The 119295-nt window shown below is 37.7% G+C and overlaps 6 protein-coding genes, 1 long non-coding RNA gene and 1 other non-coding gene across 14 annotated transcripts; 4 read left to right on the top strand and 4 right to left on the bottom strand.

The window, feature by feature from the left end:
- Positions 1-1789: 1789 nt before the first annotated feature.
- LOC135728660 (cytochrome b-c1 complex subunit 10-like) lies at positions 1790-2964 on the top strand. The gene is made up of 3 exons (XM_065246545.2): positions 1790-2074; positions 2360-2512; positions 2745-2964. Exons 1-2 carry the CDS (start codon positions 2019-2021, stop codon positions 2478-2480), a joined length of 177 nt encoding a protein of 58 aa, XP_065102617.1. The 5' UTR covers positions 1790-2018; the 3' UTR covers positions 2481-2512; positions 2745-2964.
- A 507-nt stretch (positions 2965-3471) lies between these two features.
- mbd3b (methyl-CpG binding domain protein 3b) lies at positions 3472-13142 on the top strand. Of its 4 annotated transcripts, none has more exons than XM_065246540.1 (8): positions 3472-3600; positions 5320-5388; positions 7040-7199; positions 7842-7979; positions 8072-8162; positions 8739-8916; positions 11368-11520; positions 11685-13141. In XM_065246540.1, the coding sequence occupies exons 1-7, from the start codon at positions 3587-3589 to the stop codon at positions 11513-11515; spliced, it is 798 nt and encodes a 265-aa protein (XP_065102612.1). In that variant the 5' UTR covers positions 3472-3586; the 3' UTR covers positions 11516-11520; positions 11685-13141. The 4 variants fall into 4 exon arrangements, with proteins under 4 accessions (XP_065102612.1, XP_065102614.1, XP_065102613.1 ...); XM_065246541.2 differs by having other exon boundaries at positions 3530-3600; positions 5323-5388; positions 11685-13142; XM_065246539.1 differs by having other exon boundaries at positions 3543-3600; positions 5299-5388; positions 11685-13142.
- A 340-nt stretch (positions 13143-13482) lies between these two features.
- Positions 13483-41232, top strand: LOC135721856 (unconventional myosin-Va). Its single transcript, XM_065244294.1, has 35 exons — positions 13483-13509; positions 16289-16399; positions 16626-16794; positions 17019-17163; positions 17672-17828; positions 17975-18118; positions 19259-19340; positions 19421-19528; positions 19602-19714; positions 19870-20138; positions 20487-20568; positions 20880-21020; positions 21357-21482; positions 21609-21692; positions 23342-23473; positions 24733-24830; positions 24909-24995; positions 25081-25401; positions 25605-25761; positions 25878-26117; positions 29598-29807; positions 30856-30955; positions 31136-31290; positions 32909-33076; positions 33704-33804; positions 33894-34014; positions 34106-34228; positions 34571-34679; positions 34813-34964; positions 37183-37299; positions 37686-37821; positions 38224-38518; positions 40587-40761; positions 40846-40926; positions 41028-41232. The coding sequence occupies exons 1-35, from the start codon at positions 13483-13485 to the stop codon at positions 41187-41189; spliced, it is 4998 nt and encodes a 1665-aa protein (XP_065100366.1). The 3' UTR covers positions 41190-41232.
- A 1621-nt stretch (positions 41233-42853) lies between these two features.
- On the bottom strand, positions 42854-97732 carry unc13a (unc-13 homolog A (C. elegans)). Its single transcript, XM_065246538.2, has 43 exons — positions 97417-97732; positions 91307-91336; positions 91120-91219; positions 85333-85450; positions 84793-84916; positions 84638-84708; positions 84415-84469; positions 84000-84029; positions 83721-83916; positions 79156-79899; positions 78976-79069; positions 77388-77434; positions 77086-77164; positions 74426-74431; positions 73690-73764; positions 73394-73613; positions 73083-73310; positions 72860-73001; positions 72608-72777; positions 70942-71057; positions 70698-70861; positions 70462-70615; positions 70314-70382; positions 70130-70219; positions 69872-70006; positions 69396-69529; positions 69235-69320; positions 68827-68953; positions 68626-68722; positions 66480-66623; positions 66079-66156; positions 65955-65978; positions 62072-62149; positions 61878-61966; positions 61643-61795; positions 61436-61559; positions 56253-56309; positions 55916-55996; positions 54057-54204; positions 52194-52250; positions 49117-49209; positions 47623-47782; positions 42854-46300 (listed from the first exon to the last, which is right to left on the bottom strand). Exons 1-43 carry the CDS (start codon positions 97436-97438, stop codon positions 46012-46014), a joined length of 5298 nt encoding a protein of 1765 aa, XP_065102610.1. The 5' UTR covers positions 97439-97732; the 3' UTR covers positions 42854-46011.
- A 2330-nt stretch (positions 97733-100062) lies between these two features.
- On the bottom strand, positions 100063-105272 carry hmg20b (high mobility group 20B). 2 transcript variants are annotated; one of them, XM_065246537.1, is made up of 9 exons: positions 105137-105272; positions 103235-103322; positions 102880-103104; positions 102645-102765; positions 101772-101827; positions 101569-101635; positions 101273-101488; positions 101053-101185; positions 100063-100774 (listed from the first exon to the last, which is right to left on the bottom strand). In XM_065246537.1, the coding sequence occupies exons 2-9, from the start codon at positions 103310-103312 to the stop codon at positions 100762-100764; spliced, it is 909 nt and encodes a 302-aa protein (XP_065102609.1). In that variant the 5' UTR covers positions 103313-103322; positions 105137-105272; the 3' UTR covers positions 100063-100761. The 2 variants fall into 2 exon arrangements, with proteins under 2 accessions (XP_065102609.1, XP_065102608.1); XM_065246536.1 differs by lacking the exon at positions 105137-105272 and adding an exon at positions 103845-103943.
- btbd2a (BTB (POZ) domain containing 2a) lies at positions 105076-115942 on the top strand. Of its 3 annotated transcripts, none has more exons than XM_065246527.1 (9): positions 105076-105608; positions 106093-106212; positions 108187-108343; positions 108511-108616; positions 108717-108914; positions 109054-109246; positions 109368-109455; positions 114090-114236; positions 115048-115942. In XM_065246527.1, exons 1-9 carry the CDS (start codon positions 105091-105093, stop codon positions 115207-115209), a joined length of 1689 nt encoding a protein of 562 aa, XP_065102599.1. In that variant the 5' UTR covers positions 105076-105090; the 3' UTR covers positions 115210-115942. The 3 variants fall into 3 exon arrangements, with proteins under 3 accessions (XP_065102599.1, XP_065102598.1, XP_065102600.1); XM_065246526.1 differs by having other exon boundaries at positions 105076-105698; XM_065246528.2 differs by lacking the exon at positions 106093-106212 and having other exon boundaries at positions 105145-105608.
- A 495-nt stretch (positions 115943-116437) lies between these two features.
- Positions 116438-118671, bottom strand: LOC135728570 (uncharacterized). The gene is made up of 4 exons (XR_010525619.2): positions 118584-118671; positions 117655-117863; positions 117334-117509; positions 116438-117107 (listed from the first exon to the last, which is right to left on the bottom strand). It is a non-coding gene; the product is annotated as an uncharacterized lncRNA (long non-coding RNA).
- Positions 117195-117262, bottom strand: LOC135729693 (small nucleolar RNA SNORD37). Its single transcript, XR_010525736.1, has one exon. It is a non-coding gene; the product is annotated as a small nucleolar RNA SNORD37 (small nucleolar RNA).
- Positions 118672-119295: the final 624 nt, after the last annotated feature.

Below are 119295 nucleotides of genomic sequence, written 5' to 3'. Positions count from 1 at the left end.
GCTGATGGGTTAGCTGGTCTTCCAGCTAGACAAGCTTAAAAAGTGATCAAAACACCGCTAGACCAGCTTAAAAAGTGACCAAAACACAACTAGACCAGCTTGCTACACCAACAAAACCAAGCTGGGAGACCAGCTAAAACCAGATCACCAGCTTATGCTGATTTTTCATTAGGGTAGTGCTTCTTTATTTAAAAGTTTATGAATTAAATAATAAAAGTGTATCCAAACTTACAGGTGTTGGAGATGTTGGCTAGATGGGATACAGCTACGGCCTAAATCTCGCGAGATGTTGGGTTTATGGGTAAGATTAGGATGAAAACCGCGGTTCTGGCTAGATGTGAATACAGCTATGACCTGAATCTCGTAAAATTTTGGGTTTGTTGGTAGGATTAGGGTAAAAACAGCGCTATTCTGGTGAGATTTAACGTGATTTTGTGTATACCTTCTAGCTACAAACGGTGTTGAATAGCGGGCATCCAATCGAGATGGTCCTCACTGCGGAACACAAAATCCAGGGGGCGGGGTTGGATCTAGATCCAACTCCACCCACTTTATATACTTTGTTCCGCCAAATGAACCAGTATATTTGCGTTGTTGCAGCCCGCAATTAGTTGCAACCTGTGGTCGCCAACGTTTGCTCTTATCAATTTAAGTGTACGTTTGATTAATAATATAGTTGAGAAAGATTCATAATTTAGAAAGTATCACAGTTAGGTGTAAGGAGACCCTTACGAAAATTAACCATGGTTTTATTGTGGTAAAAGTGTAGTAACCATGGTTTTTTGGTGAATTGATTACTATGAGCAAAACCATGGTTTTACTACACTAACCATGGTATAACTATGGTTTTTGAAAACCATGGTTGTCAAAACCATGGTTATTTTGTGGTTACCATGGTTTTACTACAGTAACCATGGTTTTTTGGTTTTAACTGTAGTAAAACCATGGTTAATTTTCGTAAGGGGAGGTACGAACACGTTCCCGACAGTTTGATATCATTGAAGGGATTTATTTTTACATTATCCCACTTATAACACAGCTATTCCTATACGAGTAAATATAAAAACAAATTTATTTGATATCTTTTATTAGCAAATAAAAAAAGTAAACCATCTACGAGGGAAACCTGTTTCCTAATGGCTGTAAGCAAAGACTCGTTAAAACAAGTTCAAAGTCCATACAAGATAAACATTCAGTTTATTAATTTCTAAATAACATGCCATAGCCTATATATTTTAATAATTATGCATATTTATAGTGTATCCATTAATAGGTCTTAAACTGCATGTGGTAAGATTACTCATAGTAGGCTTACCCGAAATGTTTTACTCCAAAACATTATAGCAAAAAACTTACATTTCACCCTAAAGGCAGTACTTTTATTGTAGTCATAAGTAAAGTTAGTTTTTATGTCAAAATAATAACTTAATTTAGTTACGACTTAATGCGGAAATGGTAATACAGCAACACGTGTATGATGTGTCTTGTGGTAAAACTGGCGACCAATGGGATCTCTGGATCGGGATCCAGCTCCGCCCCTGGATCTAAATCCAACCCCGCCCCCTGGATGTCGTGTTCTGCAGTGAGGCGCTACTGATCCAATCACTTGGGTTCTGGCAAGATGGGTTACAGCTACGGCCTAAATCTCGCGAGATGTTTAGTTTAGTGTTAGGTTTGGGGTAGGCTTAAAACAGCTCTCATCATGCGAGATTTTGGACGTTGTTCTATCCCTTCTAGCCACAACCAATCGCTTGATCAAAGTGTAATCATACACCACACCTTTGTAATCCTAATTCTATTAATTATGCATCACTAGCTATACATTGTTTATTAAATTAGATGATAAAAATAGACGTAGTTTATGTTTAGACATCAGAATTCTCTTTATATCTGTTTCATAAAATGTGCAGTCTGCCGAGTTCTCGAATTTTCTATCAGGCTAATAACGGGCAGCCTGGGGTCCTTTCGCTGTGGGTCAACTTGTTTAATCAGAACAGAAAGGTGAACTTGAAGACAACATGCAAAAGTTAATAAAACTGATTGGACCCAAATATGTCTCCATTGCCAGAGCGTGGTAAGCAGATTTATCGTTTATTTACCAAACAACTATGTACAATAAACTTTAAGCACTTCTGTTTAATGGCAAACTAGCTACGTAAAACGTATTTGCATTTAATGATGTGATGAGTCAAGATTAATTTTGTTCAATACATTTTGGGGTTTTATGCACGTGTTGCAGGGTCTTAAACCTCTGCAGTGCTGTTTTTAATAAAACTACCGTTGCGTTTTCTGTCAATATGTAACTGCATGTGTGACAACCTGTCAATCGCATACTCTTTGTGTTTGTTTTCTTAAAAAGGGTACCCACGATTGTCGGTTGGGGTACAGTTGGTGGAGTGGGCGTTGTCTACTTCACAGACTGGCGGCTCATTTTGGATTATGTCCCCTATATCAGAGGCAAATTCAAGAATGACGACTAGCAGTCCAACTCTGTGTCATGGATTTATGATTGGTTTGTGTGTTGTGTTTTCCAACTAGCACACGAATGTTAGTGTTGTTCTTTGACTAGCCACCAGACGGCGCTGGCGATACGAAATGCAACCACAAAGATTGCCTGTAACTTTAAGACATAATGCACTGATATATGGTTAAATAATAATTAAAAATGTTTCGTGTCATTTGTTGTTTGTATGTAAAACATCTGTAAACAAAGCTGCTAATGTGTTGCCTGTTTGTTTGTACAGGACTGACACCTGGACCTTGCTGTCTCACAGCTTGGCACACCACTCAGTTCACCTGCATTAAATATTAAAGTGTTATTTTTGTTTATTATCTAATATTTCCCGATGCATATGTTATAAAATGTAAAAGTACATTTAAATGCGGTAACAGTTAGACGTGTCAGATTGATACTGGTATTTGTATTCTATTCCTAATAAATGTTAAAATCATGTTTTCAGCTAATCTAGTATCTGTGTTTATTGAAACCAACTTTTAATGTGAGATTTGAGGGGACAACCTTATGTAAAACGGTAAGTTCTTAACACGTCTCACGCTTTCTACAGCCCGTAACCATGGTAACCACAGTTTCCGCCAAAATGCCATGGTTACTGATGGTATTACGTTTAAAAGTATTATACACCATTTTAAATAAATGAAAAACGTGAAAAAGACAGTTTAACCCTATTTCTTTTTTTACAATAGCTTAACTTGTGAATAATTGTAGTAGCTTTAGTCTTTTGATAAACTGATAACCATGGTACATTTTACTACACGAACAAAGCTTTTTAATTCACAAAAGGCAGTCAGCAACACGCCATAAACTAACAACCTGTATAGGTGAACCCCGATACAGATACATAACCTTATTTTAAAATAAATAGCAAAATGGGATTTTTGAAGACAACGGTGCATTGTACTATCATGTGGTTACCAGACTACCGCAGGGCTTTGTCTCGTTAAGTCAACCCTAATCGGGCATAATGTCTTTCATTTGTCTCATTGAAGGGGGAGGGGAGTGAAAGTATAGAGGAAGAGAGGGGGATTTAACATTCACAAAAAAGGCGACACCAACAGAGAATGCGCGATGGAGAAAAACGAGTAAGTATAACCGATTTAATACCGCGAACGTGTCGATTTGCAAACGCGAATCGCACGTGCATTTACCGTCGCGATGTTTTTCGCGCTAAACAATCGCTTTTGGTCATTTCAGTAGCGTAGCCTCATCTTTGCCGGGGTTACTGGTCTCGCGCTTTGCGCAGTGCTTTCAAACGGCGGTGGTTTGGGAAAATGCTATATAAACCACATGCTAATACAATAGAGTATGTAATAGCTTCTTTATAACAAAATTACCTTTGCGGCGACAGATATGCACGAATAAAGTGCTGTCGTGGGCAGCAATAATTCTTAGCTAAAAATGACAATGGGCAGATTTCGCTAAATCTATAACCGGTTTTTACGTCCCCCAGCACCAGGTGCCATATACATCTGTTTTTCTCCCGCTATGAATGCTTAGTTTTAACGCAGCGTTCATGTGGGTCGCGTGGTTTGCGATACCTATGAATCTTTCATTCTGCCATCTAAAAGATCTGTTACGTCAAGTATGTTTTCATTTTTACCTGAGTGTATTTGTTTACACTCGCGATCTATCAGCACTCCTCAAGTAAAGTCACATATTCGCGATAATGTGGTAATACAATTACAAGGTTGGCTGTAACAACAATGTACGCGCAGGCATTGTTACACGAGTGCCATTTTAGGGTATTTCTTTTGGACCGTGTATTATGCATGCATGCTGCATAAGTGAAGCCTATTTTCCGGGCGGATGAATCCTTCATTGAGCAGAAGAGCCGTGAGTGATAAGGCTGCGTTACGGCGGAACGATTCTGAAAGTGACACAAAAGCAACACTTAATTCAATAAACAGCGTGCATTGATGTAGATAAACCCACTGCAGACACTATATCGCCGTATATTATGAAATAAACGTAAGTAATCATAAAATCAGTGGATGCTCGGTCTTTAGACAACATGGGGAGCAAAAAGTGGGAGTGATCGGCTCGAATTGTCTGCCGGGTGAAAGCCATGTGTGTTATGTTACTGTAGGTATTGAGTACAGAGGGGGGTTGTCATGTAAAAGTAGGCCCATATGTATTCTTTTGAGCATTTTAAGGGGCGCATGTTAATCGCATTGAAACGAAAGAGCGAATCGTTTTAACGAATTTGGTTCGTTTGAACAGTTCGTTTTAATGAACCGGTTAAAAACGATTCGCCAATCGTTCCAAAGTAACCCCAGGTATTCCTGCGCGACATTTTTCGTAGCTTATTATTTGTAGTTTAATGACAATGTGATTATTATGTAAATATCTCTTTTTATAAAATTATAAATTATACTGATCTCTGCAAACACACTGCATACTGATAAGAAAAAGTATAAATTGAATGCACTGCAAGTTGCTTTTGATAAGAGCGTCTGAAATGCATAAATTATATATATATATATATATATATATATATATATATATATATATATATATATATATATATATATATATATATATATATATATATATGCAGAAAATTGTATTATTTGTACTTCAACAAAGGTACTAAACAAGTTCTTTTACAGTCGAGTTTGTTTGCTTAGAATGAATCATTTCAAAGAACCAGATCAAAAGAAAGATTCATTTGAACATGGCTAATCAAGGCCATCAGATGTGAAAGCGATTGCGGTTAAGATAGACTGACTTGTGGTCAAAACCTACTTTCATGGACCCCTGTGTGATCATGTCATAAATAGACATGACTGTTCTCTTTTTAGCAGAGGTGAGGAAGAAGAGGAAGAGCAGAGGCGAGAGAGGGGGGAGGCTGGTCGTTTGTATAGCTTATGGTATCAAACTATTTAATCAATTCAAAAACATCTGTTACATGTTTGCACGCCTCAACAAGCTTGAAGACTCATCGACTAAAACCAAAAGTTTGTCCAGATTTGTGCATGAGTTTCAAACAAGCACGAAATTCTCATGGTGTCATCATACAGAATACTCAGTGAACTCATCATCGCATCACACTTGTGTCTGTTAACTCTTTATGTTCATTTTAATCTTCTGGAACTGAGTCAGTTTTTGACAGATGTACTGCTCCATTTGTGAAAAAAAATCTCAGACTTATGTCATGTACGACAATTACACACTTATATCCAGACAAACAATATTACCATTGTCTCAATCTGCAGATACATAGTCAGACTTAGTGTATCAAATGCACACACTTGGCAAAACAGGTGGACAACAACACAAGGTTGTAAGGGCACGTCTAAAAACGACATGTTTTTATACATATACATAGTGACAACTTCATAATGTATGTTTTTAGAAAGTTGATTTACTTTTAATCTGTAAGTAGCACAAAAAATCTTTATTGTACTTTAAATACACAGACCTTTCCCAGGATAGGTAGATGTTACGATCCTACACTGCAAAAAATGATTGTCTTACTTGGTATTTTTGACTTGTTTTTAGTACACACTGCAAAAAATGATTTTCAAGATAAAAAATTCTTAGTATTTTTGTCTTGTTTTCATCAAAGATATCAAAAAATTCCTAAATTAAGATGCTTTTTCTTGATGAGCAAAATGACCCAAGAAAATAAGTCTAGTTTTAGGACAAAAATATCAAACTAAAGTGATTTTGTACATAAAACAAGCAAAAAAATCTATTTTTAAAATTTTTGGGCTAAAAACTCGACTTATCTTCTTGGGTCGTTTTGCTCATCAAGAAAAAGCATCTGAATTTAAGAATTTTTTCATATTTTAACTGAAAACAAGACAAAAATACTAAGAACATTTATTTTTGAAAATAATTTTTTGCCCATTAAAATTCTCAAATTCATATGCATTTTCTTGATTAGCAAAATGACCTAAGAAAAAGGTCTAGTTTTTACACAAAAAATATACAATTTAAGTGAATTTGTGCTAAAACAAGCAAAAATATCGGCCAATGGGGTGAGAAAAAAAATCTTGAAAAGAGTTAACTTTAAAAAAAAAAACACTTAATTCAAGAAAAATTTTCTCACCCCATTGGCAGATATTTTTGCTTGTTTTTAGCACAATTTGTATATATTTTGTCTATAAACTAGACCTTTCTTGGGTCATTTTGCTTATCAAGAAAATTATTCTTGATTTAAGAATTTTTAGATATTTTTACTGAAAACAAGACAAAATTACTAAGAAAGTCTTTTTTTTGCAGTTTACTGACTTAATCAATAATAATGTTCTGCAATAATAATGTTCAGTTTAAAAAAACACAATTAATGCATTTATGTATTCAAGATTTCTATTACTCACAGTGTTCGTTTTGTAAATACATTGTCATTTTGTCATCAAAATTATTCCTCGGTTAGGCTAAAGTAACAAGTTGTCATTGCATGGCATCGTGTGTGTATATCTGTGTGCGACTAAGTTGCCGCCATGCCAAATTTGGATCTAGATGGGTTTATCAAATCTCTTAGATGTGTCCTATTTTCCGACCCTCCCTCCACAGCCCCACTGGGAAGAAGTTCCGGAGCAAGCCACAATTGGCCCGTTACCTTGGCAACTCCATGGATCTCAGCTCCTTTGATTTCCGCACGGGCAAGATGCTCATGAGCAAACTTAATAAAAACAGACAGAGGCCCCGATATGACAACAACAGCCAGTCTAAGGTGAGAGGACATCATCATTTGTGACACAGCTAAAATCATTTTTTGGAATGTACTTTTTTACATAAAATCCTACATAATGTAAAGATCATTCTGTGAAAATATAACCTTGATATTTTTAATATTGACTGAGTAAGATCATGTCAAAGATGACCTAAGAAAATAAGTCTGTTTTTTTGGACAAAAAACATACAATTTCAAGCTTTAAACAAGCAAAAAATCTGCCAATGGGTTAAGACATTTTTTCTTGAATATTTCAATTAAGTGTTTTAGAAAAAAGTTCAAGATTTAGTTTCTTTCCCCATTTGAAGATTTTTTTTTAAAAGCACAAATTCACTAAAATTGTTTTTTTTTTTTGTCTAAAACCAGACTTATTTTCTTAGGTAATTTTGATCATCAAGAAAATACATCTTAATTTAAGTATTTTTAGATATTTGTACTGAAAACAAGACAAAAATACTAAGTAAGAAATCTTTTTTTTTGCAGTAGGGCAAATTCTTGCTAGTTTTAGGACAGCTACACTGGCCAAGCCAGTCTACCTGCAACAATAACCAGTTTAACTAGTTTGTTAAGTATTTGACCTGCACTGCCCATTGCAGATGTTTTTTCAGCCAGGTAATTTGTTTCTTTGTGCGTCTTGAACAGGGCAAACCCGACCTGAACACATCTCTCCCAGTACGACAGACTGCCTCCATCTTCAAACAGCCAGTCACAAAAGTTACCAACCACCCTAGTAATAAAGTCAAGACAGACCCACAGAAGGCCATTGACCAACCCAGACAGGTATTTTATTATATATATTTTTGTTAATAATTATTTGGCCAAAATTATGAGTTTGTTATAGTGACACAATGCTAATATTATTTAATGGACAGCTTTTCTGGGAGAAGAAATTGAGTGGCCTCAATGCCTTTGATATAGCAGAAGAGCTGGTGAAAACAATGGACCTCCCGAAAGGTTTACAAGGTATTGATGGATGAGTTAAAATGCTTTCAGATGTGCTTCATGTTATACAAAGACGGTGTACGAAACATGATGTGAAAATCTAAATAAGCCAAGATAAACACGAAATTGTAAAAGTACACAGGCAGCGCTGGATCAAAAGCAAGAGACAAACACAGAATTTGAAACAGATGAGCCTAATCATGGCATAAAACATCAAACTAGATACCTTCAAAATACAAAATAAAAGTTTGAGTCAACACAGAAAAGTGTTACAAGTATAGATGACTTAAAGCATAAATGTGACCCAGTATGTGAAAACACTATTAACCTTGCTTGCCTACAAGTGGGCGGGGTTTCAGCCCCGACAGCGGACATGCCCCCACCGCTTGATAGCAGAGAATGTTGTCTATTTTTCTGAGATTTTGATAACTTTTCAAATTTGTTTGGGTGGGTAATTATACATTTTTCTAATCAGAACACCTCACTTTACAGGGACTTTAAGTAGGGTTGTGTTAAAGATAGAAATCAAACTTTTCATTGCATGATTACACCAATAATAAATTAATTTAATTGCATATTTAACATTTGTCATTGAAGGGGTTGGCCCTGGGTGTACAGATAAGACTTTGTTGTCGGCTATTGCCAGCGCTCTTCACACCAGTGCTGCTCCCATCACGGGCCAACTGTCAGCAGCTGTGGAGAAGAACCCGGGTGTTTGGCTTAACACGGCTCAACCTCTCTGTAAAGCCTTCATTGTCACAGATGAAGACATCAGGTATTTACCATTATAAATCGCTCATCTTTATGTCACAGTAAATGGCTTTTTGTATAATAATATTTCATTTCAAAAGAATGTCACATGAAATACATCATTCATACAGTATTTGAATGTATGCTTTGGCAGACGCTTTTATCCAAAGTGACTAAGGCTATATCCACACGAAGCCGGTGCATTCCCTATCCGATCATTTTTTTTGCTTGCTCTAAAAAAATAATCCGTAAACACAAAACCACTGAAACCGACTGAAAGCGGTGTAGTATATATGCCGGACCAGTATGGGGCGCTGTAATTCTGCCACGGATATACACTATACACGGAGAAGAAGACTTTGAGCATGCGCATAACCAACGTATGGTGTTGTCCATTATCGCTTGTTGGTCACCACAATTGCATAGAAGCAATATATTTGGCTGTAATAAAGCTAGTAGGCTTTAGTAGCTTCTGTAGCACGAACACAATCACGTAGGCTGCCGTTATTGTTGTTGCTGTTACGTGTGACGCTTCCGACACGTGATGTGATGACGTTTTCGCTTCACAAAATATACGGATTGGCGGTACAGACGAAACCGCAAGGGTGTCGGTTTCAGATTTATCCACTTTAGGACCCGGTTTCAAAAAATAGCGGATTCAGTCTCCCAAAACGCCGGATCCGTGTGGATGAAACGCCAATACGATAACAAATTTATACGTATACAGTGATACGCGTCTCCGTGTGGACAGCCCCTAAAAGTGCATTCAATCATCAATGATATTTGATATAACAAGACGAAGCATTCCTATTACTTTGAATAAGAGGCAATGCAATGCTCAATATGGCCTCTCGGGCGACAAAAGCCAAACTGTGGCTGGTTGCATAAACTTAGCCGGTAAGTACACCGCAAAAAAATGTCTTTCTTACATAGTATTTTTGTCTTGTTTTCAGTACAAATATCTAAAAATTCTTAAATCAATATGTTTTTTCTTGATGAGCAAAATGACCTAAGAAAATAAGTCTAGTTTTTAGACAAAATGTATCAAATTTAAGGGAATTTGTGGATAAAACAAGCAAAAAATTGCCATGGGGTAAGCACATTTTTCTTGAATAGGTGTTTAAGAAAAAAGGTTCAAGATTTTTTGCTTACACCATTGGCAGATTTTTTTGCTTGTTTAATCCACAAATTCATAAAAAGGAACAGTATGTAAGAACTTAATATAAATTCATCATAAAATGGCCCTGATATGTCACTAGACATTAAGAAATCATTTTCATTTCAAATACTTTTATCACTCACAACAGTGGTCTGGCCAGGATATTGTCATTTAAAAAGTGGAGTTTGCAGCTCTCAACTGATGTTTATGTTGTTATTTTGTGTATTGGCCACCAGTTGTGTGATTGCAGTACTAGTTTTAGCCACAAGTTTTGTGATTGCAATACCAGTTTTGGCCACAATCCTACATACTGTTTCTTTAAATGTGATCTTTTTTTTATCTTAAAACTAGACTTATTTTCTTAGGTTATTTGGCTCATCAAGAAAATGCATCTTGACAAAAAACAAGACAAAAATACTTACTAAGAAAGTCATTTTTTGCAGTGTATTTATGTAACATCCTTTACACAGTTATGATCAGATAACTGTTGAAGATTAAGATAGTAACTTTTAAGAAGAAGTTTATGCAACCGGTCAGTGTATGCATGCGCAGAAGCTAAAACAATTGTGAAAATGCAATTTAAGCTTAAGAAACAAAAGTTATGGTACAGTTGATGTCAAGTTTAATTGTTGGCCAGAATTGTTGTTTAATTTTGATAGTAGCATATGATTTTAGAGATATCTGTCTTTCCCCATTTAAGTAGATAGGACTTTAATCTTGCATGACTGAAATAACTTGCCCGGAGGTGTTGCAAACATGGCTGTCTAGTGGCGGGACTTTGATTTAATCTATCATTTTTTTTATTAGTATATACAGTACTGTCCAAAAGTCTTGGGCCACCACCACCAGACTTGTTGTTTTAGAAGTTTAAATGCCCATCCATATTTATTTTTCAATCCATTTTATTAAGATACAAACAAAAAATACAGGAAATATGTACAAAAAAAAAATATTTTCTGGACTAAATTTCTTCTTTAGGCATCGTCGGTGTTTAGTGTGACCTCTCTTAGCACTAAACACATCTTGTTTATTAAGCATTTTTAAGCAGAATGAAGTAAAAAGACAAATTTCTCTAAAGTTAGAAATTAGGATTTAATTTTATTTAGGTTTAAGAGATCCTGCACTTTCCTCCTATTGCTCAAGTGGAAGGGGAGTTAACCCTAAAAACTTCACACATCAGATTTTTATACAGTTTAAAATACTATATACACATTTCCTGTATTTTCTGGATGCATTCTATTAAAGAGACTGAGAAACACTGTTGATGGTATGTAATGGATTTTTATAAATAATAAGTTGGTTTTCTGCATGTCACAGGAAACAAGAGGAGCTGGTGTACAACGTTCGAAAGCGTCTGGAAGAAGCTTTAATGGCCGACATGTTGGCTCACGTGGAAGAATCATCCAGCGATGGAGAGACACTTAAGAAGGAGGGAAACTGCAATGAAGACAAACAGGAAGCATAGCAAAAGTACAAGCAAGATATTCTAGAAAATAATAATTTTTGCCTTCGGATTTATAAAGATTTTTATTATTATATATTAAGTATAAGTATAATATATTATATATTAAGACAACTAGCTTCAGTCCTGTTGTGTGCACTTGGCTTATTCACTTTGTCATGTGTTTTCACAGGGCATCAGAATATGTCTGAATTACCTGAACTTGAGTTCCCCAACACAGTCACACATCTACCGACAGACGCTCCTCCGATCAGCGCCTCACGTTACCATGAAACCCATCGCCAAGCTTAGCTAAATCTTCATTTGCGCCCACCAGTTGGGATCTTACAGAGACTTTTGGATTGGATTTCAGGCATGATGCTTTTACTTTATTTTATTTTTTAACTTTGTATATTTTATAAAAGAACAAAGTGTTGGAAAAGACGTAGTTACTAATCGCAGATGGGACGAACTGCATCGAGTGCTTTCCAAAATGTTTCCGGAGGGTATAGTTGGATTTGATATGGAGATCAAGTCAAAAATACAATGCTTCGGTTGTAGTGGGTGCTAAAAATATATCACAGCGCTGATATAAACTATTTGTGTACGGTCGTCTCTGAGATTGAAATAGACCTTTCTGATATCCAAAGTTCCTCCAAAGACATTTTGGTCTTATGTATTGACTTTCGCTATTAGTATTATTTTCACATACCTGACTCTTGTTTCTAAATAATAACATAAGAAGGAAAATCAGTATTATGAAATGTAATACAGATTCAAGTGTTTATGATGTTGTTTAAAGAGATAGTTCACCCAAAAATTTAAATTCTTCATCATTTACTCATCCTCATGTTATTTTAAACCAATATGAGTTTCTTTATTCTGGTGACAAATAAAATACACAAAAAATATATTTAGATAAATGATGGTAAGCACACTTACCATCTATGATCAGAATATATTTCTTTGTGTTTAACAGAATAAAGAAACTTATACAGGTTTAAAACAAACATGAGGATGAGTAACAGGATATTTATTTTTTGGTGAACTACCCCCTAAGGGAACAATGAGAAGTTAATAGTTACAAAGGGTGTTAATGGAGCAGAGATGGCCAAACCCAACTCGTTTTTTATTATTTTAAACTCATCTGGTGCTTGTAAAACTGCCTGATTTTTCTTTATAAGCTATTCATACTTGACACTGAATTGCATTTTCCTATTTGATATTGAAATGTAAATGGTGATTCGTTTAACGTAATGCGCGATTCATGCGAAGTGATGTGCAAACATCATCCTGTGATTTAGCATAAAAACCAAACACGTAATCGGGTGGAAATTATGACTTTTAAAAAGATCTATTCCACGTTTTGTTCATAGCCCACATCAGCATGACAACTGCCAAGTTTACTTCTGCATTTCTCAGAATAAAGTGTTCATGTGTGTTGAATCTCTATTTTGATCTTTTTATTTGACTTTAGTATCTACCTTATATTCAGGTAGCTCTTTGATCAAACAGAATATTGAATGATCTTTCTTGTAAAATCAAAAGCATTCGTATGATCCTTTGAATGTAGAAACATGAATTTCTTCTATGTTAAATTTGTATCATTCTATTTTTTCATTTGATATGTTTCTATAATTTGTTTTCTGTTAATGTGCCGACAAGTTTGAAAATACATCCAGATGTTCAATTTCGTGTGCATTTGCTTATTTTATTGGCAGAAATGCATTCTCGTTGATATTGTACACAGTTTTTCTGGTCTTGCTGTGAAGTGTTGCAAAACAGTTTCACGTTGTTTTAATTCCTCGCTTGCTATGGAGTGCCCATGAAGATTAACCGTTAACCTGCCATACAGTTATAATGCCTCCATCTCTAACAGAGCAAAGGGCAGAGGGACAGTCACACTCTGTCACACACAGAAAAAGTAAGAGAAGAGAGCTGTGGTTATATTAAAGTTTGCGGTCTGAGAAAACGCAAATATACTTGGCCTGATGGCAACCACAGAGCTCTACACAAAGGTAAGTGCATTACATGATGTTTTATGTATTTTAGCTTTATTGTATGCTACAGAATAGATAGATTTGTATAGATATGTGGATAGAAAGATTGTTTAGAGAGAAAGAGAGAGATGGATGGATAGATTGTTTAGATAGATAAATAGATTGTTTAGAGAGAGAGATAGCTGGATGGGTGGATAGATTGTATAGATAGATAGATTGTATAAATAGATTGTTTAGAGAGAGAGATAGCTGGATGGGTGGATAGATTGTATATATATTAGATAGATACATAGATTGTATAGATAGATAGATTGTTTAGAGATAGATAGATAGATAGATAGATAGATAGATAGATAGATAGATAGATAGATAGATAGATAGATAGATAGATAGATAGATAGATAGATAGATAGATAGATAGATAGATAGATAGATTGTGCAGATAGATAGATAGATAGATTGTGCAGATAGATAGATTGTGCAGATAGATGAATAGATTGTGCAGATAGATAGATTGATTGTGCAGATATATAGATAGATAGATTGTGTAGATAGATAGATAGATTGTGTAGATAGATAGATAGATTGTGCAGATAGATAGATTGTGCAGATAGATAGATAGATGGATAGATAGATTGTGTAGAAAGATAATTGGATTGTATACATAGATAGATTGTGCAGATAGATAGATTGTGCAGATAGATAGATAGATTGTGCAGATAGATAGATTGATTGTGCAGATAGATAGATAGATAGATAGATAGATAGATAGATAGATAGATAGATAGATAGATAGATAGATAGATAGATAGATAGATAGATTGTGCAGATAGATAGATAGATTGTGCAGATAGATAGATAAAATGGATAGATAGATTGTGTAGATAGATAGATGGATTGTGCAGATAGATAGATAGATTGTGCAGATAGATAGATAGATTGTGCAGATCGATAGATAGATAGATAGATAGATAGATAGATAGATAGATAGATAGATAGATAGATAGATTGTGCAGATAGATAGATAGATTGTGCAGATAGATAGATAGATTGTGCAGATAGATTGATAGATTGTGCAGATAGATAGATAGATAGATAGATAGATAGATAGATAGATAGATAGATAGATAGATAGATAGATAGATAGATAGATAGATAGATAGATAGATAGATAGATAGATAGATAGATTGTGCAGATAGATAGATAGATAGATAGATAGATAGATAGATAGATTTTTTAGATAGATAGATAGATTTTTTAGATAGATAGATTGTTTAGAGAGGTAGTGTAGATAGATAGTGTAGATAGATAGATAGATAGTGTAGATAGATAGATAGATAGATAGAAAGATAGATAGATAGATAGATTTTTTAGATAGATAGATAGATTTTTTAGATAGATAGATTGTTTAGAGAGGTAGTGTAGATAGATAGTGTAGATAGATAGATAGTGTAGATAGATAGATAGATAGATAGATAGATAGATAGATAGATAGATAGATAGATAGATAGATAGATAGATAGATAGATAGATAGATAGATAGATAGATTATGCATTGCAGATAGATAGATAGATTGTGCAGATAGATAGATAGATTGTGCAGATAGATAGATTGTGCAGATAGATAGATAGATTGTGCAGATAGATAGATAGATAGATAGATAGATAGATAGATAGATAGATAGATAGATAGATAGATAGATAGATAGATAGATAGATAGATAGATAGATAGATAGATAGATGGATAGATAGATTGTGTAGATGGATAGATAGATAGATAGATAGATAGATAGATAGATAGATAGATAGATAGATAGATAGATAGATAGATAGATAGATAGATAGATTTTTTAGATAGATATATAGATTTTTTAGATAGATAGATTGTTCAGAGAGGTAGTGTAGATAGATAGTGTAGATAGATAGATAGATAGATAGATAGATAGTGTAGATAGATTATTTAGAGATGGATGGATGGCTTGTGTAGAGATAGATTGTTAGATTGTGTAGATAGATGGATTGTTAAGAGTTCTATGTGTTTAGTGCTAATAAGGAAAGCATGAGAATGTGTGCTGTCTGTGTTAATGTTTAATGCTGTCGCGTGTATTTATGCTGATAAAGAACATAAAGTGTCACACAGGCACATGAGTTGGTTAGGTAACATTCAAAACACTGAATGAATTTCTTTTTTATCTACACATTTAGATGATGTGTGTGACAAAACATAAAAGAAAAAAAATGCTTTTAATCCATTCAGTGAGAAACCCTTTCATCACTTTCACATAAAATTGCTTTGGGTAATGGTATTTAGCAAAATATTGATCTAGATAACTTGGATGTAAAAATTGTTGGTGTCTTAAATTTTTACGTTTATTCAAACTGGCTTTGCGGGTCATTTAACTTGCTATTTTTACATTCTGGCTAATGATGAGTTTCTTCACTGTAAAAAATGCAGCATTTTGTCCAATCAACATTTTTTATACTACTTAATTTATAAAAACAAGTTGTTTAACTTATTTTTTCACAGGTCAAAACTTAAAATTGTAGACTTGCAAAACCAAGTTGTTTTAACTTCATTCTGCATTTTTATTTTTTATTACAGTGAATGCAACAAATCTATTTTTAAGGGTTAAAGTAACATTAAAAACATAAGCTGATATGACTTGGTGATCACATCATTTTACAGTGTTGTCAATATCTGTGAGTATTGTTGGTGTGATGTGAAGGCTTTTAAATATGCATCAGAAAACATCACTGAAGTGAATTGTGTATAAGAAGTTTGGGTTGTTTCTCAGGGGGCGTGTGTGTGGGTGCCGGACCTTGAAGCTGTGTGGATTTCTGCTCAGTTATTGCGAGACTATCGATCTGGAGACCAATACATCCTAATTCAACTCAATGATGGCAGAGTAAGATGCTGCTGTATACATGCTATAAAAATAATACATGAAGTTCCTTAAGTTCACCTGGGAGTTTTAATAGAGTGACCACATGTGTAGTTCATCACATTAACAAAAGACATGTTCCACCATGACAACCAAACTTTATGATTTGAATTGTAATGATTAGAAATGTTGTTTTAACATCCATGTGGCTTTACATAATTCATACAGTATCTGTATTCTTCTCCATAAGGAGATGGAGTATCCAGTGATGCCTCCAGCAGGTCTTCCTCCTCTAGGGAACCCTGATATTTTGGAGGGGGAGAATGACCTCACGGCGCTAACCTTTCTCCACGAACCAGCGGTACTTCACAATTTGCGAGTGCGCTTTCTCGACTACAGTAGCATTTACACCTACTGTGGTGAGTTCAATTAAAAGAAAAACAGTGGCCAGATCATTTTTACAGCTGTTCTATATTTTACTGGGTATAAAGTTCACAGCAAAGAGATTCACTGAGCATTCGTTACTGGTATATTGGCTACTGTAAAAAAATAAATAAAACATGAACAAAGTGCTAAGTTTATTCGTGGAACATACTCAGCAAATTTTTTATTAGATGCTTCCTGTGCTTTCATTACGTAACAGGAATTGTATTGGTGGCCCTAAATCCTTACGAACAGCTGCCAGTCTATGGAGAAGAGGTTATTGATGCATACAGTGGACAGGACATGGCTGATATGGAGCCTCATATCTTTTCTGTGGCTGAGGAGTCATATCGAACTATGATCAGGTTCATTTATAACAAAGTACTGTGGGGGGTTTCATGGTTTTATGGACATAGGATGTACCATGGTAATACCATGATCTTCACATGCCTGCCTTTTAGTTGAAATTTAAAAATGTTAATGCAAAATCTGGGCCCTTATTACATTATAAGAGAAACCAAACAGATTGTATCATCCCTTTATAATGACAATTGCACCACCATTGTGAAAACAACAGTATGTCCATTTGAAAAAAGGTCCAAATGTAGGTGTTGTCCTTGTTACACTGTCATAAAAATGGTCATAATGGTCTTTAGCTGTCACTGGAGTGATATCCTTTCAAAAGGGAACATAATTGTACCTCAGAGGTACATAAATGTATACATATCTATTCTGTACCTATATAGTACATATTAGGACTTTTATAAAGGGCACTGCCCTTTCTTACAGTGTTAGGCCTATGCCATGTGTCTTGACCCATATCTCAAAGTACCATGGTATTTTTATACTCAAATCAAGTATGTATTTGTGTAGGGAGGAGAAGAATCAGTCCATCATAATCAGTGGAGAATCGGGTTCAGGAAAAACTGTATCTGCAAAGTTTACCATGCGTTACTTTGCCGTTGTTGGTGGTGCAGCCCGGCAGACCAGCGTGGAGGAGAAAGTTCTGGCATCCAATCCCATCATGGAGGTACTGGACCATAAGTTCTGACATCTTATGTTTGTAACTTAATAAAGAGAGTTAAAAATAATTATGGATGCTCAAACAACAAAGTTGGTGGTGGCCTAAGACTTTTGCACAGTACTGTATATATATGATAATTTTAACCTTTGCAGGCAATTGGCAATGCAAAAACAACCCGAAATGACAACAGCAGCCGTTTTGGAAAGTATATCGAAATAGGATTTGGGCCCAAAGGGGATATCATTGGAGCGAACATGAGAACGTATCTACTGGAGAAATCAAGAGTTGTTTTTCAGGTGACTGCCTAGTTAAAGTCTGTGTAAAGTCATTGCAGAGAATTGTTTCTAAACACATTATAAATGTGTTACGGCAAAAAAAAATTTTTTTAATACATGCTAAATACATTTTGTAGAAAGTAAAGCTTTATTAAATGTATTTTTGAATTTTAAAATATTTATTTTTAACCTCCTTCATATATTAACATATATTTCTGAATGTATTTCATGGGCAACAAATACATTTTTCCTGGCCAAAATATAAAAGTTGTTAAATGATGCATAATAAAATAAAATATTTTTGCAGCTCAAAATATATTTCATTTGAACTTTTTCAAACCTGTTATGTTTACAGGTTTGAAACAAAAACATAGTGCGATGTTAAAATAAATGCTTTAAATATACATATTTTTCAAATATATTTTAAATATACAAAAAAGCCACAAAATATATTGGTGGAAAATACATTTTTCAAATTATATTTCAGCAAATATATATTTTCTCTTTTTTCGTGTATATTTTGAAATATATTTAAAATTATATTTGAAAATATATTTTTTGCCATATGGGTTGCTGAATCAACAAAGACTGTAAACGGTGTAGTACTGATTTGGTGAGTTACTGACTGTTAAACAGTTTTCCACATTTTTGTGTACAAGATTATTTTGACAGGTTTAAAACGGTGGCTCGATGACGCACTGGAGCCACAATCGCGAGCGTCCATTCAGGTTGCAGCTTTCACGGTTCTGGCTAGAGAGCAGTCAAATCCCGCGAGATGTTGGGTTTAGGATAAGGATTAAAAACAGCGGTTCTGGCTTGATATTATACAGTCATATACCGTTAAATGTTCGGTTTAGGGTTAGGTTTGGAGTAAGATTCGGATGAAAACAGCGCTCATCCGGCGAGATTTCACGTGATTTTGGCCGTAGCTGTATCCCTTCTAGCCACAACCAGCTTTCCCGCGAGTGGGCGTGGTTTCAGCGTCGACAGTCGGCGTGTATTTAAATTATTAAAAAATTATCTAGGTGTTTAATATCACATTTTTTGTGGTGTGTCAAACTGAGAACACATTTAATATCGGACTTTACATGTTTCAATTAAAAAATGTCTCATAGTTTTTTTTATATATATATTTTTTCAATGTTCTGTTTCTTGACACAGACATCTGATGAGAGAAACTACCACATCTTCTATCAGCTCTGTGCCTCAAGGGATTTGCCCGAGTTCAGGACACTAAAACTTGGTAAAGTCTTAAAGTCTGATCTGTCTTCGCGAATAAATGTGAACGTGTTTTTATTAAGTCATCGTGTATCACATCTCCAGATTCGCCTGAGAACTTCCATTACACCAACCAAGGACAAAACACTCATATTCCAGACACAGATGATGCTGTTGAGCTAGTGCGCACCAGAAATGCCTTTACTATACTTGGTATGTTAATGTACACCAATGCATGATACAGATTTACAGTATGTTTTAACAAATGTATGTGTCGTCCCTGCAGGCGTGCAAACTGACCAGCAGATGGAGATATTTCATATACTGGCAGCTATTCTTCATCTCGGGAACGTCAACATACAAGCAAGTGGTCGAGGTGGAGACCGCAGCTATATTGATGTACGAATGTTATGCATTAAATTGTATATTTTATGTAAAGTGTACATTCCTGAATTATTTTCCCTCACAGATTTTTCATTTTTACAAATGAATGAAAAACAAATATCATGGGCCTCCTAAAAACTCCTAATAATTGATCATACTCATACTGACAGGCCCATGATCGTTCACTGGCCATCTTTGCCAAGCTTTTGGGAGTGGAAGGTGCTCAGATGGCCCAATGGCTGTGCCACAGGCGATTGACGGTGGGTGGGGAGATGTTGGTGAAGCCCATGACAGGACAGCAAGCCAACGATGCTCGAGATGCTCTAGCTAAGCATGTATACGAGCAGCTGTTCGCCTGGACCGTACAAAGGCTCAACTCATCTTTAAGAGCTCACAGGCAACAGCCAAAGTCTTTTATAGGAGTTCTTGATATCTATGGGTGAGATAACAGCATACATTGAACACTTTAAATGGGAAATATCATGCAAATCGGACTTTTTCCATATTTAAGTGCTAAAATTGGGCCACCAGTGCTTCTATCAACCTAGAAAATGTAAAAAAAGATCTTAGTTATGGTAAAACCATTTTTTGATGGTTTTGGTAAACCATTCTCTGCAAGCATGTGAAAAAATTGATCATTGAAATTTGGCTCCCCTTGTGATGTCAGAAGTCTATATGTATATATGGTATTTTGAGCTTAAACTTCACATATGTACTCTGGGGACACTTTGTCTCCTTTAACAGTTTAATAATGGATGATTGATGTTCTCCCCTTCTTTGTTTGTAGGTTTGAAACCTTTGACAGGAACAGCTTCGAGCAATTCTGTATAAACTATGCCAACGAGAAGCTACAGCAGCAGTTCAACAGGGTGTGTTTGCAAACTTCCTTAAAGTCAATAACCCATCTGTGCCTGAAGCCATTAATAATTAATTAAGTATGGTTTTACTACAAATAACACCTATGGTTATTAGTAGTTAAACAAATGAGAAGCTCAGATGGAAAAGCCACCAAACGCCACCTCTGTCAAACATGAGATAATGAATTTGATACTAATATTTTTCCTTAATACAATTTGTCTATAAAGTCTTGTCGAGCCAACCCCAATAACCCAACCCAAATCATTCGCTTGTGCTAGGTTTTGTACTCGTTGTTACCAACTTAAATCTGTTTTTCTCTCAGCATGTGTTTCAACTGGAGCAAGAGGAATATCTGCGCGAGGAGCTTCCCTGGAATCGGATCGAATTTAGTGATAATCAGCCGTGTATCGCTCTTATTGAGGGACAACTGGGTCTGCTTGATCTTCTGGATGAGGAGTGCAGAGTGAGAAAACCTTAAGCTCATTCATAAGAAAGTACACTAAGGCCTGGTTTCACAGACAAGGCTTAGCTTAAGCCAGGACTAGGTCAGTGCAAGTTATTTTCAGTTGAGACACCTCATACATTTGTTTTAGTCTAGGACTAGCCTCAGGCCATGTCTGTGAAATGGGGATAATGTCATAATATCCCATAATGCATCATATGGGAGGATAATGAATGTGAGGTGTCTTCAACAGGTGTTTGTCTTATTATGTTAAAAGAAATGTATGCCTGCCCTTGGATGCACTGTAAGTCACCTTGCACAAAATTATATGTAAATTAAATTGTTATTCTGTTTTAGATGCCTAAAGGCTCAGATGAGAACTGGGCTCGGAAACTTTATGATCAGCACCTGAACCGGAGCGCTCACTTTCAAAAACCACGCATGTCTAACTTCGCCTTCATCATCCTGCACTTCGCTGATATGGTTAGAAAAATCTACTTAGCATGTTGGACGAGTAGACGACTCGAGGCTGGAGTCGTCTGCTGTCCGGGCATATATTACACGTTAAAAAATATAATTTTTCTTTTAAAGATACTATTTTTTCAATAGGTCCAGTATGAGTGCGATGGATTTTTGGATAAGAATCGAGACACTGTATTTGAGGAGCCCATTAACATTCTGAGGGCTAGTCAGGTATTGTTTGAAGAGTTCAATTATTGTATGAGTTGAATTGCTTATAAACACTGTTTTAATTAAATTAAATTTTATTTATATAGCGCTTTTCACAATTGTTAATTGTTACAAAGCAGCTTTACATTAATAGATGACGGAAAAACATAGAAAAGCGAGCGTAGTAATAATGTAACGTATATAGTAAAGTATTAAGCTAAGCCAATGGTGGCGGACTCTCCAGGGGATAAAAAACCCCTAGGAGAAAAACGCTCCTGGCTTGTCCAGGGGGAAAACTCCTAGGAGGAGAAAAACCTCTGAGAGAGATACATATTTATATATATAAATACTATCGGGTATGTAAACGGGTAAGCAGATTAAACTGGTTCCACCGGTGGTCGTTGGTCAGGCATTGGCTGGGCATCACGTTGAAGGATGGTCAGTAGATCAGTGGTGTTATGACCTTCACAGCCGCAGGAACTGGGTCTGTTTGTCTCATTGTCCTCGGGGTCGAGGATGAGAGATACAGAATTCTATTAGCGTAGGGGCCGTTCACATGTAATGCAAGTGTCATACAGTATTGTGGTTTAAATCAGCTCGGTTCCAGACAGGCTAACTATTGCTGCATAAGTATATTACCCAGATGAGTTATGTGAATGCTTTGTTCTGGACAAACTAACTATTGTGGGTACATTTACTGGACATTTTATGTAAATGCTTTGTTAAAGAAGAATGTTTTAAATTAATCGACTGTGTCTGACACGCGAACATTATTTGTTAAATCTTTCCAGAACTTAGGGGCTAAGTAGGAAAAGGATCTACCAACTTTAGACACTTTTGATATTCTAGGGACAGTTAAGAGACCAGAATTTTTTGATCGCAGTGTACGTGATGGATTGTATTCTGATAGTAATTCTTTAATATATGAGGGCGCTAGGCCATTTAAGGCTTTGTAGGTGATTAGTAATATTTTAAATTGTATGCGATATTTAACTGGTAGCCAGTGTAAAGATGCCAAAATTGGACTTATGTGGTCATACTTTTTAGATCGAGTAAGCACTCTTGCAGCGCCGTCTTAAACCAGCTGTAGCTTGTTTACCTGATTTGCTTGACATCCCCCGAGTAACGAGGTACAATATCTGCATCTGATGCAGACAGCATATGGCGTATTTTTGAGATATTTTTAAGATGGAATAATGCTGTGCGGCAGACGTTGGAGATATGACTATCGAAAGAAGGATTGCTATCGAACATCACGCCGTGGAAGATGGCACCACAGTGCAGCCATCTATGGGCAACTTGTAATCTGATACATTGTGTATGGATTCAATAATTTCGTTCAATAATTAGTATCTCTGTCTTATTGGAGTTTAGCATAAGAAAGTTATGTGCCATCCAGTCACTTATATCACTAATACAGTCTGTTAGCTTGGAGAACTGGTGTGTTTCGCTAGGATGTGACGAGATGTAAAGCTGGGTATCATTCGCATAGCAGTGAAAACTTATGTTATGTTTCCTGATAATGTCTCCTAGAGGTAGCATATATAACGAGAATAGGATAGGACCTAAAACTGATCCCTGTGGTATGCCGTATTTAACCGGGGAGTGATATGACACTTCCTCATTTACATAAACAAAGTGATAGCGGTTTTGCTTAACCATGTCATTTTTAGTCAGAGCTGGTCGCCGAGCTGTTTCAGAAAGAGTCAGCAGGTGAAGTCCCGCCCAACTCTTCTCTACCGAACGGAAACCTACGATCCGGGAAGAGAGCTCATCGTGAACACAAACTCACTGTTGGCTTTCAGGTGAACCAGTTTTCTTGGTTTCTGCCAATAACTATATTTTTGATTCATTAAAATGCATTTCTACTTATTATTTTAAGTAATTAAATTTAAACTCTTTGGAGTGGTTTCCCAGACAGGGATTAGCTTAAGCCAGGACAAGGCCTTAGTTTAATTATGAAATATAACTAGTTTTACCAACATGTCTTACTAAAAACATTACTTCTGTGCATTTTCAGGCAAAACAAAGGGCACTGATGTATTTAAAGATATGTCAGTGCAAGATGTTTTCAGTGTGGACAGCTCTTACATTTATTTTAGTCTAGGACTAGTCTAATCCCTGTCCAGGAAACCCTACTTTAACTTTTTCCTCCCCAGTGTTTTAAAAAAAAGTTGCGAGTCAGCTTTAGCATTTTTTATGATTTTCACAAAAGCTGAGATAATTGCATTTTTGTAAATGACTTTTGTTAGAGATCAGATTTAGAGCGATGATCAAAACATACACATAGTTTTACTGTTTTGGCCTTAGAGGATGCGTCCATGTTTTATAAGTTGGGTGAGAGCAGAAATACGGTTTGCCTCAAAAACTCGTCATTGGCAGGGAAGCGTTTTCTCGTAAAGGTGGGGTGCATGAAAATGTTGACATTTGGAATCACCTAAACAAACACGCCCCTTCCCCAATAGAATCTGGACCTTCTTTTAAAAGACCCACCCCACACGTACGCCCCTACTGCTGATTGGCTACAAATGTGTTTTGGTAGTTGGCCCGACTCCCTTTTCGTGTTTTTAAAAATCACCATGACACAAAAATGTAAGTTTTGTGGCTTTTTGTCCATCACTCTTAGTTGTCCATTGTGTTCTAGTGTTCTCCTAAACATTGACAAAAATGTACTTTTAATCAAATAAAAACAGACCAAAAATATTGAGGACTCATACTGCATCAACTTAGCTTGTCCAATCAGATGCTTTCTAGAATGTGAATGCCCCTCCCCCTAATAAAACTTGCCTCTGACTACCAATGTATAGTAGCAAATCTTTAAAGGGTCCCTCTAAAAAAAATTGGTCCAAAAATTGTCACTGGGATGGTACCTTTTAAAACGGTCCTAATAGGTTTGGTACAGATATGTACCTTTGAGGTACCAATTTGCACCTTTTACGTACAAAAGTGTACTTTTTGGAAAGGTAACGCCCCAGTGACAACTTTTGTACCTTCTTGTAATAACTTTACTATTTAAGACTCTTTTTGTATGTCATTTTGTATGTATTTGTTTTTCTGTGTCCAGTTCCGGCAATCTTTGCAACTTTTGATGGAAACCCTGAACAGCACCACCCCACATTACGTCCGCTGCATCAAACCCAACGACCTCAAACAGCCCTTCCTGTAAGAGACCCATCAGAGATAATCACTGTGTTTGTGTCTGTCTGAATGTGCATAACCTCAACCCTTCTTTCATCTCAGATTTGATCCCAAGCGAGCGGTGCAGCAATTGCGAGCATGTGGTGTTTTGGAGACTATCCGCATCAGTGCTGCAGGATACCCCTCCAGGCATGTCTTCTGTATGATCCATCTATAATGTTCCAGAGCACATTTATATTTTGTTTAGAAGAACTCACACCGTTACTTACTCTAGATGGACGTATGAGGAGTTCTTCACCCGTTACCGTGTGCTACTGCGGGGGTCGCTTTCCCTGGATGACATGGGGCGCTCCTGCCAGAGGTCTCTTGCAGACCTCATCCCTGACCCAGAGCAGTACTGCTTTGGCAAAACCAAGGTCTTCTTTCGGGCCGGGCAGGTTGCGGTGTTGGAAAAGCTGAGAGGGGACAAGTTGCAGGCGGCTGGTGTTTTGATCCAGAGCTGGGTGAGAGGTTGGCTGCAGCAACGGCAGTATCAGAAGCTCCGGCGGGCCACCATCATCCTGCAGCGCTATACCAGAGGAACCCTGGCCCGCAGGTGGGTTAGACAGCTACGCATTTACCACGAAAATGTTTTGTTCGTTTAAGGCTTTTATTTACATGACAACAGCATTTTTGGCACTTTTAAGTTTATGAAAATGACAAAAAGACACATTTGTGAAAACGGGGTTATGTATGTTACATGTTCAGACATTATGTGACATCGCCTTCGTGTGTACTTTAATCTCACTCGACCATTAGGTTGGCGTGGAGTCTTCGTTACACCCTCGCTGCTTTGATCATCCAGAAGACATACCGCATGCTGGCTGTTCGACAGCTTTATCTGACCATCAGGGAGAACACCATCAAAATCCAGGCCTTTTTCAGAGGCACCCAAGCTCGACGCATTTACAGAAAGGTAAAGAACACACAGGCCTAGTTTGATTTCGATGGGTAATAATTTAAAAGACAGAGGCAACAATGCAACCAATAATATTTTTATTTTATAATTAATTATTTTCTCTCCATTCACAGATGCTGGTAGAGCGGGCAGTGGTTTTCTTGCAGGCCCGGGTGCGAGGCTGGCTGGCCCGGTGCAGGTTTAAGCGCATCAGAGATGCCGTGGTGCTCCTGCAGTGCTGCGTGCGCAGACAGGCGGCACGTAAAGAGCTGCGGCGACTGCGAGCTGAGGCGAGATCAGTGGAGAAATACAGAGAGCTAAATAAAGGCATGGAGGTCAAACTCATGCAGCTACAGCTCAGAGCCGATCAACAGGTGAGAAACTGAAATAATACATCTTTCAGAAAGAAAACTGTTTCATATTAAAAGGACTCATTATAATTAGCATTAAACGTTTAATAATCTATATATGGTGGGGTTTGAATATATTGTGTCTGCTTTGAAATTTACATTTCTAATTATACTTTATCTTAGATACTACTTTATACTAAGAATTTTAGCTGTACATTTCAAATAAAAAATAAATGTATAATGGAATTTTTAGGTGGATAATTTATAACATAGTCAAACCTCAAATGTCAGAAAAACCACATGAATTTCACAATAATAATTACATAAGGATGTCACCACATTTCACATGCCATCTTATAGGAATACTAATTTACTCACTCCCATGTCATCCAAAATGTTGATGTCTTTCTTTGTTCAGTCGAGAAGAAATTACGTTTTTTGAGGAAAACATTCCAGGATTTTTCTTAATTTAATAGACTTTATTGGACCTCAATAGTTTACAGTTTCTATGCAGTTTAAAACGATACCAAACGAAAATGACAATGGTTTTGCTAGATAAGACCCTTAGGGCCCTATTTTAACGATCTGAAACGCAAGTGCGAAGCGCAAAGCGCAAGTGACTTTGTGGGCAGATCTTGGGTGCTGTTGCTATTTTCCCAGTTGCTATTTTTTCAGACCAACCCATTATTAAATCAATAAGGGGTTGGTCTGAAGTAGGTTCATTATTCATAGGTGTGGTTTGGGCGTAACGTCAAATAAACCAATCAGAACGCTATCCAACATTCCCTTTAAATGCAAGGGCGCAAGTTCCATGGCGGGTTGCTATTATTATGACGGATTTACCAGGCGCACGCCAGGAGCGGTTCACAGCCGAGGAGACCGACGTTCTTGTAAGAGCAGTCAAAGACAGAGAAGTTGTTTTGTATGGGGATATGACAAACCCGGCCAAATCAGCGTCGGTTAAACAGGCGTGGGAGGAAATAGCCACAATTGTCTCATCAGCTGGCATCCCCAGGACGTTGCGCCGCAAGCGCTACATTGATGTCAGGAGACGGGGGAATCCCAAGCTTGCCAGCATAAATCGGGCACATCGTGTAACGGGAGGTGGATCTGCCTCTACACATGACCTGACGCCAGCAGAGGACATCGCTCACCACTGAAAGCCAAGAAACGCAAGCAGTCCAACAAAGTACACTTCCAAATCAAGTTTACATACATTAAGGTTTCTTATGAAAACATTTTAATTATTATTTACATAAAATTAACGTAATACAGCCACACAACAAACTTATGAAAATATTTTAATCGTTATTTGCATGATAATTTTTTAACGCAGCCACACAAAATAAATAAAAACTATCACCACAATGCTCACCACTATGATTCCCCTTATCTCATGTGTTAATATTTTTTATTGTAACAATTTATTTTTTGCAAAAATAACTGTTGCATCTGTGTAGATTAGATAAGCAAAGTGTGTGCGCGTTGTGCACGCTATACATTATGGTCAAGCATGCGCCCTTAAAATAGCATAATGAACCACGCGCAACGCGCCCTTGACTTTAGACAATTTTTTTCTGGTTTGTGGCGCAATTGTTTTTTGAAACTGCAAAATGGCATCAGGGATGGTTTGCGCCGGAACACACCTCCTTTTTTGCGCTGAACCACCCAGGGAGCGCAAGTTCATTCCCTAGTTTGCCGACGTGAGTCTGTGGAGGGAAAAACCCGCTGTGCACCGGTGCAAAATACAAATGATACATGCGTCACTGACAAAGTCAATTGCGCTGGCTGCAAGATAGGGCCCTACGTCTTATCTAGCAAAACCATTGTCATTTTCGGCAAGAAAAAAAAATGCACTTTTAAAGCACAACTTTCGACTTGCACCAGCCATGTGACGCGTTAACGTGTAATGCATCATCATGTCAAAAGGTCATGCATGACGTATGCAAGACTCCCGCTCCAGTGTTTATAAGTGTGGAGAAAGAAGACCGTTCTGACGTTGTTGTATGTGGAATGATATTAATTAATGTCTTTGTGTCAGTTTATTATTAAAAATGGTCAACAAATGTGCGTTTCACATATGTATCGCAATTACGTGAGGTCACTTGTGGTTTAAAAGTGCATATTTTTATTGCCAAAAATGACAATCGTTTTCCAAGATAAGACCCTTATGCCTCGTTGGGATCGTTTGGGGCCCTTTGAAGCTGCGTTGAAACTGCAATTTTAAACTGCATTTACACTGCAAACTGTTGAGATCCAATAGAGATCTCTAAGACATGTGAACAACTGGGTGACAACGTCATCAGAACGCAAAGAATTATGGGTATGTTTGGCCAGTTTACATGGGCTGGCATAGCAGGCTAGTGTTCTGGCATGAAAATAGTAAAAAATTAGCGTGAAAAACAGAATATAATCCTACAAAATGCAGCGGGCTAAAGAAAACATTGTCAGACCATAGCGCCTAAAACTAATTTTGATCACTGCGTTCTTCAAAGAAGTCCTGTATGTTTGTGCCGCTGATTTCCAAAATGCTTTGCGTTCACCACTGGGAATACGTCATGATGATGACACATTAGCAATGTCTATAGAGTCTATTAAAATGAAAAAATGTTTTCTTCAAAAAATGTATTTTCTTCTCAACTGAAAAAAGAAAGACATAAACATTTTGGATGACATGGGGGTAAGTAAATTATCTATTTTTTTTAAAGCAAATGGAGTATTCTTTCAAAGTTTGTTTAAAGTCATTTCAGAGAATTGTTTCTTAACACATCATAAATGTTAAAAAATGTATTGCTGAAACACGTTACAAAGACGGCGAACTATGTAGTTCTGAATTGTGAAGTTAAATCATTAAACAGCAGTGGCGGCTTGTGACTGCTCTTCCGAGAATGCGCTAATTCAAAATAAGTGTTCGGATTGTCAAGTGTGTGGTTCCCTTTTCCAAAATATGTGTCCTGTGTGTGGAGAGATCCTGTGTGCATCACGTGTTTTGTCAAAATAAGTGCCTGCTGGAGACGCATCAAAACCGTTTATGAAAAAGAGACGCTCACGTTCCCTAAATACATGCAAGACACTCCCTTAACAGTAAACTCTGATTACGCATGAGATTGTGCGAGAATCTTGCACACGCGAGCGTCTCTTTTCAAGTTCAAGGCAGCAGGAACTTATTTTGGCATGACACGTGATGCACACACGATCTCTCAAAGCGCAGAACACATATTTTCAAATGACGAACCACACACATGACAAGCAACATACATGTTGCGAACTTCGCATAATGTGCTTCAAAAAAAGAAGTCACCAGCCCCACTGTTAAACAGGTGTTCCACATTTGTGTGTTCAGGATTATTTGGGGCGGGGCTAAAACGAGCATTGGCCGCGCCCCTAACACAATCTCGAGCATCCATTCAAAAATTATATTTTAACATCGCAAATGTTGAATACTTCACCTTTATGTACGTATAGTGTAATGTGAATTCTAACGCGTGTTTTGTCTTCTGTCAGGCGAGAGAAAGTGCATCTCTAAGGGAGACCCTGCTGGTTGAGCGAGAAGCTCACAGATCTGAGGTGGAACAGCTGCGCTCAAGTCTCCAGAAACTCAAGATACAACTGCAGGAAAACATCAACAGCACTCCCTCGCTCACAGAGAAACAACAGGAGGAGCGGAGGAAAGCCGAGGAGAGGACTGCTCAACAGATCCTTCATCTTACACAGGTAAACATACAGAAGTGTCACATCAATAGTTAAAGGAATATTCAATTTTCTTAAAAGAAAAATCCAGATAATTTACTCAACACCATGTCATCCAAAATGTTGATGTCTTTCTTTGTTCAGTCCAGAAGAAATTATGTTTTTTGAGGAAAACATTGCAGGATTTTTCTCATTTTAATGGACTTTAATAGAGCCCAACATTTAATACTTAAATCATCACTTAACAGTTTTTTTCAACGGAGTTTCAAAGGAATATAAACGATCCCAAACGAGGCATAAGGGTCTTATCTAGCAATACGATTGTCATTTTTGACTATAAAAATAGCAAATATACACTTTTAAACCACAACTTTTCGTCTAGGTCCGGTCCAGTGCGACCTAACGTAAATGCGTAGTGACGTAGGGAGGTCACGTGTTACAAATATAAAACTCACATTTGCGGACCATTTTAAACAATAAACTGACACAAAGACATTAATTAGTATCAGTTGACATACAACAACGTAGGAATGGTCCTCTTTCAAGACGCTTGTAAACACTGGGACAGAGTTTCGCGTTCGTCCTCTGTGACCTCTTGACGTCATGACGTATTGCGTGGGGTCAGCTGGCGCATCACGACCAGATCTACATGACGAGAAGTTGTGGTTTAAAAGTGTATATTTGTTATTTTTATTGTCAAAAATGACAATCGTTTTGCTAGATGAGACCCTTATGCCTCGTTTGGGATCGTTTATAGTCCTTTGAAACTCAGTTGAAAAAAACTGTTAAGTGTTGAGTTAAGTATTAAATGTTGGGCTCTATTTAAGTCCATTAAAATGAGAAAAATCCTGCAATGTTTTCCTCAAAAAACATAATTTCTTCTCGACTGAACAAAGAAAGACATCAACATTTTGGATGACATGGTGGTAAGTAAATTATCTGGATTTTTCTTTTAAGAAAATGGACTAATCCTTTAACATTACCACAAGTCTCCCTAGAAGTAATTTTACAGTATTTTTCTGTTAGTGTACAGTATTTTTCCATTTTGGTTTTGTTTACTTGTTTGCTGTAGGAAATCCAGTCTCTCCGAGCTGAGAGGGATTCCTTGGAGAAGGAGAGGAATGAGCTTGGTGTTTGTTTACAGGAACAGCAAAAAGTGCAGCAGGATAAAGGTTAAGTTTTGTCTTTATCTATGACATGACCTTACTTAGTCAATATTAAAGATATCCAGGTTGTATTTTTTACATTATGTAGGAGGATTTTATATAAACAGTAAATACAAAAATGACTTCTACAGGATCACAATTGTATACCCATGCATATGAAAGTGTCGGTTTTTGTTTGTGTTTCAGATAGCCATCAGCAGTCTGTGGATCAGAACGATGCATCCGTGCTGGCAGAGCTGGAGGAGGAGAGGAGAAGATACCAGAGCTTACTAAGAGAATTTACAAGACTAGAGCAAAGATACGACAACCTGAGAGATATGAGCATGTTCACCACCAATGAGGTACATCTAATAGATGGTGGGATAGAGAGGAATGAGAATTAATACCACCTTTCACCCCATTAGAGATAAAATGAAGAATTTGGTTCCAAAATCAGTATTGTATCAGGTTAGTATTAAAAAGTAAATTCTAAATTTTACGCAAAATCCAGTATCCGCCGTGTTATTTTGTAATTTTTTTCCCTTTTTTCCCAAAACATGGTAAACGTCACTCCTCCTTCTCTGCAGAATGCAATAAATCCCTTCAACCAATCACAGCGCACCATTTCACACATTGTAAACAACAATGGTGGCGCGTTGAATACACACAGAATCACACAATAGTTTTCCTCATCTACTTTGTACTTTGTGATTAACAAACAAACAAAAACAAAATTTAGTTGGCATTGATAAACCTGTGGTGGTTTTCTGTGACTGGGAAGAAACGTAAGCCATCAAAATCGAATAATTTATGCGAGAGGCACTCGAGTGAAGAAAAAATGCAGGCTGTTGCTTGTTCTCCCGACAGCATCAAGCTTCTGTCATGCTAACACATTGACCCCAGTGGATCTTATGAAAAACTTTCCATTATTTTACTTAAAGCCAATGAAAATCGAGCAGGACCAAAACATTTTACAGCTGATCGCTGTCAAAAAAGTTTAGCGACGATATCCCAAGGATGACAGCAGCAATGACAATGTTCTTAATATGACAAAGTGAGTGTTTTGATTAATGCCATTAATGTTTATTTTTTTAATCAGTGTATACCACTACTCAACTAAATGAATATAACATGACAAAGATGAATGCACATTTATACATTGATTCAATAGATTTATAGCATTTTGAAAAAATGCTTTTTTTTGTGGAAAAAATAATTAGTTTTTATAATAAATCTTTGAAAATCAAATTATGGATTTGAATTTTTTTATGTTTTTATAACCTAAAGAGGCTATGTAAAACTTTGTAACAGAAAATAGTGGTTTTCATCTTGTCACTTCCTTGCGTATAGAAAACATGTTTTACCCAAATTAGTCAAAATGGATTTATTGCGTTTTGGAACCAAACTCTTTAAATATAAATTAAAATATAAATGGCAATATCAAGTTTAAAGTTTATGTAAAGTCTGTTATCAAATGTGTCACACCACAAAAATTTGTTATTAACCACCCAGCCAAATTGAACAATGAAAAAACCTGCAAGTAAATAAAAAAGTTATCAATATCTTGGAAAAACAGGCAGGATTTTCTGCTTTTAAATACTGGGGGCGTGCCCGTAGTCGGCGCTGAAGCCACTTCCACGCATGGCAAGGCTTCTGGTCTCTCTCAACTTTTTAAATACCGCTACAACCTGAATGGATGCTCGCAATTGTGGCATGCTTTGTGGCTCCAGTGAGTCATCGAGTCACCGCCTAAATAATCCTGAATACAGAAATGTGGAAAAACTGTTTAACGGCGTAACGCTACAATTCAGTACTACATAGTTCACAGTCTTTGTAGCATGTTTCAGCAATACATTACTAACATTTCTACAGTTTACACAGACTTGAATGAGATTATTGACATTTTTAGTATTGTGAATGTAGTGAATATTTTTTGCTAAAACTTAAGTACTTTAGTAAAACTTGTGTCTGGTCCTGCAGCGTTCACATGGACACAGACGAACAGATTCGACGGTGTCTTTGGAGCCTCCGTCGCCCGTCTCCACACCCTTCTCAAACTCGCCCGTCTTCCCGTCGCCCGAGGAGGTCAGGAGGATCAGTGTGACATCACCCACTGACAGGAGACCTTGGGGCTTCGAGCAACCTCTGGTTTGATATTGATATTTACTGAATTGTCGTATAAATACATGATATTTAGTTATATTAAACTCATTCAAATCACTATTAATATACTATATAAAGTACTGTGCAAAAGTCTTAGGGCACCATGCCACTATTAGATTTATTGTTTTTGCAATTGTATAGTGATCATATATAATTATTTCTCAGTCTCTTTATTAGAATACAACCAGAAAATACAGGAAACTTTTATGTAGTATTAAAAACAGAATAAAAGTATAATTTGAAGTGTCAAGTATTTAGGGTAAACTCCCCTTCAACTTGAGCAATAGCAGGCAGCTGCAGGATCTCTTAAACCTAAATGAAATTAATTCCTAACTTCTAATTTTAATCGATGACTTCAGGACTTCAATCTCCTCAAAAAAGCTCAAGATGTGTTTCGTGCCAAGGGAGGTCACACTAAATACTGACTGATGCCTGAAGAAGACATTTAGTTCTGAAAACTGTTTTGTTTTTCATTTTGTGTACATATTTTCTGTATTTTCTGTTTGTATCTTTAAAGAGTGAAAAATAAATATGGATGGACATTAAAACTTTGCTAAAAACAAAGCTGGTGGTGGTGTCTATAATGTTATAACCAAACTGAATTTCCTGCAGGATGTCCTAATGGAGAATGTGGGCGTGGCCAAAGATGCATCAGAGAAGATGAAGGGAGAAGATCTCAGACACGCCTATGACGCTGTCCGTGTGGCAAACAAGTCAGTTTCACTTCAATCATTGAATGGTGATGTATTTGTACCTCATTAGTAAATTGTGGTAATTGTATCGCATGCTTTGGTGGTTTTAGGCTTCTAGAAATGCAATTGTTGTCTCAAAGAGCACAATGGGAAGAGGAGATATCTGCTCTGAGGATGAAACTTCAACAGGCTCAAATCAGAGGAGACACTGGTGGAGATACTGAGATGAAGGTGCTCAATCTACCTGGCCACAAATTATCACTGTATTTTATTCAGTCAGTTGTTTTGTTTGGTGAACATACATTTTTGTATGTTTATGAAGGATCTTGCTGAGCAAGTGGCGGTGAGAGATCAGGAGTGTTCTCGAATGCGCCGAGAACTTAAGGAACTCAAACACACCGTGACACTCAGGAGAATTTTATCATATGCGGGTCAGTTTACGTCTGCCGAGAAACATGCGTACGGTCGACACCAAAGTGTTTGGAAACCTCAGCAACACCTAAAAATGTGCCTGTAATTCAATTAAATCAGAATATATCAAATCAAGTAGTATTTGTCTGAACAAAATCTGACACATTCACACTTATCAACCAAGACATTTCGTAATTAAAAGTTTGTTGAATTGATAAAATATTTGACATGAAGACAGACAGTATTGTGTCACTTTCTGGTTGCCAAATGTTATAAAAGACATCCATTTTATCAACTATATAATTAAATTACCCTTAACTAACATGTACATTGTGAAAGTTTAATTTTGTTCTGTTTAGGGCTGGGTGTGTCTCAGGAATCTCAAGATCCAACATCTCCACCCCCTCAGAAAAACCACACACTCGCCGGATTGCTGGAGTGCAGGAAAAAAGACGAAAACAAACTTATTAAAAATCTCATTACAGGTGAATGGTACACACACACACACACACACACACACACACACACACACACAATAATACAGTACAGAAATACAATCCTAAAAACAATTTTATCACACACGATAGATCAGAGATGATGATGGTTTGTTTGTGGCAGATTTGCGTGTTGATGTCGCCCTTTCTTTACCCTCGGGTATCGCGGCACGGGTTCTGTTCCTTTGCATACGTCAGGCGGACTGCAGCGGTGATCAGATGCGAGTAAAGGGGCTTTGCAGTGCTGCTGTTAGTGCCATAAAAACTGCATTGAAGGTGAACTACGATCTTAAAAGCATTATTTTTTTGTTATTTTCTGCTATCATGTAAATAATATATATATATATATATATATATATATATGTGTATGAATGAACAAGTGTAATACCAGAGCTTAATCAGAATAAATAAACAAACATCCATATTAATTCTGTAAGTGTTAAATATAATGTAAACTAAATCTTTATCTTTGGAGTCAGATAAGAGATAAATTTACCTAAATTACGTAACGCCAAAACGTCATCTGCAAGCGCCGGAAAAGGCTGAACGCGCTAGAATCCTTCGGCCATGCCGTTTGGTTTCCGCCATTGGGCCAACGGATGGATGGGGACATATTTCTTACCCCCTTACAAAGTATATATATATATAAAAAAAAAAAAAATATATATATATATATATATGCTGCAGAGCTAATTTTTTAAGTTAAAGTAAGACAAAAAAATATGTAGATATAATCGCACTTACATTTTTAAGTTTAATCAACTTAAAATCGTTAAAAATCTGGCTCCCCTTGTGATGTGAGAAGGGGATAATACCGCCCCTTAATATGCACTATCCAAACACGGCACTGCCATTTAGTGCAGAGATCAGCTCGTTTGCATTTTAAAGGGCACACTCAAAACGGCACATTTTTGCTCACACCTACAAAGTGGCAATTTTAACATGCTATAATAAATTAACTATATGACATTTTGAGCTAAAACTTCACATACGTACTCTGGGGACACCAAAGATTTATTTGACATCTTAAAATAGTCTTGTGAAATGTCCCCTTTAAACACTTTGGGCCCTATCTTGCACCCAGCGCAATTGACTTTGTCAGTGACGCATGTATCATTCGTATTTTGCACCGGCGCACAGCGGGTTTTTCCCTCCACAGACGCACGTTGGCAAACTAGGAAATGAACTTGTGCTCCCTGGGCGGTTCAGCGCAAAAAAGGAGGCGTGTTGTGGCGCAAACCATCCCTGATGCTATTTTGCAGTTTCAAAAAACAATTGCGCCACTGACCAAAAAAAACTAGTCTAAAGTCAGTGGCGCGTTGTGCGTGGTTCATTATGCTATTTTAAGGGCGCATGCTTGACCATAATGTATAGCGTGCACAACGCGCACACTTTGCTTATCTAATCTACACAGATGCAACAGTTATTTTTGCAAATCATAAATTGTTACAATAAAAAATATTAACACATGAGATAAGGGGAATCATAGTGGTGAGCATTGTGGTGATAGTTTTTATTTATTGTGTGGTTGCGTTATAAAATATTTTCATAAGAAACCTTAATGTATATGAACTGGATTTGTAAGTGCACTTTGGGGTTGGACTGCTTGCGTTTCTTGGGTCCGATTTCAAAGCCCCCAAACCCTTTCAGCGGTGAGGGTGGACGCAGCGATGTCCTCTGCTGGCGTCAGGTGCTGTGTAGAGGCAGATCCACCTCCCGTTACACGGAGTGCCCGATTTATGCTTGCAAGCATAAATTCCCCCGTCTCCTGACATCATTGTATCGCTTGGCGCAACGTCCTGGGGATGCCAGCTGATGAGAAAATTGTGGCTATTTCCTCCCACGCCTGTTTAACCTACGCTGATTTGGGCAGGTTTCTCCCATCCCCATACAAAACAACTTCTCTGTCTTTGACTGCTCTTACAAGAACGTCGGTCTCCTCGGCTGTGAACCGTTCCTGACGTGCGCCTGGTAAATCCGTCAGAATAAAAGCAACCCGTCATGGAACTTGCGCCCTTGCGTTTAAAGGGAATGTTGGATAGCGTTCTGATTGGTTTATTTGACGTTACGCCCAAACCACACCTATGAATAATGAACCTATTTCAGACCAACCTCTTATTGATTTGCGCCTGGTGAAGAGTTATTTCTCCCGCCGGGAAAATAGCAACAGCGCCCAAGATCCGCCCACAAAGTCACTTGCGCATTGCGCTTCGCACTTGCGTTTCAGATCGTTAAAATAGGGCCCTTTATCTAAAGCGACTTAATTCAGGATACATTTTGTCAATATGTGTGTACCCTGGGATCAATCCCATGGCATTTGTGTTGCGAACGCAGTGCTTTACTAACCAAACTACTGTCAAATGCAACTTAATAATGCATAATTAAATCCATGACATGTTTGAAGTAGTCACTGTCATAATGGGGAAATGTAATGTGTATATCCAGTTGTGTTTATTCTTAAAACATATAAAACAATAATGTGTGCTTCTTGTAGAAACATGGCAATGATTTAAACATGACAGCTATGTGGCTGAAGAACGCATCCCTGTTCAAAGATCTGCTCAACCAACACTCTCCTCATAAGGTGACTGATCTACAAATGCTTTTCTTTGTTTATTTTCCATAATGATCAGACTTACAAAGACTTGAGACATATCTAAGTTAAGAGTAGGTATTTTTTATGTAATAAATTACATTTCCTGTACATATTTAACAACAAATAAGCTATTCAAAGGCTTCTGAAAAAAATGTAAACACCATGCATTGAGCGATGTCTGATTAGCTCCGCAAGACTGCTCTGTAAACATATGCCCTGTCCCAAATGGCACACTTCATGTGGACTTACAGTGGCCTCCAGGTTGCGCGTGTCTGTTAAGTCCACAAGACCGTAAGGTTTCCCATTTGTGCTCATGGATGCCCCCTTTCAGTCGATAATATGTACACTTTTCATGAGCCTGCACCTATTCATGATTCATATATAAATCTTTCCTCCCCCAGGAGATGAGAGGTTCAGAAGAGCATGTACCCCTTGTGACTGATGTGCAGGAGTCCGTCCGAGCTTTTAGTGATCTCTGTATTCAGGCATATCAGCAGCTGTTGTCTATAACAGAGAGTCGTCTGCAACCCATCATCGGTACCCTTACACATACTCCTACAGTATAAACTACATGTCCTTATGTCCTTCCTTATAGTCGCAACACCATTTTCTTCAGGTGACACATAGGCAGTACATTTTTACATTGACATTTATGCATTTGACACACGCTTTAATCCAATGTGACTAACAGTGCATTCAATCTATGCATTTTATTACGACTTTTGTATTGCTCAACCTATTAAGCTACAGAAAAACTCACGTGTAGTAGAAAAAAAAAACTCTAGACAGCAGGACTGATTATCATAACTGAAAGTTTTTTTCTTGACAAGCATATTTAAGTAATTGATTCCTTTATATTATAAATAATGACGGTAATGGGTATAAAGATTGTTGCAACTTTATATTTCTAGTATATAACACTCAACTATGCTTCTCCAGTACCTGCCATGCTTGAAAGTGAAACGATTCCTGGCCTGTCTGGATCATCAGTAAAGCTGAGCAGCGGTCGAAAACGTGCATCCTCAGATCCCCGTGGCACCACCGAAGGGGCCACTATGTCAGCTGTTCTGAGGGAACTGGGATCGTCGCACACGGCGCTGTCTCGTCAGGATCTGCCCTCGGCTCTGCTGGAACAAACCTTTCACCAGCTCATATACACGCTGGCCGCCACAACCCTGAATGCCCTGCTACTGCGTAAGGACATGTGCTGCTGGAACCGTGGCCTTCAGATCAGGTCTGATCTATCTGTCTGTCTGTGTCTATCTATCCATCTGTCTGTCTGTCTGTCTGTCTGTCTGTCTATCTGTCTGTCTGTCTGTCTATCTATCTATCTATCTATCTATCTATCTATCTATCTATCTATCTATCTATCTATCTATCTATCTATCTATCTATCTATCTATCATCTAACCTGTCTGCTGTCCCTCCATCCCTCCATCTTTCTAGTCCGGCCATCCATCATCTAACCTGTCTGCTGTCCATCCATCCATTATCTAATCTGTCTGTCTGTCTATCTATCTATCTATCTATCTATCTATCTATCTTTCTATCTTTCTATCTTTCTATCTATCTATCTATCTATCTATCTATCTATCTATCTATCTATCTATCTATCTATCTATCTATCTATCTATCTATCGTCTCTGGTCTGTCTGTCTGTCTGTCCGTCCATCTATCCATCTATCATCTAACCTGTCTGTTGTCTATCCATCTATCACCTAATCTATCTGTCTGTCTGTCTGTCCGTCCGTCCATCTATCTATCTGCCTATCTATCTATCTATCTATCTATCTATCTGTCTGTCTGTCTGTCTGTCCGTCCGTCCGTCCGTCTGTCTGTCTATCCTGTCTGCTGTCCCTCCATCCATCCACCTATCTAGTTTGGCCATTCTTCATCTAACCTGTCTGCCGTCTATCCATCTATCATCTAATCTGTCTCTGTCTGTCTATCTATCTATCTATCTATCTATCTATCTATCTATCTATCTATCTATCTATCTATCTATCTATCTATCTATCTATCTATCTATCTATCTATCTATCTATCTATCTATCTAAGCTGTCTGCTGTCCATCCATCCATCCATCATCTAAACTGTCTGCTGTCTAGCCATCTATCATCTAATCTATCTATCTGTATGTCTAGTCTGTCTGTCCGTCCGTCCGTCCGTCCGTCCGTCCGTCCGTCCATCTATCTATCTATCTATCTATCTATCTATCTATCTATCTATCTATCTATCTATCTATCTATCTATCTATCTATCTATCATCTAATCTGTCTGTCTGTCTGTCTATCTTTCATCGAATCTATCCGTCTCGTCTGTCTGTCTATCTATCCGTCTGTCTTTCTGTCCATCTATCCATCCATCTTTCTAGTCCGGCCATCCATCATCTATCCTGTCTGCTGTCCCTCCATCTTTCTAATCCGGCCATCCATCATCTAACCTTTCTGTTGTCCAGCCATCCATTATCTAATCTGTATGTCTGTCTTTCTATCTGTCTGTCTGTCTGTCTGTCTGTCTGTCTGTCTATCTATCTATCTATCTATCTATCTATCTATCTATCTATCTATCTATCTATCTATCTATCTATCATCTAAGCTGTCTGCTGTCCATCCATCTATCACCTAACCTGTCTACTGTCCCTCCCTCCATACCTCCATCCATCCATCTTTCTAGTCCGGCCATCCATCATCTAACCTGTCTGCTGTCCATCCATACATTATCTAATCTGTCTGTCTGTCTATCTGTCTATCTATCTGTCCGTCCGTCCATCTATCCATCTATCATCTAACCTGCCTGCTGTCTATCCATCTATCACCTAATCTATCTGTCTGTCTGTCCGTCCGTCCGACCATCTATCTATCTGCCTATCTATCTTTCTGTCTGTCTGTCTGTCCTGTCTGCTGTCCCTCCATCCATCCACCTATCTAGTTAGGCCATTCTTCATCTAACCTGTCTGCCGTCTATCCATCTATCATCTAATCTGTTTCTATCTATCTATCTATCTATCTATCTATCTATCTATCTATCTATCTATCTATCTATCTATCTATCTATCTATCTATCTATCTATCTATCTATCTATCTATCTATCTATCTATCTATCTAAGCTGTCTGCTGTCCATCCATCCATCCATCATCTAACCTGTCTCTGTCTATCTATCTATCTATCAATCATCTAATCTATCTATCTGCCTGTCTGTCTGCCTGCCTGTCTGTCTGTCTGTCTGTGTGTTTCTCTCTCTCTCTGTCCACCTGTCATCTAATCTGTCTGTCTTTCTGTATGTCTATCTATCTCACAGGTATAATGTGAGTTTGCTGGAGGAGTGGCTGCGCTGTCGTTCACTGCAGACAGGTGGCACTGTGACTGCTCTCAAACCCTTGATTCAAGCAGCTCAACTTCTTCAAATGACCAAAAAGACTGAGGCAGATGGACAAGCCATGGTCCAAACCTGCAGTGCACTGTCCAACCAGCAGGTGGAGTAGCGGCTATATTACACTCACATGTTGAAATATGAAGTTAATGTCTTGAATATTCTGAGCTTGTGATATTCACTTTAGATTGTGAAGATTTTGAGCCTGTACACTCCTCAGAGTGATCTTGAAGAAAGGGTGACGCTAAATTTTATCCGTATAGTACAGGTAAGGGAACGCAAACTCTTCGAGTCACCAGCCAATCACATACACAGGAATTGTACCAGCAGTTGCAGAGTGATAATGCTGTTTATATGTTGGTTTCCCAGGGGCTGCTGAAGGGACGGTCTGATGGGCAACCTCCACAGCTTCTGATGGATGTCAGGCGGGTGTTCCCCGTCACCTTCCCTTATCAGCCACCACCACCAGTCAGCACCGCCCACCTCGAAATCCCAGAATCCCTCAAGTTGTCATTCCTACGCAGACTATGAGGCTATTCATCTGCTGCTAAACAAACGATGGCTGTAGAAAGACTTTGTTGTCTCATTTGTTTTACTTAATATTTAGCCTTATTTTTACATTTTTATTTTATTTTCTACTGATAATTATTGTAGAAAAGGTAATAGTTTACATTAAGGTTGTATTTGTTAACATTAGTTAATGCATTAGCTAACATGAACTAACAATGAACAACACTTCTACAGCATATATTTATCTTAGTTCATGTTAATATCAGCATTTACTAATACATTTTAAAATAAAAAAGTTTAGTTAATGCACAGTGAATTAACATGAATAATTGTATTGACATTAACAGACATAAAAAAATGCTGAAAGACTATTTTGCTCATTGATAGTTTATGTAACAAATACAACCTTACAAAAAATATACAATATGTAAATGCCCACATGAAAAATACTACAAAATTATATTATAGTAAGTGTACTATATTATACAGTATCTACTATAGTATTTTTCATGTGGTGTTGTTAAATCCCAGCTTTAATTGGATGATAAAAACAAACCCAAGACACATTCTTGGATTTCAACACTATGCGATGAGGCATGTTTAAAGAAAAACTCTTCACAAGGTATATTTTATCCATTTATTGGAAGTAAAAACAAACCAAGGCCTGGCGTGTTATTTACCTCAATCCCCGATAAGACCGATCATATTTAGAAAACGAAAATTAGAAACATCTTCGTATAAAAAAATCTCTCATGCTAGTACTCTGTGCCACTACACATCAGTAATACATATTTATATATTCACAAGCCTTTCAAAAATAGAAAATAATACCTGAATATCAAAATAAATGACAAAAGTAAACAAAAACAACAATCCAATATCACATCAAAGATACATGCTGGCACAAGAAAAATCTTTCCCAACATGCACTGCTTCTTATATACAGGCAAGTCACTGACTGAGTGTGCATGTCGAGTTCTTACGAGCAGTGTGTGTGTGTGTGTGCACTATTACATGCTCAGATTTTTTCCTGTAATATTATCATTCACAGACAGCGACACACATCTGAAGTTTGTCCAGATTACTGCAGTATTTTTAGCTAGACATTATTGGCAAACTGACGAAACAAGAATCAATCTATGTAACATACATTAATGCTATTTCTTGGCTATTTCTCTATGGTTTGTGTTAATCCATAATGTAAACAATCCTAGCCATTTTGATGAAATGCATAGACTTGGGTTTGGGTGTCGAAACAATGGCGCTTTAAGAGATAGTTCAACCAAAAATCATCATTTAGGGGCGATTGACATTTTGCGTCTTTTGAGCGCTCAATTTCGTTAATTCAAATGTAGGCGTGTGGTATGAGCACTCATAATGAAAGCGAAGTTTGCGTCGCGACACGCATAGTTTTTCCAATTAAAAACATTTTAATGCTGCATTCACATCTACCGAGCCCCTAAGGTGACATTGGAGTAAAAAAAATCAAAAGTTTAGTTTCATGTGTTCACGTGAAACTTTCATGTGCTCACGCAAAACCTTCATGTGCAGAATTTTTTTTAAGTTTAGTTTTGCGTGCTCGTGTGAAACTATCGCTTGCTTGCGTGAAACTTTAACTTTCACATGCGCGCGCGATAGCTTCACGTGAGCACGCGAAAACTAAACTTTAAGAAAAAATTCTGCACATGAAAGTTTCGCGTGAGCACATGAAAGTTTCACGTGAGCACATGAAACTAAACTTTATTTAATTTTTTCTCCATGTCCCCTTAGGGGCTCCGTACACATCAGCTGCGGTAGAGGTGTGAAGCGTGAGTGATTTTAATGTTAAGTCAATGTGAAGACGCGTTGAGGCGCGTCTGGAGGTCTCGCGGCACAAAAGAGGCGTTTAGCATGGCGCCGTAAAGCGTGCTGCACATGCCCTGAAAAGTGAAGCCAAAACGTTTCGATTGCCCCCCAGTGACTGGTCCCAGTATAGGTCATAAACCCCGCCTCCCCAATGTTATTCAATGGGACTTAAGAGCAACTAAACAATTTAATTACACTTTAATTATCTTATTTCCGAAGCTAATTTCTGTCACTTACTGTAGTTTTTATCACGCTGATGTAAATTCAAGTGTTTGTTTTTAAAATAAGTTTGTTTTTAGTTAGTTATTTGAACGGAAACGGTGAAAACGGTGGTGTCACGTCATGATTGGCAGCTGTGATATGTGCATTTTTGCGAGAGCGAGGGGAGGGGCCTTGATTTCGCGGCTTTACTTCCTGCTCACTAATGCCCAGGAATGGTCCCGAAATCGCTACAGCGCAGACTCAGGACCCAAGATGTCATTGCCGTATTGGGACACTGGCGGCTTCACTTTTCACCAGTGGAAAAGAGTGAACGGGCGTCGTTCATCTTTTCTTACATTCTATGGGTGCGGTAGACGCGATTCCGCCTCATTCGCGTGTCTAGTTTGCGCAAATGGCACGAATTGAGCTTTGCCTCGGGAATCGAGCGAGTTGAAAAATGTGAACTTTGGCGGAAAAATGTGCCACGTTAACCAATCAGGAGCTTGCTCTAGTAGTGACGTGATTACAAGAAGCGAGCGGAGTTGCAGAAGCCCCTCTCATGATGCGAATTTCCGTGTGAATGTCTCGATGACTCCACTTTCACGTGCGAATGAAGCGAGTACACTCAAAATGTTCAAGCGGCAAACTAGACGCGGTAGACAATAATTTGACGCCTCAACGTCGGTTGGTGTGAAGCCACAGTAACTTTCTACAAGAGCCATCGGACGGTCGCATTTTCGGCTCGGTTTTAGACGCGAAATGTGAACTGCCCCTTACTCATCTTCATGTTGTTCTTAACCTGTATAAGTTTATTCTGTTGAACACAAAAGAAGATATTTTGATTAATGATGGTAATCACGCAGTTGATGGTACCCATTGACTGACATAGTAGAAAAAAATACTATGAAAGTCAATGGGACCATCAACTGTAGTTACCATCATTCATCAAAATATCTTCTTTCGTGTTGAACAAACTAAACTCATACATGTTTAGGACTGAACACAAAAGAAGATATCTTGACCAATGATGGTAACCACACAGCTTACGGTACCCATTGACTTCCATTGTATTTGTTTTTCCTACTATGGCAGTCAATGGGTACCATCATCTTTATGTTTATATCTTTCTTTGTGTTAAACAGAATCAAGAAACTCATACAGGTTTAGAAACACACGAGGGTGAGGAAATGAGGAAAGAATTTTTCATTTTTGATTGAACTATCCCTTTAATAGATAAATCTGATTTGTGATGTCATCTAGATAATTTTTCCCCAACTACAACAATGGCATGGCAGGTTTTTGTCATTCATGGGAAATCTTTAGCAGCCACAATAAGGAATGAGTCGTCTTGTGCTTTTCTAATATGGTGGATGGTTTGGCAGTAAAATGGCAGGATTCCTCAGCGGTTACTATGGCAACCCTATAGGCGTAGTTCTCAATGGTGTCTTCAAAGGTGTGAATACAGAGATTGAGAAACACAATGAAATTACAAAAAAGATGCAACCAAGTCACTTGGGAAATAATGTGAACCAGTGCGACCTTTCAAGGACTGTCAACTAGACTAAAGCTGTAAAAATTGAATTCATTACATAGTATGGTTACTAAAAATAAATTTATTTAAACCATCTCGAGTCTCTTTTTAACAGGAACGTGTGCTGTGTCATACTTTCTGTATTACTCAGATGGATGCAAAATTGTCATTTATTAATCATAATTTGTTACTAATCGACAGCCCTAGTTTTTTCCATACATCTATCTAATCGAATTTTACTAAAACAGGCAACTCTGGTGTCTAATACAAGCATTGTCAATCATGGTTTATTATACCATAACGCCTAATCATGCTTAAAAACATTGATAAACTGCATGGCGCGTAGGCAGGCCATTCACTCTCACAGATAAATGAACAGGCCAGAAAACCATATTACTACACAAAAGTCTCAGGAATAAACCTAGATGTATAAAAAAGGTCTTGCAAATTGGCAATGTCTCACATTTACTCTTTACGCAGAACTGCTAGTATTGTATTTCATGTTAGCAACGCCCGTTAAACGAGAAAAGCAGCCACCCTGATTTCAGAGGTGTATTTAGTGCAGCTGCTTTTCTTTATCATCATTTACTTGTGCTTCTGAAAGTTTGCATAATGTTTCAAATCTGACCCCCAGAGGTTTTGGTCCCTATAAATGAGTGTTTCTGAAGGTTAGTGCGTGAAATGGTGACACATTAAGTGGATAAAAGATACCCTGACATTAAAGCACCCTTTAAAGGGTGCAGGAATGATTGAAGAAGGCATCACAAAAGAGGTTGTGACATCATTACAGGTCGATAGATATATATATACTGTAAAGATGTAGAGAATAGGTTGGGAAATGGCCCATTTCTGTTAGTCCTATCATTTAAAAATCTCACAATTTATATATTTTAATATTGATACTATAATATAAATATAACATTCTAAGTAGCATTTTCCGTTTTTATATTTTGAGACATGTATGGTAATATATGTAAAATGTTGTATGAACAAATTAAATATGCACGTAAATACCTCATGACAAACATCAAGTATTTAGGAGAGACAATATCTTATTGTGCTTGTTAAGACAAGCCGTTCCTGGCAGGTCTAATGGCAGTGTGCTAAGTATAAATATATAACTGCTTTATAATGTAAATGGTTGGTTATTAATCAGTTATTAAGTGACGATCCACTATCGTGTATTTTTCCATGCGCTAGTGCAACATCTGAACAATAGGGGGCAGTGGTTTTGCCAAACATCAAAACACCATTCCTGCTCTAGCTCTAGCTACGCCCTTCTTCGGCAGAGCGCTGGTCGGATTTGAGCTTGACGAATTCTTTAGCCACGTCGTCGTTGTTGCGCTGAGAGAGGATCCGCAGTACGGTCAGGCCGGTTTCGTCCATGTGTATACGTTTACCTAGAGGTAGCCAGCACGCCACGCTACCCCGCGGCGCTACGTCTTTCAGCTGCAGCACCGCCATGCCGACGGTGCGGTCTTCGCGTGCGAAGCAGTAATCTTTCACGCACACCTGAAGCTCGTAGCATTCGGCACCCACCTCGTTACTCAACGTACTTTAAAAGAAAAGCAACAATGGTGGGATTTCAGTCAACTAAATCTTAGATAATACAGTATGTGACCCTGGACCACAAAACTAATCATAAGGGAAATTTTTTTTAATTGAAAATCATTCAAAAGCTAAATAAATATGTATGTTTGTTAGGATGGGACAATATTTGTCCGAGATACAGCGATTTGAAAATCTGGAAATTGAGGGTGCAAAAAAAATGCTAAATATTCAGACGATCACATTTAAAGGAAAACGGCACCGTTTTTCAATATTTTACAATGTTCGTACCTCACTTAGACAAATTTATACATACCTATCTTTATTCAATGCGCACACTTAATCTTTTTACAGCGCGTCGTGAATGTGTTAGCATTTAGCCTAGCCCCATTCATTCCTTAGGATCCAAACAGAGATTAATTTGGTAGCCACCAAACACTTCCATGTTTTCCCTATTTAAAGGCTGTTACACGAGTAGTTACAAGAGTAAGTATGGTCAATATTACAGCACACGAGGTCGAAGTGCTGCAAATTAAGTGCTCTTCCGCCATACAGTATAGTTCTCATTTTTTATCCACTTAAAAAATCGCCACGTTTTATTTTGTGCCACCATACTTACTCATGTAATAGTCTTTAAAAAAAGAAAACATGGAAGTGTTTGGTGGCTTCTAAATTCATCCCTGTTTGGATCCTAAGGAATGAATGGGGCTAGGTTAAATGCTAACACATTCACGACACGATTAAGATGAAGTGCACAGATTGAATAAAGAAAGATATGTATTAATTAGTCTAAGTGGAAGTAAGAACATTTTAAAATATTAAAAAACGGTGGTGTTTTCCTTTAAAGTTCAAATCCAAATGCAAGGCATATTCCTACTGAAAAGGTTTGTTTAAGTTCTCTCCAATGGCTTACTGCTTTAATGACATTGTGGGCTGAATAGGGAAATTGTACGCTTTTACATAAAAAAAAACACTTGAATAGGAAATTCCCAAAGAGCAGGTAGCAACGAGTAAATTTTACAGAAGAGTTTCTGGCCAATTTTGTTTGCGATTTTTCTGCATCCACTCACAAAAATACAGTTTTGATATATTTACGGTAGGAAATGTACAAAATATCTTCATAAAACATAATCTTCACTTAATATCCTAATGATTTTCGGCATAAAAGAAAAATCAATAATTTTGACCTATGCAAATGCATTTTTGTTTTTTCTACAAATATAGCCGTGTAACTTACGTTGTGGTCCAGAGTCACATATATGAAATTGTTTTTTTCTAGAAATTTAAAGAGAACATTGCTGCAAAATGAAACTAGTGCGTTCTACTTACAATGTAAAGGTCTCGTTGTATTTGGGAGCCCAACTGTTGTTCTTGGACTTGGTGGCATACTTTCTTTTCTTATCGCTGAGATGAGGGCCGATAATGTAGACTTCCACGAAGGGACGGAAAATGCCGGAGGTCTGCCACCTTAAGTCATTCGCAGCAACCACTACAACAAAAATATATTAATTCGTAAAACTTTTATGTTTTGCAAATAGTGGTTTTAAAGATCCACTGTGTAACTGTTTACTTATTTCATAAACACTTAATTCTAGGAAATTTTTTCTTATTACATTGGCAAAATTTTTTGCTTGTTTTACGCAGAAATTTGCTTACATTTTATATTTTTTGTCTAAAAACTAGACTTATTTTCCTAAGTCATTTTGCTCATCAAAAAAAAAAAAAAATTTCGGTTATTTTTACTGAAAACAAGACAAAAATACTAAGTAAGAAAGTTATTTTTTGCAGTGTAACCCTAAATGGACAAAATGCTCTATAGCGTTTTGACACTGTTGTCTCAGACAATGACATGCTTGTCCTGTGGTGGCTCCCGTAGCCTCTCTATTGGCGCTTTTCCATTGCATAGTACCCCACGGTTTAGTTTAGTTTGGGTCGGGTCAGCTCACCTCACTTTGGCGTGGTTAGCTTTTCTATCCAGTTAGGTATCACTTCGCAGTGGGAGGGATTATAGTCGTGTCGTTATATTTGCGCTGCCTACTGCTGTGACATCATACAAGTGAGGGCGTCATTGTACATTCCCATTCATTTATTTATTTCTCAGTCCGCCACAAAATTAAAATTGGCCACCACAAATAGATGTTTGCACATCGCGTTTATCACTAAGGTTACCTCTATCTTTCTTAACAGTTTCGGTTTAAACACCCGTGGCGTCAGTAGTTGACGCACTCCGCTGAGACTTATTGAAGTTGCATTTAAGCATATAATACTGACGTGCTCGTCGCGAATGTTCCGCCACAAACTGCAAGTTTGGAAAAAATTGTTATGGTGTCCCTGATTCTTAACATGTGGATGTTTTTCATCGCTAAAAGGGAGTTTGGGAACTTATAGCAGAGCACAGATGACAAAATTTTTCCTCGAGACAGTGCAAGCTAGCACTAAAGGTAAAGCTAATCTTTACATTATAGCGATGACGCTGTAGTGACGATTGACTGTGTTTTCGCGTCATGTTTGGTATCAGTATCGGGTACTCCCTACTGCAGCCAATGGAAAAGCTCCCAAAAGTAAGCTGACCCGACCCAAACTAAACCAAACCCTGAAACAACACTGAAATCTGTATTTCTCCTTTATCAGTGGCAACTGAGGAAATTATGCACGACCATTCAAAAACATGACTGAGGTTCTAACTATACAAAGCTTAATGCAAATGGGTGAAGTGTCCCTTTAAAGAAGGTCATGTGATGAGCACCTTTTCATGACTTCAGTTTTACCTTCAACTCAAAACTTAAAATGCACTTCAGTTAAGCAACAGTAGGAACTACACACCTTTAACTGTGACTTTGTGCTCTCCAGTGTTGGGATGAGTAAAGATTTCCACATGGATGGACACCTCTCCAACAGCATCATCAACACCAGTGCCTGTAGACAAAAACAGGATGAGATATCTTTTCAGGTTTCGCAGAATACTTTGCGTCAGTATGGCTCAATGGAACTTCTATCACATTCTCTACACGTTCTATACTAAATTAATCTATTTAAAGGGATAGTTCACCCAAAAATAAAAGGTGTGTCTTCATTTACTCATCCTCATGATGTTACAAACCTGTATAAATTTTGTTGTTTTGATGAACACAAAGGAAGATATTTTGAGAAATGTTTGTAAGCAAACCGTTCGTGGACCCCATTTACTTCCACAGTAGGGAAAAAGAATACTATGGAAGTAAATGGGGTCCACGATCGGTTTGGTTATAAACATTCCTAAAAATATCTTCATTCTTGTTCATCAAAACAACAAAATTTATACAGGCTTTTAACAACATGAGGGTGAGTGAATGATGACACAATTTCATTTTTGGGTGAACTATCCCTTTAACTTTAAGCACTAAGTTGAGTCATACAGAGACATTGTATGTTTGTGCTGACTGGATCGCAAAGTTTTAGACATATGAATGGTGTTGCTCCAGTCTTGAGAAATCATTAACAATATATGAAGCAATTTAGTTAGACGTTTCTTTTGAGAGCACTTATTAAATAAAAATTCAGAGCTTACGCTTGTGTGGATAACTGAGTTTAAATGTTTCATGTGGACTGCGCTGATACTGTATATAAATGATCCAATAAAATGGGTAATAAGTTAATTTACTTAATAACCACTAAAGCTTATATATACAATTTACAAAGCACTTGTATGTACTCTATCAGGGTGATATTTATAGACATCTACCTCCTTATAAGCATAAATTTAAAGCAGGGAAGATTTAAAGGTCACCTAATATGAGAAATTCACTTTTGTATGTTGTTTAAACATATTGTGTGTCCCCTGTGTGTGTGCACAATGATACAAATCTGCCCACTCCTTTATATTTTTACATATAAGAGTCTCATGAGGACAAGCTGTTGGCGTTTTCTAAGCAAACTGATGTCACTTTGCGCAGAGCCCGCCCACAACCATCCACACGCTGCAAAAAATAATTTTCAAGAAAAAGAATTCAAAAAATCCTTAAATTAAGATGATGAGCAAAACAACCCAAGAAAATAAGTCTAGTTTTTAGACCAAAAATGACAAATTTAAGTGATTTTGTGCATAAAACAAGCAAAAAAATCTGCCAATGGGGTAAGCAAAAAATCTTGAAAAATTTCCTTAACCCTAAATTCAAGAAAAATTTGCTTACCCCATTGGCAGATTTTTTTGCTTGTTTTATGCACAAAATCACTTAAATTTGTCATTTTTGGTCTAAAAATAGACTTATTTTCTTGGGTCGTTTTGGTCATCAAGAAAAAGCATCTTAATTTAAGATTTTTTAGATATTTTTACTGAAAACAAGACATAAATACTAAGATTTTTTTCCTTGAAAATCATTTTTTGCAGTGCAGTGAGGTGTTAATTTCTATTTTAAATCTTCTTTACATAATTTATTACCACATGTTCCTTAAGAACGATGATGCAAGGCTTATTACTAAAAATGGTGTATGTTTTTGGTATAGATAACAGTAAACGGGGAGGAAAGCAGCAGCTCATTTGCATTTAATGAAACATTGCAAAAAATGACTTTCTTTCTCAGTATTTTTGTCTTGTTTTCAGTACAAATATCTAAAAATTCTTAAATTAAGATGTATTTTCTTGATGAGCAAAATTACTTATTTTCTTAAGTTTAGTTTTTAGACAAAAAATATACAATTTAATTGAATTCATGCCTAAAACAAGCAAAAATATCTGCCAATGGGGTTTAAACATTTTTCTTAAACACTAAATTCAAGAACAATTCATGAAAAATTAGCTTACCCCATTGGCAGATTTTTTTGCTTGTTTTACGCACAAATCACTTAAATTTGATATTTTTGGTCTAAAAACTAGACTTATTTTTTGGGTCGTTTTGCTCATCAAGAATGGGCGTAAAATGGGCCTTTTTTCAACATGGTATAATAAATTATCTATATGGCATTAAACTTCACAGACACATTCTGGAGACTGAGAATAATAATATTACACCTCAACAAATTGCCATATTAGGTGACCTTTAAACATCTCACTTAATAAGCTCTGAAAAAGATTTCTTAACAAGTGATCCCAGTAACACATTTCTAAGTCTGAATTTGTGAGGCATCGAGTTACACTTTATTCCAGTGCCCATGTACAACCTATGCAACAAATAGTCAATCTGCCACGACTTGAACCGGTTTATTAAATGATTCCATAATACACAGACGACCGAAATAAAGTAATGCCTCACAGGATTCATCTGCAATAGTTATTCAAGGCTGTTCCAATACAAAGAAAATATGTTTCTTTATATCATGTACCCATGCAGGATCACACTTGATCTCTGGAAGGTTTATATATTTTTGTGGTTGCAGGGGTGAGAGCAGCATTATCAGTCCAGTCATTCATAGGAGACAGGGAGAGCATCAGATATTGTCCTTCATTTGGTTTTAATGCAGGCAGGTACATGCGGATAAAACCACTCCCACCCATGATCATTCACACTGACACGGTCAGCTCATATTAGTGAGAGAACACTGCGCAGAGCTGCGCAGACCCTGCCTGCGGACTTGATTCGAGTCGCTAATAAATATGGTCTCTCTCTCACACACACGCGGTTTTTTATCTGCAGTGCACCCATGCGCCTCTCACACTCCTGAAGTGTGTGCATTCCTCATTCACCGCCATTCAAAACACACTTCATCCTGGGTTTATTCGCTGCTGTAACATCAGGATACATTTAAATCAATGTATGTGAACATACAGCAGGTTCTCGGACATGCAAAACTCCCTTTTTTTGAAGATATGGGTGGTTGTGGGACATGCGATTGGCCCGTTGGAATGGGAAGTGCATGATTTGATTCGGGTGGATAAACCGATTGGTTTTTCGCCGTCAAGGGCACCAAGCCCCACATAAACGTACCCTTTTCTGGGTACACGTCTTCACTATGGGTGAACCTTACCCCCTTCCCTCCATGAACTGGTGAAAGAAGAAGGACAGGACGCAGAAAAATACAAACATTGAAAGCACAGTGATAGAAATTAGAGTCAGATGAGAAATCACAAGGTGTGAGAAAAAGAGGACAGACCAACAAACTCGATTTTTTTAACAGTAGGGCTGTCAATTTAATACTTAAATTACCTGTTGGGTTAATTAAACAATCAACTGATTGTACACTGTAAAAAAAGATTGTTGGATCAACTTAAAAATATTAATTGTGTTGTCAACTAATATTTTTAAATTGAATTAACTCAATATTTTAAGGCAACCAAGTTACTTTTTTAAGTTGAAACAATCTTTTTTTACAGTAGCAAATTGTATAAAACCGTTCCCCTCAATTCAGTTTGACTTTAAAGTACTGAGCGCACACACATATATGCAGACACACACACGTAAGCTTTGAAATGTCCTTAAATACTTATATGAAGCAGTGACATTTACAATAATTACATTATAAATGATATTTTATTAAAGCGCCTTTGCCAGGGGCATCCCAACCCTTAAGTGTGTCAGGATTCCCAAAGTGTGTGTGTGTATGAGAAATGATAATACAGAAAAAAGGAAGCAAAGGAAAAGCATTGTGAAATTCACCATATTTACACCTTTGTGATACTCTTCGCATAATAGTACTATATGTGAATCATTAGTTGACAAATTAAATACTTAATGATGCGATATATTTAGATTTATTTTGCTAAAAAATCATTTAAAGGTGCAATTTGGGACTTTTAGAAGAAATGCAATATAATGTACATACCGTAACTATATTATCAGTGGTGTATAAAGACCTTACATAATAAAATGGTTTGTTTTTATTACCTTAGAATGAGACGTTTTTATCTACTGACTGTGCGTTTACACCAGACGCGGAAGAAGCGTCAAAAACGCGCTGTTCGCGCGTAGTTGGACACTTGAACATTTTTAGCACTGCTAAAAAAGCTCCTGATTGGTTAATGCAGCACGAAAAACCAGATCACGCGGCAATGCTCAGTTCGCGCAAAAACTCGCCTTCCGCACCATGCTGCAGGATGCCTATTCACGTCTTTGCTTTGACTTAACATGAAAATCACTCACGCTTGCCGCCTTTTCCGTGTCTGGTGTGAACGCACCATTACACTGCAGGTCTGCTTACATGAAAGTTGCCGTCATGTTTCTACAGTAGCCTTAAACGGACAAACTGCTCTTCACAGTGCGTTTTGTCCCTATGTTGTCTCAGAAGATGACTTGTTTGTCCTGTGGCGGCCACTACTTTATATGCATTTTGAAATTGAGGGGAGAGCTGTGGACAGAGCTGTTGGTTGCAATTTGCAGTCTCACCACTAGATGCCTTTAAAAAACTTCATTTAAATGGTTATATTTTATAATTTGCAATTAAATCAGACAATTTTACTAACGTCCTAAAATTTGTGACTTCCTTAAATTTGAAGAATAATCAAATTGGCTGTCATTTTCAAGTTTTCATTTTAACTTAAAAAAGGGACAAACTCAGCCATTGGGTTAAATTAACCTAGATAATGTTTATACTTGACCCAATAATGGGTTTAAACAACCCAGCAGTTCATCCCTTTGTGATCCAATGCTGGTTTAGGGTTAGGAAAATAACCCAGAATTTTAATAGAGGGCAGTGATGAGTTCCTGTAACTTGACATTTCTTATTTTAATGAGAGTAAAAACATACTGCTATGACTTCACATAATGTTCTTGTGTTGTACCCCACTGTACCAACTAAAATCCTACAGATGTTGAGGAGCATGTGTGTGATTTCAGAAGACATTAAGACCTTACCCTGTGCATTTTGGGATTGAACGAAGGTCTTGATGAGTTTGTCAGTGGCCTGAGTGTATAGGGACAGAGCGTAGTGCAGTGACTGCAAGTCTGGGCTCTTTTCCAGGAACGTCTTCTTCAGTCCCACACCTCCAGCATGGAAATATTGCTAACAAAAACCCAAACAAGAGTGATGATGATAAACCAGACATGCTTAATGATAGATATGGGTAGTGAAGCACCGATGTATCGGCCGCCGATATTTATCGGCCGATTTTTGATGATTTTGAAACCATCTGCATATCGGCAATAGCACGAGAAAGGCTGATACCGATTGTTTATTAATTAACCGCATAAAGGCAATGAATTGCATGTCTGTTGTTCAATTAAAATGATTTAATGTTCTGGTGTTCACTATACTTAAGCACGACAGAAAACCTTTGTTGAGCTGGCTCAAATGTCTTGGACAATAAAAGAAACAAACTGCACTTTAGTGGGGGAAAAGAAGTCCAACTTTTTTTGAAGTAGCAATATTTATACTCTGTTTAAAGCAATAGCACTGGCATTATTTATGTTTATTAAAGAAATCCATTATATGTAAAAAAAAAAAAAAAAAATAGGGGGGTTAAGGTTGTTATTAAAAGAAATGCTGAATAGCAAAAACCACCTTTGAAGGTTGTCATGTTGTCTTATTATATTTGTTTTAGCTTAATTTGTGCCTCTCTTATTATGTTTGTCAGTTGAATGTTAATTAGATCCAATCCATGTTCAGTAAATATAATATGCATAAACATGTTGACAGAACCTATTTTACACAACTTTTGAGTTTAAAATATATATATATATATATATATTAAGTTGAATTAACTCAAAATTTAAATTGTAATTATTTTACTGTCATGTTAGATATGAACTATTTGATGTTACTGGCTGTCACATAACCCAGCCGATCACAACATTACACTGTGAAAAGTGAAAAGTTGGATAAACTAATAAAATTACTTATTCAATTGGTAAAACTTAAAAAAGTACAACAAAAATTTTCACTTTAGGTGAACAATTTAAGTTAAATAAAGTAAAGTTTGTAAACTCTTTTCCCGCTAGCTTTTTTAAAAAAAGTTGTCAGCCAGCGCAAGCATTTTTATGATTTTCACAAAAGCTTAATGCCTTCCAGAAAAAAATTATTTGAATATATAAACATCCAATATAATACATGAAAGAACAGACCCTCTGCTTTCAAAAAAGTTTCATCCATTCTTTACTTTTTATTTTATAACCTCTCAAATATGGGTACGTTTCTCCAAAAAATTCCACATTTGGAGCAAAAAGCTGAAATAATTGAATTTTTGTAAAGTACTTTTGTTAGAGATCAGATTCAGAGCGATGATCAAACGTGGAGTTTTTAATGTTTGGCCTTAGAGGATGCTTCCAGGTTTTATAAGTTGGGTAAGAGCGCCACCTGGTGGATAACAGCCGAAATACGGATTGCCGTAAAAACTCGTCATTTGTAGGAAAGCGTTTTCTCTTAATGGACTCGTCAATGGCGGGGAAAGTGTTAAGTGTTATCAATTGGAGTAACTTTTTAATTTGATCCAACTTTTTACAGTGTAGGAGCTATTACTGTGCGTTCACACCAGACGCGAATGAAGCAAATATGTAGTTGGGCGCATGAACATCAATGCATGTGGAATTCGAGTCATTCGTGTGTGAAATTTAAAAATGTCCATCTTTGCATTGACTTAACATGTAAATCACTTAACGTTTCATTCTCGTCTGGTGTGAATGCACCCTTAGGGGTGTCCAGTAACCTGTTACACTATAAACTATTATTTTTTATGTAGACATTAACATTACAGTCTATAATGAAGCTTTCTACTGACCTTTATAGTATCCAGTGCTAATTCAATCACAGCACACTGTTTAGGAGAAAGTGCCTTGGCCTCCTCTCGAACCATGTGCTCCTAAAAAAGACAATTCTTAAGTTATTTAAAAAGAAAGAGAAAAGTTTACAATAAAACAGCATATAATAAAACAGCAATGAGCATTTCACTCTTAATTTTGCAATTCCAGGGTAATTTAGTATTTTTTACACTAAATCCTCGGTGCTGCACTTAAACTCTGTGCTAAAACAAGCATTTATTCATTTAGCAGATGCTTTCATGCAAAGTGAGCATTAACAATTTTGTAACAAATCACGTTTGCAACAAACACATTTACCTTAAGCTTGGAGAGCTGACCGAGCTCTTTAGCAGCATTAAATATGAGCTGAGTGCCCTGGAGGAAAAGAAAAAAACAATGGAGGAAGCAAAAAAAAAGGAAAAACAGGCCATTAGCCAGATCACAATGGGTCGACAGAGTTGTAGATATAAATGTCACACATAAAATCCAAGCGTGCTTCACTCTCACACGCACATATACACGTAAACTTTCGAAGTGCGACATGAGACGTAAACTAGCTACATACATAAGACGAGACAAAGTAGAAAGGTTTACAAAACCAGTAGGTCCACAGCCCAAATAACAGCACTCTGGTGATATATCTAGTATCTATGACTGGCTGATACTCTACTGTATTTGGATATATCACTAAGTGAACGAGCCTTGTGCACCGTTTAATACCAATGTGTACAATGCACTCCATCTAGAAACAAAGACTGTTAGTTTGCAAACAAAAAAATTATGCCTTATTTTGTAGAAATATAAGACAAATAAGGAGATGCATGCATTATTGAACCTGGTTTAAAGATTTAAAGTGTGAGTTTGTTGTGTCTGAGCACCTGTAATGTACTACCAAGGGACTATGGTGTATCTATAGGGAAACCCACACTGCAAAAAATCATTTTCCTAATCAGTATTTTGTTATTTTACAGTAATAATCCTTTAAAACAAGATATAGTTAAAATCGGTCAAAATATGTATCCCAGCGGTCACTGGGGCGGCGCCCTTTCATGCACCTAAGGAGTTTATATTGGTACCTCATATTGGTACTATTTTAAAGGGTACTGCCCCAGTGACAACTGGGCTTCATAGTTTGACCAATTTTAGCAAAACTGTGTAAGATATGAAGATTTTTTTAAAGAATATATCTTAAATTGACATTTTTTCTGACTGCAATCATAAACATTTTGTTAAAATAACCTTTACAGAAAAGCCACATGTGCAAAACTCCCATGTGGAATGAATTACATGAAAAGTGTTTATCTATTGAAAATGTCACAAAAATGCATGTGGCATTTCTGTTAGTAAAGAAAAGTAAAGATGAATAACTTGCCAATGGCACAACCGGGCAATAAAATGAATTCAAGACATATTCCCTAAAACTCATACAACCTTAAACACTTTTGCCTTTAAAGTGAATTTATCCAATATAATGTTGAATTAAATTTTGATTGAAAAAAAATGATTTTTGCAGTGCACAACTGCACTGGTAAACAAGATTACAGAAACGCTGCCTCCACCGGTTTGTTTCGACAAAAGGACTCAAGTCACACAGAGAAGAGACACTGAGAAAGAGAGAGACAGGACACATTGAGCTGAAGGGATTTAGTTCTTACATCACTGTGACAAGCAAGCTTCACCCTGCCCTGTGAAAAGAGGATAGTGTTATTAACTTCAGCATTGGTCCTGACTCTCTTTAATAGGCTGACAGTGTCCATTACCCAGTAATTGACAGGCCAAAGGGCCAATCACATGACCTTAAGGAGAGGCAAATTATGAAAATGTATTCAAAGTCTTAGAAACAATACAGTTTGCTATAACATGATTTAACATTTCATGAGATTTTCACTCAATATCCATTGTGATTCTAGTTTGGGACCAACTAAAAGGGTTCAATACATGTTCAACTCTAATCGTCAGCATTTTAACTATTTTAACTTAGGGGCGGTTCACATTCGCATCTTTTGTGCGAGCAAATGTGTTATTTTCAATGTAGATGCGCAGAAGCTTGCTCAAATAGAAAGCGACGTGAAAACGACACACTCTTTATGCAGGTGCGTCGGGAGTTAAAGGTCACACACCGGGGGCGGGGCGTACGCGTCATGATGAAATACTAGATTATTAATGAATTCAATGTTTTTAACAGATCCCTCTAACAAAAATAGCTGCGTGATGAAGTGAAACTAAAGGGTTAATAATCACAAACTGTAGCAGATGTTGTAGAACGTCTGGCGAACGATGATAGATGGCGTGAAGATTGTAAAAACTGATTATTTCCCACTATTAATTACCCTCAAACATTCTCGTGTAAACAGGGCCTTAGAGTTTTTGACTAAACTCCGCCCACAGGAATACGTCAGTCGCCAGCTAAGCTCAAACGGCTCAGGCTAAGCTAAGCTAAGCTGCTGTCAAATCACAGCACAGTAAACAAACTACACAATCAGAACTCGTTACGTATTTCTGAAGGAGGGACTTCGTAGAACAAGGATGACATCAGCCCGTTTTTAGGACAGCGGCATACAAATAAGTCAATTGTGTGAAAAAGAATGTTTTTTTTACACGTGAAACATAAACACATGTTATATTGTACACTGTAAACACAATCAAAGCTTCAAAAACACAGGAAGAATGGGACCTTTAAAAATACTTTAAAATACGGCGCGGTTGCGTTTTCCGCACGGTTTTAGAGGCGAAATGTGAACCGCCCCTTAGTCAACAGTAAAGCTAGACGATAGGAGTCTGCAAAACATTTGGGATAGTTGGTTTAAATGCAGAAATGTAAACATTTCGGTACTTTCGGTACAGTTTTTATTTGGTAGTTGTCCCATAAAACTTAATTTTAACATAAATTGCTGTAAATGCAATTTAGTTTTTCTTTACAAATTGAGAGGATGATGCGAAATTGCATTGCATGGCATTGCATTGAACTCAGAACACGTCTTTACTAGGGCTGTGACAATGCATCGTGTTTCCCATTAAAAATATATGTCTGAAATCGATTCTGAATCGCAAGGCTCCGATTCTGTGTTTCACGCACAGCTTGTGCGTGTACTACGGCTCTTAAATCAGTAGGAAGTCCTTTGAGTTGTTTGTAATGTGCATTTAAAAAGGCAACACTTGTCAAACACAATAATTCAAAATATACTTTATTATCTTAAAAATACCTGAAACTATTTATAGAACAGCGATATAAATATGCTTTTAGCCATTTCCTAATATCGATTTTTTTTATGGTACTTCTTCTGTGGCAAAACATTTCGTTTCTGTACAAGTGCGCCCTCTAGCATTTGGATGTGGCGGCATTTTATTGTAATTCATTAAAATTCATTCATTGGGAAAACACGCATTTGCACGATTAATTGTCCCAGCCCTAGTCTTTACGACAACTGTGTCGCAAAAAAGAATAATAAAAAAATCAAATTAAAAGGCACAGCAATAGTGTCATTATAAAATCAGAACATTATATGCAGCGATAGGTGACAATACAGTTCATACAACTGATAAACACACACACTAATGCTATCACATTTTTACTTATCGTATTTTCCCGACTATAAGTCACACTTTTTTCGTAGTTAGGCTGGTCCTGCGACTTCTAGTCAGGTGCGACTTATATGTCAAAATAAATGTATATGAACCAAGAGAAACCATTACCGTCTACAGCCGTGAGAGTCAGCTATATGCTGCTCCTGTATTAATGTAATTCAATGGATTCAGTGATGCGGAATGACTTCGGGACCTTTTTGAACTTGATTTAGCCTATTCAGCCTCCCAGGTATGTTCTGTATGCTATTGTGTTAGCTGAATAAATGTTAATGTAACGTTAACAGATACGGACATCTATTCAGCCTACTGTTCTGTGCTATTGTTTAGTTGAATAACTTGCCTTTACAAATTAAATGTCTGTCCTTGGGCTTAGATTTTGTGAAATCATTTTCTAAATAAATGCGACTTAATGTATAGTCTAGTGCAACTTATATATGTTTTTTCCTCTTCATCGCGCAATTTTGACTGATGCGACTTATAGTCCGGAAAACAAGGTAATTGAAATTTCTCAAAGCCTGAAAATATAACATGTTGAAAAACATTAAACAATCTTCGAGAAGACACGAGACCTTGGCCTTTCACTAGGACCACTGAAGTACACAAGACGGAAACCAAATACCAGGACAGACTGACAGTATAATAATGTCTGCTGGGAGTTTAAAGAGAGTCTCAGGAGAAAAGATCAAATGCAAGCAACGACCCACAGAGGAAAGATTTCAAACAGGTGACAGTGGGAGGAGCCAGAGTAGAAGAGTGCAGGGTCACCTGATAAACCACCTTAGGACACCCAGATAATAGACCGACCACATGATGCAACTAAGGAGGAACTAATCTAAGATCCCAACATATCAAGAGAGGAATTGGAAATTGGGGTGGACATCAGATTGGAGGTTTTTGTCCGAGTCAAACAGGAAATGCACCATGCTGCGGCCACCTCGGATGTAAAGACCGGTGAGGTGGTCGGGGGGAACGGAAGGACAGAAGAAGAGTAAAGAAAGACGTGAGAGACAAATGAAAATGCACTGGACTTGGCAGCCACATGGATCAGAAGGGGGGTCACCCGGGTTCATGAATGTACTGAGGGACACACAGACGTACAGACTGAAGTGCTGTGGTACTTACAATCATCTTTGGTGGTGGAGCGGGGGGAGAGCGAGAATGTAATAATAACCAGAAAGAAGGGTCAGTGAAGCCACAAAGAGCCCCACATCAAATCAAAGTAGCATTGTTTGAAATGCGCATAGCAGTGATTTTGCTTTTCAACTGTGGCCAATATGGAGAACCGGCTCCGATGTAAAGGTTAGATTCTTAAAAGTAATGATATGGGTCTCTTTTGTGAAAATAAACAAATATAGAACAAACAGAAAAAAGAATAACATTTATATCAAGACAAATTAAAAGCAGTAACAGTGTCATCTCTGCTCCTGTAGAAATGTACTTTTTACTAATATGCAAATATATAAAAATATGATTAACTTATATTATAATTCAAATTGGTATACAAATAATGCACAGCTGTGTGACTACAGGACCAGAGAGCAGTCTTGAGAGGCGTTTGAATGATATGGTGCACTCCCATGCTTATAACATTGTTTAGGATGGAAAGGTGTTTTTGTCCATTGTGATTTTATTTGGGGAAGGGGCGTGAATACTGTTGGTGTCCTCAATGTTTTTTTTATTTCCAGTTGCTCTCAGTGTTAATGATCCATAAACAACAGCGTAAAAAATCTACAGAAGACGACTCTGGGCCGGATCTGCGCCGGAGTAGGTAGCATCGGTGCGGATCCGGCACAGATCCGGCCCGGAGGTCGTCTGCTGTCTAGAACCAATTACTATGTAAATGTCTAGTCTAAATGAGGTTTTAAATCCCTTTACATATTGTTAGCTCCCATTTCATACTTGTAAACACTTATTACCGTTTGGTCGGTCAGTGGTGGCAATACGATAGTCTTCTCCATTGTGTTCATGACCAGCTTCCAAAGCTCCTTTAGCACTCGCTTCAAAACGGTCTTCTCACAAATCTTAGCAAACAGCGTGAGGCTGACATGGAAATAAAAATGGTGTGATGAGAGAAAAGGAGTGGAGACATGACTTTCTTGGAAAAAAATATCTATTGATCTTACTTGCTGTCAAGGAAGTCCATGATGGGCTGCAGGACATTGTCGGCGTCCTGTGCCACGCTGCTGCAAGCACTCGCCGGCACGTTTCCTGTCCCCTTCACCTGACTAAGTATATCACCCATCTGCTTTACGTTTTCTTCAATATTTGGCTGGAAACTAGGAAGGAACCAGGAGATGTTACTCCAACATACTGTACGTATTAAGCAACTCTTGCTGGCATGGTGCCTTGATGTCTCACCTGGTTGCAAAGATCCTTGCAAGATCATCCAGGACATTGTTGAGCTTCACCTGCAGCTCTTTTAAGATGTCACTGGCTTCAACATTAAGCTGGAAGAGATATAACCCTACTTGATCAGACTTCTGGAAATATGTGTGCTTATGCTAGTTTGAGGGTTGTAGCTAATCTATTTGGCGGATCTGTGGTATACTTACATCTTTACCTCCCATTGCCTCAAACATCTTCTCAAGCTGTACCCTGAGTTGCTGGATATTGTTGATGAGGATGCATGGCTGTGTGGAGCATAAAAAACAATGAAAATGCAAATTTGACCTGAATTATAGGGCACATATTATGCAAAATCCACTTTTACAAGATGTTTGGACATAAATGTGTGTTGGCAGTGTGTAAACAAAACAACAAAAATCTATCATCTACTTCATTTTTAATGCAGTCTCATAAGAAATGCTGTTGTGATGTCACACTGATAAAGCCCCACCCATTTTACTTAAAAGCTTTTCTAAATGTGTTTGTTAGCACTAACGGCACTAAAGATAAAATTGTCTCAGACTGTTCACAGGAATAAGATCTATTTTAACCGCTGTCTGTTGGTAAGGTAGCACTGAAGCTGTAGCTCATTTGCATTTTAACCCTCTGGGGTCTTGGGTGATTTTGCATCCTTGAGCAGTTTTGACCTGCACTGACATTTGGTCTTTTTTCATTTGCTTAAAACATAATAATAGCAAAAGTCTCATAACACTTTGTTCAGCACAAACTGGGCTACAATGTTATATGAGCAACATGTATGTACATGTTTGAATTTTTGAGAGAAAAGTTTTTATACATGATTTTTGAAAAAGCTACATTTTTAAGTGACCGATATAAGTCCACAAAACCCATACTAAACATGTTTTCTTTCAAAACAGGATCTAGTAGTCTAGAGTTTTGTCTTCAAAGTGATGCGAAACTCATTCTGCCTACTCATTTACTAGGGGTGTAACGGTTCTCGGTAAAGAATCGAATCGTCCTGTTATCCTCCCACGATTCGAGACACACCGTGTTTGATTCGACCACGCATTTCTAATATAGTTCGGTGAAAAAACAACGCATGAAACCGGTAAGGTATGGTTCTGAATAAGCTCTGCGTGTGTTTAGGTGAGAGTACCTGTCCAATCAACTCGTAGTATGCAAATCTGTTGTGGTGTGGACCATTTAGTGCGGCAAGCAGTGATGGGAATAACGGCGTTATAAGTAATTGGCGTTAGTAACTGCGTTATTTTTTTCAGTAACGAGTAATCAAATAAATTACTGTTTCCCCCGTTATAACGCCGTTATCGTTAGTGACATTACAATGCGGCGCGTTACTAAAATTGATCTTACTGTAGTGATTTTCAGCCGCGTATGCTCAGTCTCTCAGCCAAACACTGTTTTTCTCTTGTGTGTGTTGTGAGAAACATAACGAATGATGATTGGCTTAATTTCCATCGGTAGCCAACCAGAGGCAGAGTTCACAAAAAGGCCCGCCCACACGCGCAGTCCAAGTCAGAGGAGCGAGCAGCAGTGTTAAAAAGTCTGAGCAACTTGGTCACTTTGTCGCTAGATTTAGCAACTTTCTATCACTTTAGCGACTTTATAGGACAAATCTAACAATCTTTTCTGGCGTGGTTGGAGACTTTTGTAGACTGACATGAAAATACGCGTCGTTTTCTCTTCTCAACGAGCAGCGGTGCTTCTGCTGACTGTGCCCCATCTCAAAGCACAGACATGCAGCCCGGTCATCGCGCATCAATCACTCCGAAAACACCGGCGACAGGGCGATGGCAAGTACAACAAGCTCAAAGGTAGCGGTCGCAAACACGAAGTATAAAGCACTACTTTTACATTGTTGAGGTGAAAGGCAGAAATGTTTGTGTAATGTGCAACTTATGCCCATGAAGAAAAAGTCTCTCCACGTCTGTGGCAAGTAATTCTGATCTAATAAAGCACCTCACATCGTCACATGCTGCCACAAAATTAGTGATTTCTCTTTAGTATTCATTTTATTAATTTAACATATTTAATTTTGTAAGGGGCATTCAAGTTATTTGAAATATTTTTTTTTTTAAGTAACGCAGTAATTACTTGTCCTGGTAATTAATTACTTTTATAATAATGTAACGGAGTTACTAACTCAGTTACTATTTGTGAGAAGTAATTAGTAACTATAACTAATTACTTTGTTAAAGTAACGTTCCCAACACTGGCGGCAAGCGAAGGAGAAAAGACGCTAATAGAGGCACCGCCAGCTTCATTTAAGTCTACTGCAGCAGCGATGCTCAAGAAAACGTGGACAAAACTGTCAAATTCGCAAGTGCCGTATGCTCAAGGCAATACATCTAACATGACGATTCGCTTGCAGGTGAGACAGAAACAGCACACATTGCCTTCTGTGTTTAAATGTTAACAAACTGATCTTTTAAGAAAAAACTTGAAGATAGTGGCATAGAATATAAAAAGTAACCCTAAGCTATTTTATGTTTATTTTGAAGTGCACAGTAATGTTGGTACATGTAGTATTACAATGCAAGTGCACTTAAGTGAAAATGTTGATTTTGGTAGAGGTTAAAAACTGCTTAGGTTTTTATTTTCGTAAAGAAGCCTGTTGTGACCAAAGTGTACCAAAACCGTGACCCTAAAACAGCGATACGCACCGAACCGTGAGTAATTTGAACCGTTACACCCCTATCATTTACATAAAACAATATATTGATTTACAATTTCTAAGACACTTTTTGCTGAGAAAGGCCATATGCGAGAAGGCGGGAAAGCTCCTGAATAATCTGTGATTGACACCTGAGGAAACAAAGACTTGCATAATGAGCCACATAATGAGCCCTATTTGAAATATTTCTTGACATCTTAATGATGCCTTTTATGTGTGCCATATAATAACTGAACGATTGTAATACTCTAAAACATTTATATTTCAAACATTTATATTTCTAATATAATTTTCAGTTAAGTTGAAATACTTTTTATTCAAATTTAACTCTTTCCCCGCCATTGATGAGATATCTCGTCAATTAAGAGAAAACGCTTCCCCGCCAATGACGAGATTTTCCGTCTTTCCGCAATACCGCTATTATCCACCCTTCCGCAACTTTTTAAAACCGGAAGTATTGCCCTATGGCAAGCTGCTGCATGTCCGTGTCTGTTTTAAAGATCGCTCTGGATGGGATCTCTATGAAAAGTCAGTCACAAAAATGGAATTATTTTTGCTTTTTGCTCAAAATATGGTGTTTTTGCAAAAACCTACCCATATTCAAAAGCTGATTGCAAAAGAACCACTAAAGGTAGGATGAAACGTTTTTTTTTGTTTGAAAGCAGAGGGTCTGTTCTTTCATTTGGTATATTGTATGTTTATTTATTTAAAGAAGAACATTTTCTGGAAGGCATTAAACTTTGGTGAAAATCATGAAAAACGCTGGCGCTGGCTGGCAACTTTTTTTAAAAACGCTGGCGGTGAAAGAGTTAATTGACTTTATATTCGCATAATATAGACCCTTTTACAGCTCACGTGATCAAATAGCCTCCGCGCGCATTTTGGCAACAGAAGTGGTGTTGTTCCGCAGTGGTTCTAATGTGTTAGCAACTCTTTAAAAAAAGTTTATTAAAACAGTTTCCCAGCATCAAAATGTCTGGTTGTTGCGTTTGGTTGCACTAATATAATATACTAATATACGTATGTACCTGCCAATAATATACGTATGTATCTGCTAACGTTTTCTATCCACTCCACTATAGTACATGGATCTGGTAGCTGTGTTGAAAAAGTTGATAAGTCAACTTTTTTTAAAAACTTTCTCTGTCTGTGTTGCTTCACTGCTGATTCTTGCAATACTTCCGTTGCCAAACTGCGCGCGCATACGTTGCCACTTCATCATTGTGTACAAACAGTAAAAGGGTCTATAATCACATTATCAAGTTACTGTACACATACTGTATCTCATTTTTCTTCCATATTGTGCAGCCTTATTAAAATATTCTTTAAAAACCCAAGACCAAGTTGTTAACCTAATCTTAATGAGTCTTTTCATTGGTATTAAATGTAAAAGATACCTTTACAGCACCATCCTTTGCATTCTGGAATTAAAGCGAAAAGAAAAACACAACATGAGTTTTAAATTAAAACCAATTTAAACCAGATTACAGGTTACATCCACAGGACTTAGTAGACTATTACCACTTTCTCCTTGGTGCAATGGTTGGGGAAATCCCTGGAGATAATGTCAGCATAAGAGAGCAGAACGTTGCTGATAGTCTGTAGGGTAAAGAAAGCATGTTAAAATGAGCCCCAATGTGACCAACTATAAGGTTGATTATATAATAGTAAAGTTATTAAGCTAGTTCCTTTATGTGATCCATTCTTCTATTCTAGACCAGCATTAATTTAAGCCACAAAGTACAACCAGCATTATCTTTCTGGAAACTTGCTTACCCAAAGAAGTATTACAGATTAGACAAATTGTGACACCAATATCTAAAACACAACACTGGTTGTTTAAATGATGTAATAATGTGAATAGAAATATTGTGAACTTGACTATGACAAATAAGAACTTCAGATGGGTGTCAAACAAGGACCTTGGCAAATCTTTTCATGTAGTGTCCGACGATCTGTGGGTCAGGACACTCCAGCTTCTTAATGATCTCAAAGCTCTGGTTAAGCTGCGAGAAGACATCCACCACCGAACATGAGAAGAGTGCATGCTCTGAAGTTTGCTGATACTGTGGGAAACAGAAAATTACAGGTGCTGTCAGAGGCCAACATGAGCTACAATATTTGCAACCAGACTTCAGGTGCAAACTCTTTTGTCTGGAAATAATTGGGTTGAGGTGAGACTGTGGCAGCTTCCCAAAGGGCAAAACTAATGAACTTAAGACTGTGCTTATTGGCTCGGGAACATGTTGAGGTACTCAGGAGAGCATTCATTCATCATATTTTGACACGTTTCCTGTAACCTGGAGGTCTATTGTTACTATTACTTACTGTATTTACAGCTCCAGGTAAACAATGGCATTGTTTTGCTTTAACTTTGATGCTTCACATGTCATATTTATATTGATATCAATAATTAGTAATGCTGTATTTTTAAGTAAACTTGGAATTTGATGGTACTTGTGCGTAAATTAACTAGTCATGAGACATGCGAGAACCATTGAGATTCGTTGTTATCGACCTGCAACCAATTTTGAGTTAACTCGTCAATTGCCCTTATAATATTCAACTAAAATTTAACTCGTCAATTGCCCTTATAATCTTCAACCAAAACGTTAAACTCCTCCCCTCTTTAAAATGACTACTCTTCACTTCCTGTCACGAGAAATGGCGTGAGGGGGCTATCGGACACTTGTTTCTGCCCGGGAAATGCAGTTAGCAACATGTCACAACTTCCAACTATCTGATAAGTTCTCGATGGACAAAATTAAGTCCTGCCCTAAGTTTTTTCTCATTTCAGCAGTCGTTTCACTTGGATGTACGTCACGTTATGTAAAAAGAAGACAATTGCTACTTTCGTTGGTGACTTTGGTTAAAGTCTTTTTAAGGAAGTCGCGTCACTGCACCGCCATGTTTGCAATGCCTCCAGGTCTTATTATAGCAATATACTTTGCATGCGTAAAGTCTCTCCGCCAGAGGATTTTATTCTATAACAGTTGACGGTTGGCTCTTTTTATTGGAAGGCCGGACTACAGAGTTCATATTGACCACTGCGATCTCTACCATTTATAACAATACCAGTGAAGCATCTTTAATATTAACTCTTTCCCCGCCAGCATTTTAATATGCCTCCCAGAAAATGCTCTTCCTTAAATATATTAACATACAATATATTAAATGAAAGAAAAGACCCTCTGCTTTAAAAAAAACCTGTTTCATCCTACCTTCATCAGTTCGTATTTATCACTCTCAAATATAGGTAGGTTTCTTCAAAAACATAGATTTTTGAGCAAAAAGCTGAGATAATTGCATTTTTGTAAAGGACTTTTGATAGAGATCAGATGCAGAGCATCCTCAAAGACGGACATACAGGTGTTTGCCTTAGGGCGATACTTCCGGGATTTATAAGTTGCGCAAGCCACCTGCTGGATAATAGTGGTATTGCAGATTGAAAAGATAACTCGTCAATGGTGGGGAAAGAGTTAAATATCTTTGCTTTAACCCACTGGAGTCATTTGGAATACATTAATGATGGATGTTGGTGCTTTTTGGAGCTTTGCCATGTTGAGCCCAACTGAGAAGATAACACACTGGCTTTATTTAAAATGATCCATTATTCAATTATTCACTTTTCCTTTAATAGCAACAATACATTAAGCAATTTAGCAAAAATACGATATGAATTTTATATTAAATGTTTATATATTTTTCAAAGTCTTAGACTACTTAAAGGAACAGTTTGTAGGATTGTGGCCAAAACTGATACTGCAATCACAAAACTTGTGGCTAAAACTGGTACTGCAATCACACAACTGGTAGCCAATACACAACATGACAACATAAACATCAGTTGAGGGCTGCAACTCCACTTTTTAAATATCCTGGCCGGACCATTGTTGTCAGTGTTATAAGTATTTGAAATGAAAATGATTTCTTAATGTCTAGTGACATGTCAGGGCCATTTTATGATTAATTGATATACATTTCTTACAAACTGTTCCTTTAAAAAATATGACATCTGTTGAATCTGCATCTATTGAATGGACTCAAGGAATCAAAAGCCAATCTCACCCCATCTTTTTTGTCTCGCTCCAGAGCACCATGCAAGAAGTCTCGAGAAACCTCTTCGTTCTCGTCCAGCCACTGAATGACGAACGGTTCAAACCACCTGCAGAGAAATACATCCACCTGAAGCTCTATAACCATTTTTCCCCATGGTCAGAGTGACATTTTTAGTGCGTATGAGGTTGTGAGGCATCGGGAGTCACTCACGTGGGATATTCAGGCACTCGGCTCTTGAAGAAAGGCAGATCTTTGCAGTATTCATTGTAGAGCCATTTGACTTTGAAGTGCAGGTTCATGTAATCGGCACTCTTGCACAGACGGTTCTTTTCGTGCTCTGGAAAGTGAAGATAAAAGCTCTTCGTGAATCGGTAGACGAAATTTAAATGACAGATTCATCTCAGCACCCCTGCCGAATCAGCAGATTAGAAGAAATCCACCACATGCCGACTTTTTACAGCGTGTGAAATTTAAGTGGATACCAGTGGGGAAGCCCTGCCATGCACTCAAACTTTTTATTACATCTGTTAGTAGTTATGATCATTGAAGCTGAAACTTATAATGAACTATCATGTGGTTTGAGATCATACCACAATGTAACGTGAACACAAGACTCACCCTCCATAGCGTACTTCATATCTTGGGCAAACAGGTTCCACATAACTTCTGCACTTATCTTTCCAACATTGAGCTCCTGGGGAAACCTGCACAGACCACAAACTCAGCGATTGGGATAGTAAACTGGGGCGTTTCATGAGAAACCAAACTGCTGGACTTACTGGTTAAGGCAAGGGGTGTACGAGTTCTTGTCCTCTTCGATGATTGAAACGATGAGGGTGATTAGCTTGGACCAAAAGTCGAGATTCTTGATGCTCGGACCTTGTTCTTCCGGAGGAACCTCTCCTTTTTTGTTCTGCAAAAACGAAATGATAGCTCGAGGCTCATTGTGTCTTCTCACAATGTGCTTAGCTCTGGAAGAAATTACCCTACTTAGATGCGCAGTAGGAACTGTTTTTCAGCTAGCAGACTAACAAAAAAATATGCCAAACACTCCAGGGAGCGAGTTACAGAACAATCTGCAAGCTTCAAAGCAAAACATACCAAGAAGCCCAGCGTTAGATGTTTAATTCAAAGGGAGGAATGTTTAATATTACATATTAATGAAGAAAGTTTACGATAGCACAAACAAACGCTTTGAGATTAACTACATTGGTAACAGACGAGCTGTCGGAAAAAGGTCAATGTGTAGACTCACCGGGTCGGTTTGGTACTCTCGACTATACAGCTCATGGCAGTTGTTAAAAATGTACTCATAGGTAGAGTTGAGGCAGGCTTTTACACAATCCTTCACCACCTGACTGGCACGAGGAGGACTCTGGAGCTCTTGGACCTGGAGAAGAATAGTTCACAATTCATTTGAAGTGAAGATTTCGAAGTTAAATGTTGTTCAAAAATAAGTTTAATTTGCTTCAAACAAAGCTATCTACAGTATCAAGCATTTGAAAATGATGACCTTCATTCTGAAGAACGTGATACTGGTGAGGAGATCCACGGTGGACTTGAGGTCCTGTAACCTTTCGGGGCTGCTGGCTGGGAAATTGTTCTGTTAGAGACAAAACGGGTCAGATGAGAGAAAGTCATTGGGTCGTCATGCCTAATATTCAAAAGTTGAATAGAAACCCCGTTTGACACAATACCCTGTACATGGAGAGGTCAATCCTTAGTGAGTTATGGAGTTGGTCAAGAAGCTTGACAAATCGCTCTTTCTGCAAATAACAAGAAACAACATGTGATTAGACGTGATGTTTGCGTGGCTTTGATGTTCTTTGGAGGCGAAGCACCCACCCCAAAGTTGGAGGCAGCAAAGCGGTCGGAGGCAGACACATTGTTGGTGGCCTGGGTCGTGTGCGCGTAGTAGGCGTTGATGTTGGCCAGTAGCGTGCTCATGACGGCGGGAACTCCAGGACACATGTACTTTGACGACAGGCATGCAAAGTGTCTACAGCCAAGAATATACAACATTGGTTATTTTTGGCCATGTTACGCATCATAATCACAACCGTTTATTGACCACAACTTACGTCATGGCTTGATAAATGGATTCCACTCCGTAACGCATCGCAAACTCGTCCACGATCTCCTGGGGCGTCTCTTCAAAGTAAACCTTCCAGGCGTCATCGCCTTTGGCGTCTGGTATTTTCACCACCCCGGTGTTTAGGATGTCGGTTAAATAGTGGAAAAGGTTCTGTGGGGAGATGGAAAGGTGTCCATCAACTGGCCATTAACGTGCGTTAAGCTTTAATTTGATTTGATTTGCTGACTGACCTCATGTAAGCAAGTGTACTGGACATGGTACGGTGCTACAGTTTCTTCTCCTTTGATCTCCACGCTGATGTGCATACGAATGGCTCCTGACACTGCCGACTTGTCTGTTCGCTTGTCTGAAAGGCCATAGCATCCTTGTTAGCATTAAGGCCGAAGTATGGTCCACAGCAATTGGGGGCGCAATTTATGACAATTTACGAAAGAGTGGCGTGTACTGTACATGTACCACCGGATTTGTGTATTTGTAGGTTGCGCACGCACCTACAGGAGATACGTGGAACTAGGGCTGGGTTTCGATTCAAATTTCAAGAATCGATTCGATTCCGATTCTCAAGATCTTGGATCGATTATCATTGTTCGATTCGATTCAATTCGATCCGATCCGATCTGATCCGATCTTCGAGATTTAGATAAGTGTTTTTGAAAAAAGCCCGAAATGGTGCCAGATAGGGGTGCATGGCATGACCAAAAATCTATTCCATGAGTCATTTTATCAGTATATTTCATGGTATACATGTTTTTCAGTTTTTTGGATTATAAAAATGTGCAGTTATTTGCCACTCACTATAGCTTTTAACTGCTCACCACAGTTTTAAAATATGGACAATTTAAAGTTAATAATGTTAAAGTGAAAATGCCCAGATGATAACAACAGATTAAGTCTTGATAGACAGAATCTTGTTTTTAATCGAGTTATTAATTTTAAAGACTATTGAAGCTATAGTATGCATTGTATTTTGTATTTATGCATACATTACATTAAAAATAGGCAGTATGTAAAATGAACAGGTATAAATTTATGCACAAACCTACAGACAGGATAAATACCTGTATATGAGAGACGGACCTCTTTATAGATATTATGACGGGTGCTATGATGTGATGAAGTCTGTTTTGACGCTCTTTACTTTCTATTACACGTTAACATTTTCGTCTCTTTCTCGTCTTTCTGAACAAAGATGTTTGTACTATAAGCAAATTAGGCGTCAAACTACAGCGCACGTGTCACTGATATAAACGCGAGTTTTGTAATTAGCTTGCTTAAAGTTCAGAAACCTTTACAACTATTAGCATTATTATGTGTAAGAAGAACTCTTTATTTGGCGACCCGTTGCGCGCGCCTCAAGAAACCTCTGCCCGTCAGAGACCGGCTGCATGAGCACAGAGGGAGGGAGGGAGAGAGAGAGAGTTTCACTGGAGACCCGCGGTGGATTCACTGCATGGCGCTTATTATAAAAATTACACAAATAACTCGTTCATTTGTTATGAGTAGATTATTTTACATGTAGATCGCAGCTTTGAGCGTTTCTAGAGTTTTCAAAACAACCGCTTGCTTAACGTTCCTGACGGCTATGTTCGTTTTTTTAATGTCCTTCCACCTCGCGCGCATGCGTAAATTCAATGACGCGGCAAGTTTAAGTTATTAATTATTAAATCGATTCTTTGAGTTACGGATCGATCTTTAGAGATTAACATGAAAATCGATTCAGAATCGGTGAATCGATTTTTTCAACACAGCCCTACGTGGAACGTCGTCAAATAAACTATGCTTTGCAAGGCTGTGCGTTCCACCGTGGCATACGTTCGCATACACATTAAAAAACTGACTATATTACGAACTTTACTCTCCACAAACAAAATAAAAAAACTTGGCTCAGTTCCTTACCTAGATTGTACCAGACGTCCATTTCACCGCTCAGCGTTCGAACCTCAATGATGGTCTGACCCAGGAAATCATCAGACTCGCGTTTAAACTTCTGCTTTACTCTCGACTTAATATCGTCATCCTCGTCCCACACGCGCACCTTGATCCGATCTGAGGAATTGTGGCACTCGCTGGATAAAGATGTCGCACAACGGTGAGTAAAAAGAAAAAGATTTCCAAACTCTAAAATTGCAAACAATGTAGTTTACTTACAAATTAAAGCTCTCGTCCCATACAGGATTGAGGTTGCCGTAGATGGTCTTGGTTCGTTTCTTGGTCTTGCCCACTTGCACGGTTACATAGGGGTCGCTAGAACCGGTTTTGTCTTTCGCCTGCAGGCCCTGAGCGCATAAAACTGAAAGAAAAATACAAATATTAAAATATTTCACACAGAGAGACACAAACGTGTTACAATTGACAAATGTGAGTTTATTACCTGTAATACTAATCTTTGCCGACCACTTAGATGTCCCATCCAAAACACTTTGCTTGACCTGCTTCATGTGGGCCACATGCGTGGCCTTGATAACTGCGAACACTTCCTGAATCAGCTCAAAGATCTCAGGCTTGTTTCGCTCTCTGATCTTCATGCGGTCCTTCAACACCATGATGATGTTTTGCGTGCGATCCTCGGCTCCGTGTTTGGAGCTCTTCTCCGCTGCCCCTGGGAAAGACGGACGAGAAAGACTATCATCTCATGCTTCCTCAAAGTAATGAAAGCTAAGCGTCTCATTGAGAGTCTCTTACTCTGTAGACAGTCGGCATTGAGCAAATCTTGACACTTTTCATGGCATTTGACACCACACTCAGTGCAGCGCATGCCCTGTCGAGCGATGCCCCACAGAAGCCCTTCACACTCATAACAGTAGGTGGGTGTGGTGGCCGTCCACACCTCAAAGTTATGTGGGGTGGTACAGGAGATGGGGTATATCAAAGCCTGTAGGGTCTTCTTATAGACGTGACTCTTCTGCAGATCAACAGGTAAATAAGTGAAAACTGAAAGATGGGAATGGTTAGGAAGGAAACAGGGTGTGTTGACATACCAATTCCTCGTTGTTAAGGGTGCTGGAGGCCATAGCAGAAGTGATGCCTGCTTTTCGAGAGTTCTGGACAAGAGACTAAAAGAGGAAACAAACATGTAGGCCTTAAAATAATTTAGGAGCAAATGTACCTCTGAGACCCAGTCTGTGAATTTACTGTTTATCATCACATATATAATGTGAAGAACATTATTTGAAAATATATTCTTGATATCTTTAATATTGACTGAATAAGGTCAAAGATTGAAATCAATGTGAAAGTAATAACTAAACTTTGAGACTTAAGCCTGGATTTCACAGATAAGAACACATATTTGTTTTACAATTAATATTTAAAGGTACATTGTATTACTTCCGGATATATAAAATAAACTACAAACGTGAGTATGTTTTCATATTTATCAATACTTTTTAATTGGCAAATATGAGACCAGAGTTATTCACAAAGATGAGATTTTTAGAGAAATGAAAAATAATACAAAATAATAAAATAACAAAATAAATGAAAGCTCAACAAACAAAGAATCTTTAAACAAAATAAAATAAATATATATATTTTTTTTTATTTAATACACTAGTTGGTTTATAAACCAACTTTAAAGTAAATCTTACATTTTATAAGAAGCATTTCACTATGATTTGTTGTGTATCTGACCAATAAAAAACAACTTAGTACTAATTGCTGCCTTTGTACTAATGTGCATTTAGTTTCATGTTAAACAGAGATTTTGATACTTACCATTGCCTGCCGAAATTGAAGCATTGGAATGAAAAAGTAGATAAAAACATTACTGATAAGTTTTGCAAAGATCACTGCCATACTGATAAAACCAGCATTCCATGTAACTACATTAACAAACAAAAAATAGAGCTGTTTTCCCAGACAAGGCATAGCCAAAGCAAGGACTAGGTCTTAGTTAAGATGTTTAAGCATCTTTTATAAACATGCCTTAGTAAAAGACCTTACTGGTGTGCAGTGGCGGCTCGTGACTGCTCTTCCGAGGGGCACAAATTCAAAATAAATGTTCAGAGTGTCATGTGTGTGACTTGTATTTTCAAAATATGTGTTTGTTGCGTCATGTTAACCATATGCATCACGCGTCAAAATTCACAAAATACACGCAAGACACCCTTAACAGTAAACTCTGATCATGCATGAGATTATGCGAGTATCTGGCAAACGCGAGCATCTCTTTTATAATAAACCCTTTAGACGTGTCTGTATCAGGCACTTATTTTGACAAAACATGTGGTGCACTCCCCGCGCAGAACACATATTATGAAATTACAAACCACACACATGACGGGCTACATACATGTTGTGGCGAACTTCGCATCGTGCACCCTCGAAAAAAGATGTCACTGGCCGCCACTGCTGGCGTGCTGCTGAGACAAATCAATGGCACTGGCTTATTTTAAGATCTGTCAGTGCAAGCTATTTTCAGTTAATTCACCTAAAGCATGTGTTTTAGTCTAGGAGTAGCCTTAAGCCATGTCTGTGAAACCGGGGGTTAGTTTTTGCATGTCAACCAGCATCATAAGAACCATTCTGTCTGATCAGCATTGCTATGTTATCAACTAGGACTAACCAGCATAAACCAGCTTGGACCAGCAGAGAAAAATGGTTGTGACAGCTTAACACTTTAAAAGTGTGCACTCAACTGCAGCTGTAGCTGTTTATATAAATAGGTCTGAAATAATGCAAAAAGCAGAATAAAATATTTTTTGCAGAAGAAAGACTTGAACGAAAAATTGCTCATACCAGCACATTGGATCTTGACTCTTTGGCCTGGTTATAGCGACAAGGAAAAGCCAGGACTAGGCCATATGGGGCTTTTCCATTGCATAGTCCCCCACCGTTTGGTTTGGGGGCTTTCCACTGGGTGCAGTACGTAGTACCCGGTACTTTTTTTAGTACCACCTCGGTTGGGGTTCCAAGCGAGGCTAGCTGACACCAAAACGTGACACAAAAACACTGTAGATCACTGATTGATCTGAGAGAATCGTCACTACCAGCATCATCGCTATAATGTAAAAGATTAGCTTTACCTTCGTGCTAGCTTGAGCTGTCTCGAGTAAACCTGTTGTCATCTGTGCTTTGCTGTAAGTTCCCAAACTCACTTTAAGTGATGAAAACATCCACAGGTTGAGAATCAGGAACACCATAACAGTTTTTTTCCAGACTTGCAGTTTGTGGCGGCACATTCGCGACGCGCACATCCGCATATGCTTAAATGCAACTTAAATGAGGCTCAGCGGAGCGCGTCGACTGATGCCACGGGTGTTTGTACAGAAACTGTCATGTGAGAGAGAGTTAATGATAAACGCGATGTGCAAACATCGATGTGGTGGTCAATTTTAATTTGAATTACAAAATAAATGAATGTATAGGAATGTATAGCATTCCAACGACACTCTCACTTGTATGGTGTGACAGCAGTAGGCAGCACAAATATACAAACTCGATGGAAAAGCTAACCAAGCCAAAGTGAGGTGAGGTGACCCGACCTAAACCGTGGGGTACTATGCAATGGAAAAGCGGCATTAGTTAAATTAAGACGTTTAATAATTTTTTATAAACATGCCTTCAAAAAAAAATGTCATAGCGTCATATCATATTTTAAGATCTGTCAGTATAAGTTATTTTCAGTTAAGACAGCTCAAACATGTTTTAGTCTAGGACTAGCCTTAAGCCTTATCTGTGAAACCGGGGGAAGAGTCTGGGTGTTTGATGGTAAACCGGATTAAACCAGACAAACTGCAGAACTCTTTAGTGCTGTATGGTAATTTTTCCTTCATCTTTCAGTCCAATGAGTCAAATAGATCCTGGTGCAGCTTGCGTGCCTACCGGGAGTGTTATTGGCTAAATAACCGTATCCAGACCTACACGACAGCTGAACCCAATTTTTGCCTATTATGTTATGTTGTCTAATGAATTCACAACAATCTCTCCTGGCAGTCTGCGGAGGAGTCTTATATAACATGCGTACAACCTCAGAGATAAAAAACAACTAATAAAGTCAGTCTGGATTAAAATGTTAAATGAACTCCTGGAATTACACAAGGTCAGCAGGGAAGGCTCAAGATGAAATACAGAGTCCAAAACTAATAAGGTAGGACAGTGAGGCAGTGGAAAGTCTGACTGGACCACCGAAGACTCATCAGTCAAAAGGCTGAATGGCTGACTAATGCGGTAATAATGTCCAACCCTGTAGCTGTGACTCAAACTAATGTGCCATGAAATTTCTGTGTACTCCAGAGCTTTAACAAAGGCACTCTGAGTGCTGCCCAACACAAAGAGTAATACAAGTGGACATGCTTTTGAAATTTTGATGATGATGCTGGATCCAGAAATGCCCTGGTTGAAGCAGGGCTGTATTGTATTGAAGCGTGACTCACCAGATCTCGTACGAGAGGGATGGCCTTTCTTTTGCGGAGGTCAGGCATGCTGTCTATGCTGTAGAGAGCACCACCAGGCCTGAGGATCAAAGAGGTAGAGGTATTTTGTAATATTAATATCATAATATAAGATTTATGATTGATAGCAAACTGGCTCCTTTAGGAACTACTTTGTGGGATATATTACCCTTCTTTTACAAAGCTTTGCAGATTAGATGCTCTTTAATCGTCATACTTGTGTTAACTGGGTTCATGTATTTCTGTGTGCACTGAAAATGAAATATTTTGTCTATGATGCTTACCCGGCTTGCAAAAATAATGACGCAAGTCCCGGAGTCTCGCCTCGAGCCTGTAGACAAAAACAGGGAGTGAGAGTGAGGTCAGTAACAGAGCTTCACTTTTCTCCATTCAATCTTTCCACTACTAAACCATATTAAAAAATGTTTTAACATCCGTTCAGACCTCTCAATTTAATTTCAATGCGGTTTCTATTACTGAAATATAAAGATTTTGTTTTGATCGAACACACATGGAGCCGGCAGTCTGTCTCATTGACGTCAGTTGCGGACTCACTTGATCTCTATCACCAATATTTTGTCATGATGACTCCATGCCTATCTTGGAGGGAGTGCGCCGCACTCATCTGCCAGGAAAATGCGTTTATGGGAGCACACATAGCAACACCCACCTTTCAGACTGCTTGTCCAGCTTCGGCAAAACAGGGAAGAGCATGACAATCGCTATGGCAATGACAAAAAACTGAAAGAAAAAACACACAGAAAACTAAAACGAATGGGGTGGAACACAAAAAGGGGGAAGGGGTCCAAATCTCAAAACATATGTGACTGTAAAATAACGTATAAAGTAAAACATAAGGTGCATCCCAAATCACATACTTTTGCACTATTCTATATCATTTAAGTAGTATTTATCAAGTGAGAAGTATGTTTATATTGAAATTTGCAACAATAAAAGTACACAGATGTTAAACTCGTTCAACTGTAGAATGAAGTGTGGACACTTCGCAGACTTGAAGGTCACAGTTTTGCTTATTTTTAGAGGACATGAGAGTTTTGGCTGGATAGGATACAGCTACGGCCTAAATCTCATGAGATTGGGGGTAGGATTTTGATACCAACAGTTCTTTCTAGATGGGATACATCTACAGCCTCCAGCTACGGCCTAAATCTCAGGAAATGATGGTTAGGTTTGGGGGTAGGATTAGAATGAAAACGGTGTCCATCCAGCGAGATTTCACAAGATTTAGGTCGTTGCTGTATCCCTTCTAGCCACAACTGGTGAGGAGGTTGTAAAGTTCTTTCGAAGAGTTTAGTCTGACAATGACTGAGGTCATGTTGGGTAAAGCACATGCCACTGACATCAAAAGTACCACATACAAAATAATTTTTATGGACTCACTTGTGTTATTTGTTTGATATCATTTGTCAGAGAAACTGCTTATACCACTCTTTAGTCAAAAGCCAACTCGATCTCACAAATTTCCATGTTATAGTCATTGTCGCTTGGGTTTGGGGTTAGAACGACTTTCTGTTTCATAAAATGACATCCTAACCCAAACCCAACTCTTACCCTAACGTCAGGCGACAATTGTTTAAAAATATACTACCCTAAAATTCATACGCTAGATGGTAGAGTGCATAAGTGTATAGTATATAGTGTATAGTGCGTCATTTGGGTCACAACAAAAGTAATTGACAAAATTAATAACATGAATGGAAAAGACAGGCAAGAAAAAGAAAACAGACAAAACACAGAACTGACAAAAGATGACTTAATGTTGGCAAACAGAATCAACCCAACAGGCCTAAGCGAGGTGGCAAAATGCAGATTTCGAGGATTATACAAATTAAACAGCTAAAAATTTCATACCTCCTGCAGCTGAAGCTGAACTCTGCTATAGAGCCGTAACCAGTTGGCTTTAGCCCTTACTGCAGGATCTACTGGTGGCTCCAGCTTGGGTGCACTGGAAAAGAGGTAAGATTTTTGAATTGAACTTACATCTACCAGTGTTTTATAAAAAGGTCCCTGAGGACTCTATTGGCAGCTTACCTTGCAGGTGGAACCTCTTTCTTCTCTTCAACTTCAGGCTTGACCTCCGTTGCAGGAATGGGAATAGGTTCTTCTGCATGGTTTACCGGCTTGCCTGCAGGAGTTGGGACCTTCTCTGCTTCCAACTCTGAGACCCGTGTTGGGGCTGAGGTATGGGGCACCTTGGCAAAGACATCTTGTGGCTGCTGTTGGGCTGGAGGTTCTTTTTTATGCTCCATAGTCTGGAATGGTGGTTGGGATTGGGGTGGCTGTTGCTGGTGCATGGAAGCCTGTTTCTCCAGTGGTGGACGGCTGGTGGGGGCTTCAGGGGCCAACGCTGGAGCCGTGTTGGTTGGGGTAGGGGCGTAGGGTGGCTCCTGGTCTTCACTGAGTGTTCCATCCAGTGGGTAGAGGTCTTCGTCCTCTTCATACACAATGCCCTCTTCTTCCTCTTCGTAAGGATACTCCTCACCCTCATGTTCGTAGATTTCCACATCTTCATCGTAGATAGCGCCTTCCTCACCTCCATCTTTGTTGTATTCTCCGTCATCACTGTAGACGCCCTGTGGCTCGTCGGGGTCCCAGCCTGCTGAGTCTTTACCGTAACTAACAGATGAATGGCAGGAATGGTAGGAATCGTTCTCGTCATAGAACTCTCCGGATCCCCGGAAGCTCTCACCATCCTCAGGGCCAAACTCCTCACTGAGTTGGGAGCTGCCACGGCTCAGCTCACCTGAAGAGGCATAACGACTGCTGCCGGTTGGGCTGTGGAAGTAAAAAGTCATCAGTTATAAAAGGTATACAGAAGCAACTAACAAACAAGTTTACAGAGCATAAACAAAACATATGAGGCTGAGGAAAAACCAACCACAGTGGACAACGATAATTCCCAGATCAAAGTCGGGTTTAAAAGGGTTTAGTTACTTTTCTAGCTCAGCTGGCCAGAATAAGCCATCTTAACTGAAGCTTGGAAACCACATGGACCAGAATAACTAATAAAGACCATTACACCAGATTTGGTTTACATCTGCTTTATATCCAACAGACAAATATTTCAGTGTATTTATATGGAGGTAAGATGGTGAAAGAAATAATGACTCAATTAAGGAAAACTCAAAACACACGTTTTCACGATCTCAGAGACCAAACACAAAAAAGATGACTGGGAAGAGAATTCATCCAGGTGGACGCAAGAAAGAACAACACATAGGCAAAGACATAGGAGAGTAAGAAGAAGAAAGTGAAGGAAAGAGATAGATTAAAAAGAAACAGCATCTTCTTCTGGCAAAAAAGGGAAAGATATTTATCCGCAATGATGGATGAACCCATTAGGTGTAGAGTGAGAGAAGAGAATTAGAAAGAAAACACACGCTGACACACACACACTTTCATTATCGATTATGGGATGTAAGATTTGGTAATTCATAAAAACAGATGCAAAAGATGTTTAGAGCCAAGAAAGTATTTGGGAATCAGACTGGAAGAGGAATACAGGACCCACAGGACACACACTCAATTCAATGTAATGTATACTCACAAATCTGTCAGTTAGCCATATACAACTTTCCCCAGGATCCAAATTTAACCATTTGCTACACTTTCCAATGGCAGGTGAATTGAGAAGATTTACCAGCCATAATGAGGAGACTATTGTCAATACAATTTAAACTGCGGTCCTTAAGAAGTTACTTACTGTTGACTTTCTCTCTAGAACATAAACCTACCATTCTCGTGAACAAAGACACGTAATATTCTCCCCACATTAGTTTAATCTCCTGGAAAGATTAACATCCTGACACTTTGGAAGTATATTGCTGATGTGTACTTCCCTGTCCTCTGTCATAGCCATCTAGACGGACCCGCCTGCTGCCCACACAGAGCATAGTGTCTCTAAAGGCTATGTAATTAGTGCACACTAGGCATTCACAATTACAGCGTTATCCTCCAGCTCTGTCAGGCATAAAGCAGGCAAATAACAGACTTCACAGAAAAGCCTTGTTTTATCCAAACTCAATGGACCCCCATCGGTGATTGCAGCAAATTACGATTACACTATTCCAAAAACCTTGTGACACCTATGAGACGGTTCCCAAATAACATGTGACAAGCTATCAACAAATACACAGCAATTATTAAAACATAGATACATATACAGTAAGGTATAGATACAGTATAGGATTGGGCGGTATGATGGTTAATATATAACGTGTGACAGTAGCCGTGTCATGTTAGCAGGCCTGGATTACATTACTTGCATTGGTGAAAATACAGAGCAGTACGTATCCCAAACAATTCGAAGGAAGGCTGTTAGACACAGGACAAAGTGGTGTTTTGTTCCTTACGGTTGGGTTAAATTGCCTTATTTTGTGGATTTACTTTGGTCCCATGTGTACCGGCTATTATAATAATACAGGGATGACTATATTAGATCAACAGCTTTATACGTGGTCGATTTTGGAGTTGGAATAAAATCAATGGCAAAGTTAACAATAATTTGTTATGAATAATTGTCATTTTTGGTTTAATGTGCATCATATTCGAAAAACAGAACAGAAAATTATTAAAACTGCATTCCGTAACTTTTGCCTCTCTAGTGCCATCTCTGTTTAAACCTAAAACTGCAAGTTACTTTGCGTACTTATTTTTACATTCGTTAAAGTCAAATGACGTTTCACCTCAATTTATAACTAATTATTATAAGCTTACTGTTTTCGAATCGTGGCACTAGCACAATAATTTTGTTTATTTTAACTATAAAAGTTACAGATTGCAGCTTTGTTCGAGATGATGTACCAGCAATAATAACTATTAAAGGACAAGTTCAGTATTTTACACTTAAAGCCCTGTTTTCAGATTGTTGATGATGAAATAGAACGGTTTTGACTGAAATTTGGACATATGATGCTGGCCCGAGAATTTTCTGTGGAATCCCCCCCCCCACCCCTACAATGGCTGTATAGGTGCACTGGAACAATTCTTCCTAAAATGCATTAAACTTTCGTTTACAAAGACGTGAAACTCACCGAGTGGTCAGGGGTGTTCACTGATATGCTCACACAAAAATCGCTGCAAAAGATGCTTTCAAACAGCTGTTTTAGCATTCGTTGTTAACTTGTGGACCTATTTTTCCAAACGCCTCACATCCATATATTCTTCCGTTGAGAGCTTGAATAATAGACACTCCAGCCCAGTTGGTGGCGATAATCCACCTTTACCAATTGCAAGAATACAAACAACTCCATTTCCGTTTCCGGCGGCAGAGTAATACCGTACCTCACAGCACATCTTATACAAGTCAATGGAGTTGGACAAAAACTACGATTAAAACCTGTCGGAAAACATCTTTTGCAGCGATTTTTATGTGAGTATATCAGTGAACACCCATGAATACCACAGAAACCGAAAATTCTCGGGCCAGCGTCATATGTCCAAATTTCAGTCAAAACCGTTCTATGTCAACATAAACAATCTGAAAACAGGGCTTTAAGTGTACAATACAGAACTTGTCCTTTAAGGCAACACCTGGCAAGCTTTTATAAAACACGTTTACCATGATGTAAAAATCACTTATACTACAATAAAATATTTTGCTCATACCGCTCACCCCTTATACAGTACACAGATCAAATATATATATATATATTTATAGACCATGTATGTAAAAGAAGGACTGGTGCGCATGCATAGCAAGCATAGCGAAGACCACAGGACCAGACATGTCCAATTCCACCACATCATCACAGCGGGACGGATTCACAGGCTGGAGCAGGAACAATAGCAGAAGAAGGTGGAAAAGGTTGGAGGTGTAAGACCCACCTATCAGAGAGCGAGTGCCTACTGTCTAAGGAGTACTGGCGGCTGGTCCGCCTGCTCGATCCAGAAGCCGAATCGAGATCGCTGTGGCCGTTGGTGGCGGAGTCTAAACTATCATAGCGTCTGGTGGGAGGGAAGGGGATGGGGGAAGCAGGAAGAGTAGGAGCATGAATAAACTTTGTTTTGGCATCTCACCTCATGAGGTCACACAATGAACGGAACATGACCCAACCTAAGGCATACTGTACAATAACCAAGCTGCTAAGAGACTCATGAATCAAATCCCATTTCAGTGCCCATTAGTAAGACTTTATAAGGGTTTCAAAAAGGCCTTATCCCAAATGGCACACTTGATGTGGACTTCACTGATGTGGCATCCCACTGGTGAGGACATCACAGCGAACAATTAACCATCAGTTTGCAAGTCAACATATAGACATGGAGGAGGACCACAAGGGTTGGTGCCATTTGAAACAAGGCCAGAGTCTCTCTGGGATGCACTAATCCAGGCAGGTCAGGAATACAACATTTGCAAAATATAAAGGAAATTAAAGCTCATTTTGAGGTGAGCACTTAAAATCAAAGACCATGTGGCTCCAAACCCTTAAGGCGTATACGAGCATCATCCAAGGCTTGTATACAGTGACCATTGCATAGGAATAGGAACAGAGGATAGTCACTGTAAATATTACAGATTTGTTAGCATAAGCGGCTATGCTATGTCTAGGAACTGACTGCTATGAACAAAGGAGTAGGGCTCCACAGGCATTTACCTAATGGCCCTCTGGTTATCGTAGTCGTAGTCATTTATGTCGTTGTAACGCGAGCCATTTTGCATGTTTCGGATGGGGTACTGGTGCATGGATGCGTTGGGCTGGGATGTGGTGTAATATGGAGGTGGGATGCTGTTGCTGGTTTCGCTGCGGTAGTCACTGTCTCGATCGTCTACAGCACTGTCTGGATCATCATCTGAGGAGGAAGCACACATGAATAAGCCAAAAAAATCTGACGAAAAGCATCTTAACAACCCATATAACATCGAATTAACTTACTCTGCTGGTCACCCCATAGACTCCAGTTACCTAATGAAAAATGACCCAACACGAAATTAGTTGTGGTAAGTAGAGGTTATGATAAAAACATCTGGCTCACACAAGGCAGCTTGTTATAAATCTGGGATGTTAAACTATACAAGGGTTTACATTTTGGGTGTTGGCATAGCAGGAATGTGCCCATGTATGCTAAGAACCAATGAGTAATAGCTCTGAAGGGTGATGGAAAATGTCTTGAGCCAAACCAAAGCACCCATCTCTAATATTACTTAATACTGTACAGGGCAGATGGCGAGCCATCCATCTAATTTAAATTGTAAATGATGATGGGGTGATCTGACCCGTAATGATGCTCTCTCAAAAGGCCTTGCAATTTATAGTGTGGTAAATGAGTGTGTAATATTTGAGAGCTTACAACACGGAGTTGTCGGCACTGGAAGTGGCCTCTCGTGCTCCTCCTGGTATGCATACTGCAAAATAAGCAAACATAGATAGGACTATCAACATATGGTGAACTGGTGCGTAATTCAGAAGAAAATATACTGTTCTAGCCTTCACAAATTTAAAGCATGTCCTGCCTTTGGGCTCTGGGGAAAACTGTAAACGCAACAAGACTAGTGTTGAATGAAGTTACTTACATCTTGGTCCCTCATTGCATTGAGTTGCTCTAATTTCTTGGCCCAGTACCGAGCTTCCTCCTCAGGTATATCTGTAAGGTATGAAAACCGTGGGTCAGCACTAGAGCTTAGGATAAATTAAGAAGTCAAGACAAATGTGCAATAAAAAAGGTCACCTAATGGGAGCTCGAATCGTGTGTCCAAAAGCACACGGTGGAAGGTGGGATCTTTGGTGCCGCAGATCTCATTTTCCGCCATGATGACCTGGGAGTCTAAAGTCATCCATTGCCCAGGACCTTCCTATAAGATGATATCAGCAATGTTATACGTGCAATCTTAAGTCTGGCAGTCATAAAAACTCAACATCGCAAACGTCATGGGTTTGATCCCAGTGAACACATATTGATATAATGTATACCTTGTTATGCACTTGAAAAATGTAATATCTGCGGTCCATAAATCTACATACTTGGAGGAAGTGGTTAACCTGGCTGTTGGTAACCAAAAGGTTACAAGTTTGCACCCACTAAGGGGAGCTCACAGAGTACAATTGGATCGTTCAGCAAGGAAACTAAATAGGGACTATCCTTGCAAAATAGCCATTTGAGACATTAACGATTTTTCAACTTTGCAATGAGTTCTCCATATATAGCTCTACAGAGGATGAGAAAAAGCGGCAAGCTGTTGGACGCCAAGGCAGGCCATCTGGGCTGTACCTCGTTCGACTGTCGTATGCTGTCCAATGGGATCCACAACGTGCCAACCATGGTGTCCCAGATCAGCCCTTTGTTCCATACCTCCACTGTCAGGCCCAGATCCAGCCTGTTTATTTCACTGGGAATAGATAGTGAAGGGTAAAATTAAGAGTGACACATAATAATATATTGTATGGACATTTTAGGATTATAAAACCCGCATTAAAAAAATACAGTATTAGTTCATGTCCAGGTAATGGAACTTGACTGTAAGCAAAAAAGTCAATTTACACAATGGTCTATATTATCTGTTATGCTTAGTTTTCTCCAACATTATTCATATAATTTCATAGCGGGCCTAAAATCACCCACATACACTTTATATAAACAGAAAATGTCAGTTGCAGCTGGAAGTATGCTGTCAAAAATGTTCCCTTGCTGTCACTGGAGCAGTACCCTTCCAAAAAGTACACCTTTGCAAATGTGGGTGGTTTCCTGGACAGGGATTAGCTTAAAACAGGACTTTAGTTTAATTAGGAAACTAGTTTTTACAAACATGCCTTACTAAAAACATTACTTGTGTGCATTTTGAGGCAAAACAAAGTGCACTTATGTATTTTAAGATATGTGAGTGCAAGTTGTTTTCAGTTTGGACAGCTAGACTAATTCCTGTCCGTGAAACCACCCCATAGAGTTCATATTAGTACCTCAGAGGACGTTTTAGGATTATAAAACATTTTAGGTACATACAGTACTGGTACCAAAGAGTTAATATAAGTACCTTATAGGCTAGTGTACCTCAAAGGTAGACATAGGTATTGGAATGTATAGATATCTATACCTAAATGGTACAAATTAGGACCTTTTTAAACGGTACTATCCCAGTGACAGCTTGGGACCATTTTTTGCCCATTATAACATCATATTGCCAGCTAGCAAATGTGGTACAATGGCAGCAGCTGTTTGGGAAGTTATTTTAGGTCTATATTGCTTAAGTCATAGTCAATGTTTAAGACTACAACATCCTAGACTTGTCAAAAAAATAAGAACATAAGTGCCATTTAAAGGGACAATAAGTAGGATTTACCCCCATCTAGTGGTGTAATTGTATTTTGAATTCAAACGAACAGTGCTCTCTAGCGCCTCACTTTTCCAAATGCGTGTTGCAACTACGGTAGCCATTATGTAATCACTGATCTTCTTGTCCGTTTCAGCTGGTTCACGTGTTCTGACTGAAAACGCGTTGTGGAAATGTGTTGGTAGGCAGTGCTTTTTGTCCCTCTCTTCAGTCTCCACCCTGAGCACCGTCCACTGTCCCACCCCCTTTTTGCCAAACAAACCCCTAAGGAATATCACACCATGTGAGAAAATGCTGTTCAATTGATGGATGTCAGGAAACTAAATCATTGCACAGGCTTCTGAAAAACATTTATAAACTAGAACAGGGATTCCCAAAGTGTGGTACGCGCACCGAGAGGAAAAATGTAATGGCGGTCTGGTTCTTTAAGTGGGATTTTTCTATACAATAAATGAATAAAAAACATGAACAGTAAACATTTCCTTTGTAATCGCTTTTATTTTAAATAAAAAAACTATACTTTATTAGTTTTTGATAGAAACGTAGAAGACAGCTGCTGTCTTTTTCTACGCACTCCTATTCTGTTATGCACTGCAGCCCCTATATGCGTGTCAACTCGTTTCATAGATTCCATATATATTTTAAATATGCTTAACTGGCTGAAATCAGGGAAACTGTCAAGTGGGACGTCTTATGATAAAGTTGTTAGACACGAAGGAGGAAAGGGACAAAGAGAGACAGAGACTATTTTCTATGGCAAAAATAGAAATAATGAAATGTGAAGAGACATGGGCGCGTCTGATGCACAGGATACGCGAGCAATGTGCTTTCATTCATGGTAGAGAGACCGCCAATGAATTATATAATAGAATACATAAATACTTACAAAAACACTGTAGAGAACTTATTAAAAGCTCTCATTTAATTTAGTTTGAAACTTGAGCTGTTAATATGAATCTGCAAACTATTAAATATTTTGTGCGAACAGAAAAGGCTTTTGTGAATGTTTTTCATGGGTCTGCACGTGATGCACGCATCTTGAGGGAGAGCGCACTGGTAAACATGAGGAAAGCTCTCATATGTCATCTACTGTATTAGCTGGCGGCAGTAAGTGTTAGATTCTTACCAAAGTAAACTCGAATGGCGTAAATATCACAGCGGTTAAACACAGACACGGGGGCATGCCACATATATGCTGAGTGTAGCTGCGTCTGGTCGTAGTTTCAGATGGTGCAACAGGCGTAAATATTTTTCACAATGTCGGACGTGGCTAAGCCCGATGTAGAATCCCAACTTCTTTATGTCCGCCTGCGGCCCCTGGTTATTTGCGCGTGATTAAACATGAGTCTTTATGGCGAGAAAACAAAGCTTTGTTGCATTTTTTTTTTTTTTTGAAGTGGGGTTTGGGGTGCGCCAACCCGGTTGGGACATAAACGGTGGGGCGCTGTACTAGAACAATGGCTAATGTTCATTTATTCAGAAATTCCTCAACAATTAGTTCGACTTTAGCCGTTTTAAACATTTTACAAGTAACTGCTTCAATGTGGCAGAGTTCAATGCTGATTTCTCCAAGAATCTACTCATCTAAGATGTTGCAGTCCTTAATTTGTTGGGTCCGACCTCAAATCCACAACCCGTAAGTAAACACATTTTAAGCAGTGCTGCACAATAACTTGCACGCGATTGTCACGTGCATCTTGTTGATTATTAGTAAAGCGGCATCACCTGCTCTCAGAACCAGCAGCTGATGGTGATTTACTACTAATCAATGAATCGGCTTTACTTTTTACAATCGCATGCGATTTATCATGCAGTCCTAACGTTTAAGTTACATTACGGAGCCAGAGAAAACTGAAATTATATATTGTAAACCGTTATGCAACGCTAACTAGATGCTTATGTGTTGTTTTGTAATGTAAAAGTCTTTGGTAGCCACCGGTTTTGATAAAATATCTGTTGGAAATCAGAAGTTGTTTGTTTTCTTAAGTTACAGACACCGGCCCTGTAAGTGTCTGTTTGTTTATTGAGTTATACATGGTAAGGTTAAAATCTCTTAGGGCCCTATTTTAACGATCTGAAATGCAAGTGCGAAGCGCAAAGCGCAAGTGACTTTGTGGGCGGATCTTGGGCGTTGTTGCTATTTTCCCGGCGGGAGAAATAACTCTTGCGCCAGGCGCAAATCAATAAGGGGTTGGTCTGAAGTAGGTTCATTATTCATATGGGGTGGTTTGGGCGTAACGTCAAATAAACCAATCAGAACGTCATCCAACATTCCCTTTAAACGCAAGTGCACAAGTTCCATGGCGGGTTGCTATTATTATGACGGATTTACCAGGCACACACCAGGAGCGGTTTTACAGCCGATGAGACCGACGTTCTTGTAAGAGCAGTCAAAGATAGAGAAGTTGTTTTCTATGGGGATAGGAGAAACGCGCCCAAATCAGCGTCGGTTAAACAGGCGTGAGAGGAGTCTCATCAGCTGGCATCCCCAGGACGTTGCGCCGCAAGCGCTACAATGATGTCAGGAGACGTCACGCTATACATTATGGTCAAGCATGCGCCCTTAAAATAGCATAATGAACAACGCGCAACGCGCCACTGACTTTAGACTAGTTTTTTTCTGGTCAGTGGCGCAATTGTTTTTTGAAACTGCAAAATAGCATCAGGGATGGTTTGCGCTGGAACACGCATCCTTTTTTGCGCTGAACCGCCCAGGGAGCGCAAGTTCATTCCCTAGTTTGCCGACGTGCGTCTGTGGAGGGAAAAACCCGCTGTGCGCCGGTGCAAAATACGAATGATACATGCGTCTCTGACAAAGTCAGTTGCGCTGGGTGCAAGATAGGGCCCTTAGTCTCTGTGTCTGTTGGTTTACTAACCTAACATTTAGTGTACAGAAACTTTAGTGTTCTTCCATGCGTAACGTTATTTCAACTGTGTATTTCACTCATAAAACAACAGGCCTATCAGAAGAGAGGCTCATTAATATTACTTATTACAGGCCAAAACGACCTATTTTTAGCAGAGCTCATGAAAGAGGAGGTGTAAAAAATATAGAGAGATTGTTTTTGGTACTTAAACTGCAAATGTATATTCTTAAGGACATCATTACCTAATATAAAACTCTAGAAGCTTAGAAATATGTGACCTTTAAAATAAAAACTGCCGAAAAAAACAGACACCAGAAGGTATTTGAGGACAAAAATAAATAAATTTAACAGGGACACTATATTAAGAATAAAAAACAAGAAATAAGTAAAATGGAACAGGGTTTAGACTGAAACAATGGCATCTGTGCTTTGGGCATCACTACTGACATACACCAAATGAAGCTCCACAGGACGGCAGTCTCTAAGCTGCATCAAATACTAATAATAGCCTCAGCTTTGATATCAAAACCCATCCCTCTTACCGGCAGCAGGGGCTAATGGTGAAATGGAGGTGTTGGGTTAGACATTGCACTGAGAGATAAGATGAAACTAAATCAAATTTGGCTTATAGATGTTTTAAAATGGGGTTGGCTGGAATTCAAGAAAGAGCAGATGTTGTTGGACAGTCATCTATAACAGCACTGTTGTATTTACATTATAAAGACACTGCATCTTTTTCATTCTCAAAAAAATATGGATGGTGTTTTCAAAGCAATATTTGTCATAATGATACTAGGGTATTAAAGGCAAACTCAATTTTTCGTTTTTGTTCACTTCCAGCTCCCCTAGAGTTAAACATTTGGTTTTTACTGTTTTGGAATCCATTCAGCTGATCTCCGGGTCTGGTGCTACCACTTTTAGCATAGCTTAGCATAATCCATTGATTCTAATTAGACCATTAGCATTGCGGCAAAAATAATCAAAGAGTTTCGATATTTGTCCTATTTAAAACTTGACTCTTCTGTAGTTACAACGTGTACTAAGACTGACAGAAAATTAAAAGTTGTGATTTTCTAGGCCGATATGGCTAGGAACTATACTCTTATTCTGGTGTAGTAATCAAGGACTTTGCTGCCGTAACATGGCTGCAGCAGACGTAGTGATATCACGCAGTGCCCGAAAATAGTCCCCTTGGTAACTTTCAAAAGCAGGGTACTATTTTCATGCGCTGCGTAATATTATTGCGTCTCCTGCAGCCATGTTAGGGCAGCAAAGTCCTTGATTATTACGCCTAGATATATCAGCCTCACAAATGTTTAAGGGGTTGTGTACACCAAAACTTTTACGCCCGCGGCCGGCGCATGTTTTCAATTGTTTCCAATGGAAGCTCGGCGTTTTTCAAATAAGCCAGCAGCTAGCGGGTTTTTTCCGCCCTGAAAACCGGCGCTCGGCGGTTTTTCCGCGCTCGGCGCTGAGCGTCGAGAGTTGAAAGAGATTCAACTTTGGGAGAAAAGCTCCGCTGGTTTTGTGTATCAGAGTCACATATAATTCAAACACATTGAGCATGTAAATACATACAGTGTGCAATACATTTTTGCTTAAAGGCATGATCTCTGAAAGCCAATGTTGATATTTGAAATCACCTAGACAAACATGCCCCTACCCCAATAGAATCTGGACCTTCTTTTGATAGACCCACCCCACACATACGCAACCCAGGCAACGATGTCAGTTAGTAGACACCCCCCTTACTGCTGATTGGCTACAATTGTGTTTTGGTAGTCGCTTTTCTAAAGTGTTTTTAAAAATCATGCACCCCTCCTTTAACTTTTTCTATAGGCAACTAAGAAGACAATAACTCACAACATGAAGTCTTGCTCCCAACATGGCTGACTGCCTCGCACGGCTATGGTGGTGCTTTTGACGTTCTGAACCTTTAGTGACACGTACGTGTTGAATTTCTCTGTAAGGAAAGCGACAATGGATTTAGTAGACATAATACATCAAGAAAAGAAAAAACAACCTCAAAACAACTGTACTTTAAATTTACCTTGCGGTCCATCGAGCTTGGCTTTCTTCACTGCAATAAAGAAAGACATTTATGTAAATAAATGACAAAGAGAGGCAAAAATAATCACACTTTACATATCAGGCAGATCATTTGAGATATACAGAGTCGGCTTATTTGCATTTTTGCACGAGGGATACAGCAAGGCTGTAGACTTGAGTTTACCATCATTTACTTTCTGTCATATCTTTATTTAGAAAGCTGAAAGTGTGACCCATTCTGTGAAAATCCAGCATTACTCATTTGACTGCAATTTACTGTTTTTTATATAAAATCATCCTACATATCAGAACATATTCTGTGAAAATACCAGATTAAACTGGATTTCACAGACAGGGTCACATATAAGTTAAAAAGGTACAAGTAAATTTAGCAAGGAATGAACTCCTGTAATCATAGTACAAAGTAATACACATACAGATAGCACTGCCAAGGTTTTTGAAAACGTACCACAGTGTATTTTACATTTACCATGTAAAGCTATATATAAATACCATGTTACCACCAGTTCTTTATTAAAAGAGATGAAAAAGAAAAAAGATATGTGAACACCTTGAAAAGCTTGCTTGTCAGCAGCATAGGATTTTGAAAAGATAATCTTTCTGGAAATTGCTTTATGATATCAAATATTAAAATGGTTATGAAATTGCAGAGAGAGTGATCTTACATAGCAGAGTGGTACTAGTCACTGTCAGTTTTGCCTCGGGAAGTCTAAATAAAACCATTTTCTATCTGAGATCCTTTTCAAAAGCCACTGACGTCAACAGTCCATTCATAATTCATATTGATCCATTCAGTGTGAGCAGACAGCATGTAAAGGACTCCTAAAATAATCCAGAGTCATTTACTGTAGCACTGTAGTCTTTCATAGTCAGTCATCCTCTTTAAAAACAGTCCAGGATGTTATAGAGCTAAATTTCTCAGCTCTTTTTACTTTATAACTTTAATAAATTACACCTGAGACAATGCATGCTTGTAATAATACAACTGAGAAACAAGTTAACATGGGATTTCTTAAAGGGACATTCCACTTTTTTAGAAAATATGCTAATTTTCTAGCTCCCCTAGAGTTAGACATTTGATTTTTACCGTTTTGGAATCCATTCAGCCGATCTCCGGGTCTGGCGCTAGCACTTTTAGCATAGCTTAGCATAATCCATTGAATCTGATTAGACCATTAGCATACCGCTAAAAATAACCAAAGAGTTTCAATATTTTTCCTATTTAAAACTTGACTCTTCTGTAGTTACATCGTGTACTAAGACAGACAAAAAATTAAAAGTTGCGATTTTCTAGGCCGATATGGCTAGGAACTATACTCTCATTCTGGCGTAATAATCAAGGACTGCTTCTGTAACATGGCTGGAGGAGGCGCAATGATATTACGCACTGCCCGAAAATAGTCCCCTGCTATTGAAAGTAACCAAGAAGACTTTTTTCGGGCAGTGCGTAATATCACTACGCCTGCTGCAGCCATGTTACATCAGCAAAGTCACTGATTATTACGCCAGTACAGTTCATAGCCATATCTGCCTTGAAAATCGCAAATCTTTATTTTCCGTTGGTCTTAATACACGATGTAACTAGAGAAGAGTCTAGAAGTTTTAAATAGGAAAAATATTGAAACTCTTTTTTTAGTGCGATGCTAATGGTCTAATCAGATTCAATGGATTGTGCTAAGCTATGCTAAAAGTGCTAGCGCCAGACCCGGAGTTTAGCCGAATGGATTCCAAAACGGTAAAAATCAAATGTTTAACTCTAGGAAAATGAGCATATTTTCAAAAAAAGTGGAGTGTCCCTTCAATATGTAAACCACCTGTCTGTCAATGGGGCAGTATCCTTTATAAAGGTCCTAATATGTATTTGATACCAGTTGAGGTACTAATATGAACTCTTTAGGTGCACAGCTGTACTTTTTGAAAGGGTACTAAATATTTTAACCATTTTTCTGACAGGGCAATGATGAACTACAGGATCCCAGCCTGAGGTTTAGACTCGTGCCCTGTCTGGGTTTCCTCTCTCTGCACCCACACATCACTTTCTACCATGTAGCTGACACACACGTGTGCTGCCTCTATCTCTTCCCCTCACGCTCCATTAATCTCTCTGTGCAGCGAGATATATACTGACACTAAAAATATCAACTTCAGGGTAAATCTGAGTCAAGGGGTTTTGGGAGAGGGGCTAAAAGCTTGGAAATGAAAGCAGCACCCTTCAGTAAGAGCGAGGATTTGCCATGCAGGTGTTTGAGCTAATCAATCTGTTATAAATGGGGGTCTGCAAACCCTACATGTTAGCCTACATGTTGGAATTTATGGAGATAAAGCCTAAGAGTCCTGAGGAAAGATTTGCATTAATTGATTTTTTTGAAAGCCGCTTCATCAAATACCATTTGCAAAAGCAATTAAGCATTAACTTTATAAACTGATATTAAGGGAACATACTAAAACCGGAAGGCTATTTAAACAACCAGATTTTTTGATGCAAACCAATAAGGCACATAAAAGCCCCTGCCAAAGTGAATTTTTTATAGCGCTTTAAATCTACACATTGTTCCCTGGGGATCAAACCCATGACCTTTAAGCTCTTAATGCAATGCTCTACCAATTGAGCTACAGGAAGACTAAAAAAGCCAGTTATGTAAGAATCCAGGACTGTCAGCATCAAAACACATCCAGTGGGAATTAGGCAAGCTTTCCTGTACATGTGCTCAGGTTAGTGAGAACGACACCAGTCGACACACACCCACTCACCCACTGTCATTTTTGGACACTGGCTGTGAATCTGCTGCCTGTTTAATTGCAGTGACAGACACGTTTTTGGATCAGAATGACTATGTGGGATGTGCTGAAAAAAACGTAGCTTACAGTATCATTCAGATGTCTCCTACAACAGATCTCTTGCAGCAGATCAATCTAACTGGCATGCTGTTTTGTGTTAAATGGCAACTGGAAAATGAAGCAAGCCTGGCGAACATGGGCAAACGGCCCACTGAAAAACAGAGGGGCAAAGAAAGGCTTGCTGGTCTAATGAAATTCAGCACGCAAGACATTCTGATAGTGTTTTCAATATTTCAAAGCTTATTATTTTGCAATATGATGACTTAAGTAGCTCTTTTAGAAAGGTACAATAGCGTTCACATAATGTACACTCTAAAAAATGCTGGGTTATTTTCAACACAGCATTGTGTCAAAAAGTGACGAGCCCAGCCTTCTGGGTTGTAATTTAACCCATGCTGGGTTGTTTTAATCCAATATAAAAATGTTCTGGGTTAATTTTGACCAAGCTGCTGGGCTTGTCCCTTTTTGACCCAACACCGAGTTGAAAATTACCCAGCATTTTTTAGTGTGTAATATATTAATAAAAATTAATTTGTCCTACCACAGGAAACATTTAAAATGAACTAAGAAAAGCTAAAAATATTAACAGCTTCATAAATGGCAAATCTGAAATGATAAAACAGTTACAAGACTTATCTATTAAGTTACCTTAAACCTAACCATGTAACTATCCTGTAACACTTACCCTTATTATACATAAAAATCTTAAAGAATAACCTATAATATTAATATATACAAAAAGAAAAAAAGTATAAAAATAATAGTGCTGGACAAAGATTAATTGCGATTAATCGCATACAAAATAAAAGTGTTTTTTTTTTTGCAAAATATATTAGTGTGTGCTGTTTGTAATTATTATGTATATATAAATACACAGACATTCATGTATGTATTTATGAAATATTTACATGTATGTATATAAATATATATATATATATATATATATATATATATTAACAATAAAAAAGGATATATAATTAAAAATGTTCTGAAATGTATATATGTGTATGTGTGTGTGTTTAAATACACAATAATTACACACAGTACACACACATTTGTTTGGCAAACATGCACTTTTATTTTGTATGCAATTATTGCGATTAATCTTTGCCCAGAACTAATAATTTTTCAAATACGCTTTCTCATAGTACACTTTAGTATTGATTATAGTAAACTGTAGTAAAATCCTATAGTTTTTTAACCTCAACATTGTAAATAATAAATTTATGCTATAGCATTTTCTACAATATTTATAAATGTACTATACACTCTAAAAACAAACGGTGCTATTTAGCACCAAAAGTGGTTCTTTGCTCGTTATCATAGAAGAACCGTTTTTAGTGCCATATAGCACCGGTGAAGCACCTGTGTAGAACCATATGGGGGCCATATAGTACCACTATAGCACCAAATATGGTTCTACATGGCACTATGTGGTTCTACACAGGTGCTTCACAGGTGCTTAAACGGTGCTATATGGCACTAAAAACGGTTCTTCTATGATTACAAGCAAAGAACCACTTTTGGTGCTATATAGCACCATTTTTTTAGAGTGTAGTTAATTAGCATAGTAGTCTAATTAATATAATACAATTTACTATGATAAATAATATTACAATACACCATATTTACTACAGTTTATCAATTCACTATTGTTAATACTACACTACACTACAGTTTACCATAGTAAATATTAAAGTTTACTATAGTATTTACTAGTTTATTAATTTACTAATTAGTGTTGTAACCTAACAATCCTGCAATGCACTTACACTTAAAAAGTGTATTATTCAACCAGGTTGTTTCAACACAAAATGCTGGGTGGTTTTAACCCATTATTGGGTCAAATATTAAATTTTCTGTGTTAACCCAACAGCTGGGTTGAAAATAACCCAGTATTTTATTAAGTGTGTACCCTTATGCCTATATGCACATAAAATGTTGATGAATACAAAAAGGAAGAAATCATAAAAATGCACTGCAAGTAATGTTGATATGACATTCAAGCCCGTAAGATTATGTGGTGATTTAAAGAAAAAATCTTTTGTTTAATGCATCGTTCCAAGGATGCTCCAGTGTTAAAAATCAACATTCAAAAGTCTTTATTTGAAATTTCTTTACATAGTACCTGTATCTGATCCTTTTGTGTATATGTGACCCTGGACCACAAAACCAGTCATAAGTAGAACAGGTATATTTGTAGCAATAGCCAAAAATAGATTTTATGGATCAAATTATTGATTATTTTATGCCAAAAATCATTAGGAAATTAAGATCAAAAATGTATTCATCATTAGTAATGTGTTGCTAAGGACTTCATTTGGACAACTTAAAGGCGATTTTCTTAATATTAAGATTTTTGCACCCTCAGATTCCAGATTTTCAAACCGTTTTTTTACCAAATATTGTCATATCCTAACAAACCATAAATCAATGGAAAGCTTATTTATTCAGCTTTCATGTGATGTATACATCTCAATTTAAAAAAGACCCCTTATGAATGGTTTCGTGGTCCATATGATAGACCTCATGTATTGTACAAATAACATTTCCGAGAAGAAAACATGTAATATTGATAATCACAAATGTTTTGAACTCATTCTATGCTGTTTTATCAATCTACTGTAAACGTGGTTATAAATAGATGTATTATACATCAAAGCAGATCCCACCTGAGCAGAGGATCAAACTAATGCTGCATCTGAAGAGAACACAACACACCCCTGAATTTAACTGCCATTTAAGGAATGAACTACTGGGCGGATTCAATTCACTGATCTTGGTTTGAATGAAATTTATAAAGTCTCTTTATCCTTTATACAAAACATGCATGTACATGAGGAAATACAGACTAGTAAAATGGGCAACAAGCACGGAAGCGGCACTCCTATCTCGACCCCTCACATCTGCGTGACATTTCGACCAAACGGTTCATGAGTAAATACATTTACACTAGTAATTAACATCAACTTAACTAATATTAATTCGCTCACTAGCCAAATGTTAGGTTGTTTCAACAGACTTTTTGGGTAAAATACGGACAAAGCCAACCATTGTATTTAGTTATCTAGAAAATGTCCAACCATTGGACTGTCGTGCATTCAAATCATTAGGCTACAGAAAAATTTAGATTAAAACAGTATTCTCTTAATTTTAAAATTGCTAGAGATTTATAAGTAACACAAGTACATGCATACACATCCAACAGCTGACTGTCAGTAACGCATCAATGCATGAAATAAATGCACTTACCTCCAACACACAGCAGTGACATCTCTCCCTACAAATATAATCACTCACGCGAATATTATCTGTACGTTAGTCCACCAAATGAAACTCTTATTGATGTATTGAGATTTTTTCTGTTGGGTAACCTCCCCCCTTCAGCACACTACTCCAAAAATATACAAATATAACAGCTTTTTCTTTCGATGTCTACGGTGAATTAAATCCGAGTGTGTTTGTATGTCGCCCTCTCGGTGTAAAAGGCTGTTAATCGGGCGTTTCGTGATTATTAGCGCTGGTTTTCAGCTGCTGGTAACGCGACGCGCAGCCATCTTGTTCAGCACCGCCGCCGCGAGGACAGCTACTACAGTGACGTCACGGCACTGGCTGTGCACGCGAGCGGTGTCGTGAGACCGGCAGAGCACGCGGAAGACACTCCCTTTCTTTAATTCCATTTTATAAATGACTTCATAGTTATTCATAAAACTTTTGGAACAAACTGAGCATTAAAAAGACTTCTTTTTTATTCTTTTAATGTATTTCCATTTTTCGTCCGATACGTTTTTATGCGGCATCACACATAAAAAGACTTTAGTATTCTTTTGTATTTTATTATAAAAATCCTAGACAATAGTTTTTTAACCTTACCATATTAAATATTGAAGTGTCTCATATTTTTTTTACTATCAATTATCAATTTACTATATCTATTCTATTCAGTACAGTAGTAGCCCAATTAATTATTTATAGTAAATATCACAGTATACTACAGTATTTGCTAGTTTAACAGTTCACTATAGTAGTACTGTAAATATAGCAAAAAATGCAAAATACTATAGGAAACATTAACAGTGCAGCAATCATTTCAATATACAACAATTTACTTTAGTAAACAGGTCATTCTACAGAAATGTCAATTTTCTGTCCCTATAACCTTTACAGAAATATTACACTTGAAACGCCCTTTAGGGTTACACATTTTTTTATATTTTAAAATGAAACAATATGTTATTTGAACAATTACACCTTGTTGAGCCATCATTTTAGCAATGTTTGATTTTTATTAATTAATTAGATTCCAAGCACCACAGAAGTGCTCGTCCTACAGTCACAGGAAAATGCTTTATTTTGAGATCAAAAACAGTGTTTTCTTCCATTTAAAATACAATAATGGGTCAATAACTATGAAATATATGATGTAAATTACATTAAAAGACAAAATGCTAAATAAATATAAAATATATAATAAAGTAGTCCCTTGGAGTTGTGTCACTGGTGTTACCGTTTAATAAAAAAGCTCTTATTTTTAAATCAAAATCACACTGATGAGATCACTCGACTTTCTACTTTCAATTTCCTGGAGATCTATGCAGAGACGCCCATATAACTCCACTGTCTCTTTTCAGTTATCAGAAATCTTCTCATTTATCTCATGATTTCATATGAAGCTTTTCGTTTAAGTCACTGGTATGACCTCCTTTATTGTTTGGGAATTGCAAAAAACTAGAATACAGATGGATTAAACTACTTAATTTAGTGAATATACAATGATTGACAACATGTGGTTTGATACTTTGCAGCAGAAATGTTGTAAAATTCAGTTTTCATGAAAATTGTCACTGGTGTTACCTTCCTTATGGGTAGTGATTTCTGACTGGTGATTTGTTGTGTCACTGGTGTTTTTTTTTCTTTCACATTAAATAAAATCTTTCACATGTGACATGATGATACATTTTAATTCATTGAATTCTGCTACAATTAAGAATTAACATTTAAAGCTGAAAAAATAAAAAAATAATATTTCATAAACGCCTTTAATATTGCTGAAGAAGTAAGGTAACACCAGTGACAAAAAAGGTCTATGCAGTCTTGAAGTAAATGCACACAAAAAATAAAAAATCATTAAGCTGTCATTTATGTGTACTTATAAAGTCAAAGAGTAATCTAATAATGTGGTCTAAGTTTAAATGTTAGAAAAATAAATACATTTTAAGACATCTTGCCATACCAAAAGTGGACGTTTCTGTAGAATGACCCAAATACCAAAGTATACAACCGTATTTACCTTCATTTATCAATTCACAATTACTCTACAGAATACCATAAAATATAGTTATTACTATAATACACCACAATTTACTAGTTTGTTATAGTCAATATTTAAATATACAACAGTATCCATGTGATTTAATAAAAGCGTTTCATCAATCATTTTTGATAGAAAAAAGGGTCCTAAAAACCCACAACAAGGGTCTTGAACAGGTCTAAAACACTTGCCATTGACATATCAGGTTCACACTTTATGGCTGTCCTAATTTTGGGATAACTCTTTAAACAAAATGTCAATAACAAGCATCAGGCATCCTGCAATATCTTGTGTGTTTAGAGCTTCAGACCCCAGACAGAAAATAAACACATGCATATTTATGTTAAACATTTATGCAGTTTTACACCATTTAGATGAATAGATGAAGCTTCTTAAATGTGAATTTAAAAAAATGTGCACGTAGATAAACAACTCATTTCTAATACAATAGAGTTTGCTTTTTTTGTGATGTGGTCCATGCTACCATCTATTGGATGAGTATGATATCTACTGAATAATGTAGAGTGTGTATCCACATACTTGTAGGATCCCAAAACATCTTTAAATAAAAGAAAGGAAAAACAGCCAATTGTTGCCAGATTTTATTTTCTTCAACATCTTTTTTTGCTTGAAAAACATATTTTCCATATTTAAAAAAATCAATCATGAATTCATTCCAGTACATCATCACTTTAACAAAGTAAACACCTGAACTATTTTAATGCTAAAATGTCTCCATATTTGTTCAGCAAAATTTAATTTTAGGGAACACAGCCAAAATCAACATCTATATTTTATAGAACATATTGCTAATTGCAATATTTATAGTGGAAAACATGGCACAAAAATATATTGTTTTGCAATGCACATAACTGTGCAACATGGGTTCAGGTCATTGAATATAAAATACTACACTTTCACATTTCATTACAACTTGTTAGTAAAGAGGATATTACATAGCAAACAGTTTAGCATGCCTTTAAACCATTATGTCCATGGTCCTACACAGACTCCATGCAGGATCCCTTGAGCAGCTATAAGTATATATATATAAAAAAAACGCAATAACAGAATGTTCTAATAGATGATTAATGCAAATGTATTTAAAATTTGCCAGCACCCGCGTAACAAATTAGCTCAAAGATGAGCTACACTTTTAAATGTGCAGTTAAACTGTATTGCACTATTACACCTTGGCTGAGCCTTTGTCAATGGTTCCTGGCCTTTCAAAGGCTTTGGTCAAACCGGATGGAGAACTCATAAATCACAGCACACTGTAGATGTGTTCAAAGCTTCTCACTGGTGGATAACAAAGATGAAATATGTTATTAAGACATAAAAAAAAGGTAAAAACATTGCCACACACTTGCTTTACAGATTAATTTTTCCCTGTCCTATAAAGAACCAATGCGATGTAAGAGTGAAACAGTGACACAAAGGCACAAATGTTTAGTTAAAATACTAAAGCTAGCTTATCTATCATGATATGCAACAACACTGTCATTTGGGACATCAAATAAAATGTCCCATAGTCCTTCCTGACTTTTACCCAATATCGAACTGGGGCTATATCTTACCTGTCAAGGTGAGCGAGGAGCTCTTGTAGCTTCACAACTAGACCACGATGCTCGTGGGGTCTAGTCTCTAAAACATTACTCAAGCGACCCAGGTACGAGTCTAGAGATCCAACAGAAGGTGTCTCACCCGTGCCTTAAAAAGAAAACAATCAATCTGTCAAGCTACTAATATTATTTAAATAAAAGCCACTAGTATATGAGACAACTGTATGACACTGACCTGGTAAGGGCACAGTGGCCAGGCTGCTGACCAGTGAGTGTTTTATTGTCTGTAGATGGCGCTGTAGAGCTTGTGTGCGGAGTTCATCCTGGCCAAGTTCTGCTTCCAGTCGCTCTTTAGCGCTGAACATGTCGGCAATGTGCTTTTGCAGCACCGCGTTCTGCTCCTCGAACTCCACGTTAGCTTTACGCAGTCGTCGTAGTTCTGCTTCTCGAGCTGAGGATTTTGGTTATTTGATAAGAAAACAGCTTTTGACACTCATACATATTGCTCGTACTTTAACATGCCTAACTTACCTTTGTTTTGGTCTAGAAATTCTTCTGTGAAAATAGGGACATCAAATCTGGTGGAGAGGTCTGAGCTCTGAAAGAAAGTTATGAAAATAATGCATTACAATACTAAAGGTTGGTATTTACATTTAGCAGATGGTTTTATCCAAAGTGACTTACAAATAAAGAACAAGATCTACAGTATCTATAGCTCGACCTTTGGTACTTACCTTAAAACCTGCTGATCCAGAACTGCTAGCATTGATTATGACAGACGTCACCTCCTCTGTTAAAAAAAAGTTTTAGAAAACAATTGCACTTACAATTCAAAACAGTACATAATGCACAAAACACTTTATAAACACATGCTTTCCTTAAAACATAATAACAGATAGAAAACATACAGGCAATAGGTTTTACATGCACTCATTAAGTTATTAAAGGGACACTCCACTTTTTCTAAAAATATGCCAATTTTCTAGCTCCCCTAGAGTTAAACACTTGATTTTTACCGTTTTGGAATCTATTCAGCCGATCTCTGGGTCTGGCGGTATCATTTTTAGCATAGCTTAGCATAATCCATTGAATCAGATTAGACCATTAACATTGCACAAAAAAATAACCAAAGAGTTACTATATTTTACGCAGTGCCCGAAAATAGTCCCCTACTATCGAAAGGAACCAAGGGGACTATTTTCGGGCAGTGCGTAATATCACAACGCCTGCTGCAGCCATGTTACATCAGCAAAGTCCTTGATTATTACGCCAGAATAAGAGTATAGTTCCTAGCCTTTAAATTTTCCGTTGGTCTTAGTACACGTTGTAACTACAGAAGAGTCAAGTTTTAAATAAGAAAAATATCTAAACTCTTTGGTTATTTTTTAGCGCGATGCTAATGGTCTAATCAGATTCAATGGATTATGCTAAGCTATGCTAAAAGTGGTACCTCCAGACCCAAAGATCGGCTGAATGGATTCCAAAATGGTGAAAATCAAATGTTTAACTCTAGGGGAGCTGGAAAATTAGCATATTTCCAAAAAAGTGGAGTGTCCCTTTAAAAACAAAAGAGGACGCCACATGAACAACATATAGAGTACAAGCACCTCTTTTAATTCTCTTGTCTTGAACTTTAGCGCACGTGATCTGATACGCCTCACTCTTCTGATACTCCTTGAGGTCTCGTGCATACTGCATTTTGTCCCTTTCTGCTTCATCTAGGTAGCGCTAAAAACAATAAGTAGTAAAATATAATCAGTGAATAAAAGCATTATAGATAAAATCAATTTTAAACAAAGTAAATGCATTTCATGCATATCCCATTAGCAAAATTAGTAGTACCTGTTTGTCATGAGTGGCTAGGCGGCTCCATTCAGCACCGAGTCTCTTAGTAATTTCGGGAAAGGGGAGATCAGGGTGCAGAGCACGGATATGTTCCCGTCTTTCATTCAGGAAACGCACGTATCCAGTAACCGGAGCCTTGGGTCCATTAGGCAACACCTTCTTTCTCTTTTTACCTTTTGGCCAGCCTCGCTTCTTAACGGGCTGAGCGGATGATGGGCTGTTCTGTAAAAAAAATGTATATACATCAGATTGAACATGTTGACCACTCTATTAAACATTTCTGTTGTATATTTGTGTATTTTGTGACATATGATAGATGAGGTTATTGATTTCAAAGGAGCTTTAATCTTACCTCTTCCTGCCCTGAGTCAATGTTTTGGGAATCTTTAGATGCAGGTGCATCACTCTGCTCTTGCTTAACACCACCCATAACAAAGACCCTTGAAAATACAAAACCATGTCATATTTCAATTCGTATTTTAATTTATCTTTTTGCATAAAGAAAATGCATTACTTAATATAAATTATTACAATGTCTTGCAATCATTTTTATTTCATTTTATTTTGTATTTAGAGAAAATTTGTCTAAATTTAAAGTATTTTAAAACTGTAGAAAACATTTCTATGCATCAAGGGAGCGAACAAAAAGTTGTCTATATAGGCAGCTCACCCCATTTTGACACACGGGCACTATAATCGATGGTTATGTTAATTAATACGTGTTTTGTTATCCGATAAAATGTATTAGACGATGCATTTTAAAACACGCGTGTATTATAATGTTGAATACTGGATAATAGCCAATTATTATTAGCATAGGTGGCTAACTAGCCTCTGTTTAAGCTCAAATGAATTAAACAAATCGCGTCTTTATTTGCAATAGCTGTATACATTTGTATATATTGGTGACTATTTGTATTTTAATATAGTGCGCGCTATTTATAAACAACATTTCGACTTACCTAAATTATTGCCTGTTTTCGTAACTCAAACGCTAGCTTATGTGCAAACGTTGGTTTGATGGACAGTTCCCTGATGATTTTGATTGGTTTGTGCGATTTAGTAGGCGGGGCGAACGGCATGCGGTTTATTTGCATGACGGGAAATAAAGTTATGATGGTGAATTACATTTTTAGGATGTTTCTTTATAAAACTGTGCAAGAGTAACAATAGTTATTTTACCGTTTAGTATTTTATTTTCTTAAATTATATTCAACAATATTATTCAAGCCAGTGATTATGGAATAAACATATTATAATGATATTATGAAGTAATTCACACACCATTATGTCATATTTTGCATGCAAACTCTATTTCCCTTGATCAATTTTTTTTTTTAGTATGGTATGTATGCAAATTTTTACAGGATTTTATATGTGTAAGGCCAGTCTCTGCGAATAATTTATTTCATACCTGACCTAAATAAACATAAATTCTTATCAAAATCTAAATTTCTGCTGGGTTTTTAATTACGGCAATACACACCAAATACAAAATGAACCAAACTTCCTTTGCAAATAGACTTTTTGCACAATACAATGCTTCGGTTATGTTCGGCTTCATGCGCTATGACATCAGAGTACCGCGAGAGCGATTAAAAAGCATTGGTTTTAATTCGCTCTCGCGGTACTTTAATACCATAAAATAGTCAGTCTGCGCAGCGTCGCACGATGTCAAATATATATCTTGTGTATTTGAAAGTGAGTTTAAAAGCTTAAATATTTATATATTAGGAATAATGAGCATTAATAATACGAAAATACATACTTACAACATAGATCCATAGTAGTTGTATTTAAAAAAAATATTGTTTTTAATAAAAAAAAGTAATTCATCACAATTAACACAAAGTAACAGATAAAAAATGCGCTAACAACTTGACTGATTAGTTGTTAATAGGAACGAATATAAATCTATTTATATTAACTACATCTCTCATGTGGCTTATCTGTTTTTTTGTCATGTTTGACCTGTTGAAATGTTGCTCTATTATCCTACATCAATAACACCTCCAAAAAGTACAATTTAAACGAACACCTGCATCTTCTCCAAAGTATTTTAGAGAATAAATATAAAATAAATAAATACATAATTTAATCATTTAAATACATATTATAATTAAAATAAATATTCAGGAGGGCAAAGATAAATAAAAGAGGCTCTCATTCTCTCGTGGAAAGTCAGTCATTTGGCCAGTATTTCTGGTTATGCGCTGTTGTGTATGTTTACTCCAGTCAAGCCTGCAGTGCTCACCATCCAAGATGGCTGCGGGTGAAAGCAATACCCGATCCTCGTGTCTAAACTTGTCCAATTCGGGTCCGCTGGGCAACGCACCACCGAGCAACGGCACCCACTCTTCCCCCGCGAGTAACGGGGGATCGGCGGGTGCAAATAGCGGAATGAACCGGAGCGCGGGGAATACGAACCCTAGGTCGGGCCCGGAAAACGGCGGAGGCGCCGATTCCGCGGTGAGATGCGCGCCGAGCACCCAGAACCCTCCGCGGCAGGCTGCCGGTCAGAGCGCCGCGGCGGCACACGGTGCGACTGCGGGCGCTGCGTCAAATATGACGGCGACATCATCATCGTCATCCTCTTCATCATCCTCCACCGCTTCTGATGCGTCCGCCGCCGCCGTTTCTTCGCTTCCCAGCAGCCCGGCTTCAGTTTTGGTGTATCGAGAGCCGGTCTACAATTGGCAAGCGACAAAAAGTACAGTGAAAGAAAGGTTTGCCTTTTTGTTTAACAACGAAGTGTTAAGTGACGTCCATTTTTTGGTTGGGAAGGGAATGGGAGTGCAGCGCATCCCAGCCCACAGGTAGGGATGAATAGCGGTATGTTTATTATTATTTTTTAGTCATTTTTTATTCTTATGTGTATTGCAACAATGCAAGCTAATGGATGTAGTGTATACTGCTGGCTTGGCAAAACACATAAAAATATTATTATTAGACGTATTGTATGCATTTATAGCTTAATTTTAATTATGCATTCTGAATAAATGCATTTTGTAGCTTCATTGTAAAATATGCATCACAATAGCTTAATGCATTTTGTAATTTAATGCATTCAAAATAAATAGTTTTATTGTATTGTATCAGTTGCGGTCGATTAAAATACAAACCACAAAAGGCATTTGTGTGGCAAAAATAAAGCCACATTAAAGCATCAAATGCCGATATTTAAAGTCGGATCCCGTTGCTCTTCCGCAGATTTGCTCTCGCTGTGGGAAGCGCCGTGTTTGATGCCATGTTCAACGGTGGCATGGCCACAACGTCCACCGAAATTGAGCTCCCAGACGTGGAACCGGCTGCATTTCTAGCCCTTCTCAAGTAAGAATGGGCCGCTTAATGCTCTATATACTGCTGTCCTGTGTGTTGACCCCTCTCATAATGTCCTTCATGTGCCCTCTGCCATTGAGCTGCAAGAAGTCAGCTGGCACGTGCAGAGAAGTGTGCCATTATTGTAACAGTGTTTCCTGCCAGAATGCCATGCAGTTACTAATCTTGCTGGAAAGGCACTAATGAACAAAGCATCTATATTAAAGCAGTGGCAGCCGGTGACTTCTTTTTCGGGGACGCACGATGCGAAGCTCGTCGCAACATGTATGTAGCCTGTCATGTTTGTGACACGTCATTTCAAAATATGTATTCAGTGCATCATGTGAGAATGCGTGATGTCAAAATATGAGCCTGCTGCAGACGTTTCCAAAGGGCTTATGATAAAAGAGACGCTCACGTTTGCCAGATTCTTCTTTAATGTCATGTGTAAGAGTTTAGGATTGAGTTTTGCGAGTATATCGTGAACGTGAGTGTCTCTTTTATCATAAATCCTTTCGGCGTGTGTGCAGCAGGCACGTATTTTGACAAGAGGCATGATGCACATGGTTCGCTCCGAACACATATTTTGAATTTGCGCCCCTCAGAAGAGAACTCACCGGCCGCCACTGATTAAAAACTCTAAAAGTTTAGCAATTTTTTTATAACTAAGGTGGCTTTTGCTTTATCAGTAGCAGGTATTGTGGCAGGTTATGAACAAGAGATGCACTGATTTATTTATTTCAGTTTTATCCATAAGGATTTTAACGAACACTTGGTTGATACCGATATCACTTATATGCAGTGTTGGGAGTAACGCATTACAAGTAACTTCTTAAATGTACACAATATACACATTAATATTTGAGTTACTTTTTCAAAAAAAGTAATGCAAGTTACTTTTTAGTTTTATTAATTCGATAAAAAAATTATGTACTGAATTAAACTAAACGTAGTCACATTATGCACTCTATGCGTACACGCCTGTGTGGGAACAGTTTCTGAGTCAGAAACTGAGATGGCAGGCCAGAGCTCAACATTTGATGAAATATGCAATTTCTGAATGTAAATCTTTTCAGTCATAAAAACCCTGCAAGGCCTGAAAGAGATCAAGCCTCAGCCAAGAAAAAGTAACGCAAAAGTAACTAAAAAGTAACGTAAGCATTACTTTCCATGAAATGTAACTAAGTAATGCAATTAGTTACTTTTTTTGGGAGTAACTTAATATTGTAATGCATTACTTTTAAAAGTAACTTTCCCCAATGCTGCCTATATGATTTACAATATTTTTCCGGCGCACGTCCGACAAAGAAACTACATTTTGTATGACTTTAATTTACTGTTTTATATTAATATTAATAGATGTATTAACCTTGATTCCCTCGATTCACACTGGTAGGCTCGTAATATTGATTTATAATATGAGCTTTCTGTACAATTTTTTATATATTTAAATTGACATGTAATTATTTCTTAAATATATATTTGCATCCGTGTGTATTTTATATATATTTATATATACATAATTATTATACACAGTGCACACACATATGATATAAACAAAAACTTTTATTTTGCAAATGATTAGTTGCGTTTAGATGTTATTCACCCCTTAAGATATGTAACGTAACCTGCAATTTCATCTATTAAACACTAACAGATGGGGCAGTATAGAGGTGAAAGTTACAGATTGTAGCTGTAAATCAGCAGATAAATATCTGCAGCTTATACACTGGTGCATCTTTAGTTACAAAATTATATTATTCATAAGTGTACCCAACAAGAACCTTAAAATGTTCTAGATGTTTTGAGATGAATTAATAACAAATCTCAAACAAACCCCTAAACATAGAATGGTAAAGTTTATAGTATATAAATATATCAAAATATATATCTACTATTCAGCTATCTACCTGACAGTTAAGATATTTGTCTTTTTGTCTCTCTATCAGTTTATAATTCTGCTTTGTTTGTCTTTATATAATTTAGATTTCTATACTCGGACGAAGTGCAGATTGGACCGGAGACCGTTATGACCACACTATACACCGCTAAAAAGTACGCAGTGCCCGCTCTGGAAGCCCACTGCGTCGAGTTCCTGAAGAAAAATCTACGCGCTGACAATGCGTTCATGTTGCTTACCCAGGTAACCGCAGGGGTTCAAATCACCAACACATCGAGCACAGAACGCATCTATGTTCAATCCCCACGTTTGACAGCTCGCTTTAAAATCCTTGCAACCTAGCCTCAAGCCCATAAAGTTGGATTGTTGTTGCGCGGGCTATTTTAGTAAACACTTCTTTCTGCTTTCAGGCACGGCTTTTCGACGAGCCCCAGCTGGCCAGTCTCTGCTTAGAAAATATTGACAAAAACACAGCGGACGCGCTGGCTGCCGAGGGCTTTACAGATGTCGACCTCGGTATTGCTTTTACAAAGCTCACCTACTGAGACCAAGCATCAGGTGTTCAAAAATCATCAAATAATACAAATCAGAAAATGTAATGTTTTCTCCTGTGCAGATACTCTTGTGGCCGTCCTGGAGAGAGACACGCTGGGCGTACGGGAAGTCCGTCTATTCGGTGCTGCCGTCCGTTGGGCGGAAGCCGAGACCCAAAGACAGCAATTACAGCCGACTCCGGAAAACAAGCGCAGGGTGTTGGGAAAAGCACTTACACTTATTCGCTTCCCTCTTATGACTATTGAAGAGTTTGCAGCAGGTAGTTTTCATAAACTATAAATCTCTTTTGTGTTTTATCTCACTGATCTCTTTAATTTATAATGAAACCGTCCATTCGTCCAGTTTTGTTGTATTACACTTCATTATTTTTTAAACAACTTAAACTTTGTGTGTGACAGGCCCAGCACAGTCTGGTATACTCACAGATCGAGAGGTGGTCAGTTTATTCCTACATTTTACCGTCAATCCAAAACCTCACGTAGAGTTTATCGACCGACCTCGCTGTTGCCTCCGGGGAAAAGAGTGCAGCATCACGCGCTTCAGTCAGGTTGAGAGCCGTTGGGGCTACAGTGGAACCAGCGACCGGATCAGGTGAGTTCATTTTGTAAAGCATTTTCTTGAGAAAGTGGCCGCGACAGAACATGCAGAGATACTTTAGACATGTTTTGTTGATGCATGTGAACTCAAAGTAATGCTTGATTTGAAATCTTAGGTTTTCTGTGAACCGACGAATATTTGTGGTAGGATTTGGGCTCTATGGCTCCATACATGGTCCAACTGACTATCAGGTCAACATTCAGGTGAGAATTGTTCGTGCCTAAGGTAGGGATGCATTGAATGTTCGGCAACCAAAACTATTCGTCCAAAAATAGTAAAAATGCATCTTTATTGGAAACTTCTAAATGCTTCCACACTGCCGACATGTTTGTTTACTCTACGCTAGGGCTGAGCCGATCCACTTTTTCTATAACCAATACGAATTGTTTTTGAGTGGACATACGACTGAGCAAATAAATAGTTCAAGTACATTTTACTTAATTGCGCAAACTGTCACAACATGAAAGACTTTTTAATCAGATGTTTAAAATACGGCTTGTGTGTGTGTGTGTGTATGTATGACATATTTAATTCACGCTACTCCAGTGTTAGGGATGGGAATTGATAAGAATTTAATGATTCCGATTCCATTATCGATGTTGCTTATCAATCCGATTCCTTATCGATTCTCTTATCGATTCTCATTGGGTGAGGGAAGAAGTACAAATTTGTATGTTTGTATTAACTCGCTTTAATATCTGTTCAGAAGACACAGAACATAGTATACACACATTATGTGTAGCAACCTCATGAACAAACTTAAAAGTAGGTGAGCTACTTCTTAAAGTAAAGTCCAGGGACCTATAGTCTAGGGCAGTGTTTCTCAACCAGTAAATGTGATAGGACTAGGAATTAATAAAACAGAACTAGACTGACATAAAACCTGCAACTTTTGGTCATGCATGCATTTGTTATTTTCTTTTAAAGACATGATGCTGGACAAAATACAGCAAATAAACCTACCGAAATGCAGAGGCATCTACTGTTGCAAACGGATGCAAACCCTTTACCACAAACTTAGTCACTGCTCGGCAGAGGGGGACACTACTTGAGTATTTTAGTTTCATTTTCCAAGCATCTGTGCTTTATCAGAGTGTTGTCTTGGAAAAAAATTACTTTACTAACAAATGTTCACTACATTCTAAAGCACAGAATCATACTGTGTATTTATATTGCATATTAAAATTAATTTAATACATAATTACATAAAAATTGTGTACTTTTACTTTTCTTGAGTAAAAGTACTTTTTACTTAAGTAAAAGTAAAAAACATTACTAGATTTTTAATGTACTTAAATATTAAATATAAACCAAAAACTTGAAATTATGAAATGTAGTGGAGTTACAATTATGATAATATTTGGAATGTATGTTTTCAAAAAAATACAAAAACACTGATTAAATACAAATACTTGAAAATGTACTTTTAAGTAGAAATACTTAAGTAGTGTCCGCCTCTACTGCTCTGTGAAATGTGTTTATCATCGCCTCGGTCATTTTATTCCTCCCTGCCTCTGTAAACGGAGTAGCTAGAGGTCCACGAGAGATACTTTCTGCAGCCTCTGAGCCAGTGTGAGAGCCAGCCAGACTCTGGCCGTCAGCAATTTGATGGACAATGACACCGGATATTATCCGTATAGTAAAAGTTTACATAATGAAATGGCGCTCACATTAACATTAACACATTACCTTCTGCATTAATAACAGATGGCGTCCCGTTAGCTCTGCTGGTGCTTGACTCACTGGTGTTGTTGTGTATAGTGTATCAAACACGCGACAGTCCTGCAACGCGACCGTATTGTCTTATGTTCGCGTGAAATATAAGTTACTGATTCAACTGTTTCAGTGTTTCGCGAAGCCTCGCTCTGCCCACCACAAAATATAACCAAACTTTGGATCGTTCTGCCTCGATGCAATGTTTGCTGCGTTCTAAACCAAAACAACACAGCGTGTGTGTGACGTCATTTGCAACGAGCGGAACCGATAAGCGGAATCGTTAAGCAGGCATGCTTACGGTTCAAAGGAATCGATTCACTGGGAACCGGTTCTTAAGTAGAACCGGTTCTCGATTCCCATCCCTATCCAGTGTATTAACTCGGCGAGCACCAAACCATTCAGTTTTTGTTACCTTAAATATCTTCATATATGCATTTGTTTTTCGCATAAGGCTGTTGAATATATTAGGAAGATTTTGAATATAGTGTATAATAACATTTATGGTGCTTTTATAATAGTTTGACTTTTCTGTAGCATGACAGTAACAACCACAAGTAACGCACAGTATTGGATTTGGATCAGCCCCGTTTTTCCGATACCCGATCCAGCAAAAAAGGTCCGGATCGACCTGATATCCGATCCAAAGTATTGGATCGGCCCACCCCTACTCTACGCTGCTTGATATTTGATCGAAATGTTTTTGTCCGGTGAAATTTATTTTGTCTTTTTGCGTATTTAAGTCAGCTTGTAGAGCAGGGCTAGTCAACTGGCGGCACGTGGCCCAAATGCGGCCCTCCAATCATCTATATCCGGCCCGCCGGTCATCTTCGTCTGATATAAAATCAGCGTGGTTACTTTTACCTTTTCACTGTACATGACAAATGACGGATGAAAAAACGGAAAGAGAATCAGAAATAGGCTGCGTGGGATGCCAAACATCTGCGGGTGCGTAATTATCGGATCCAGTTTGAGCTTTGGACACAACATGCATAACCACCTTGGGTGTGCATTATTTTCTTATAATTCAATGGCCCATCGTCAATTATTCCTTACTAAATACATACGTAGATTAAAGGCTCTTGCCTTGACGGATTTAAGATTCAATTGAAATTTCATTACGACTGCCACTAGGGGACAAACTCTGACCATCGTGTGTCTGGATGTAGTGTACAATTAAAAAGCGGTTTAGCCTATATATCTTTAAAATATAAAAAAAACAGGAAGTGCAATTTTAGTCATTAGGGGAAGACTGACTTTATGTTGTGAATATTTGAAATATTACAATTTATGAAAGTTACCCTGCTATAAACAAAAGAAGTTTAAGAGCACCTCATGTGTTATACATGCGTTATGTACACTTGCAATTTTTTGTGCAATGTTCATAGTTGAACTATTAAAATTTGGTTCTAGCAATGTTAAACTGCATTTGTTTTTAAACTTTTAAAAAAGAAAATATGAGTCTTCAGTAATTAAAAGGCAAATTACTGGATACAAGAAGTGTGCATGTTTTTTTTATTTATGACCTATAACAAAAAGTAACAAAAACAACATGCGTTACAACATATATAATAATAATAATAATAATAATAATAATAATATATATAATAGTTCAAAGTAAAAAATATAAAAGGTAAAAATGGGGTAAAAGTTTGGCCCGCATCATATTTACAATTTTAAAATCTGGCACTCGAAGAAGAGTAGTTGAATACCCCCTTTATAGAGGAAAGTCAAAACCGTTTTTTATCAGTTCATTTTGTAAAAAAGTTGTATTTACAAAGAATAGTTAATAAAATAATAGTTTTTTGAGGAAAAGAAGTTGCATCAAATCTTTCAAAAATATTCAAAAGTAACTAAAGTTTTGTTTGAAGCACTTAGGGGGCGTGCAAACCAAAGCTTTAACGCCCACGGCCGGTGTATGTTTTCAATTGTTTCTAAAGGAAGCTCTGTGATTTTCGAAAAAAGCCAGCAGCCAGCGTCGCTGACAGTGGTTTTTCCGCGCTCAGTGCCAAGAGATGAAAAATATTCAACTTTGGGTGAAAAAGTCAGCTCGTCAATGTCAGTTCTCACACGGCCATCCAGTCACAGTGAAGGAGGGGCGGGACGAATATCACAACAACCAACCGGCACACCGTACAACGACTGATAAACAAAGCAGGAGTATCACAGCAACCAAAGCGCTCAGCTGAAGAAAGCTGGCGCTCAGCTCAGCTGCGTTCAAAAGCTTTGGTGTGGACATGTTAGAAGCATGTCAACTATTGTGTTCTTATAGACCAATTGTTATAGCATAGCATTCACATCCGCAGTGCAAAGATCAGAGTTTCATTACACATACTGATAAAACAAAATATGTCTTTTATGCACTTCGACCAATGTATAAAAGTAACCGTATTGCTAACTAAAACAAACTTAAGTCGAAAAAAAACTAAATTATGTTTGTTAATTGGAATCCAGTAAAATACACATTTTATTTAAAAAAAACTTCTGAAATGTTGCCTTAGCAAACTACTGAAATAACCTAATATAATTAATGAAAGCAAAATAAAACCTAAACTAAAACTGAAATAAAAATTACATTTAACTAAAATTAGAAATATATTAGTTTAAAAAAGCATTAATAAAAAGCTAATAAAATGACACAAGCTCATAGCCAAGTTAATAAAAAATGTAAAATTTACATGAACACAAAAAAATAAAAACTTTTTCTTAAAATATTAATACACTTAAAGGCGGGGTGCATGATTTTTGAAAAACATTTTGGAAAAGGGAATCGGGCCGACTACCAAAACACACTTGTAGCCAATCAGCAGTAAGGGGCGTGTCTACTAACCAATATCATTGCCTGGGTTGCGTATGTGTGGGGCGGGTCTATCAAAAGAAGGTCCAGATTCTATTGTGGTAGGGGTGTGTTTGTTTAGGTGATTTCAAATGTCAACATTGGCTTTCAGAGATCGCTGGACGACTGTTCCTCTTGTTTCTTCAAAACATCTTTGAAATACGTAGGCCAAAATAAAATGTAGCAAGAATCAGTTTTTCTTCCAAATCAAAAGTCTGGGTGCATAAATGATTGTTTTTTTTATTATTAAAATTGATTGATAATTGTGAATGTTTTTCTCTGCTGTAGATCATACATACAGACAGCAACACAGTTCTGGGTCAGAACGATACAGGCTTCAGTTGTGATGGAACGGCCAGTACATTTAGAGTTATGTTCAAGGAGCCTGTGGAAATTCTCCCCAGTGTCAACTACATCGCCTGCGCTACGCTAAAGGTAAAACATGACCGCATGTAATCAAATTTGGAGATTTGTGGCTTTTAGTGTATGAATATTAGCTTTGCTATATAGTAGTGTACTTTTAAAAGCTTGAGCAATAAATTAAGTCCATTTCTTTTGGATTTAAGAAATATATAGATGATCTCATCAGGCACTTGTGGGCTTATACAAGATTTTGTTAAATGAAAACCCAGCAAAAAGGGACATATCATGCATTTAAGTGCTATAATTAGGTCTCCAGTGCTTTTATCATCCTACAAAATGTGAAAAAGATCAACCCAGTAAACCATTCTCTCAGACTGCAAGCTTGTGAAAAAATAGGTCATGGAAATCTGGCTCCCTTTGTGATGTCAGAAGGGGATAATACCGCCCCTTAATCTGCACTATCCAATCACAGCCCTGCTATTAGTGCAGAGATCAGATCATTTGCATTTAAAAGGACACACCAAAAAAACATACTTTGTACGTACTCTGGAGACACCAAAGATTTATTTTACACTTTTAAAAAGTCTTGTGAAATATCCCCTTATTTTTGTATTTTACGATTTTCTACATAAAATCATCCTACGTAATGTAAAGAATGTTGTGAGAAAATATAACCTTGATATCTTTGATATAGAATAAGATCATGTCAAAGATTGTAATCAAACAGACAGGGTCACATATGTCAGAAATAATTTTTTTGTAAGCTTTTAATATAACAGTTTAACGTCCAATGAATAATCTCTATATACACGCACGTGTGAATTGTTTTATCATTCATATTTCATGAATTATACATGAATCTGATCAGTCGATGATTTTGCAGGGACCAGACTCTCATTACGGAACCAAGGGGATGCGCAAAGTCACCCACGAAGCCCCGGCGACCGGCACCAAGACCTGTTTCACATTCTGCTACGCTGCAGGAAACAACAACGGCACTTCAGTAGAAGACGGACAAATCCCAGAAGTCATCTTCTATACATAATGACCATATGAAAACCCAAAGACTCTTACATTGCATTTTGTGGCCAATTCACCGGTCTCCCATAGACCGGGGCCAAATACTGATCTCTCATTTCTAAAGTCTTTTGTTTCTATTTGAGCATGGAGAATTCAGTCGTTTCAAAGTGTACTTAGTGTACAGATTTAATTCCTACCCGAGTAGCACACATCATAGTGAAACCTTGATGTTAAGACGAGCCTGTTTCACTGCTATAGGTCATCGCTACAGGTACAGTGCTCCATATCTTCGGCATTAGTTTGTTGGAAACTATTTTTGGTCCCACCTTTGACCCTCGATTGTTAAATGCGTACCAATCCTTCAAATTGCACCAATGCACTTCTGACCCAGACGTAAGAGCCCGTTCTCCGAGCAGGTTTGGGAAGGTACACTACATTTAGATTAATTGTTAAAGGGACTGTTATGTACCCATTACGAGTGGCCTGCACCCTTTGATGGAGGTTTTTGCCGTTTACCGTAGTTGCCCTTTTTATTGAGCAAAAGCTCATACAGAAGCTCTAAAATATTGACGTCAGCGAAATACTGAACACGTTTCTATTGTCAATTCACAATATTGTTTTCTTGAGATATGTTGATCAGAGGTGATAAGGAAACAGCTTGATGAATGTATCAATGCTTACCTTTGTAAGCGCTGTAAATATGTTCGTGTCTTGTTTGTGTGTTTCATTAAAAGTCTGCAGACCTAGTTTGAATATAAGTGGATGAGACTATTCAGCATGCAAAATACCAGTGAACTGGATTTTTATGTTTGCGCATGCAAAATGCTGTGGTGGGTGGTTGCTTTTTGGTCCTAGTAAAAAAAACAACCCACCCCAAAGTTTCAAGTCCCTCTTTTTTTTCTATCATAGCTTGAAAAAAATTTATCATTGCTTTAGCCATACAAAATTGGGTCTTACCTAAATTAAATACTTATTCCAGCATAAATGGCCTTGTTTCAACATTGTTACATTCAGTTGCATCACCTTAACCAACTCTATAATAGGTCATGAAAGTATGAAACAAAACAAGCATTGTGAACTACATTTAAAATGCATTGCAGCCTCAGTGTTAAAGAAATGTTTATCTTGCAAGGTGATACAAACATACAGGACTTTAACAACAAGCACATCCATACTAGGTACTTCTATGGTGAACCTAATTACCATTATAAATTAACAGCTAAACCAGTTACCTAGTTAAAACAGAGACAGGGTATTGTTGATCATGACTGGTTTATTCATACATTTTGACAAACCTTACCACTTGTTTAACAAAGATTGCAGTATAGATATATACTAGTACAGAATAGCTGCATCCCATAGTATACAAGATATGTACACAGCACATAAACTGTAGAGGGTATGCATGTGACGCCCCCTTCGGCAAAAGTGACTGCGGTTATGCCCACTGAGTGGCAAAAGAATGTGTGTACGGTGTGAAATCAGCAACAACAAGGGGAAAACGCGTCGAAATGGTAAAAAGATGTTGTGCGATTGACTGTACTAACAGATTTAACAAAAATTCGGAGCTATCATTTTACAGGCTGCTAAAAAAGAAAACACAGAAAGGAGAAGTAAATGAATCATCCATGCCAACATCCACTGGTGGGTTGACAAGTTGCTAGGGTCACTATCAAGTCCAACTCAATTTAATGTTTGCTGATAATTGTCAGTTATACTGACGCTAGAACAGCTAGCCATTTTGCTAAATCTTCTGCCACTCAACAGGACGAGCTCCGGCATGGTCACGTGGAAAAGTGACGTCAGTGCATACCCTCTATATAGATATAAATATAAACAGAGCTGCACTTCTTTGCACCAGTGTTTAAAATGCACTATTGAAGCTTTAGCAGTGTCGTCTTCAAAGTTCATAGCATCAAACACCTGCAAAAACACATTAAAAAGGTTATCACACCGAAACAAAACGCACAAAAAACACAAATGACATAATAAGACTTGCCTAGCCATTTATATCAGACTGAAGTTTATCATCACATGACAATCAGGTCAAAGTGAAGAATGTTTAAATCATCATTAAATGGCTCAAGAAGCTTTTTAAAATGCTCATAAGATGCACTTGTGCAATATTTAATATAAAATTTCTGCTCACCTTAAACACAGGTTGCAGAATTTACAATGCATCATCCAATCTCTCCAAAACTCCACTTTCTCATCACGTCATCCATCCTCCACCTTGGCAGCACACCTCTTCACAAACATCTCTGCAAACGGTTTCAGGGTGACGGTCCATCTGTGCAAAGCCAGTGGTACAGATGACAGGTCAATCTAAAAAAAAAGTCAGATGACTTATACAAGAGTGTTGTGTAACTTTGGGACCTTCAGTCTTATTCTAATGACTTAAGAATAAGGGTTAGGAATATGTCCGCTAATATGTTATGAAATATCTTTGACAAAGACATGAGGAACTCACCATGATGTTGACCATGTGTCTCATCTTATCCATAATGACGTTGAAATTCTCAATGATATGATGGAAGGCCTGGTACAGCTATTAAGGGTCCAACTTTAACCCCAGCACAGCATCTTGAATTTTGTTCATCTTAAGTATGGGATTCATCCATAGGCCGATGGTCTGTCTGAGTACAGTCTTGCAATGATGATTTCACGAGACTGGTCTGCCTAAGGAGATAGAAAAAATCCACTTAGAAATCCTATTTTATTTTTTTTTAATTAAAACAAGAGTTTATTTAAAAAGCAACATTAATGTAGAAACACTCGAGCCTGGTTTTACATGTGGTTAAGGTGTCTATGAAATATGCAGCTTAGCTTGATGCAAACATGTTTTTCCATTGAAACATAACTCCTCCCCCTCTTTAAATAATTTATATATTTATAATAGAACCTGATAAGGCTGAATTGCAGAATGACGTCATAAAAATCATTAATCCTTATTGGCTGAAGTGAGAGACTGTAACTTTTAAATGCTTGCATCTATCATTACGATAACGATATAATGTTACAGGTGATTAGTTTTTTTTTTATACCAAAGTTAAACTTTTACAGTAACTGTGTGACTGTATGTAAACTTAATAGTCGTGGCTAGGAGGCATTTAACAATACAAGAATTTAAATGCACAATTCCCTATTAAGATAGTTTATAAAATGTAACAAATAAGGAGAATCGACATTTCATTAAACTTTATTTAATCAACAAACGCCACTTAAAGAGACATTATTTGGTAAAATTTTATGAAGCACAGATAAACACACAAGACTTGCCATACCGGCACCTCATCTGTAATGTGGTTTAAACTAACCCAAACCATAAAATAGCAATTAATATCTACTTTTGGCGTTTTATATAATGCACAAAGTACAAACAATCTTAAATCAACTTACCATTTTAGCAGATGTTTAAGGATTTAGCTGAACGGGGAACCCACTATCCAACGTTCACGCTGCGCAGGAAAGGACGAGAGAGGCCGATTACATCACCACGCTTGAATATAAGGCGTGGTTGACTACGCAGACAAATCATCGTATGACATCAAATTAACGCGAGAGCGAGTTATTTCTCAAACTGAAGGCTGCATCCTTCAGAGGCCGCATTTACAGGCTGTATACTTATTTCAGAATATTAACAATTATAAACTTCACTCTTATAATTAGTTAAAAGTAAATTGTGGTAATGTGCTTATGACTTGCGAATGTAATGCTCAGTTAACTAAAATAAACCAGGCTTGATGACGTATGAAGCCTACATATGCGACCTCCGAAGAATGCAGCCTTCCGTTTGAAAAACGTCGCTCAAAGGTAAAATGGGCCAGAAAAAAATTACCGGACATGCCAATTATCAGAAAACCAGAGGCGGACACTACTTGAGTATTTTAAGTAAATAATGGGAAAAATGTACTTTACTAAAAAATGTTCACTACATTCTAAAGCATAGAATCATACTGTGTATTTCTTTTAATATTGCATATTAAAATTGATTTAATACCTAATTACTCAAAATTGTGTACTTTTACTTTTCTTGAGTAAAAATACAAAAGTACTTTTTACTTAAGTAAAAGTAAAAAAAGTAGATGTTTAATGTACTTAAATGTTAAAT

Source organism: Paramisgurnus dabryanus, chromosome 24 (genome assembly GCF_030506205.2).
Source record: "Paramisgurnus dabryanus chromosome 24, PD_genome_1.1, whole genome shotgun sequence".
NCBI classification, from domain to species: Eukaryota; Metazoa; Chordata; class Actinopteri; order Cypriniformes; family Cobitidae; genus Paramisgurnus; species Paramisgurnus dabryanus.
This window is presented reverse-complemented; position numbering and strand designations above follow the sequence as displayed.

Excerpts from the sequence above, each read along its gene's own strand:
- btbd2a (XM_065246526.1), top strand. The coding sequence starts at position 105,091 with ATGCGCTGTTGTGTATGTTTACTCCAGTCAAGCCTGCAGTGCTCACCA. Across the intron at positions 106,213-108,186 it reads GCATTTCTAGCCCTTCTCAA|ATTTCTATACTCGGACGAAG; the intron begins GTAAGAATGGGC and ends TATATAATTTAG. Across the intron at positions 109,247-109,367 it reads GGAACCAGCGACCGGATCAG|GTTTTCTGTGAACCGACGAA; the intron begins GTGAGTTCATTT and ends TTGAAATCTTAG.
- hmg20b (XM_065246537.1), bottom strand. The coding sequence starts at position 103,312 with ATGGGTGGTGTTAAGCAAGAGCAGAGTGATGCACCTGCATCTAAAGAT. Across the intron at positions 101,636-101,771 it reads CTGGATCAGCAGGTTTTAAG|AGCTCAGACCTCTCCACCAG; the intron begins GTAAGTACCAAA and ends ACTTTCTTTCAG. Across the intron at positions 101,489-101,568 it reads ATTTCTAGACCAAAACAAAG|CTCGAGAAGCAGAACTACGA; the intron begins GTAAGTTAGGCA and ends CAAAATCCTCAG.
- LOC135728660 (XM_065246545.2), top strand. The coding sequence starts at position 2,019 with ATGCAAAAGTTAATAAAACTGATTGGACCCAAATATGTCTCCATTGCC. Across the intron at positions 2,075-2,359 it reads GTCTCCATTGCCAGAGCGTG|GGTACCCACGATTGTCGGTT; the intron begins GTAAGCAGATTT and ends TTTCTTAAAAAG.
- mbd3b (XM_065246539.1), top strand. Across the intron at positions 5,389-7,039 it reads GGTCGTTTGTATAGCTTATG|CCCCACTGGGAAGAAGTTCC; the intron begins GTATCAAACTAT and ends CTCCCTCCACAG. Across the intron at positions 7,980-8,071 it reads CCATTGACCAACCCAGACAG|CTTTTCTGGGAGAAGAAATT; the intron begins GTATTTTATTAT and ends TTTAATGGACAG.
- LOC135721856 (XM_065244294.1), top strand. The coding sequence starts at position 13,483 with ATGGCAACCACAGAGCTCTACACAAAG. Across the intron at positions 34,680-34,812 it reads TATTAAAAATCTCATTACAG|ATTTGCGTGTTGATGTCGCC; the intron begins GTGAATGGTACA and ends TGTTTGTGGCAG. Across the intron at positions 37,300-37,685 it reads ATCTACAAATGCTTTTCTTT|GAGATGAGAGGTTCAGAAGA; the intron begins GTTTATTTTCCA and ends TTCCTCCCCCAG.
- unc13a (XM_065246538.2), bottom strand. The coding sequence starts at position 97,438 with ATGTCACTGCTGTGTGTTGGAG. Across the intron at positions 73,311-73,393 it reads CAATGCCGACTGTCTACAGA|GGGCAGCGGAGAAGAGCTCC; the intron begins GTAAGAGACTCT and ends CGTCTTTCCCAG. Across the intron at positions 65,979-66,078 it reads ATTGCACCAAGGAGAAAGTG|AATGCAAAGGATGGTGCTGT; the intron begins GTAATAGTCTAC and ends CTTTAATTCCAG.